This window comes from Coenobita brevimanus, chromosome 100 (genome assembly GCF_032717465.1).
Source record: "Coenobita brevimanus isolate Jiangsu-jjx chromosome 100, ASM3271746v2, whole genome shotgun sequence".
NCBI classification, from domain to species: domain Eukaryota; kingdom Metazoa; phylum Arthropoda; class Malacostraca; order Decapoda; family Coenobitidae; genus Coenobita; species Coenobita brevimanus.
The window spans coordinates 62322848-62467026 of record NC_137053.1 but is presented as its reverse complement, the minus strand read 5'-3'; the positions used below and the strand labels follow the sequence as shown (position 1 = coordinate 62467026).

At 41.4% G+C, this 144179-nt stretch overlaps 4 protein-coding genes across 4 annotated transcripts; 3 read left to right on the top strand and 1 right to left on the bottom strand.

Moving 5' to 3' along the window:
• The first annotated feature begins 5394 nt into the window (after positions 1-5394).
• hoip (NHP2-like protein 1 hoip) lies at positions 5395-11631 on the top strand. The gene is made up of 3 exons (XM_080284218.1): positions 5395-5642; positions 9307-9435; positions 10493-11631. Exons 1-3 carry the CDS (start codon positions 5640-5642, stop codon positions 10745-10747), a joined length of 387 nt encoding a protein of 128 aa, XP_080140344.1. The 5' UTR covers positions 5395-5639; the 3' UTR covers positions 10748-11631.
• A 2509-nt stretch (positions 11632-14140) lies between these two features.
• On the bottom strand, positions 14141-17707 carry LOC145414585 (uncharacterized). Its single transcript, XM_080284101.1, has 3 exons — positions 17508-17707; positions 15199-15363; positions 14141-14476 (listed from the first exon to the last, which is right to left on the bottom strand). Exons 1-3 carry the CDS (start codon positions 17705-17707, stop codon positions 14233-14235), a joined length of 609 nt encoding a protein of 202 aa, XP_080140227.1. The 3' UTR covers positions 14141-14232.
• A 23045-nt stretch (positions 17708-40752) lies between these two features.
• Positions 40753-43034, top strand: LOC145414687 (uncharacterized). Its single transcript, XM_080284205.1, has 4 exons — positions 40753-40934; positions 41532-41699; positions 42283-42396; positions 42552-43034. Exons 1-4 carry the CDS (start codon positions 40753-40755, stop codon positions 42673-42675), a joined length of 588 nt encoding a protein of 195 aa, XP_080140331.1. The 3' UTR covers positions 42676-43034.
• Positions 43035-45888: 2854 nt separating this feature from the next.
• On the top strand, positions 45889-113075 carry LOC145414683 (uncharacterized). The gene is made up of 14 exons (XM_080284201.1): positions 45889-45971; positions 46975-47096; positions 48359-48500; positions 55489-55650; positions 59215-59315; positions 63549-65712; positions 67409-68154; positions 70086-70899; positions 71631-71706; positions 75245-75390; positions 75582-75680; positions 88884-88972; positions 101065-101197; positions 108333-113075. Exons 1-14 carry the CDS (start codon positions 45945-45947, stop codon positions 112293-112295), a joined length of 8784 nt encoding a protein of 2927 aa, XP_080140327.1. The 5' UTR covers positions 45889-45944; the 3' UTR covers positions 112296-113075.
• The last annotated feature ends 31104 nt before the right edge of the window (positions 113076-144179 follow it).

Below are 144179 nucleotides of genomic sequence, written 5' to 3'. Positions count from 1 at the left end.
CTAATTTTTACTGCCACGAGACGATTTCATTGACATCAAGAGAGCACCCGGGTAGGAGGAGGTTCGTGAAGGCTGTATCTAACATTCCAGTTTGAAAAGTCTATCCCACAACAGCTGTCTGAAGATAAGATTAAAATGAACAGTGCTTTACCGAATTGTGACCTCATCTGAACAAGAACCCGATGAACTGTGGAGGTGAAACTGACCTCCTCCTGCAGTCCACCATCATCCTTTTGAGAGACAGGGAAGGCTAAAGACATTATTTTGTTTAACCGAGCAGCGGAACCCCCCAGTTATGCGGTACTGGAGAGAGGTCCCTTCACATGGTGGCACCGATAGGCTATAGCTGGGTAGTTCTGCTACCCAGTTATACTAACGTCCCTCACCTTCCACCCTATCCCCAGAAAAGTTGATGGTGGACTGTAGGACACTTTCAGTCGGGTTCCAGTTTCAGATGCATCTACAACTACATCGGTACCACCACGGGAAGGTGTTAGGTGCTTCTTTTCACCACCCGTTGCCGTATGGAAGGAGCTAATTGATTTGGTCGTCAGTGTTTGCGAAGTATTGTTACCTCCTCAGTATTGTGACATCTTTTATTCATTTATTTTCTGCAATTGATAGTGTTGTCAGACCATTTTAAATTTGTTTTTCTTACAACAAACGCCTATATTCAGATAAACGCTTCGTAATGAGTCTCAGTGTGTTTTTGTGGGTCTTATGACCGTAGGCCTTTATATTATCGTGGGATTATCATATGGTAGGTGTGTGTTATGTATTATGGTGGATATGTGTATTATATATTATGGTTGGTTTGTGTATTATATATATTACGGTGGGTGGGTGTATTATATTATATGATGCGTGTGTATTATATATTATGGTGGGTGTGTAGTATACTTGTATATTATGGTGGGTATGTGTATTATATATTATGGTGGGTATATGTATAATAACATTATGGTGAGCATGTGTATTATATATTATGGTAGGTGTGTTTTATGTATTATGGTGGGTATGTGTATTATACATTATGGTGGGTTTGTGGATTATACGGTATATTATGGTGGGTGTGTATTATATATTATGGTTGGTTTGTGTATTAAATATTATGGCGGGTGTGTATTATATACTATGGTGGGTAGGTGTATTATATATTATGGTAGGTGTGTTATGTATTATAGTGGGTATGTGCAATATATATCGTGGTGGGTATGTGTATTATATGTTATGGTAGGTGTGTGTTATGTATTATGATGGGTATGTGTTATATATTATGGTGGGTGGGTGTATTATATTTTATGGTGGGTGTGTATTATATATGGTGAGTGTGTATTATATATTATAGTGGGTGGGTGTACTATATTTTATAGTGGGTGGGTGTACTATATTTTATGGTGGGTGGGTGTATTATTATGGTGGGTGTATTATATTATAGTGGGTGGGTGTAGTATATAATGATGGGTGGGTGTATTTTATTATGGTGGGTGGGTGTATTTTATTATGGTGGGTGGGTGTATTATATTATGGTGGGTTCGTGTATTATATATTATTGTGGGTGGGTGTAGTATATAATGATGGGTGAGTGTTTTATATATTATGGTGGGTGGGTTTTATATATTATGGTGGGTGGGTTTTATATATTATGGTGGATGGGTGTATTATATAATGGTGGGTGAGTGTTTTTATATATTATGGTGGGTGGGTGGGTGTACTGTATATTATGATGGGTTTGTGTAAATAGTATGGTGGGTGTGTATTATATATTATGGTGGGTACGTTTAATAATTATTATGGTGGATGTGTATTATATATTATGATGGGTGTGTGTATTATATATTGCAGTGTGTGTATATATGGTGGGTGAGTGTAGCTTATTATGGTGGGTGGATATATTATGGTGGGTGTATTACTTATTATGGTGGGTCTGTATTACGGCTGAATAGTGTATTATAGTGGGCCTGTGTATTATGTAAAAGGATGGGTACCGGTATGTATAATGGTGCGTTTGTGTATGGAAACAGTGCTTTCAGATGGCTATGTTTGTGGTTGGTCTGTGTATTATGTTGGGCTTGTGCACTATGGCACTTTTATGTATTACAGGGGTTTTATTAAGAACTATGCTTGATCTATGTGTATTATAATGTGTCTACGGTGGGTCTGTTTAGTACGTCATCAGCATCAACGTAAGAAAAAACTCTTGGTTAATTTAGGTTGTAACTAATCCCCACATTACAAAAGTATTCTAAGCTTAAAATTCGTCTGGAGGCAGCAAAAATAAAATAAATATAATTACTCTTTCTTTCTGGAACCTACCTCAACCCACTTGCGATAAAAAAAAAGCAGGATTATGATGATGATTAATATTATTGGTGTTATTATTAATTCATTTACTTTGTTACTTTACTAGTCAGCGACCGGCCCAGATACTCTAGGTCCTAGGATTTCGTTGCAAATATTCCTCAGCGATTTATTTTCCACGTTAAACCTCGGTATACTATGCACGTTAAGGATGCAACCTATGTTGATAATCGCACGATATAAGTACAGTACATACAGGAGAATGTTGGCATGGAATATACAAGATAAATCGCTGAAGAAGAGCTACGAAGCCCTCTCAGTGATAGGCCAACAGAAAGGTTTTGAGAAGCAGTGCTCCTTCCCTAGCGATTTATTTTGTTACTTCATAATTATTATTCTCCCGGGCCACGCATTCATATATCAGTGAAGCCCCCGGAATCCTGCAGTATCGTGACATTTCTTCCTTGGCAATTTATTTTGCTTGACCTTAACATTCTCTTGCATGATATGGTTTTAATATTAATAGATTAATACCGGTAGTTTGCATCACTAACGTCATCATCATCTAATCCTGTGTTGCCCCATGAGGAGCGTAGGAGCCCGGGGCTAGCAAGTTGGTCCTGACATTTGAGATGAGTGACCAGCCTCACTTATCTCTGCGCTCATCCCTGAATGTCATTACGTGAGCAATGAACCCCAACCATCCCTTGGATATAAACTTGCACTGGCTCAATCCGACTGGAGTGCCTTACCCACTAAACCACCAGCCACCATAATTTGGTTGTATGGTTACCACCCACAGTAGTAAATGGTTTCCTAGCGTACAGGAAACCATTTGGCTTGTCCCTCAGTGTAGAGTCACTTGTTGACAGAAGGAAGAGGAAAGAAAGAAGGAAGAAAGGGAGGAATGGGCAGTCATCAGAGAGCAGCACTACAATGAATGAGTGGATGGTGAGCGCTCCTACCTACCACCGCATCACTAACGTAACACGATATTAAATAGCACTTCATCCTTAGCGATTTATTTCTGTATACGGCTCAGTATCAATTTGTATATTATACTGAAAATGGCGGGACTGATATTTAACTACCACAAGAGGATAGCCAGGAATAATAGGCAAAGTAAATCGCTAAGGAAGAGGTGTTACGAGATCTCGAGCCACAAGTATTCCTGTTTTTCGTCATCGGATTGAAGGGGTTGAGCCAGATGACAAGCCCGTATTCTCGTCAGTTCAGGAAGCTCCCCTACATCTCTTAAGTGATTTATTTTGCATATTGTTCATGGCTATCCTCTTGTATTTAATACCACTACCTTCATTTCAGTATAATTCACTATGTTAATCAGCCGCAGACAGAAACATAAATCGCAAAGGATGAGGTGCTCTGCGGCCGCTCGGCAGATACTGTGTGCATGTTGTTAAAGGTGTTTAGAGAGTTGTAGCCCCATGTAGGCTACATACCATCTCAAACGTGAACCCGGTGGACCACAGGCTCGAGTTGCCCTTCTTCGCCAGTCCACCATCCTCCTTTTCGGGGATAGGGAGAGGGATGAGAGACATTTGCATAGCCTGGCAGAGGAGCAGCTTGGTTATATCAGTGTCACCACGTGAAGGCATCGCTCCCCAGCACAACGTCACCGGAATGGAAGGGATTCAGACCGTCAGCTCAATGACATTTTCATTCTGTGACCAAACAATTTTATTCACTTTCGGAGAGATTTAAATAAAAGTCTGGTTGTGGCGTGACTAACTTGAAAATTACGTCATCGTGGTTTTCTCTAATTTTTGTGATACTAGGCCCATGCTAACGTGTACCTAATGGACTGTAGGCAGAAATTTCCCCTTCTGCAGCCCACCATCTTCCTTTTGTGAGATAGGGAGGGAGCTGAGAGACGTTTGTACAGCCAGGCAGTGGAGTCGCTTGGTCATATCGGTGCCACTGCGTGAAGGTGATAGCATCTGTCGTCGTAGTGAAGGAGTTAAATGCAGTGGGTACCAAGTATCATCCTTGGTGGGTACAGCGTGGGAATGTAGGGGATATCCAAACGGATGCTAGGTCCGTTTCCATGACAGTCTACAGTAGGCCAGGGGATGTCCAAACGGATGCTTGGTCCGTTTGCACGAGTCTCTCTCTCTCTCTCTCTCTCTCTCTCTCTCTCTCTCTCTCTCTCACACACACACACACACACACACACACACACACACACACAGAAGCGCAGATAAGCAAACGCCTCAATCAAACGTCTGACTGCAGCTTTCCATTCGCCCCATTCATACGTGTAATACATTCGAAATTAGCATTATACTCTCTCCCACCCCTGTACTTCCTCACTGTGACTCCATTGTCTGTAACTGTCAGTTTGGAATGAATCAGTATAGTTAATGGAGTTGGAGGGAAGAAATAATTGTAGTGAGGGTGAATTCATGGCAGTGTAGCTGGGTTAGTCCCTAACGCTTGTCAGTGCCTCTCCGTTCATTTTTTTTTTTTTTTCCTGATTCTCAAATACTAAAACTAGCTTGCCGTTCTCATACTCTGTTTCTCTATTTTGTCTCAGCAGAACACAGTTCTCTGGCATAAACAGAAGTTGATCCAACCATGAGAGAATCTAGTTTCCTAATTCTTTAAACAGTAACCATTTGGTATTGCATCTGTCATCGGTCTTCCCATTCAGTTTCATCCCATGTTGATGTTGCTGCTATTAACCTTCCTTTGGTTGAAATGAACCACTCGGCGTATAACCATCTTTTCTTTCTCGAATTCACTGAAAAGTACTACATTGACCAGGAATCATAGTTTATTTTTATTATGTAGGTATTTCACCATTATTACAGTCACCACCATTCACTTCTTCAAACGTTACGTGAAAAGTGCGCCGGAAAAGTTCATGGAAAGTTTAAAATATGATTGTGGCATAGCGTTGTGCAAAAAATATTTTAATAATGGGAAATTCATAATGAATGAAAATGATTGAATCTATATAATTTAATAAATGAAGAATTTCCAGTATTCTATATTTTTATTTAGACTTACTTTTGATAAAATATAGTACCATAGTGCGAGACTGAAATAGTGAGCAAACGTTGACTACGAACACGTGAGTAGAGAGACGCTCTCTCCTCTCTTACTGGTCCTGTTTGGCGGCGTGTGGACGTACTTCGCTGTGAGATTCCACGTTAAGTTGGAAATTCATAATCGTTTTTGAAGTGAGACATATATACCGCCCACAAGGAGAAGAATTAACTTGGAGACTGTGCCCAAGGAAACTACTGGAAATACTGAATCTGCAGCTTCGTGTTACTTGTTAGTCTCCTGTCGACAAGTCTTACACCAGCTGCACAATGGTAAGTATTTTGAGATATATAAAGAGTACATCTTTGGATATGGGATCAGTGACTGTGAAAAGGAGGTCCATGGTCAATGTGATTGAGGTTGTGGAAAGTGTATGGATATTTTCTTCATTGGGCAGAGTTATACTAGGCTGTAGCCTTCACTTTTTTTTTTTTTAGGGTAAGGTTTGGCTGGTGACAGATGTCAGCTTGCCAGTGTTTTTGCAAATTTGATTTTTTTTTTTTTTTTTTTCCCCAACCCAGAAAGTGAAGACTAGTAAATATTGTAATTTTCCCCAGTGTTAGGTATTTTAAATAACTAACGGTAAATTTTTAGAAGTAACCAACGTTTTCTTTTAATATTTTTTTATGTTTTCCAATGTAAAACACTGTTTTAATTAGTTTTGACCTTCATTTTGGGGGGAAAATCCCCCTTTTGGAATTTTGAGATTTCCAAAAGAGGGTTTATCCCCCAAAATCAAGATCAAAATTAATTAAAAACACACCATTTTGCATTAAACTAACTTAACCTAACCTAACTTAGGGCCTGACATAGACCGAGTGCACACACCTGCACCAGCCAATATGGCACGACATTCATCCGCTACTGACCGATAGTCTAACCTAAGCCACTATATGACTACCCCTACAAAATTTGCTCCCCCAACTCAAACTAGGCTTAAAAGGCAAGTCTTAGTTAAAATAGTTCAGGGACATAATATAATGAAAATTGGTAATGTTGGTTACTTCTAAAGTTATACCTAACTAACTTAGCATTGATATAGACACTGTTTATGTACTGCCAATATTAATTCTTTACCAAATGGGTGTGGCCTTTCAGTATTTTCTGTTGCGTCTTTCACAGGTTTCTTATTCAGGATTACCACAGCTACTGGGGATTTTTATAAACCTACCTCTGAAAACTATACTGTAGATAATTTAGAATGTGTAAATATTCTGCTGATGTCTGCCAGTAGGCAGCCATATTTAACGTTCCTAGCGTATTTTTAAATTCTGAAAGCTGGCTGTCAAATGCAGATGCGGTTATGATGGATTAGGCTTGGTTTGGTTAGGTTGGGTTTGGTTAAATCATTAAATTTCCCATAGCATTGATATGGGATACACTGACACATCCAGTCAGAGCGATGGTTGCCAAACATTGCGACCACTTGGAGAGATTGTCGGTAAACATTGCCACAGGCGACCTGGCCGCTTCCCTAGATGCCCTCAAAGTTTTTTTTTTTTTTTTTTTTTCTTATTCCCATCATTTCTTGCAGTCATAATGGAACAATTAGCAAACTATGTGTGTTGCATGTGTACCATACCAAAATTACTTACCTTGAGATTGTGAGTTTGTTATAATATACCATAGGTGGAATTGCTGCTCCCGGTTGGTAGAGAATTAACCTGCGTATATCCACCATGCAGAGGTATAAGGAAAGGACAGCCATGGAGACCAAAGTGCATGGGAACATAATTTTATGGGTTTGTTTAAGGCTGTTGAACCAAAATTTTGCACTTCCCCCCACCCCCACCCTGCTGTATGCTACTGGCCATTTAATGTTGTTAGATGAAAATTTTAAAAAGGGATATGTAAACAGGCTTACCAAGAAATGCAAAGAAAAAAAAAAAATCCAGAATAAAATAAGATCCAAGTAGAAGTGAGGTTCCGTTAATGATTGGCAGACATTCCTGTATTTTAGAGATTGTGACAGCTTTATGATGAATTACCTTAACCAGTAAGAAAACTTATGTAGAATTATTCAGACATTTACTATTTGGCAATCTTCAAGGAGTCATGTTACCACCTTATTTCAATACCAAAACATTTCATGGGATTTCGTGAGTATTTTCTGAGTGCTTTTGTAAAATCTGATATTCCCTCTGACCCTTAAATAGCATTTAAAAGGCAGTCTTTGTTGACGGTCCCTAACAGCACCCAAGACAGTTGGACGCCATTGCGTGGTGTGCCGAAGACAGATGGACCCCATATTAGAACACTTTTTATATTACTGATATTATATTATTATTACATATGATATTATCCTTACCAGTGTTTGATTCAGACCTTCTTTAGCCTAAATTTTTGTAACTTTACCCTTCCTGATTTGTCCTATTCTATCCTAACGTATGCAAACCTAACCAATCCTAAATTGATCTTTCCCTTATGTAATGTATATTCTTCGTGTATTGATGGAGCCTCTTTGTATTCAACAGTGCACTTCTGTACACCTTTACAAAGTCACTGAATGATTGCAAAGGTACCCTGCTGGTAAACAAAAAAAAATTTCAGTATTTGAGAGGTGATCCTATGTCTCCTTGAGGCTTAATTGCTCTTCTTATGTTTATTATTACTGTATTGCAGTATCATCATTATTATTATTATTATTATTATTATTAAGGCAGTGTATGATGTAACAAAACCCAGTGATTGACTTGCCCAAATTTTCTCTAGCCTGTATATTGTTCCATGAACTAGTATACTTTAGGTTAACATAATACACATCTGGATTGATATATCTCATGGTTAAGAGTATCATGGTGCATAGACACACGAGACATTTTAAAGGACCAAAGATGTTTTCTAGTTAACACTAGTGAATTCTTTTGGAACAACAAGTACTTTTGAGAAACATGACCAGAATATTACTGTAGCTGTTGTTTTTATTATAGTTGTTATTATTATTAATAATAATGTTGTTATTGCTGTATCATACTACTACTACTACTACTACTATTATTATTATTACCGGTACTATTACACTGTTATTATTTTATCTAACAGCTTTTCAGACAATCGACTGCAAATACTTTACGATTCTTACTATTTGGTACCTTCTTCGACTGAAATCTGTTTTAGAAGATTTGAGTTTCTTCAGAGAATGCCAGTTTCTCTTCCGTGCTAGAAGGTCGTAATTAGAGAATTAACATGGTTACGACCTTCTAGCACGGCAGGGATATGTGGCCTACCCCATCCTTCTGAATGAGAATGAAATTTGTCATTGGTAATTGTGCAGCGTATGATTCAGAGTACTGTAGATAAGTTAATTAATTACCGGTATATAAAACATAATTTCCTGTATACTATACAAATGTCAGTAAATTAAGTTTCATAGCTACTGTATGTGAATAGGTACCGGTACTTTTATATTTATGTGCGATTTATTTCATACCATCATTCACTTTGGAAGTTGTACTGTAATACTATGCATTTGGTGGGTTGGTACCATTCAAGCTTGGTAATTAGCCTCACAGTCATTACTCTCATTCAGGATAGAGTCCAAACTGAGACTCCTATACAATTGTAAGTCCTTAGTGCACGTCATTGATTTCTTTCCCCTATCAGTTTCCAGCTACTATTGAGATATGCAGTTGTTAGCTGGTGTTAGCACTTGGTAAATTGCAAGTCTGTTGGATACTCTCAGCAATACCATTGCCATTCCCAGGATGGGCATTGTGTAAAAGAAAGCAGCGCATAGTTTTTGATGATCTGAATGTTTCAGTAGCCATTAGGTATAGTACAGTTACTGTATTTTCTTGTTGTCATGTATTTTTCCTTTCTGGCATGGTAAGGATCTGGTTAAGCACTGCTTCACTTAGACTGATTGATTGCTGCAGCTGTCAGCTATGATACAGCTGCTGTCTGTTGTATATATGTTGTATCCTCTCTTCCTTGCAGGGTGAGGGTGAGGTTAATCCCAAGGCATTCCCACTGGCTGAGGCTTCACTCACCCAGAAGCTCCTCAACCTGGTCCAGCAAGCAGCCAATTACCAGCAACTTAAGAAGGGTGCCAATGAATCCACCAAGGTAATTGTTAGAGATACCTGCATTTACTTTTATGTTTTTGAAGGCCTTGGCCATGCATCCTAGTGTAAGTCTTTTCACATAGTGATAACAGTTATTAATAATATCGTGGAGAGTGGCAAGTCGCTATTAGATGACCAAGGGCGATGCGTGCCAGTATGTGGGAGCCTTTATAAACAGTAGCTACAGTAAAATGATACAATTTATGATTCCATCTCCACCCGTGTGCCACCAACAGGTAACTTGGAGAGAGGGGGGTGTGGCAGTATGTCCTTGGTCCCCTTGCTGTCACCAGGCATACCTGCAGTAGAGCCTTGGGTTTTCATTCTGAGTTTTTCTTCCCATATACCAGCTGCCATCCAAGGCTAATGAATTCAGCCTACTTCAGTGAACAGACTGTAGATATGTGGAAGAGATATGTATGTGTAGTAGTCCCAGCCCTTACTTGTATAAATGCAGATGAGTTCTCCAGCTGAAAGTTTTCGCAAAACCAACTGCAGAGTGTTTGACCTCCCATCTTTCCCATGGTAGTTCCTCCCAGGGTTGATGGTGTTCACCCTCCTACTTGAGCTGTTTGGTTCATATGTCGCGTTGAAACCAGTTGTACAGTATCTCATTCTGTTCGTTTTAACACAAGAATTATTTTGTTCAGCTGCAGGAAAACAATAATCTGAATGGGATATTGGTAATGGATATTGTTAAGGTCAACTTCAACCTGCAGTCCAGTGGGTTCATGTCCAGATTAACCTAGGGCCACAACAACAGCATTACTTGTTTTCATGAAACGGCAGATTTTGTTGATGATAGCTGTCAATTCTGATTCAGGTACCCTTTCTGTATTACCTATAGAGCAAAGATATTAAAGTTAATTATTTGAATGATAGTTGTAATTACCAGCACTGAAGGGATTAACAAGTCTCCAGTAGCCTGTGCACAAAATCTGAGACATAGAATCCCCATGTGGTACATCACCGCTTTGCTAGTGCTTGATTTACTTCACTGCTCTTGAGAAAAAAGTTATGTATGTGAATTATTTCCCTTGTGTTTACTCCCCTACCAGGCCCTGAACAGAGGTATTGCTGAACTCATTGTAATGGCAGCTGACACTGAGCCACTCGAGATCTTGCTCCATTTGCCCCTGCTTTGTGAAGACAAAAATGTGCCCTACGTCTTTGTTCGCTCGAAGACTGCTCTGGGTCGTGCTTGTGGCGTCTCCCGGGCTGTTATGGCCTGTGCAATCCTCTCCAATGAAGGATCTCAACTAAAACCTCAGATCACGATGATGCACCAGGAAATAGAAAAGTTGCTTGTTTGAATGACTGGATCATTTGTATGGTCGCAGCTCATACTGTATCTGAGTTTGTGGGGAATTTGTGGTTTTAGATGCTCGTGCGATATGTTACTTCAGTCATCTAGGCACCTGGCGTGAAACCCTTTAACTGTCCCTGGCACCCATGGATATCTGTAAGAGAGTACTGTGGGCATCCATTTAGCAAACACCAAGTCACAGGTAGAAGAAAGTAAAAAAGCTGTAGAGTATCTTAATGCCGCTCACAATGCCTCCTACCAGGATTCATCAATGTACCAATGTTTTTGTTGAGTAGCATTTAGAGCAGTGATTGTGGTATTGAGTTGAATGTTTCTAACTTTTTGACATGTTGCAGTGGTAGACAAATTGCTTAATGATTTATTTTAATTTTTGTGTAACAAATACAGTATAGAGATGTCTTCCCCTCCCCCCCCCTCCCCATTTGTAACATTATTTGTAATGTAACGAAATCATGAGTTTCTTTTCATACTTTATGTCATTTGGGAAATTTTGTCATTGTAGATGACAGTTTTTTCTTAGTTTTAGTTTTGTGATTTTGTACCCTATTGAGATGAAAATTATTTCCTGTAATCCTAGCAGTTGACGTTATGGCTTTTGTTGCAGTAAATGTGCTGTTCAAGGCTAGCTGTTGCAGATTTTTTATGAATGGAGGACACCTGTAATCTGATGTATGGATTATTTTTTGTTCAGTTATTTTTCTGTCCTCTTGTGTTCTTATAAAACGAATATTACAGTATTCGGTGTCATATAGCAATTAAAAGTTTAATGCTCATTACTCTCATTGTGTTCATTATGATCATCATCATTAGGGTTTCACACATTTTAATAATCAGTGTTTGACATTGGTCTTAAAATTTATCGGCATTGCCCCCCCCCCCCCTTTTTTTTTTTTTTTCCAATAGCCATATCTCAATTTAAGTTAAATATATTTAAACCCCTTTTGTAATTTATAATGATACCAAGCTGTTCTCAAATTCAGATGCAGTTGGTCCACCACTTACAATTTTTGTTCCAAGAGTTGGTTTAACTTTTTGTATAGCTTATAAAGTTCATTAGTTGAAGTTTACGAATATATCAAGCCAAATTTGTTCATGTCTCTGGTGAATATTATGAACACAGGTGGAAACTAATATATCATTGTGTACCATTTGTTCAAGTACAGTACATTGTTACACATGAAGCTATACTACTTTATTTTGTTATTTCTTTTAATCAACTTCCATGCCTCAGAAAAGCTCCTATCAAGAGGTTCATAACTTGAAAGTTTGCAAGAACAGGAGCAGTTGTATTAGTGTTGTAATTCCAAGTATTGCAAGAACAGGAGCAGTTGTATTAGTGTAAAGAGAGTTTAGTCTATTTCTGCTTCCTTCAGAAGATTCTGTTAAATTTAGGAAAGAACTTGTGCTGAAGGGGGTAATGAAGGCTACATGTAACCTCTCCAGATTGAAAAACGTCTTGACCATAATAGTATTGTGAAGAGGTGGCAAGAAAATGACTTATTGAAGGGGTTAACCATTGCACTCTGATGTCTTGTGTTTTTTGTCACTGTCGGACAGTTTTATCAAACTCTAACATGGAATGGGTTGATTTAAGCTGCATCTATCCCCTTCAGTAAAAAAATAAAATAAGATAAAAATCTGGTAACTTAAATGACTTTCAAGAGATGTAGAGAAATTAATCCCCTCAATCTAATAAAGGTAGTGCAGGTAACAGGTGTGATACCAGAAGCCGCTGGCTGAGTTATGCTTTTCCAAATTTGTTTCATCTTGATGTTTATGTATGTATATATTTTTTGTTGTGGGGTTGAGCAATGACAATAACAGAAACAACCATTGGACAGCTAAAAATTTCGCTTGAAAACAAGTTACTAAATAGAACTGGCTTTGAGCAAAGAGTTTGCCAAGAAGACACTAATTTAAGGGAATTTGAAATGAGAAGTATTTGCAGTGGCAGTATGCATTGTCTGTGATAGTTTGCTGTTGGAATATTTATGCATATGGAATACTGTACACTGGAAATCATGCCCATGCATGAGGAGGTTAATAAATTTATTCAGGTAACTGATTTACTGCGTGTCTGTATTTCATTATAACAGTAAGCTTACTCCAGCGGGGTTTGTCGCAAATTTGGCTATTCCGGAGCTGGTGGAACAAGATATACTATAAGAGTCATTTGGCAAAGGATGGACTGCAGTTATAAATAAATCAGTGTATGCTTAAAAGAAATTTAATGCAGACTTTTCTTCTGTACATATACTAATTTATCTTACAACTACAAAATATAAATAAATAATGCCTAAGGTACAGTAGTAGAAACAGATAAGATCAAAGACAGTAGAAAATTGACATTACAAATAAGTACAGTCAGCTCTTAACTACTCATGGTATTCAATGTTATTTCTTCTGGAACAAATGGATACTTTCTTTACAAAATGCTTTTTGTCTGTAAGACTGCAAAAGTTTACTGTTAAAAGTGGATAAAACAAAAGATAAATAGTAAGTAAGGAGACAGAACCTATCCCCATTAATCCTGATTTGGAGGAATGGCAGTTTTGTTATGCTTGAAATAAGTTCTGAGCAATAACAGGTCATGCAGGATACTTTGCTTGAACGCCTAAATTATGATTGAAAAGGGTTGTGTGATGAAATGGATGATGTAGGAACTGTAATTTTGAAGCAATGTACACCATAATGAAATTGCAGGTATTGAATGTAAAAGGAGAACATGAGCTGTGCATCGTGACCATTCTTAATGCAAACCAAGTCCAGATATAAGGTGAAGTATAGTTGATAATGAGTAGCTGTTTGATCAGGTGCTTGAGTGAATAAATGATTGTATTGCTGAGTACAACCAATAACTTTAATTTGTCTTTAATCCCTTCAGTCAAAGCAGTTTATCGGAAGTCTAATCAAAGGGTAAATTGGAGATCTTCTTCAGTCTAAGGGATTTCTTGTAAGTTGAAGAAAATTATCTGGCAGCAACCAGAATAAATGTAAAAGATCTCATTTGACCAAGGAGGTTAGGTTATTGCCTTGACCTTTTAGTTGGGAAGTAAGACCAAAGTAACCAAATTGTAATGTAGGCAGACCAACAGAAAGAGTACTGTACATTATAAATGAATGTTGGTTTCATTAAAGATTTCACTTGTACCCACAACAGTATAGTTTATTCCTTGGTGAATGGTAAACTGGCCACATAATCATCACACCCACGCAGGGGACATATAGTGACAAATACACAGTCTGAGATCAGGCTGAAACTAATATTTTTGATAATGCTTGTTACATATCACAGATCCCCAACCCCCCCCTCCCCTCAAACAACATCCAATAACTTTAGATAATAATTGATTGGTTTTAGCAATTGATCCAGCTTGCAGTCCATAGAAAACATCAGCTGTATCCTGGTTACTTTTAATATAAGAACTCTTAAGGGGAATCATGGCATCATTTTATTGATTGCTTATGTTACTAAAGGTCATCATCCTGTGAGTGTCCCTGCAGGTGAGTGGTGGTATTGAGAGGTTTGTCTGCAGGGGTAGAGTAGGTGCTAGTGTAGCGTCTGAGTGCATTGAACACAGACACGGGGCAGGTGTAGTACCGCTGGCCACAGGTCTCGTCCACACTCTCGAATCTGCCCTCCACCCTTTCCTGTCCTGCCATCTCTGCTGAGATGTAGTCTTTCAGCAGGGTATGCTCTCCACCAGGTTTGGGGCTGTACATAGAATGACAAAGAATTACATATTGTCCATTCACATTGATAATTTTCTATCATCCAGTCTTATTGCATCATCAGGTATGTAAGGTCCAGATGTTTAAGGTGTGAGTAACTAGTTGCACTTTCCTAAACTATATTGTGTGCAACAATCCCCAAGCACCCTGTAATCGAAAACCTTATGGGCCATGTGGTTGGAGCATTGTAACCCACTGGATCACTATATCTCCATTTGGTTAAATGGATACAAATCAGCTCATTAAATGGTTTTCTGGGTTACAAGAAATCATTTTGTTTGTTACACAGTGTAGATGCCAGCATGTGACACTAATCAAGTGAGTAGGTGATGGATTCCCCAATCTACCACAATATAGAGTTGGTAAAGAAAATCCCACTGAGATGGCTTGGGCATATGGACACAGTTGTATGTGACAAGGAGTGTATTTAAAAGTAAGGTGATTGGTGACATTGCTCTAGAAGAGGTACTTTTCCCAGTACTGCATTAGGTCACCTTAAGCTGGCAGAGATTTGCCATACTTCAGTGGCGGAATAAGAATACTATGGCTCTATGTCCCTTTAACACCAATTTTTTTCATGTCTAGCACTATATCATAATGTCTCCTGTACATCTTAGCTATCAAAATGAAGAGATGACAGTTTTTGGCTACAGTATAATGGTAATTCTTCAGGTAACAAGCATATTCCAGGCTGATTATACTTACGTAAAGATGAGGGATAAGATCTCCCCGATTATGGAGGAATGGGAAAATTTGTTTGTCTGCATTTCACAGATGAATCTGAGGACACAGGCGTGGCCATCCATGCCTGTGGCTGCTATGTTGGCTTCTATTTGCTGGAACAATTCTAGTTGGTCCTCTTGGATGCTCCTGTGTGAACAGAAACAGAAATTTGTGTACATTCAAAACCAGTAATTGGTATCTCCCCAGCAGATTAAATCATGAGCCAATGTGTGGTTCATTCATTTTAAATTGAAACATACAGCAAAACAGGGTGAGAGTAAGGGTGAGTTCACAGTGAAATGATGGCAAAGTAGTGGATGATAATAGACGTCTCAGGCCCATGGCTTTTATCTGGTTTGGGGGATACCACTTGCTCCTGTTCGTACTTCCCACGAGCTAAATGTTACAGTGATTGATTAACTTTATACCTTTCATTTGAATCGTACATGGCTTTGACGAAAAGAAGAAGGGGATATTTAGCCAGGAAAAGTGTCATCTTCAAAGTATTGGTGGTTTATGTGAGATTATGGAGGCACTTAACACAAAATGAACCCTGTTAGCTGATGTCAACCTGAATCAGCCATCCCAGGCTAACCTTACACAGCCCGGGGAATCTACCTGTTCTGGAGGATATTACCAAAGTACAAAAATGGTTTTACATTTAGCCATTGGTTAATTTCTCCTGAACAAATGCCATCACAAAAATACTAGATGTGGGAGTTTCAAGGCCTTTCAGTTAATGGCCTGCTTCATGGTGTGGTTTGGTGGGGCTTTGTTGAAGTATACAGGAGTGAAACGCCTTGTGTCTAAAAATGGTTAACAAGAGACAGATACTCAGATCTATCTATTTATAGCCAGAGTCCGTAATCCCGTAAGGGGTGGCCGTTTGTCTTTGAGTTAACTGTTATATGAGGAGGGGCACTAACCCTCCACCAACCCACTTGCTCACATGTAGGGAACATGTATGGGTTGGTTTTATGGTTACCACCCAGTGTTGTAAATGGTTTCCTGGCTTACAGAAAACCATTTGGCTTGTCACTCAATGTAGAGCCACCTGAAAAGGAAAAAAAGAGTAATAAAATGTGACAGGAAAGATGGGAGAAATAGAGAAAGGGCAGACACAGAGAATGAGAGAGAACAGTGAAGGAAGAAGTAGGCAGCACCACATTAACTGAGTGGATGATGGTCGCCACCACCGACCATCCCTTCTAAAAATGCCTCTGCATCTAAAAGTCTGATAGAGTATGTTTTGCTATTGCTGTAAATCGAAACAAAGTATGTTTACTCCTTATCCTAAAGCAGTGTGGAACTCAAGAAAATTTAGTTGTACTGCATTGAAGGAAAAGAACTCTGTTAACTTGGATACACTAATTTGATAATAACAGTTTTATATACTGTAGTGTAATTTCCATGTTTTCATAACTTTCATACAGTTTGAGGGGTTGATGTCGTTTTATCCTGAACTTTCTTGGGGCTACTTAATGACTTATGCTGTACATAATCTATGTTATAATATTGCATTAAAATACATTTATAAGGATGCATCGTGAATGCTAATTGTATAAAAAAAAACTTAAGGACTGTAAACTGTTTATCATACTTGTAGTAATCATAATTTTAATATAAGAAAAATCGTGTGATTATTACTGTACATATGATTGCACTGATCTAATTATTATTACTCTACATATGATTGCACTGATCTAATTGATACAGGGTCATGTTTAGCTGGAGCTGAGTCAGGCTTGAGTCAAGGTGGGCTTGGGATGACTTGACTGGCAACTACGCGGTGGTACAGTTGAGCTCAGATATTCGTGATACAGAGGCTTGAACTATCAGCCTTTGTATTAACAGATGGAATGCTTAAGTAACACCACAGTATACAGTTAAAGGGATGTTTCAGCTTATTTTGCTATAAGAGCTACAGTTTTATTTTATTATAAATTGTTATCATATTATACAATTTTCCACCCACTGGACCATGGACTTGTGAATTCAACTGTACCTGAAGGCCCTGCCTGCTTTGGTGTTCTCTCCGAAGAGTGAGGCCAGGTAGAAGACAATGCCGATAGTGAGGGTTGAGAGACCCACTGTGTTGATGCTGCCATCAGACTGCGTTGCCTGGTAGAGTGGAAACGTAGTCGCGAATGTAATCGTCCCCGACTCTGCTCCAAAGTTCCGAGACATTGTGTTGGGCTGTGCCTCACGCTATGCTCAGGTGTATATTCATCACCATCTAAACTGTGGGTAAAGAGGAAAGAAAAAACGCTGATGTAAAACCAGTCACTCACCTGCTCATGCTCTTTTCTCTATTGAAGAGATTGTAAAGTTGTAACTGGATGCGGAAGGTGACGGTGACAACCATAGCCAACTGAGTGGTTGTGTCGACATCTATGTCACCCACTGGCAATTGCAACGCTGCAAAGAAGTACCAGAGAGGCCGTAGTGGCGTCACTATCGATGAAGGGTTGAGTATCAGGTCCACGGTCATGGTGGGGCACTGCTCTGCTCAACCTGGCCTCTCCTCTTATAAGAACATGGATACGGTACATAAGAAACATGACATGCAGTTGGCTGGTTGTCAGTTGGCATTTAATGAATTGTTCCTGTCATATCTGAACAAGAAGTAAATAAGCATGTTCCATTCAAACAATATGCCTGTCATTTTATCATCCCATTTTTTCCCCCCTTATGAATGGGGTGAGGTAGAACCCAGAAAGCAACGAAAGAGAAAACAATAGAGGAAGAAAAAATGAACTCCATGCCCAGTGAAATAGACCACTAATTAAATCACTGTTCAATATTTTGGAATCTTGACTTCATCTCATAGTCATAACTGCACATTCTTTTTTTTCATTATGCTACTCACGATATCCCTTAGACAGAGTCAGCCCATCGACCATCAAGTTAAAAAGAAGTGCTAAACCATTTTCATGTGTTCCTTAAATAATTCATCCAACTAGCTCGATCCCGTCAGTTCCATGTCATCATCAGTCTCCACAGGTTGCTTTCTCACACATTCATTTACCTTCTTGTTGTGCAGGCATGATAGGATAGTAAGTTGAAAGAATGTTGGAAAAGATTTAGGCTACATTTACAACTATGTCCCCATGTTGACCATATTAGTGAGTGGTTATCATGTTATATTCTGGTACACTACTAGGTAGATATGAAAGTTTGTTAGTACTGTATTTAGAAGATATTCTCAACCTGTGAACTTTTACTATCCTTGTCTTAGTCCCGTAGTCTAGGCACGTTTGTAGGAACTGACTAGCATGAGCCAAACATCCCACTGCAGTTACCATCTTGTCATATGTTCCTAATTGTTTTAGGAAGGTCTTATAGGTCATGTTACTGAGCTGTTGGATTAGGAAAGTGCAAGTTGCAAGGTGTGTCTGAGATAAGCCTAGAAGTAGGGTTTGCTTCCAACTGTTGGGGTGCTAGGGGAAAGTATGGTAGCTTATAAAGATTAATACAAAGTGTGTGTGTGTGTATATATATATATATATATATATATATATATATATATATATATATATATATATATATATATATATATATATATATAATGTACCGCAAACACCCTCCCCCCACGATTAAGGTTCGGCTTCTGGGTGAATAATTATAATAGTAGGGGAATAGTTTTTGCATCACTTTAAAAGTCCTTGCAAAGATTAAGACGAGTATGGTTGGAGCAGGACTACAATATATATCTTTAGCGTGTCACTATGCTGTATGAATAAATGAGGTTGTTTAGAACCCCTCAAGTAGGTCTAACTTAATCTCAGTACTCTTAACGACTTAGATTTCGAGAATAACATATGAAGAGTGCAACTGTATATTGAAAGACTGATAGAATGTAGCTATACTGAGAATTGAGGGTCCCATGTTATAATTATTTTTTAAGCCAGCTTCGAAGCACTGCGTTGGAGCTTCTATTGCCGACTGCCCGTGCTAACCGTATGTGTGTATATATATTATTATATATATATATATATATATATATATATATATATATATATATATATATATATATATATATATATATACTTTGGGAGCTTTCTTCTGGCCACGTACTGCATTGGCGGACACAAGGGGTGCTGTGGTTGAACCAGTGTCGCATACTCTGAAGTATGCTCGCACCCAGTCGGCTTGCGCGGGCCGATTACACTTGGTTCACAGACTACACACACATCCAAAGCCACTCCAACACTACAGTTACACTTACAAGCACTTCTAACCCTACATACAATCTCCACTAGACAGCCTAAGCCACTTCGTAGAGATACATTGTCTATATCGTCCCCACTTCAGTTGGGATAGGCCGGTCCTGCAGGGGACACTCAAACGGCTGATGATATATATATATATATATATATATATATATATATATATATATATATATATATATATATATATATATATATATATATATATGGGTATAGTTCATGTTAATGAGCTGTTGGATAAAGAAAGTGCAAGTTGCATGGTCTGTTTATGATAGATTTATACTGTTCATTAGGCATAGCTGGTGTTACCGTATGTGTGTGGAATGGAGAGAGCACGCCTGGTGGTCCAGTAGCATGGAAAGCCGCCATTAGGTGACCAAGGCCGACGCATGCAAGCATGTTGGACCTTTATAATCGAAACGAAACGAAAGGTTGTCTGTCTAATCTGATGCAGCAACGTGTGGCCCGGGGCTAGTTTACTTAGTCCTGACTGCCAAGACTAGTACCCTAGATGGTGTTGCTGTCTGGGCAATGAACATCAACCATTCCATCGGATGTAAATTTTTATAGGACATACAGAAAGACTACCTTATCCCACTGGACCACCTGGCTTTCATATGGTTATATGGTTACCACCTAAAGTACTGAGTGGTTTCCTAGGCTACAAGATTCTTTTTGGTTTGTCACTCAGTATAGAGTCCTTTGACAAGTAGCACTACATTAAGTGAATATAGATGGCGGGCCTTACCCCCTCTCCCATTTAATGTATGTATAATATTTACACTCAGTTGCAGCACAGCGTTATTATTCCTTCGTTGAACAGACTGTCTACCTTGAACATGAATTGCCCGCTACTACATTAGAAACCAAGTAAACCACTAGATAACAGAATTGTTAAAATAAATCATTATACTGTATATAGGCCTATTTTTCGTAAAGGGCAAGATATTGCCACCATCCACCCGCTTGATATACGTGTAGTGCCGTCTGGGGACTACGTTGAGTGACAAGTGATATGATTTACAGTAATTTTGGAAAACACAACAGTTTGCTTCACTGGGTGGTAACCCAATAACCATAACACCTGGTGGTCCAATGGGTTAAGGTGCTCCAACTGGATAGGGCATACAAGGGTTTACATCCCAGAGATGGATGGATTTTTTGCTTACATAATGCCCACTAGGGAGAGATGTTGGTCACCCTCTCCTTAAATGTCTGGACCTAGTTTCCTAGTCCTGGGTCCTTACGTTCCTATTAGAGATTTATTAGTAAAAAAAAAAAAAGTAGCAATATCCAGTAACGAGTTGTGAAGAGCTAGTAGTATGAATGAGGAGCGTACCAGTAAATGTGTTATCGTGGGTGAGTGGAGCGGTGTGTGGTGGCTGATGGCGCAGTGAAGGAAGCGAGCAGCACAGCACAGCACTGCACCCTACAGCACGAGGCTAAGGCGATACACTGAATACACCCTCTGCCTCAAATCTGTGGCACTTCCATACCGCTCTCCCCCCCCCACACACACACACATTTTCTCTCTCTCTCTCTCTCTCTCTCTCTCTCTCTCTCTCTCTCTCTCTCTCTCGTAACCTTCCTAATCCAAGTGCCATGATTTTGTTCAATGGCAGATTATGCTAACACAAAAACGTTATATACTGGCCAATTGCAACCTGAAGAGGATTCTGGCGGGGGCAGCAACTATTATATCTTATCATCAGCATCACAATATCATCACATCATCATCACATAATCATCACATCAGTTCATCATGAGCATCGTGTCATCTATATCATCATCGCATCAGCATCGTCCGTTATTCATCAACATCGTATCATCATCACCATCATCATCATCATCACCGTATAATCATCATCCATTATTCATCAACATCTTATCATCTACAGCATCGCATCATCATCATAATCATCATCAGTTCATCATCAACATTGTATCATCATCATCATAAACAACAGCACCCAGACGTCTTTTGCCACCTAAGGAAGGAATGAAGTTGGGTCCAGAGAGCAGAAAAAAAAATAAAAATAAAAGGACTTGCACTGTTGAAAGCCACACTCATTGACTCAACATTCAAGCCTCCAGACCCCTGCCTCCACCCCAGTAAACCAGATTTCCACCTTAATCCAAGTGAACAATGTTAATGTTTGTTTGTTTGTTTTTAAAACTGGAATCGAACGTAATACGCGTACAAAGCTATCGCACTTTCATTTTAGTCTTTATTCTAAGATCGCAGTGAAACGGCGGAAAAAAAAAAAAAAAAAGCCAAAGAAGGGGATCTTTTGGAACAAGAAGACAAACAGGTCTCATGCCAAGAAAAGACCATCATCACGACCCCAACTGACAAGAAATGACACCATGAACACACTGACTACAACAGGTCGTACCCAAGGCAAATCAAGTGATCTTACGAACAGGGCACATCAGAATGCCAAAAAATAAATAAATAGATAAAATAAACAAATAGATAAATGAAAATAAGTCACACGGAGTTTTGCTCTTTTGAAACAGCTCCTATAACTACGACACACCTACTTGACTGCCCACTTCAGGATGTCCCAAGGCACACATGTCCAGACGAGACTCCACTGAAGGAAAAACTTTACGGCAAACGGCAACTCTGTGATTCTGAGGAAGACGTAGCATTCGTGTGAGGCACCCAGGAGGAAGTGATTGAGGAAGATCCCCTTGCCATGGTGATAAATCAAAATGTGTGTGTGTGTGTGTGTGTGTGTGTGTGTGTGTGTGTGTAGGAGGGAGTGCTTGTACTTGTCATTGCCCAATGGTACAGAGTGACACAAAATGTTTTGCATATTGCACTGCTTCTACTTCACATTTAACCCCTTCACCACGATGAGGTTTTACAATCAGAGTGTCTTCCTCTGATGGAACTGGGTCACTCAGTACTTTGATCCTTATGGCTGTGTGAAAGTTGCTGACTGTGAGTAGAAATGAGTCTCCTTGGTTACTGATCAAGCTTATCCTATCTGACTACACCTGGCCATCAACCAAGCTGGAAAAAGGGTTGCAGATCTTTGCCAGGTGAAAACGAACTAACTATAGTGATAATTTCAAGCTACTGTGTATACGACTTTGATTAAGGAAATTTGTAGCGATGCGGTTTGGTACAATCTCCATTAACTGTATTAGAAGAGAAACGCCTTTACGTGGTGACACCGATATAACCAAGCGGCTACACTGACGTTATGTAAACGGCCCCTTAATTCCCTCCCTATTCCCCAAAACGGGAATGGTGGATAGCAGACGGGAATATTAAGACTAAAGTCCACTGGGTTCACGTCCAGATAAGCCTGGGGTTTTTAACTACCATCACCACCACCACTACTGCTAATCCTACTACTACTACTACTACTACACTACTGCTACCACTACAACTATTGCTACTGCTGCCACCACCACTACTACTACTTCTGTTACTACTGCTGCAGACTGATTTCTCTCCAAATTCTAAGTTCATCCAAGTAAAGAAGAAAAATAAAGAATAAAAAAGAAGAAAAATAAAAATAGAAAATACATAACTTGTCTGAAGGGGCTGAGGTATTTCCGAATCAAGTCGATGGAGAGAGAAGAAGAAGAAATGACAGAACTTTTGATGTCGACTGTAGCTTTCCCCATCACGACCTAAGTATTTATGTTGGCTGCTGTATGGAAGTGACAGAGGCCCCGTTAGAGAGAGAGAGAGAGAGAGAGAGAGAGAGAGAGAGAGAGAGATTCCTATAGTTTATTAATTCTAGGTATACTTTTTTTTTTTTTTTTTTTTTTTTTGCTATACAGATTACAAGGGCTTAGTGTTTGCAGTGACTCAGTAGGTCACACACACACACACACACACACACACACACACACACACACACACACACACACACACACACCAAAATGTCAGAAGTTGTCCCATGTGTTTACTTAAGGGCTTTTTGTGGCGACCCTCCGACTTGTTGACAGGGCGACAGTGACTTGATATTTCACAGTACATGGCTGAGTGCTGTGATTTTTTTTTCTTCTTCGTTACTGTGATAATAGTGAGTGTTGTTAGCTTTGAGATTTACAGTGTAGGCTGAGAACTGTGAGTTTTCTGGGTATGGTGGTGGTAGTGATTGTTGTTAGCATTGATGTTCACAGTACAGGTTGAATACGGTGAGTTTTCTCGTTGTTGTGATGATAGTAATTATTGTTAGCACTGACTTTTCTTAGTACAAGTTGAATATTGTGAAGTTTTTGGTTGTTGTGATAATAATGATTGTTTTTAGCACTGATATTCATAATTCAGGTTTTCCTCCCTCATCAATCCATTTAAACTTAACGGTGATTTTCGTCTTTTCGCAACTTATTTCCCGTACCTCAGTGGCAGACTAAGACAATATTTTGGTTATACAGCCTTTCTATAGCACTTCTTCGTGACTAGCACCCTATTCCAGTGTTAATCTACTGTTACAGCTCAACATTCAAGATGGAACGATGGCAGTTTACTCCTATACCCCTTTCATCTTAACTTGACCCAGATTTTCGTCCTTTTTCAGCTTATTTATCGTAGCTGAGTGGCAGAACGACAGTGCTGTGGCTCTGCGTTCATTCCAATGCACTTCTTCGTGACTAGCATATATTCTAGCTTCAGTCTGTTGCTACAGCTTAGCATTCAAGCTGGAGAGATGGCAATTTTAGGCCAAGTTAGAAAAAAAAAAAGAGTATAGTTGAAGTGAACAGAGTATAGCAATGTCAGAAGTAGAGAGATGACAGGAGTGCCATAAAAGATGAATGTGTGCCCGTCTCTGTTTACTCTAGGCTGTATGGTACCCCGCCTCAACCAACACTCCAGGCCGCCACGACACCCTCCTAACTCATCCCCTCCTCCCCTTCCGTGTCCGTGTCCACCTCCAGTCCTCCACACACAGGCTTCTAAAGAGTACAGTAAGTTTTACTGTTGTTTTAGTAATAGTGATTGTTGTGTGGGACAGTGTTCATAGGTTTTGTTATAATAACAGTGATCGTGATTGCAGGTTTTCGTTCCCCGTTTGGTAGATCTTGTAGCGACGATGATTGTTGTAAAGGTTGATGATAGGAATGGACGCCTTCTCGCGGTGGCACCGATATGACCGGATAGTTCCGGTGCCTGGTCACACAAACGCTCCTAAATTTTCTCCTTGTCTCCCAAAAGGAAGCTGTGGACTGCAGAAGGGTAACTTCAACCTGCAATCCAATGGACTCACATTCACATGAGCCTGGGGTTGCAACTACTACTATTACAGTAAATTTTTTCTTCTTCGATGTAGTACTACTGTTAGATCTCCGGTGGCTTTTCCAGAGCACAGCAATTTTACACTTGTGCGTGAAAAAGGGGCGAGGTTATGTGTTTTGTCTTTTATTTTTGTTTGTCTGTTTGCAAGATTACGAATAAACAACCATCAGCCAGAACTGCACCAAATTTGGCATAATAACTGAGGACCACCAGAACAACGGGTGATTAATTTGGGGGCGAAAAAGGTCATAGGACAAGGTCCGTATCAACTCGAACAGCTTTTATCAGTTTTTGACTGAACTTGGTCGGAAGGTTGAGGGACAGAAAAAGGGTAAAGTGACTCAGTTTTTTAAAAGAATCAATTTTGAAAAGAATCGGTCAGAGGTAAAGGCCACAGAGCAAGGTCAAAATTTCGGCCTTTAACTTAATTTTAATTTAATCCGGATGGTACTTGGTGGACGGTCTTAAAGTTAGCTGAAGATGTAACTTTTAAGAACAAAAGCTCAAAAGTAAAGGGCATAGGGCAAAGTCAGCCTAAACACTCTTATCCAATTTAAACCAGACTTCGTGGATGAGGTGAAGGCCAGGTGAAGAGGAAATAATTCAGTCTTGAGAGTAATCAGTCAAAGGTCAAGGGCACAGGGAAGGGTCAAACATTTGGCTTTAAATTCCCTCCATATAGTGTTGTAGTGATATCCATATTTTCGTTGGTTGAGGAAGCTCTCTGGCATCACCTCTTCCTAAGCGATTTATTTTGCTTACTGAACCTTACTGCACTTTTCTGTGTTATATAAATCCAATATCGCCATACTCTGCATAGAAAACGTACAAAAGGACATTAGGAAGCCATATCCAAACATAAATCGCTAAGGAAGAGGTGTTACGGAACTTCCTTAACTGACGAGAATACGAACGATAGTTGGTTAATGCTAGGTCGTGGTTGCATGAAATCCGATGTGCCTTAATTATGAATACGAATGAGTCTCCTTGGTTACTAGTCAAATCAACCCTCCAATCCAACTACACCTGACCAGCAACCGAGCTGAAATGGTTTAGGGGTCTTCGACAGGTTAACACGCAATAGAGATGATGAAAGAGAGATGGTGAACTACAGAGAGGGGGCAACGTCAGTATGTACTGTACTGAATTCACGTGCAGATAAATGAAAGATAATGTTAATAATGATGATTTTCTTTGCCTATCAATTACTCGTTTGAATGGCTTTCTTAGGCTATTATTATCCCTGACAATCGTTCATTATCCTTCAATACCCCCTTCCGTGAAACAATATTGTAGGCGGGTAACAAAAGTGATATAAAAGTTGCATCCTCGTGTGGAAAAGATTAAGCTGACGAGAAGGCTTAATGTTAATCCCATTCTTGCATAACTCGCTCACATCAACGGTTTATTCACACACACACACACACACACACACACACACACAGTCATTTCACTCTGCTTCAGTATCTGCTTCCACTTTCGCTTTACAACACTTACACAACCACGAGAGTGAGAGCGCAAAACGGGGCAGGATATTTCCACTCATTCCGATGCACCCATACAATCCCGCCATAGCAGTGTTGCAAGCTTAGCACTTTTGAAATCAATGACGTATAGAGCTTTTGACACCAGGGGAAGCATTCATAAAGGCTCATACCAATTTTAATGATGAAGAAGCTACCCTATCAGTTTACTTCTGTCAGAAATAATGTAATTTGTCTTATTCTTTCGCAAAAACCTTTAGTTTAGCTTGCTTGTGGGATATATGGTAGCTGTATTACTCAAGACTTATAAATAAACAAACGGTCTTATATATACCTCAGGCAGAGGAACCGTCATTTATATGGCTCTGTAGCTTTCGAGTTAGAGTCTGGCTTGCTCCATATTGTGATGCTAGTGCCTTAAAAGTTAGCTATATGCAGAGGGTTTCATCAATGTTCTATCGATAATTTAGGAGGTTTAGCTTTCATTTAACGATATTCCTAATTTTTCTGGTGTCTAGCTTCAGTCTGGTGCCCTATGTGAACAAGTTTAGGAACATGTGATTTGGCGTGGCAACTCTGCTCCAGCACAAGCCATTTCTCTCGCTCGCCTCCCTCTGTCAACATCGCTCTTGTTTTTTATCGAATCCTTGAATGTATAAGAGGCAAGCCAGCCCCACCCCCCATACACCACCACTTCCTCGTCAACAAAGAGTGGCGGGCTACTGGTAATTTCACGGAGGGGGAAGGTGCCAGCTTTCCTCTCCGTGTCAGCGGCGGAACAAAACGCGGGCATTTTCAGGATTTCACTTGCGGTACGTCGTGAACGTGCTTGGCGGGTCTTGTTACCCATAAATGCACTCATGTACTATCGAACGTTGATATTTCAGTGTTCGTATACGTACTCTTTGCCAATTCCTTTAGGTTTTACGGCGTTATTGTTTTTCAAAGGCTTTCAGTGTTTGTGATTCCCTACTGCATTAAAAGACGTCAGATATGCACGCACTTCACGTATGTTTTTGCTATAATTTGTTAAGTGGAACGAGTAACTGATTTAGAAAGATCATACAATTTTCCCTGGCTAGATACAACGCTCAGCCCTAGATTCTGCACACTTGACGGTATGCGCACAACACATTCCGATGGCTGATGAGTAAAAGACATCGTATTGAAGAAGTTATACCTGTTTACCTTCAGTTTCTTCAGTACATGGTGCCACTTGACTTTCACTCATACCTTTCGCTCCACCTTATCCTCGCCCTCCCTCTCTCCTTGCATCTCACTCACGCACACATTCCTGGACAAACCCGTCGTTGAAAGGACACCACACACACACACACACACACACACACACACAAAGAAATGAAAAATGTGCAGTCCATTATGCCTCACTGCATTACTGACTCCCTAAATTATGAATGATGACAGCCAAAAAACCCTCCCACGATGGCTTTGGTCGAGTTGAAATGGGGTGTGTAGGGAAGAGAGGAGTGCATGTGACATAGTGTGTGTGTAATTCACCGGGTCGGTCAGGATCACCTGATGGTCGTGATCGTCAGCTTTTACCCTCCCGGAAGAGAGCTGAGAGCTCATAAAGTTCGATTTAAGGGCAAGGCTGTGACCTTCACACACCCACACACTCGTCCCCTTGCTCAAGGGGGACAGTAACCACCCACTTCGTCAGTGAAACTTTTCGCAACCTGAGCGAGGCGCGAACTCCCGTCTACCAGATGGCAAGCGAGAACGTTACCACTGCACCAGCGAGCGGTGTGTGTGTGTGTGTGTGTGTGTGTGTGTGTGATAGGATTCTGTAGTTTCTTTCCCAGCGTATGGCAGCGTTCAGGACAAGCCAAATCTCACAGTCACCTATCAGAATTCCTCCCGCGACTCAGTTTGAAAACCTCTGTGTTGCATCGAACGAAGCAAACGGTTTCCAGGATTACAAGAAACAGTTTAGTCTGGCATTCAGTTTAGTCACCTTTAGGTTGCGTTACATCGAATGAGTGGATTTTGAAGCCCCCATCTTCCCCAAAATAAAATCCGTATACTTTCATGAAATTTAATATGATGTGCTAAACGAGGGGTAGATGGTGAACGCCTCTACCTACCACAAAAATAAACCTACCTAGATGAAATAAAATATGAGGCGCTAAGCAAGTGAGTGGATGGTTAACGCCCCTGTCTACTTTAAAGGTAAAATAAACCTACCCCGATGAAATAAAATATGAGGCGCTAAGCGTACTGTGGTTGAGAAATATGTGTTTACCCGCTGGTGTGTCCACTTGGGGCTGGTGGGAGGTGCTGACAAACACCTGATAATGGGCAATGATATGCACTCCTCCCTGCTGACTGTCCCGTGCATGGCCTAGGGGAGAAGGGGAGGGGAGAAGAGGGAAGAGGAGGAGAGGGGAGGGGAGAAGTGGGAAGAAGAGTAGAGGGGAGTCCTTACAAATCCATCCACACCTCCACACCAATATTCTTTTCGTCTTAACATGTTTTACTGCCATTTGACAAAGATCTCTAATCCCTTCCAGCTCAGTTGATGGCCAAGTGCAGTCAGACTTTTTTCTTTTTAATACAAGGAAGAAGGAACCAAAGGCCGGAAGCCAGCAAGACTGTACCCGCGAAGAAAAAATAAAGACAAATAACAAAGCCAAATTCAAGACTGGAAGGCTGATCTGACAATACTCTTTTTACTTTAACTTGGCCCATTTTTTTTCCCCGTTTGCAGCTTATTTAACGTAATTCAGTGAAGGAGAAAGACATTGCTACGGCTCTTCACCCTTTCCATAGCACTTCCTCGTGACTGGCATTATATTCTAGAGTTAATGCATTGGTACAACTCTACATTCAAGAGGGAGAGATGGCAACTTTAGGCCAAGATAGAGTAAAAACAAAATAGTAACCAAGGAGACTCCCTGTCTTATAAGTATGGCTCACTGGATTTCGCGTAACCAAGGCCGGTATTCTAGTCGGTTGAGGAAGCTCCCTAACACCTTTTTCGAAGCGACTTATTTTGCTTATTTCACCTTACTGTCCTTTCCCGTGTTGAATAAATCTTTCTAATATTGCCATAATATGCTTATGTAACGTGCAAAAGAATGCCAACCAGCCATATCCAAGAATAAATCGCTGAGGAACAGGTGTTAGGGAGTTTCTGCCAGGTGTGATATCCATAACAAATCGGTGGGGATGACATACTATATCCCTATTACTTTAACTTGGCATAAATTTGCCATCTCTCCATCTTAAATATTAAGTTGTAACAAGAAATTTCTAACAAAATATGATGTTGGTCACAAAGAAGTGCTATGGAAAGAACGTAAAGCCATGGCACTTTCTTACTGTCCCATTAAGCTGTGCGACTTTGGCAAAAATCTGGTCCAAGTTATGGTAAATGGACTATAGGGGAGATTAAAGTCAAGAAATTTACCCCCTCCCCCCTTCTCTCTCCCTCTACACTGGCCTAGAATACTATGTCCAGCGGTGAGACGCTTGGGTACGTTTAGACCCCTGCACACACACACTTGGGTAAGACATGACCTACTCCACCATTACACACCACACCCATACACACATATATAGTAAAAAAAAGTCAACATTCTTTAAAAGGACGGAGAAAGTTACGGCAAATTATGAACCCCATTCTTGAAACAACGAGGATACACACGAAAAACGTGAGCCGTCACTCAGGAGGTTGATTATCTATAGTAAATATCTTACAAGTTATATCAGCATAGGAAGGTTTATTATATATATATATATATATATATATATATATATATATATATATATATATATATATATATATATATATATATATATATATATATATATATACAATATTCTGGTACGTGGAGGCGGTCAAGAGGGGATTTTCTTTTTGAGAGTGTCATGTACAATAACACTGACGGCGGGTGAACATGAGGTCAGGCTGCTGTGTGCAGATATGTCACACCATCACTGATCCACCACTGTCAGTCTTTTCATTACGTGTAAACCGATGTGTTTGCTCTGGACCCAGGATTTTTGGTGCTTGTGTGTGTGGTGTGGGTGTGTGGTGTGCTAGGGTGTTTGGTGTACTAGGGTGTGGTGTGTGTGTGTGTGTGTGTGTGTGTGTGTGTGTGTGTGTGTGTGTGTGTGTGTGTGTGTGTGTGTGTGGTGTATAGCCTCTGGGATGTGTTACTTGGCTGAGTGGTGTTACGTTTGCATGTGTGTACTGCCATGATACCTAAGTAGACCAAAGCATCACTGGCAATCCTCTCCACTTATTGCACCATTGACACCATCGACGCGGGGAAAGCAACCACTCATCACAGCCTTCCACTTCACCACCACAACCCTATTTCCCACTGACGCGCTCCATCCAGTACTCCGCCGCTCAGTATAAATATTTTCCCTCTCCGACGCCTACAATGGCCGCCGTGATATGCAGCCGCATTTAACATCCACTTACGGTACAACGTGATAGTCGTTCATTGGGCTTTTAACCTATATGTTGCATTGTACTCTGCTTTTCCCCTGTTGTGCGATTGTGCTTTTTCATGGTGGATGGGTGACAAATACTCAGTCATTCTTACGGGAGATAAACTGTTAGGTTATATTTAAATCCAGCAGCGTGTTTTCCAGCACTTTTGCTAATTAATCTAACAACACTTAACAGTGCTAAAATACGGAAGTAAATACTGTGCCATATTTATTAGCAGCCTTGTATGTTTTTAAATGCGTCAAGAAAGTTACTCAGAGTTAGCAATGTATATTAGTGTAGCCAACTATTGCTAATAAATTTAACAACATCAGATGAGGCCTACACCCGGACTTGCGGTCCTTTATCTGAAAGCCTTATTCTTGGGTTCGTATTCTTGTTGGGTAAGGAGACTCCCTAACACCTCTTCCCAAGCGATTTATGTTTGGATATTGCTGGTTAATATCCTTTTGTACGTTAATTACGAAGAGACTGGCGCTATTGGAAGGATTTATGTTGCACAGACGAGTACAGTAAGGTGCAATGAGCAAAGTAAACCGCTAAGGAAGAGGTGTTAGGGAACTTCCTTATCCGATGTGAAGACCTATACCACAAGAAGCCTCCCTCCTGACAGAATTAATCGAGGACACCCAGCAAGACTCAGGACACAGGACATCACCCAGCCCTCCTCTGTTACCAGCTTTGTTTGGGGTTGGGTGGGGTGACAGGTAACACGTGCACCGCTAGTAGAATACTCCCACACACCATAACACATAGCATAACACAGCATAACATATAACGGTCCACACAACATAACACATAGCATAACACAATTAACACACAAAATGGCCCACACAACATAACACACATAACACAGTATAACACATATGATGGCGCACACAACATAACACACATGATGATGCACACAGTATAACACATGCCGTATAATGGAGCACTACACAGCACGAGCTATACTAAGACGCAGTGTAAAGAACCTGTGGAACGACCCCATTAGGACAGCTGCTTGCCTCCGGTCAATGGGTCTGCTCATCCAGGCAGACCGGGGATAAATAACAAAAACAATAACAACAGCAATAACTAGAAAATGGAAATTGCCGTTAGCACTTTCAGTAACTCACCACATGACAGTATCTCCCATCTTGTGCATGTGACCTCAGTACATAAAGAATAAGCAGATTTTGAACTTTGACTTTGGCCGTGACCTTGAGCTTTGGGTCAAGGTTACTCATGCTTGGTAATCATGCATAGCAGATCAAGTTCTATAAATGTACCAAGTTTGGTGATTGTACCTCAGTTCTATCTTGTTTCTGTTAAGTGTGTAATTGAACTTTGCCCTTGACTGCGACCTTGAATTTAGGCTCAAGGGCATTCACACTTAGTAGCCAGAAATTCACTACATGACAAGGTCATCCAAGTTCTTCCTCAGCTCGACTGCCGGGACCGATTTATTCCCCAGTACCTGTGCTTGGAGCTGATGATTTCAACAGGCTCGATATAGTGATCCATTAAAAAAAAAAAAAAAAAAAAAAAAAACGGAATTTGAACATTGACCTTGGCTGTGACATTGGGGTTTACGTCAAGGTCATTTATACTTGGCAGCACGCATATCATGTCAAGCTCTATAAATGTACCAAGTTTGGTGATCGTGGCTAAATTCTTTCTGGCTTTTTTTTTTTTTTTTAAACATTGTGCACATAATGGCCCTCAAATACTTTTCATTGACCCCTGGGAGATCTCATAAACTGCTGTCCTATATGGGCCCGTAGTCATTTCAGACCTGCTCCCCGACCTTGGCTATGTCCCTCGAAAATATCAAATCTGTACTTGTAGCGGTTTCTGAGATTCTGCGAAGACTATATATATATATATATATATATATATATATATATATATATATATATAAACTAAATATATATATATATATATATTATGTAACTGGCAAACCAGTACTGGGAACTGGATGTTCCTCGGTCATATGAAGCCGCAAGCTGGGGGATTCAGATGGCCGAGTATTTTTTTTTTTTTTTTTTATGCGAGGAAGAAGGAACCAAAGGCCATGAGCCCGCAGTAACAGTTCCCTCCAAGAGAAAAACAAAATACAATAGAGAGCCAAATTCAAGATCCGATCATTTTGAGATGCCTGGACACACTGCGTTTGAAAGACTGGAGATCATAGGCAGGAGGAAATACAGACAGAGGGAGACAGTTCCAGAGCTGACCTGTTGCATGAATGAAAGACTGGGAGTAACGGTTAACTCTTGCATTAGAGAGTTGGACAGAAAAGGGATGAGAGTTTGCTGCCAGACGGGTGCTACGCGCCCGTCGTAGAGGTGGAGGAATGCAAGCAGACAGTTCAGAGGAGCAGTGACCATTAAAGTAGCGATAGAAAAGAGATAAAGATGCAACAGTGCGGCGAAGAGACAGAGGTTGAAGGGAGTCAGTAAGAGGAGGAGAGTTAATGAGACGAAAAGCCTTTGACTCCACCCTATTGAGAAGAGCTGTATGTGGGGAGCCTCCCCACACATGAGAGTTGTACTCCACACAGGGGCGGATAAAACCCCTGTATAGAGTCAACAATTGTGCAGGGGTAAAGAAAGAGCGGAGTCAGCTTAGCACACCCAATCTCTTGGAAGCAGATTTTACAAGAGATGCAATATGATCTTTCCAAGATAAGTCCCGAGTAAATGAAACCCCAAGCATGTTCAAGGATGATGCAGGATTAATCTGAATATTATTAAACATTAGTGGGTATACCTGTGGAAGATTTTGTCGGGTTGATAGGTGTAAGAACTGAGTCTTAGAAGCATTAAAGACAACCATATTATTTTTACCCCAGTCAGAGATATGAGCCAAGTCAGACATTAGGTGTGCCATAGCCTCATCCCTTGTTTCTTGAAGTAACTGTTGAGATGGGCGTTGCGGGAACCGAATGGAAAGGTGAAGGGTGGAGTCATCAGCGTATGAGTGGATAGAGTTAGATGTACAGCTTAGAAGATCATTGATGAATAAAAGGAAGAGAGTTGGTGATAGGACAGAGCCCTGAGGAACACCACTGTTGATAGATCTAGGAGAAGAACGATGGCCGTCTACGACAGCAGCTATAGAACGACCAGAAAGGAAGCTAGCGATGAAGGTACAGATAGAAGGATAGAAACCGTAGGAGGGCAGTTTGGAAATTAAAGATTTATGCCAGACTCGATCGAAAGCCTTTGAGATGTCAAGTGCAATGGCAAAGCTTTCGCCAAAGTCCCGAAAGGAGGATGACCAGGAGTCTGAAAGGTAGGTGAGAAGATCGCCAGTGGAGCGTCCCTGACGGAACCCATACTGACGATCGGAAAGAAGGTTGTGATAGGAAAGATGCCTTAAAATTTTTTTATTAAGAATTGACTCGAAAACTTTTGAAATACAGGACGTTAAAGCAATTGGACGATAGTTAGAGGGTTGGGAGTGGTCACCCTTCTTTGGGACTGGCTGAATGAGAGCAAACTTCCAGCAAGAAGGAAAGGTACAAGTTGACAGACAAAGGCGAAATAGTTTGCCTAGGCAGGGTGTAAGCACAGAAGCACAGTTTTTGAGAACAACAGGAGGGACCCCATCAGGCCCATATGCCTTGTTAGTACTGAGGCCAGTAATGGCAGAAAATACATCAACTGAAGAAATTTTAATGTCAGCCATGAGGAAGTCAGAGGGGGGAAGTGATGGAGGAACAGCACCGGAATCGTCTAAGGTGGAATTGGAGGAGAAAGTCTGTGCAAAGAGATCTGCTTTATCAGTAGAAGAAATAGCTACAGAACCATCAGAGTAGAAAAGAGGAGGGAAGGATGATGAGGTAAAGTTGTTAGAAAGATTTTTGGCAAGGTGCCAGAAGGAGCGGGAAGAATTCGAGTTGGAGAGTTGAGAGCATTTAGTATGGATGAAATTATTTTTAGTAGAGCGAAGAACAGACTTAGCACGATTCCGGGCAGAAACGTAAAGATTATGTGATTCAGGGGTGGGTTGGCTCCGGTACCTTTTGTAGGCCTTCTCCTTGTTGCGGACAGCATTAGAACAAGCGTGATTAAACCAAGGCTTTCTTGCGTTAGTCAAAGGATATGAGAAAGGAATGTATGCTTCCATGCCCGAGAGAATAACCTCCGTAATGCGCAAGGCACACTCAGATGGCTCACGGCCATGGAAGCAATAATCATTCCAGGGAAAATCAAAGAAGTACTGCCTGAGGGCCTCCCAGTCCGCAGCTCCAAAATGCCAGAGACGACGTTTTCCTGGAGGGTCCGCGGGCTGTACTGGAGCGATAGGACAGGTTAAGGTAATAAGGTTGTGATCGGAGGAGCCCAACGGAGAGAAAAGATTAACAGAGTAAGCTGAAGGATTAGTTGTGAGGAAGAGGTCAAGTATGTTGGAGCTCTCTCCAAGGCGGTCAGGGATACGGGTAGGGTGCTGTACAAGCTGCTCTAGGTCATTAAGGATAGAAAAGATGTAGGCTTGTTCACCAGGTGGATCCGTGAAAGGAGAGGAGAGCCAAAGGTGGTGGTGAACATTGAAATCTCCAAGAATGGAGATTTCAGAGAAAGGAGAAATGGACAGAATGTGTTCCATCGTAGAAGTAAGATAGTCGAAGAATTTTTGATAGTCAGTAGAATTAGGGGATAAGTAAACAGCACAGATATATTTAGTCAGAGAATGACAGGAAAGCCGAAGCCAGAGAGTGGAGAATTCAGAAGAATCAAGTTCAGGAACACGAGAGCAAGATAAGTCGTTGCGTATGTATACACAACAGCCACCTTTGGCTTTGAAATGAGTATAGAGAAAGTAGGAGGATACAGAAAAGGGTTTGCTGTCAGTTGCCTCAGACAGCTGAGTCTCCGTTAGAAAAAGAAGGTGAGGTTTAGAGGAGGAGAGGTGGTGCTCAACAGAGCGAAAGTTAGATGAAAGGCCGCGAATATTGCAGAAATGAAGAAGAAGAGAGTCAGACAGTGGTTCCAGGCACCTCGAGTCGTCACCGGGAGAGGGGCAGATGGCGGGGGCATTTATGGTCCCCCCCCTGGGGACTCCGAGGCTAGGTGAATTGACGCCATTTTGGTAAATTTTGAATAGGAAGTGTAGTGTGTACTGTGCATGTAGTTTGGTGAAGATAGATAGAGAAATTTGTACTGGAGAGCATGCTGGCCTACTCTCTGTGTAACTGAGACACTGAAAAAGTTCAGCAAAGGGGGATGGTCAGGAACTAGTCCTGAGGGCTGATGAAACGGGAGCTCCAGCACTCCCTGTCATCAGCTTTCCATCCACCTAGGGAGTACTGCCCTGCTCGACTGGTGCTACAGTCTACTCCATGATGGCCGTAGCTCTGAAAATGAGCGAATACGAGCAATTTACTTCTTCATAAGAAAGAATAATAATAATAACAATAGCATATAGCAATTGACATCAACAAGCATGTGAACACATCAAGATTGTCATGTAACCTGTCGAACGTTCCGTGTACACTAACGCTGCACAAAGCTCGTAAGTGGCCACCAGTACGTAAGTCCAGAAGGTTCCAGGCGCGTGGTAAACAATAACAGGCCATAAACCCACTAGCAAGCGGATGCAAGGTGTTTGCAGAAATAACCCAAAGCAGAAAATTAGCGGTGTGGCTTCATGTAATGGCGTTGGGTACGCGACCTAAATGAGGAAAAAACAAAGAAATTAATAATAATAATAATAATAATAATAATAATAAATAACAGCAACAGCGACGACGACGGCGACGATGACGGCTACAACAACAACAACAACAGCAACGAAGACGACGACGACGACGACGATAACGACCCGTGCTATACTCTTTTTTTACTCTGGCCTAAACTTAGCATTTCCATCTTGAATGCCAGTCACGAAGAAGTAGTGGACAAGGGTTGTAGACTGCGCATCCAGAGTTTTGTGTTTTTTCTGCCACTGAGCTACGTGAAATCTCTTAACATAGGTGTGAAGAGGCGGGTGGGGTGGATGTGATAAAAGTTAATATATATGATAATTCAGCGTTAAACAGGGAAGGTGCGAACATTAAAAATTCGCATAGGAATAATTAAAAATGCCAACAATATGAAACTGTGTCGTGTAGCTTAACTGTGTGTTGTGGACAAGGGTGAGGGAAATATAAGGCAAGGGGAGATCTATTTTAGGCTACCCAGGGCGCGAAAAGAGGGAGGACAAGGCTAAACTTATGACAAATAAACATTCACACATTGTACAACTCACTGGTTAACAGGAAAACTGCAGACATCAAAAGCTGAAAGACGAAATCTCTTTTATGAGGGCAGGAAGAGAGTGTGGGTCGGTTAAATATACAACAAATATAAGATCACACATAGTAAAATTCGGCGGTAAACAGGAAAACCGCGGACGCCAGGGGTTCGCAAGGGATTAAAAAAAAAAAATGCCATCTCATCACTCCTCTAAGCCATGAAAGCCAACACCACGAGCTACAGACGGTAAAAAGACCCTTGACGTGCGACATAAAGCTCCTTTGGTTAATGTGTCAGCGAGGAAGGAACGTAGAATGGACGAAGCAAGCAAAATCTCTGCTCAATTGACTATTATTATTTGCTTTACTATTATTGCTTGGATTATAGTTCTCTCTCTCTCTCTCTCTCTCTCTCTCTCTCTCTCTCTCTCTCTCTCAAATCAACTGGGTTCTAGACTATGACAACTTTCTCTATAGGTCTGTCATTGTAAACCGGGATGCTGGTAAGAGACGTCTTGGCGTGATCGAAAGGAGGGTGGACTGCAGAAGAAGGACTGTTTCGGCCTGCAGTCCCCCGAAATCACGTTCAGATGAGCCTGGGGTTGTAACTACAACAACAGGTGCCGTAACTACTACTGTTGCAACTACAACAACAGCTACTACTACTACTATTACTGTTAACTAGGGAAACTGGGTAATCAGGACTGTAGCCATGAAACTGTAACGGGCAATTTATGTGCTGGAGACTTTATAACGGAAAGAACGCACACACACACACACACACACACTTATATCTATCTATCTATATCTATATCTATCTATCTATCTATCTATCTATCTATCTATCTATCTATCTCTCTCTCTCTATATATATATATATATATATATATATATATATATATATATATATATATATATATCAGGTCAGGTGCGGGTAAGGGGATGGGTCTATTATGATGTGGCAGGGGTAAACCAGCTCTGCTGTCGGGCCCTGCTGCGGATGTCACTGATTGCACTGCGTAGTTGACCCTCGTGCGGTGTGGTGTGGTGAGGATCTGTCCCTTCTCCCCTTTGGGGCTAAGATGCGAATGAATGTGTTTGAATGGATGAGTAAATGGGGAGTGTGTCGTCCTGTCTCGGCTACCTCCCTTTCCTTGGGGGTAGCAGCCTAGGTATATAGATAGAGAGAGAGACATGATTTACAAGAACGGCTTAATTGTTTTTTCATAAGTGTTCTTTTCATGGGCATATGAGAGACTGACTAGAGTTTACGTGAGTGAAGTGAAGGGAGGGGGAGACCGAGGATGGGATGAAGGGATGGGTACATCAATAAAATAATAATGAGGAGGTGTTGGGGAGCCTCCTACACCTACTAGAATACGTTCCTTAGACGGGAAAACCACAGCGCTCATTCTGTAAGCGGAAAATAAAAAGAAGGTTAATGGTGGAGGAATTAAATCGTATCAAACAATGAGTCACTTAGGTATATAAAATTTTCTAGGCCAAAGGAAGAGAGAGAGAGAGAGAGAGAGAGAGAGAGGGGGGGGAGGGGAGAGTAAAGAGAGAGAAAAAGAGCTCTTTACACACACACACACACACACACACTTTCTAGCACAGCGTCATCAGTCTTTCTCTCTCCCTACTGGCGACAACCCACACCTCGCTCACACCCTCTTCGCCCCATACACGGTGTTCGTAAGTCTTCCGTGTTTTCGTAATGCCTCCTTCATGGCGATTTTTCTAGACATCAAACCCCAGTATTCTCTTGTCTGTTACTGATCCAAATTGTCACCATCCTCATCACTGTCATCATCATCATTACTGTAACATCATCATCATCATCATCATGGCTTGTCTTGTTGTCATCGTCGTCGTCGTCATCATCATCATCATCATCGTTTTCATCATCATGGCTTTTATTGTTTTGGAATCTTCTTAATACCTTAATACCTTTTCCTTAGCTACTTATTTCGCCCATAACAACCTTTTAATTTTCTTGTATGTTGTTGATATAATTTTGATAATCACCATTCATACTTGGCCAGCATGGGGGAAAGTTAATACTTGTTCTCACTCTCCCTCCATGGGGAAAGTTCGATCGTGTAATGAACCAAAATGGAGTTACTGATTACCGTCAAAGTTTGTACCGGTTACTTACTAGAGATAACTGCAGTGTAACGTGAAGCATGAATCGCTGAGGGACATGTGTTAAGGAAACCCCCCACATACCAGGAATAACGCCCACTGCCTGAAATCGTCCCATCTCTCCTAGTGTTGGATTTCAGTTAGGATTATGATTCGGACACAAAATTGCCCTCAGTTCCCGCCAAAATTATTATTATTTTTTTACTACTACTACTACTACTACTGCTACTGCTGCTGCTGCTGCTGCTACTACTACTACTACTACTTTTTTTTTCAGGGATATATGAATATTCTTTCCGTTCTTTCCCTACATTCTTATCCTTCTTCCTCCTACGTCAGTCTGATTGCGAGGGTTCTGTACGTACCTCTTGCCTTGCCCTTACTTTTCGAAAACAGGACATAGTTACGATATTAATTACGAGTGTATTTATAAAGGCTCTTCATTCTTCCCTCATGGTCTTTCCTGGTACAGTTAGCAGTGAATAATTATTTGAGGGAATTGTAAATATGTTCGTGAAGATTCTGTACACTCCTTGTCCTTCCTGGTGAAAGAGAGAGAGAGAGAGAGAGAGAGAGAGAGAGAGAGAGAGAGAGAGGGTGAATATAGGTCTTTCACATCAACTTGGCCCAGATTTCGTCCTTTTGCTGCTCACTTCACGTAGCTCATTGGCATAATAAAATAATGCTACGGCTCTATCGCGGACCCTTTCCACAGCACTTCTTTGTGACTAGCATTATATTCAAGCGTTAAATGATTGTCACAGCTGAACACTAAAGATAGAGGGATGGCAATTTTAGGCCAAGCTAGAGTGAAAAGTGTATAGTTACGAGAAAATTGACGGTAAGTCTGTGAATCAGTGTTAAGTCATTTTCCTCCCTCCCTCCCTCCCTCTCTGTCTCTCTAATAGTCATCGTCCTCCTTGGTGACATGGGACTGTATTGTTGGGCAGTGGAGTACTCTACCGTTAGAGAGAGAGAGAGAGAGTCCTCTTCAAAAAATATCCAGTGAGTTATGTTACTTATTTCTTTTTCTGGATTTGAATTACAGATTGTGAGTTCCAACCAAGAACGAAAACAGTTACGAATATAAAAGAAGAACAAAGACATAAAAAAAAGAAGCACACGATTTTAAAAAAGAACACGAACAAGGACAAGGGCCTAAGAACACAAAACAATCAAAAATCAAGGACAAAATCACAAAGAAAGGTAAGAACAAGGACAGGAACCAACGAAAACCATAACACGGTCAGAAACAAGGACAAGAAGAGTGAACAGGAGAAGGCTGCGGGCAAGAACACGAACAAGGACATTACAACGGAAGCAAAAGCACTCACGGACAAGAACACATAAATAACACGTGTAAAAAGCAGAATAACAGAATCACGCACGAAGACCATTAATAACAACCACGAACACGAACAGTAATAACAACCACAAGCAAGGACATCATTAATAACAAAGTACGATCAAGGATAAGAAGAACGCACAAGTGATACCCAATAACACGTACCAGAACACCCGTAAAGACACATAACACACTCAAAGAACACCCGAGAGACATAACACACTCAAAGAACACCCGAGAGACACATAACACACTCAAAGAACACCCGAGAGACACATAACACGTATAAAGCTCAATAACACCTTCGAGAACGCCCAAAAACGCGAACTAGAACAACTCCCATCCACTAGAACTTCCCTCTACCATGGCCGCTAGCCTCCCTGGCCTGTTCGTGCATCCACTGTTGACTATTACCAACATCTTCGGCGTCCCCATTAACACGGACAACAACGCGGACGGTGTCCCAACTCAGCGCCTCCTGCCCTACGCGTCTGTGGCCTTTATCATCATCCTGGACGCACTGGTGGAAGAGTATGCTAAAGGAAGGTGGGTTTCTGTCTATCTGTCTTTCTCTGTCTATCTGGTTCTGTCTGTCTGTCTATCTGTCTCCAATGCGACGCCTCCTGCTAACGCGTCTGTGGCCTTTATCATCATCTTAGACACACTGGTCGAGGATTATGCTAATGGAAGGTGTTTCTATCTGTCTGTCTGTCTGTCTGTCTCTCTCTCTCTCTCTCTCTCTCTCTCTCTCTCTCTCTCTCCAAAGTACCTGCCCTAAACTGAACATGATACTCTGACATTATTAATACCCTGACATTCTTCAGAACAAAATAAATAAATACATCACCGGAATGAACTGAATAAGATGTCACAAGACTTTTTACCACAACTGAACATCCAACCACATTTTGTAAAAGTCCTTCAAATCAGTGACATTTTTCTGATCCCACCGCTCATTCCAGACTATTTTATTCAGTCTAGATCAGGCCTCTGGTACTGTGGGAAATTATAATGACTATATCTAATCCCTCCAGTTAGTCGAATCCCTCTTTAGATTAATATCGTCTGGAGATAGCAAATAAAAGCTAAAAATGACGTCACGAGATTCAAACCTTTCCTTTATCTGATCTTTTTCTTTCCCAGGAGCATCACGGACGACCAGGCTGCCATCTACCGGTCCGTGGAGCAGAAACTGGGCACGAACTACGGACTGGACGGGAGAGCCTGCCTTCAGAGGTTCATTTGTGAGCTGACCAAGAACCCCATAAGAGACTGGACCATTATGGGAGAACTCGTCACTGTGGTGTTCTCGTGAGTCCCTTTGTTATTGGTATTGTTTATTATTATTATTATTATCATTATTATTATTAGTAGTAGTAGCAGTAGTAGTAGTAGTTGTAGTAGTAGTAGCAGCAGCCCCTGGTTCATTTGAACACAAATCCAGCAGACTTCAGGTTAAAGTCCCCCTCCTCCCTTCCCCGCTGCAGTCCATCATAAAGGAGAGTTCGTATAATTAGGCAGCAGAGCCGCCAGATTATGTCGATGGCTCCGAGGAAAGGTGACCCGCCCTATCGCCGTATAGGATGGTGATAAGGATACAACAATGCAAGCGAGTATGAAGGCGGGAGGAGGCGTGGTACACCAAAAAGGTTGATGGATACCGTATATGAGCTGAATTATACAGTTGGTTCGATGAATTATGTACAAAGGGCCACATGACAAGGACTGAGTTGGTTAGATGAATCACATGCAGAGGAATATATGACAAGGACTTATTTCCAGTTTGTACGAACTAGAGTGTTATATTTAAAAACTTGTAAACATCGGCACACACTTCCAGCATACTATAAGACTGCGTGTGCTATAATCAATCATTTTTTTTTTTTTCTTTAAGACCGCGTGATGACGGTAGCGGAGTACTGGATCCGTACCGCCATGCTCAGTTGGCGGGAGAAGTGGCGCATCCCCAGTCCTGCTACATCACCTACGCACACTTCTGTCCCATCAGGTAACTAACTACAACGGATCTAGGGACCTGTAGAGTAAATATGATGATTGTGCGTTGTAGTCCGAGGGAAGATTGTGACTAAAAAAATAATGTATCAGCCTTAATGACTATCGTGTACTTGACAGGAGTTCATTTAAATCTCACTTTCTCATCAGCGTCTTCAACTACTTCAACACCTTGGACGACCCACTCGATAACGACTTGGGGCCGCCGCCAGAGTATTATCCCCCTCACTACGACCCCCTGCAGTACGAATTCACTGGATACACCGGATATTAGGAAGCCAGATTGTTATCCGCTTCATTACGATCTAGAGGCAACTATCAACCTTACTGCGGCCGCCTGCAAAACGACCTGACTGAATATTAGAAAACCGGACTATTACCTCCCTCACCACGACCTCCTGCAGGACGACCTCGCTGGAAATAAGAAAACCTGAATAATACCTCCCTCACCACGACCTCCTACAGCACGACGTCACCATAGAAGGCCAGATTACACTTTGTCATTATACAATGTCACATCTAATGTTGAGCTGTTTAAGAAGCTGGGCAGTAAAATGTGTTGCTATGAGTGTATATTAAGAAAGTGATGCATAGGATTGTATTATCTCATTCTGCCGTTACATAAGTGGTATTTGGCTAAAAGGATACGTGTCTGTACAGCAATGTGAAAAAAATTCTAAATCGTACATGTTTAAATGGCTTTATCTTTCATCACATTTTTTTTTTCACTGATGTGTAGTTAAATCAGTGACTACAATGACGTATTTTTGTCTTGCTATCTCCGGACAATTTTATTCAGCTCACGAGAACGTCCTTGTAACGAATGGGTAAATGAAAGGCTCTATTTAACCTCTCCAGTGTGAAAAATATCTCTTAAGCTGAGTTAAACTGTCTGGTTGTCACACGAATAAAATGTACCGGTATAATGTTACTTTCTTGAGTGGGTCAGTATGAATAACTATGAATCATTGTACGTGAACAATATGAAACACCGTAGTTAGACATTATGCATAATTTTATATAAATGTAATAAATTATTGACCAGCCATATATTCATCATTTCTTCATCTAACTCTGCTTTGTAGTTACATTATACAGTAGTCATCAATGTAGTTAACACTCTCAAGCTCCCATGACACACTCGGCCAAGTAAAATTGCCTTACGAAATCTAGTCGGGTTGTCTGACCATGAGAGGATTAATGATAGCAATAATAACTTGGACTCTTTTTATTCAATTTAAGTAAAATAGAAAAGAGTAAAGTGATGGTAATCGAGAGAGAAAGTGACTCCCAGTGTGATGTTACAGTGAATGAAGAGAGACTGGAATTGGTGATAGAGTTCATATACCTGGGTACAGTGTTAGAAAAGAGAGGAAAATGTGCAAAGGAAGTGGAAAGCAGAGCGACACAAGGAAAGTAGCTGGTGCTATGAAGGCCTTGATAACAAACAGAGGCTTGACTGTTGCATCCTTTCCTTTCCTTTCGAAGATTTCCTGCACCTATAGCTGCGTGAGGCTTACATGAAGAAGTGTTACTGCCAACTTTAACATATTGGTGTGAGACTATGGTGTGGCATGAAAATGAATAGTCAAGAGTCAGAGCAGTGGAGATGGGACTGCTGTGGAATGTATGTGGAGTACAGAGCCTGGATAGGATACGAAATAATGTGAATCGTGAAAGATGCGGAGTGAGGAAGGCTCTGGACACCAGAATCGAAGAGTGTACTGAGATGGTATAGTCATGTGGAGAGAATGGAAACAACAGAGTGGTGAAAAAGGTATATCTGAACGAATTTGAAGGAGGGAGGAGACGAGGTAGGCCAAGGAGAAGGTGGAGAGATATGTGGATGAGTGTGTGAGGAAGAGAGGTTTGGAAGTCGATGAGGCTAAGGAGCTGACAAGAGACCGAGTTGGCTGGATGATGTGAGAAGTGCATGATCAGGGATTTGGCACCCTTTTTTGACGTGGCAGCGTCCGAATTGACTTTATTGGATACTTTTATGTGAAGCTACAAAACGTGGTGAATGTTTTTGGCGTATCCCATAAAGCCAGGATTCCGGGGGCTTGAATGATGAGTGAATGGAAGTGTGACCCATTGGATTGGGCAAATTTGGGCTGTCTGGACATTGCTACTCCTCTCCTTGCCCTAAGGTGGGAAAGGAGGTCCGGATGATGATGATGATGATGATGATGATAAGTAAGAAGGTATAGCAGAAACGAAAAGCTGCAGGTTCACTGACAGCAGAAAGCAGGAACATGTAAATAAGCACGAAAATAAAGAAGTCGCTGCATGACCGTATTGTGATCCCCACTCTTAACGTACAGAAGTGAGGCTTGGTGTCTGTTGGAAGGACATGGGTCAAGAATGAGAGGTGTGGGAAGGAGTTATCTGGGGAGCATGTGGGCACACAGACAGACAAATAAAGAAAAGCTGCGTGGTACTGATGAGGATGTGCTGGGAAACCATGTCGAGAGACTGACTGTGGGAGTGTATACAAAGATGGAAGAGGGAAGGGGGAGGGGGAAGCTGAGGATAAGATGGAGGAATGGGGTAGAGAAGTATATGAGTGAGGGTGTGTGTGAGCTGAGAAAGGGCAGCTTGATGGCGGAAGACAGGATGACATGGACTGGAGGCTATTCGTTTGTGACCACGCCTGCCAGAATTAATGCGTAGATATATAGTTAACTGGAGGAGAATACCTTTTACAGCATTTGCCCCAACCTTGTGAAGATTAATGTTTACAGTATTAAGTCAGCTCCTGTAACACACTCAGTTATCATAACATTTCCTAAGCAAAATCCCTCAAGGTTTTGGAAAAGGGTAAATAAAGAAAATCAGTGCAAAGTACCTTAGTCAACGCGCTTTGCGAATGTCTTATGTTTGTCGTGTTCAGTAGTGCCCTGTGAGTGACTGGGTGACTGTGAGTTATGGTGTAATACAAAGACGTATAAGCTGCAGCAATAGTAGCGACACTGAACAGGTATCCTTAAATACTAAAAGATTGCTTTTCAAGACTAGTTTGTAAAGTAGATTTGTATGGGAGTTGGCACCAACTGTGGTCCATGTTGTCTGGCATGGTGGATTGCGTCTGAGTCAGCCTTGAGATAAGCTCGTGAATCGGATGTGTACATACCTCTTTCGGCTCGGGGTGTACTGTGATTTTATTATTCTTGAGTAAGTTTGTATATCGTAATCCCTTGAAGAGTTGCTAAGGAAACATCAGTGGTATAGGAAAGTGAATAGCTATAGTATACTGAATCAGTCAACAGACATAGGTAATTGTGAAACATGTACAGTATACAAGAATTTTAGCTGTAATTCATAATTCACTGGTAAATGGCATTTGTTACGTTGTAATTCGTGAGGATGCCGTATGTATCTTTCAGCAGTGTATGTTAGTGTGAATAATTGGGTACTTGTTGACTAATGTTAAATATTGGTGTTGAGGAATTCCATCCACAAATTTTGTGCTGTCTTCACAGTTGACTAGTACGTGTTGTGCGGAAGACACTGAAAACCACCCAGCCGAGTTGTAAAGCAGCCATGGATGCAGACTCGGAGGACTCTTCGGTAAGTGGCACTCATATAGGATGTTTTGTAATTCATTTACCTTAACTTAGCCCAGATTTTTTTCCTGTTGCAGTGTATTTCATCCAGCTCAGTGGCAAAATAAGACATTATTGTGGCCCTGTATCCTATTACCAACACTTCTTCATAAATAACATCATATTCTAATGTTAAAATCTTGCAGCAGCTCAATATTCAAGATGGAGAGATGGGAGTTTTAGGCCATGTTGGAGTAAAATGAGTATAGTAATGTGTACTGTATCCCAAGCACAGGAACCAGCATCACTATAACATTTATGATCAGTTGCTTCATGTACTTGTTTGTTTAAAGGAAGAACGTAAAGAGGAGTGCAGTCATCCTGTGTCTCGTGCTTTATCGTCTTATCATCCCCAGTGCCTTGCTCCCTCTTAGGAACCCCCAAATTGGGGATGGCCTTGACAGAAAGGCCTCCAGTCTACCTAATCCTCTCACTCAAACATTTCTCATCATTTTCCTATTCTCTCCCCACGCCCCCTACAAAAATCCTAGTACAAGGGGAAGAGTGTTGTAGGTTATGTTAATTTTTGAAAGAATGACAAGGAAGAGAGAGTGCTTAATCTTGTTGTGACTCTTGTTTTTGTAGAAATCGTTACAACAAATACTGTGCATATTTTCTATTTCTGGATCTGCCCATTTAATTTACTGTATTTGTGAGAAATAGGGTTAAGGTGATACTTATGGAGGCTATGGACAGGGGCAAGGCAGCTGTTATTGAGAGTTTTAATGTGAAACACATGAAAGAAGAGTGTGTGGTCCATTTAACTGGCTAGAATTTGATTATTATTTTTTCTTACTGTCTGGACCCTGCCTCACCCCATCCTTTGGTGGGAAAAAGGAGGTCTGGATGATGATAATGATAACCTGTATGTAGAAGAACAGGAGTTTTATAATCTATAATCCCCTTTTTCCTTTCTGTAAAATGGTTCTTTGATTCCCAACTAATAAGTGTCACCTGCTGATTTCAAGGAGGGGGAAACTGAATCACAGGAAGGATGCCAACCAGTCTCAGCCAAGCCAGTGCCAGGGACTCCTTGGTTTGTCTTGTGGTCTGCTGATGGCACCGTCTTCTTCTGCAGGCCCACAACTAAGTATGACTTAGCTTATTTTATACTTTTTCCTTGTTAACTTAGCCTAGATTTTTTATCCTTTCGCAACATGTTTCATTAACCAAGAGGCAGAAAATGACAATACTTTGGCTTTACATTCTTACCATAGTAGGCCTACTTCTCTGTGAATAGCTTCATATTCTTGTGTTACAATAATTTATTGTTTTATCAGAGCATTCAAGGTGGAGAATTGGTAGTTTTAGCCCAGGTTAGAGTAAAAAGAGTATAATTCTTCAGATACTGTAGTCTCTGTTCCCAACGCTTTTCCACATGCATGATGAAGTTTGAGGGCATTGCTGTGCTGATGTAGATTTGTTGGAAAGCGTTAGGAGGAGTACCGGTACCTTTAAATATGGAGCGAATAGAGAAAGAGAGATTTACTAAGAGAGTACAGTATATGTGAGTGAGGTGGAGGGAGAGAGTGAGACTGAACGGTGGAGTGGATGGAGGAAGGGTTGTCTGACAGTGATGTAGTGTGAAATTTGATTAGTGTGAGCCGTGAGATAGTACCGGTAACACGTTTTCTTAGTTGCTAGTTAAATCAACCCTCCAGTCTGACTGCTCTTGTCCATCAACTGACCTGAAAGGGATTAGAAACCCTTGTCAGGATAAAGTATTTGCACGATAGGCAGGCATTGTGACAGAGCTGTACAGTGAAAGGTGCCACATCGTCCAGTGCTCTTGAGTAGTAGTAACAGTAATAGTAGAGTAACCCTGGTCTTTCTGGTTGAGCAGACCCTTCAATCACAGGCAAGCAGTTGTCCCTGTGAGGGCCATCCCATGCAGTGAAGTGGTGTCCCCTTGTAGTGGACAGTGCCCCACAGGACTCTTGAGTTAAAAGTAGATATATTGCGGCTGCATTGGAGATGCCACTTCCCATAATAGCCTATCCATTTGCTGTACTTACCCTGTTGATCAGTTGCATATATTAACCTCTTAAAGTAGATGACACTGTTTTTTTTTTTTTTTTTTTTTTTTTTTTTTTTTTTTTAAAGCCACCACAAGACTATTTTATTCATTCTAAGGAGGTTTCTTGGTTTGCAGAGTTTAAACGAAGGCTAGGCTGTTTGTAGCTAACCTTTCTGTTTGAAATGTGTATCTTAAAGTGAATAATGTTGTTTGTAGATAGTGAGAGTAGAATACATAATTCAGTTGAAGGGGTTAGTATATTCTCTGCATTTTTAAAGAAGACAAATGGTTTAGGTTATTGACTTTAGCAACAGATGGTGCATTTTGTGTTGCAGAACATTGGTATGGAAGGTTCCTGATGAGCTAGTTGGCCGAGCAGATGTGAAGAAGTTGATGTCAACACCCCCACCTGAGGTGAAACAGAAGAGAAATACTGTGGAGGCTGCTGCTTCATCCACTACCACCAGTACCACTGCTGTGAGTAAGAATGAAAGGAGGTGTTGAGCTATTGAAGGCCTGTGAATTACCCGTGTTGTTGGTGTTGTGACGTCAGGCTCATCTGAACATGAACCAGATGAACCGCAGGTTGAAGCTGCCCTTCTCTTGTAGTCCACCATCCTCCTCCTCACTGGGTAATAGGGAGGGAGTTGAGGGACATTTATTAAACTAGGCACAGAAGCCATTCAGTTATATCGATGCCACCTCATGAAAATGTCTCTCTCCTGCACCAATGGCCAGGAGGGATAATAGTGCCAAATGTTAGTGGCTAACTAAATGATTTCCTGTAATGCAGGAAACCATTCAGCATGGTTTATTAGCCTAGGTGGTAATCATATAGCCAGCAGATAGATGCAGGATGGTCTGGTGATTAAGCTGTTCCAATTAGATATGGCCCATGAGGGGTCAAGACTGAGGGATGGTTGGAATTTATTGCTAACATAATGCTGCTCAGGAGTAAATAACTGGTCACTCTCACCCTCAAAGTCTGGACTGAGTACAGTAGTTTAGTTCCAAGCTCTTGTACTCCTGATGGGGCAGTAAAGGATTGGATGATAGAAGAATGGAGTGTGTGAAGGTGGGAAGAGGCATGGTACTGTAAGCCAAGAAGAAGGTGGTTGGATGTGATAAGTGGTTGTGTGAAAAGGTTGGTTATGGGTCATTCCATATCAATCACCCAGTTTGAGAAAAATTTTCCAGGTCACCCTCTCAGATTCCCCTGAAAAAATTCATAGGTTCTCCTTTAGCAAACTTATGGAGAAATTCCAAATATTGTATTAGGTCAGAATCTCTAATAGTTTTGAAATTACAGCCCTTTGAAATTTTCACTAATTTTATGCATTTTGCCAGACGAGTCTTTTGGTCCAGCTTCTGACACTCATAGTTCCCTTGATATGGGATGTACAGCTTTGAAACTATGTTGCTAGGACTAACTTTCTCTGTAGAATTCAAATATGTAATCAGATCAGGTGTATCTTATGTACTTTTCCTCGTACAGGGCTCTGAAAATGGCCAAAAAATTAACCCCTTTGAGAGCTTCTCACTCAAACAGTACCGTATGCTAGATAAAGCACTTTTTTTTTTTTTTTTTTTTTTTTTTTTTTTTTTTTTTTGACACATTAGGCCATGTACAATATATGCAGTAAACATATTTATTACTGTTATAAGAGTGTCAGAATAATTTTTTTGAAATGTGTTCAGTTTCATATTTCCTCAAAATTGCCCATTTTCATGTCCTCATTTGACCACGTGGGCAGTTAACTACCATTTTCATATTTTTACCGTGCATTGTTATATACCTGAAGATGATCTGACAAATTTGTTGTTGTTGTTGCTGAGCTTCATTTTGGAGTTATGATTTGTGTGTGTGTGTGTGTGTGTGTGTGTGTGTGTGTGTGTGTGTGTGTGTGTGTGTGTGTGTGTGTGTGTGAATGAGGTGTCATGCTCTTGTTTCCATGCAAATTCAACCAAAACAAATACAATACAGTTATTATATAGTTCACAGTTTCAGAATTTTCACATAGTCCTATTTCAATTTGAGGAACATAATAACCCTTCATAAATTACCGGTAATTCAAAATGGTGAGAATAAACAATGTTTTTTTTAAGTCAGTTTTATTGGTTGTCAGAAATGTGTCAGGGCATTATTGTCAGTAATAGACAATCATAGCAAGAACTTTTTCTTTTCAGGACATAAACAATCATTGTACAGTCAATAGTATTCATATTCACAGTGGCAGTAGTCAGTACTTTCACAGTGACAAGTCAGCATTTCACCAGCTAGGTTTTAATATCACATTGTTACAGATTTTTGGTAATACCTTAAATCTGTAGTTTATCATTTTCAAGAACTTTGTGACATCAGTATCACAAATAACACAATGCCTTGCATGGCATATCACAAAAACATCCTTAACTGGACATGGCAGTACTTAAGAGTTATTAATTGTGCACAAATTTTGGGAAGAGAGTGTAAATTTTGTTCAGAATGCTGGAGCTAATTGTGTAGTTGCAAATGCTGGAACTGATTGTGTAGTTGCAAGCCCTACTACGTTCAGCACTAGGTGCACTGATGACACACATGGTATGTTGTAATCATACCCAGCTTTGATCTTTTTGAGACTTTGCAGGCCAAGAGAATACTTGTACATTGTTTTTAGATCATTTGATGAAGGAAACAAGAACATCAGAATGCTCATCTGAGGGGTCTTTGATAATTCCCACATACCAGTTGGCATCTTAAATGCATGCTACATATTTGCCTGGTTGATAGTCTTCCCAGTTTACAGTAATCTGTTCTTCAGTCTCTACCTAAATCTTCTATAGTGTAGACATCATCAAGGGAAATTCTTCTCATTTCAAGCTTATTCCCCAGACAGAGAATGAAACTGTGGTGTGACCTTACACCAGCTGTTGTTTTACAGGCATTAAATCGTTCAGTCAATTTGAATTTAATAGAATTTTCTTGTACTTGGTCTTGTGTAACAAAAATTCTGTACCATGTATGTTATCTCTTGTCCAGTTATACATATCATGTGGTGTAAGAATATGGTTGTTAACAGTGGCCTGAAGGCTTGGTCTAGCTGCTAGTCATTTAACATTGCCACCTACACCATCACAGGGGCTCTTCCAAGGGCTTGTTTGCAAAGAAGTGCCATTCGGCAGATAGACAGTGATCATCATAATGGCTACAGAGGCTGACAGAATTTTGTGAAATTTTTATAATGGCTTGCAGCCCCATCACTAAAGTACATTACTTTCTTCACATTGTGGTACTTGTCGTTTACTGCAGTCGACACTTCAGTAATAAATGCATGAACTGCAACAATATCATGTTTCACACGATCTGATGTGACACACATATTAATGCACTTGAGATCTTGAGGTGGTTTGTGGAGAGAGGAGGAGATGCAGGGGTGTTCAAGGGACAGCATGTGGTGGAATGATGAGGTGAAACGAGCTGTGGAACAAAAGAAGGCGGCAAATAGTGAATGGCCAGCGAGTAGAGGTAGGGTAGATGATGAGAGAGAGAAGAGAGAGGTGTATGTGAGCAGGAGAAGGGGGGTGAAGAGACTGGTGAAGGAAAGTAAGAAGAAAGTGGATGAAGAGTTTGGGAGGAATCTGAGTGTGAAATGGAGAGAGAGATGGAAATTTTTTGGAAGAAGGTAAAGAAAGTAAGGCAGTGTGAAAGGGGAAATAGTAGGGGAGTGAAAGATAGGAATGATATAATGTTGGTAGAGAACAGAGAGAAATTGAGGAGATGGAAGGAGCACTTTGAGGATTTGTTGAACGTAGAAAGTGAGAGCAGTGCGAGTATAAGTGGTTGGGGAATGGCTGGGAGAAGAGATGAGAGGAGGGAGGAAGAGATCAGTAGGGCGGAAGTTGTGGAAGCAGTGAAGATGATCAAGATGGGAAAGGCCCCATGAATTGATGGAGTGTGTGGTGAAATGCTGAGGTATGGGAGTGAGATTGTTGTGGAGTGGATATGGAAGTTGTGGAGATTGGCTTGGGAAGAGGGAAGGGTTCCAGAGGACAGGAAATCAGGTATAATTGTTCCTTTATACAAAGGAAAAGGGGAGAGAAAAGTATGTGGTAACCACAGGGGTTTTTGCCTTCTTAGTTCATTCATTCATTCATTGCCAGATGCCATGTATCCCAAACGGGGTGGCCAAGGGCTTAGAGTTAATTGTTTTTACAGGGAGGGGCAGTAATCTTCCACCAACCCCACTTGACACGTAGGGATGCCAACAGCATCTGGTGTTCCCAGGCGGTCACCCATCCAAGTACTAACCAGACCCAACGTTGCCTTCTTAGTGTGACTGGAAAAATATATGGTAGAGTACTCATTGATAGGGTTAGGCATATGACAGAGGAGCTAGTTGGAGATGAACAAGGGGGATTTAGGAAGAGAAAAGGGTGTGTAGATCAGATATTTGTTCTAAGATGTTTAGTGGAGAAGTATCTAGAAAAGGGAAAGAAAGTGTATGCTGCCTTCATGGACTTGGAGAAAGCTTATGACAGAATAGATAGACAAGGTATGTGGAAGGTATTAAGAATATATGGAGTGGAGAGGAAATTATTGAGTGCTGTGAAGAGTATATATGAAGGAGCTAGGGCTATGGTGCGAGTGGATGGTGAGCTGAGTGAGTTCTTTGATCTCAGTGTGGTACTGAAACGGGGTTGTGTGATGTCTCCATGGCTCTTTAATGTATGCATGTATGGGTTGTAAAAGAGGTGCAGGGTAGGGCAGTGGATGTGGGGATGGCTCTAATAAATGAGGGTGAGATTTGGAAGATTCCGGTGTTGCTGTTTGCTGATGATACAGTATTGCTGAGTGAAGATAAATGGGAGTTGCAAGGTTTGGTGAATGAATTTGGGACAGTGTGTAGAAAGAGGAATCTGAAAGTTAATATAAACAAAAGTAAAGTTATGGTGTTTGAGAAGAATGAAGTCACAGAATGTACAGTGAGGTTGGATGGTGAGGATATGGAGAATGTGAGTGCATTCAAGTACTTGGGTAGTGTGATGAGTAAGGATGGAACTTTGGGGGATGAAGTACGTGAAAGGGTACAGCAGGGAAGGAAGGTTGTTGGTTCACTGAAAGCAGTGATGAGAAATAGGGAGGTGAGTATGGAAGTTAAGAAGTCACTGCATGATAGTGTTGGGATCACTACCCTGACGTACGGAAGCGAGGCATGGACCTTGCAAGAGGGGAACAAGTCAAGAGTGAGAACAGTGGAAATGAGTTACTTGAGAGGAGCATGTGGAGTGACATGGAGGGACAGGCTGACGAATGAAGAAGTAAAGGAACATTGTGGGGTGGATGTGGATGTGGTTGAGAAGATTAGGAGAAATACACTGATGTGGTTTGGACATGTGGAGACAATGGAAAATGAAAGACTGACTAAGAGGGTGTATGTAGGTGAGGTGGAGGGAGGGAGAGGGAGGGGAAGACCGAGGATGAGGCGGAGGGAAGGAGTTGAGAGGTATATGAGGGAGGGGGGAGTGATTTGGGGGGAGGGTAGTCAAATGGTGGGTGACAGAGCGACTTGCAGGCGTTTTGTCTGCGGCCACCCTTTGCAGGATTAGGGCGTTGGGCTATAGATAGATAGATAAAGATCTGAAGTTGGGGAATCCATGAGATACGTTACAAAAGGATGTACTGTTGCCTGGAAATTATCCCAGTGTTGCCCCTGTACAGCATCTTGAATGATGAATCCATAATTTTTTTAGCAAAATCAAGCAGGATTATAGCTGTACTACAATGAATTTTTTCTTTGAACTTATATAAAGCCTTAGACAGAGATTTGGCAATGGAGTGGTGCTGGGTAAGATTGTTGATTGATTCACACATAATATCAATGAAGTCTGCTCTAGTACTACCAAAGGAGATGAGTGTTATTCCGTCAGTATGTACATCACAGCAAGAACACAGTCATGTTGAGAAATTTAATATCTAAAGTTAAAAAAATGATTGATAAAAGAAAAATGGATTTCGTCCTTTCAATCCATAAATCTGATTTATGCTTTTGTCAAAAAATTATTTAAACTATAATTCATGTATTCATATGTGAATGTGAGCCATCTGAGTGGTGCATAGTTGCATATTTGACAAAGACAGTACAGTAAATATTTCAGGAAACAAATACTTTTTGCAGGCTTTGTGGCACTGATATAATCGTGAGTATTTAATATGCATGTAAAAAATCATAACTTCAAAAGGAAGCTCAGCAACAACACCATATTTTTGTCAGATCATCTTCAGATATATAATAATACCTGGTAAAAGTATGAAAATGATGGTTAACTGATAGGAAAAGAAACTGAGTGCTTTATCTAGCATACTGTTTGAGTGAGAAGCTCTCAAAGGGGGTGTCATTTTGATTTTTTGGCCATTTTCAGAGGCTTGTAAGAGGAAAAGTACATAAGGTACACCGTTCTGATTATATATTTGAATTCTACAGAAAAAGTTAGCCCTAGGAAAGCTGTACATGCCATATCAAAGGAGCTATGAATGTCAGAAGTTGGACCAAAAGGCTTATCTGGCAAAATGGATAAAATTAGTGAAACTTTCAAAGGACTGTACTGTACTTTCAAACCTATTAGAGATTCAGACATAATATTTGGGATTTCTCTATAAGTTTGGTACAGGAGCACCTGTGAATTTTTTCAGGGGAATCTGCAATGGTGACCTGGGACCCTTTGGGTGATTTGATATGGAATGACCCATAATTATGGAAGCTGGGTAGGAGAGGGAATTCCTGGGAGATCAAGTTGGATGGATGAAGTGCAGTGTGTATTGTACTTTGCAGCACTTAGCAAGAGTTTTAGAAGCACTTAACAAGTGTTTGCTGGCCAGCTGCCCCCCCCCTCCCCTCCCCCTTTTTTTTTTTACCAGTAGTCAGTGGAATAACTCCATCTAAATAGTGTATATGAAATACTGTACAGAGAGAAGAAAAATATGCAGGAGGTTACGCTTGTGAGGTGGAGCCAGGATTCTGAAGACTTGAATGATTGTGTTGTCCATGTCACTGTGCATACTGTTGGTAGTTCACCCACTTTTGTGCTTTCTTTTTCTTTGTTTCTGGATCCTACCTCATTATCTCGTTTGTGGGAGTAAGGGTCAGGATGCTAATAATGATGAATAGGCTCATGCAGTATTTAGTACGGTATCTTTTTGGGTATACATTTTAAGTTTGTATGAGGTGCTGGTGAGGATGCGTTCACATGATGGCACCAGTATAACTGTGTGGCTGCACTGTGGTTATTCAGATGTCTCTCAGTTCCTTCCCTGTCATCCAAAAGTAGGATGGTGAACTGCAGGAGCAGAGCAGCTCTAGCTAACAGTACACTGGACTCATGTTCAAATGAACATGGGGTTATAACAGCAACAGAAACAACTGATGGTACTACTACTGCTGCTGAATTTGTAAGAACATGAACATGTATGTTTTTTGTCCAATTCCAGGCACAGAAGAGGAGGAATGTGAAGAATGTTAATGTCGAAAATAAAGGACATTCTCGGACACCAGTTGAAAAAATAACCAAAGCAGAAGCAAGTACCTGTGCATCAGACACCTCTAGAGAGGCTCTCAAGACACAATTTCGAGACCTCTTGGTCAAGAATGACGTGAGTTTTTCCCCCAGATTTTTTCACACTTATTCTTCCTTATCTGTTGTTCACAGAAAGTCAGCCTATAACATACTAAGCAGGTTTAGTTTGAAATGCATGTTTATACATTTCTGTATCATCATGGTTATAATCATCTAGTCCTGCTTTCTCACCAGTACAGTACTCGCACCAGTACTCACTCCTAAACATGCTTCAAGGTTTGTTCCTAGACTTGCAAGCCAAGACTTGCTCCCCAGAAAGTATTAAATCAGGTAGTTTCAAGCAAATTAATAAGATGAAAGTATTGTACTTTTAATGTGAAAAAATAAAAATTTTCATAGAAATATTTCAAGGTGAGGTGGAGGGAGGGAGAGGGAGGGGTAGACCGAGGATGAGGTGGAGGGATGGAGTTGAGAGGTATATGAGGGAGGGGGGGGTGAGTTGGGGGGAGGGTAGTCAAATGGTGGGTGACAGAGTGACTTGGAGGTGTTTTGTCTGCGGCCACCCTTTGCGGGATTAGGGCGTCGGGCTATAGATAGATAGATAGATAGATAGATAATGCAGTTGCCCTTTGACAACCATAACCTATAGTTGTTAGGGTGATACTGCACAGGATAAGAAATCATTACCGTATTTCATAATTACAAAACAGTTTTTAGTTTCCCAGTGGTGTAGGTGTCTGGCTGGCCTTATCCCAGGGCGTCAAACTGCTGACATCAGCTGTTTCTGCCTCTTCTCACACACACACGGCAGCTCTGTACACCTCTCATATCTCACAATTTCCAGGGCAGATTTCACTTTCAAAACATTACTAACATAGGCGCAGTATGATCAAAATACCTTGTGGGGGAGTAGAAGTCGATGCACTAGCTCATAATGGGGATAGGAGAAGGAAGGCTCCAGGCAGGAGGCCGTGATCCTGCTCCCAAGAAATTCAAACATAGATCAGAGAAATAAAAACATAGAGACTGAGCATCTCCCTTTACTTAGTGCCCCACCTCCCCATAGGGATCCTTATGATAAAACTGTTAAACTACCTATGGTATTTTCTTTTAGAAATGTGGATAAATATCACAAAATATAGGAACTCACCAGTAATATATTAGCCTCAAGTGTCATTGTCAGCTGAAAAAATAAATGCTGAATTGATGCAAAGAATACACATCATGGTAAAAATGTATAAAATCATGGGATATGACAGTGTAAGGTGGAGGTATATTATCAACGTTTATTTTCAACCTGTACATTGGGTCAGAGGAAGCTATACACTAATGTGACATGGCCTGCGTCTGAGAGGTGTGCCATTCCCTCCCCCACTCCTGCTGAAACATTGCCGGGAATACAGGATATTCTCCTTTGGCCTAAGTGATCAGAAGTGCCGTAGCCCAATCTCAAATCCTTTCGTCCCCAGGGCTCAGCTACTGGTCTTTCTTTGTGGTCTCTCACCTTAACCCTCTTTTTGTTATTATGGATTTATTCCCCAAGCATTGTTTCCTCACCTTTAACTCATAGTGTGGGAATCACAACTTAGCCTATACCAAACAGACCTGTACATCAAATTTGCACACCACAGGGTAGTTTTCTCTAAGTTGTTATGGTTTTATCACTTAGGAATATGTCATTTTTTTCCTTTAATGTAATGCTGCTCTCAGGTGCCTGCCCTTTCCTCTCTTCCTTCTTTCTTTCCATCCATCCTCTTCTGTCTTTCTTTCCTTCATTCTTTCCTCTTCTGTCTACGGATGACTCTACAGTGAGTGACAAGCCAAATGGTTCCTGTACACAAATAAACCATTTACAGTAGAAGTCCTATTTTTCGGCATCTATGGGACCAGGCAAGTGCCGAAAAATTAAAATTGCCTAATTATCAAAAACCCTACCCACTCAGTACCTTATATGTTTCGGTGAACACTGTCATCACTACTCATATCATTACAAATGTGTTTGGAGAGAGTACTGTATACTGTTTGATACTGTACAACACTGTAATGAATACAGTACTATACATGAATATGAAAAATAAAGAAATTAGTGAACATACTTCATGGCAGTGGTAGACTTGTTCCATCACTTCCACTATCTCACTTACTAAGGCGGGTAAAGGTGGGTAGCTAGCTGGCGAGCCTCATGGAGAATTTAAAGACTGACGAAAAAAATCGGAAAATCTGCCGAACGATCAGAGATTTTCGTAAATGGGACTATTTCTCAAAACTGCCGAAATGTCAAATTTGCCGGGGAATTGGATGCTGAAGAATTGGACTTTTACTGTACTATGCTGGGTGGTAACCATATAACCAAATTATGGTGCCTGGTGGTTTAGTGGGGAAATAAGGCACTTCAATGAAGCCAATGCAGGTTTATATGCAAGGGGTGGTTGGGGTTTGTTGCTCATGTAATGCCACTCAGGGATGAGTGAGGCTGATCACTTTCATCTTAAATGTCAGGACCAACATGTCTAGCCCCAGACGCCTATGTTCCTCATGGAGCAATACTGGATTAGATGATGAATGCATGAATGAAAAAAATTTTCATTTCCCCCAGATAAATGAAGTCATCTGGTAGTAGTCAGAATAAAAGGTCGTAGTCATTGTCATTATAAGTAGGTTGATGTGCAGGTAATTTGTCATTTAAAATGCTTTTAATCATTGTAATAGCTGTTACTTAACACAACTTTTTTCATACAATACATCATTGTTCAGTATTAAATGGTTGGGATGTACAGTGCAGGGTCAGGGTTAATACATCCCATACTAGCACTTATCACAATAAATCAGTCATGTTTTTTAATTGTGTACCTGTATGTAATATATAATTGCAGTGTTCAAATTTACATCATCATCCTTGAAATGGCATGCCACACCTACACATGAAATGTTTTTGCTAGGATCACCATAGTTATTGAGTTATTGTGGTTGAAAGTTCCCCAGCTGGAGGGAAACCAGCAACAATCTGAGTCTGAAAGATTACAGGTACTGTACTGTAAAGGACCTGAGTGAGTTGTCAGTTGACCCAATACACCGTATCTTATGTGTGACATGCTACTTTTATGTCCTGTCTTCCTTAGCCACTATTGGCCCTGTAATTCATTGTAGCAACAAGATCTGTTTTTTTCTAAACAGGTTTGAGTATTTCAGTGCTGCTAATGCTATATTAAATGAGTCAGGAAATGCTTGAATTTTTTTCACAATATCTACTGTTTGGTTATTTTTTGGCTCAGCGTTGGGGGTGAGTATGAATGATAATAGCCTAATATGCCTTAAACCTTGTGTGATACTTCTCCTTCCAGAAACTTTGGCATGGGGCTATAAAACCTCGCTCATATTCGTAACTGGCACAGTATTCTAGAGCTCCCCAGTGTCACCTCACGAGGAGTAAATTGCAACCCGCGGGTTAAAATAGCCATCAGATGTTGGATTTAGTGAACTTTCAGATTTATTGACTCTCAGCACTCCCACAAACTTTGTTATATAGATGGCTTATTCTGGTGTGTATGTGTGTCTGTAATATATATATATATATATATATATATATACATACACTGTATACATATATATATAGTATATATACTGTATTTGTCTTCAACAGATTGCTCCATTGTCCTCCTGGTCTTCTGTGTTAAAAAATATTTGTTTGAGCCAGTCCCTTAGGCAGCTGTCAGTGAAGGAGATGAAGGAAATATTTTTTAAGTAAGTTTTCTTCAGGTTTGTATAAGTTTCTCTGATATTAAAGCAATGCGTATTGTTGCAAGAGTTGCAATGAACAAGGAGGATACAGTATAGCAAGATGAAGAAGTTGAAAGAGAAGAGAGAAAGAAGTGGGTAGAATGGATATGGTTAAAAGGAGACATCTTAGTGGGATGTAGTTGAAAATGCAGTGGAAGAGAAGAGAAGGCTATGGTTAGGGTGGATGAAGAAAAGGTATTGAAGAGAGGAGGGTATACAGTATATGAGAGTAAGAAATGAATGAAGAGAGTAGACAAGAGATAAGAAGACAAATGATAAAATATCGTCATCATCATCATTATCTGGACCTCCTTTCCTACCCTAGGGTAGGGTGAGGAGTAGCAACATCCAGACAGCCCAAGTTTGCCCAGTCCAATGGGCCACGCTTCCATTCACTCATTATTCAAGCCCCCGGATCCTGTCTCTGTCTGATACACTAAAAACATTCACCACATTCTGTAGCTTCACATATATGTATCTGATAGAGTCAGTTCAGACACTGTCACCTTAAAAAGAGGTGCCAAATCCCAGATCACAAAGTTCATCCAGCCTGCTCGATCTCGTCAGTTCCCAAGCCTCACTGACTTCCATACCTCTCTTCTTCACACACTCATCCGTCATATCCCTCCACCTTCTCTTTGGCCTGCCTTACCTCCTCCCTCCTTCAGATTCACTCAGATATTCCTTTTTCACCACTCTGTTGTTATCCATTCTCTCTACATGATCATACTACCTCAGTACATTGTTTTTGATTCTTGTGTCCACAGACTTCCTCACTTCACATCTTTCACGAATCACATTATAGTATTTCGTATCCTGTCCACACTCTGTACTCCACATACATTCCTCAGCAGTCCCATCTCCATTGCTCTCACTCTTGACCTCATTTTCATGCCACACCGTAGTCTCATATTCGTATGTTAAAATTGGCACTAAAACTCCTTCATGTACTTCTCGCGCAGCTGCAGCACTCAAGCCTCAGTTTCTTACCAAGAACCTCACAGCACCAACTACTTTCCTTCCTTGTGTCACTCCACTTTCCACTTCTTTGGCACATTTTCCTCTCTTTTTCTGTCACTGTGCCCAGGTATTTGAACTCTCGCCAGTTTCATTCTCTCCATTCACTGTAACATCACACTGGGAGTCACCTTCTCTCTCAGTAACCATCACATTACACTTTTCTGTATTTACTCTCAAGGCACGATGCTTACAGACATGAGCAAAACTCTGCACTATTCTACCAATTTCTTGTCCAGTATTTGCAAGTACAGTAGTACTTCATCATCATCATACAACAAATTTGAGATATCCCATCCATCACCATTCATTACCAATGCCATCCCTCTCTCCATTACTCGTGTTTTTACGTCTTTCATTGCCCCATCCATATATATATTGAACAACCATGGAGACATCAGACAACCTCGTCGCACGCCTACACCGATAGCGAACCATTCACTTAGGAGCCCACTTACCCTTACAGATGGTTCACTACCATCATAAAAACACTTGTTGGCACCTACCTGCTTACCCTCTACACTATACATGCGCAAAACCTTCCACAGTCCTTCTCTGTCTGCTTTTTTGTATGCATTTTCCAGATCTCTGAATGCTATAAACACCTTATAGTTCTTCTCACAAGCCTCTCCACTATCTGTCCTACTGCAAATATTTGACCCACACATCCTCTGCCACTCCCAAAGCCACCCAGTTCATCACTTACTAGGACTTCTGAAATCTCACATGCTTCTCTGTAATAATTCTTCCATATACCTTCCCTACCACACTCAATAAACTTGTGCCTTGATAATTCATGCGCTCACTTCGCACGCCTTTATATTTGTACAAGGGTACAATCGCAGTCTTCTTCCACTGTGCCTGCACAGTTTTACTCATCCATACCTTCTTACATAACTCCAGCAGGCACTTCATTCCGCTCTCCCTGCTACACTTACCTAATCATCTCTGCATACACTTCATTAACCCCAGCTGCTTTCTCATTTTCAGCTACTTCACAGTGTTCTTCACCTGTGCGAGTGTCACATTTCCTGGCACTGCATTCCTTATCTGCACATACCCAAAGCCAGTCATGTTGATAGTAGCTCTGTTTTCTCTATTCCCATTCATCAGGCTTTCAAAATATTCTTTTCATCTGGTTGTTACTTCATCCCCATGTGTTAATAATCTACCACTTACATCCTTCACACTTTCACATGTCTTTCCGCTGTCACTTCTAAATTTCCACACCTCATTCCAGAATAACTTCCTATTTTCAGAGTAATTTGCATCCATTTTTCTTCCTAGATCATCATTTACCTCCTTCTGTTTCCTCTTCACTAGTCTGTCTGTGTGCTTCTTGCTGTCAATATATTCAGTTCTTATTTCAGTTGAACCCCTGTCCTGTAACCACTCTAGCCACCTCTTCCTCATTTCCTCCACTGCACTCTTAACCTCTTCATCTGACCATGCTGTACCTTTCTTTGTTGTTACTCTTGCCACACCACACACTGATTTAGCATTCCTAACTAAGCAGTCCCTTTATGCATTCCACAGGCTGTACAGATCCATTTCAATCCAATTCACTGTTTCTGACTCCTCCCCTACTTTGGTCCTGTATTCATCTGGCATTTCTGTGATCCTCAGCTTCTTGACTTTCAGACTTTCTCCCTGACTGCTCCTCTTTCCTGGTCGACCTCACTCCTCTCAGCTTGATCTTGCACACCATAATCATATGATCTGATGGACCTCCACATCGTCCTCTCAAGGCCCTCATATCAGCAACTGTTCCCAGCATCGACCTCTCCACGAGCACGTAATCAATCAGGCTCCTTTCAGCACGATCCCCTTCCCTCTATACCATGTATGTTTTATATGCATCGTTGTGTTTTAAATACGAGTTACAAATGCACAACCTTATTTCCTGACACATATCCTTCATTTGCTTCCCATTATAATTTTCTCCTGGTACTCCATTACTGCCTATTATGTCATCCTCCAGACCATTGCCTACTCTTCCATTCATATTGCCCATACCCCCATTATGATCACTTTATAGCTCATAGACATTTCTCCCACTGCATCATCCAGCTCATCCCAAAACCTTTCTTTCTCTCTCTCACTTCTGTCATCATACGGTGCATACGCTACAATCACAACCACTTTCACTTTCTCAAACTTGAACTTGACATACATACATCTTGAGTTAACACATCTGTAATCTCTCATTCCACTCTGCCACACTTCATTCATCAGCAGAGCAACTCCTTCCTTGCATCTTCCTCGCCCATTCATGCCCTGTCTCACAAATTTCACACCCTCCCATTCCTCCACAATACACCCTTTCATCTTTGTTTCACACAGTGCCATCACGGCATATCTCGCACTCTTGAACACATTCACCACTTCCACCCTCATGCTCTCCTCCTTCGCATCTCTCACATTCCAGATGGCCAGGCGAATCCGCCCATTTGGTTGGGGCCCTGGGCAGGTATAGGGCCCTCCGAGTCTCTGAAAAATTTGCCATGATTAAGTGATTTTAGGCAGGGGAATCTGGAGGACACTTAACCTGGCCAAAATCCCCAGTTATATGGTATCACCCAGCGTAGTAAATGGCTTCCTAGGTACAGGAAACCATTTGGACTGTCACTCTGTTTAGAGACCACAAGGCATCCCTACATTGATTGAGTGGATGATGGGCGCCCCCATCTACCACCAAAAATATAGGGAAAAAAAGTGAATGCAAACTATTCTGCAGGTGGGAAACTGTTTTAGAAAGAGATGAGAAAATGTAGAAGTGAGGGTGGAGTATGAAGATAAATTGATGTACTAGTATACTATTGTGAAAGAGGGAATTGTTTGGACAGAGATGCTGAAGTGTAGAAATGAGGGTGGAATATGTAAGATTATGAGGAATGGGAGTTAATGAACACAAACAGATGGAAAGCATATTTTGACACATATGAATGAGAGAGAGAGAGAGAAAGACGGACAGACAGAGAGAGCAACAACCCTGGAGGTGGTTCTGTTATTATCATCCCTTATGAGGGAGATCTTGAGATAGCAGGGTAAATGATGATGATATATATCACATACATAAGGAGGTCGATGACCTATATCTTATATTTTATCATGTACAGTATGATTTTATTTATTCTATATACAGATATTTATACGGTACTTTTTTTTTTTTTTAATCAGGTACAAAAAGGAAAAATTGCTACAATATGAGGGGGAGTTTTATCAGCTGCTTAAAGAGGTTGGTGTATGTTGGCAGACCCCATTCAGCCAGTTTGTATCAAAGCACCAAACTGATGTCCGCTTCAAAAACCTAGAGGGGCTCATGAATCCAGAGGAGCTGTATAAGAAATTTATAGATAAAAGAAAGCTACAGTGGAGGAAAGAAGAGACGAAGAAAAGGCTAGCGCATGAGAGGCAGAAGGAAGAGGAAAAGTGCAAAAAGAAAAAGGAAGGGGAAAAATGTAATGAGAGGCAAGAATGTAAGAAGGAGGTGGAAGAGTGTAAGGAGAAGAAGGAATTGCCTGTGGAAGAGGAATTGTGTAGGAGAGAAGAGCAGAAGAAGAAGAAAGATTGTCAAGAGGAGGAGGTAAAGCACAAGAAAAGGGAAGAAGAGCAGAAAAAGGATGAGGACGAGAACAAGAAGAAAGAAGAGAAGAAAAAGGATGAGGAAGAGAACAAGAAGAAAGAAGAGAAGAAAAAGGATGAGGAAGAGAACAAGACAAAAGATTGTAAAACAGAGGAGGAAGAGTGTAGGAGGGAGGCAGAGCTGAAGAAGGATGAGGGAGAGTGTAGGAAGCAGGCAGAGCTGAAGAAGGAACAGGAGGAAGAATGTAGGAAGGAGGCAGAGCTTAGGAAGAAGGAAGAGGAACTTAAGAAGAGGAAGGAAGAGCGTAGGAAGGAAGCAGAGCAGAAGAAGAAAGAGGAAGAGCGTAGGAAGGAGACAGTGCTGAAGAAAAAGGAGGAGGAGGAACTTAAGAAGGAGGCAGAGCTGAATAAGAAGAAGGAAGAGGAAGAAAAGCATAGGAAGGAGGCAGAGCTGAAGAAGAAGAAGGAAGAGGAACTTAAGCAGGAGGAAGAAAAGCATAGGAAGGAGGCAGAGCTGAAGAAGAAGAAGGAGGAGGAACTTAAGAAGAAGGAAGAAAAATGTAGGAAGGAGGCAGAGCTGAAGAAGAAGGAGGAGGAGGAGAAAGAAAAGCGTAGGAAGGAAGCAGAGCTGAAGAAGAAGGAGGAGGAACTTAAGAAGGAGGTGGAGCTGAAGAAGAAGAAGGAAGAGGAACTTAAGAAGGAGGAGGAAGAGCATAGGAAGGAGGCAGAGCTGAAGAAGAAGAAGGAAGAGGAACTTAAGAAGGAGGAAGAAAAACGTAGGAAGGAGGCAGAGCTGAAGAAGAAGGAGGAGGAGCAAGAAAAGTGTAGGAAGGAGGCAGAGTTGAAGAAGAAGGAGGAGGAACTTAAGAGGGAGGCAGAGCTGAAGAAGAAGGAGGAGGAACTTAAGAGGGAGGCAGAGCTGAAGAAGAAGGAGGAAGAGCATAGGAAGGAGGCAGAGCTGAAGAAGAAGGAGGAGGAGGAAGAAAAGCATAGGAAGGAGGCAGAGCTGAAGAAGAAGGAGGAAGAGTATAGGAAGGAGGCAGAGCTGAAGAAGAAGAAGGAGGAACTTAAGAGGGAGGTGGAGCTGAAGAAGAAGGAAGATGAACTTAAGAAGAAGGAGGAAGAGTGTAGGAAGGAGGCAGAGCTGAAGAAGAAGAAGGAGGAGGAGGAAGAAAAGCATAGGAAGGAGGCAGAGCTGAAGAGGAAGGAGAAGGAACTTAAGAAGGAGGTAGAGGTGAAGAGGAAGAAGGAAGAGGAACATAAAAATGAGGAAGAGTGTAGGAAGGAAGCAGAGCTGAAGAAAAAGGAGGAGGAGGAGGAAGAAAAGTGTAGGAAGGAGGCAGAGCTGAAGAAGAAGGAAGAAGACTGTAGGAAAGAGGCAGAGCTGAAGAAGAAGGAGGAGGAACTTAGGAAGAAGAAGGAAGAGCATAGGAAACAGGTGGAACTGAAGAAGACGGAAGATGAGTGTAGAAAGCAGGTGGAACTGAAGAAGGAGGAGGAAGATTGTAGGAAGGAGGCAGAGCTGAAGAAGAAGAAGAAGGAGGATGTCCTTAAGAAGAAGGAAGAAGAGCGTAGGAAGGAGACAGTGCTGAAGAAGAAGGAGGAAGAGTGTAGGAAGGAGGCAGAGCTGAAGAAGAAGGAGGTGCAACTGAAGAAAAAGGAGGAGGAACTTAAGAAGAAGAAGGAAGAGCTTGGGAAGAAAGAAGAGGAGCTCAAGAGGTTGCAAGCACTGAGGAACAGTGAAGTATCAGTTGAAGAGGTAAGTTTGAGAAGTGAATACCTATTTCTTGCTTGGTACTGTAGTGGTTTGAATGCAGCTCCTCTGTGTGTGGGTGTGTACTCACATTCTGTTGTTGGTAGGTAGGGTGCCCATCGTCTACTCACTTGATGTAATGCTGTCCGCATCCTTCATGTCTATCATTCTGTCTGTCTTCCACTCTCTATATTTCTTAAGTCCTGCCTGTCAGTGTTTAGTATTCATCTTTCCACTTCAGCTGTCTCTACTCTGATTGACAAGCCAAATGATTTCCTAACTCAGGAATTCATTTATAATGCTGAGAGGTTACCAAAAAGCCAAATAGTGGGATGATGTGACACCTGTGGTGCCCCTGTTAACTGGGTGGAGAGACCCAAATGTAGCATCCACCTACCATAGGAACCAGACCTCCACCTTCATCCCTGTGCCTTGCCACAGTGAGGTGCTCAGGCATATTGGAACATTGGTTCACTGCATAGGATGGCCCTGCGGGGGCAGTTTCTCTCCTGTGGGTGATGGGTCTCTTCGGTCAGACACTGGGGGTATCACAACAACAACAACAAGTACACTGTGGTGTAAGTTGAATCAAAACTGTTGCATCCTCACAGAAAACAGTTCAGTACATGGGTGTATTTTTTTTATTCTTCTGTTTAAATAATTTCTGTAACAACAGTGTGAAAGGACATAAAAATAATTTTTTGTCCAATCCAGAAGAAGAAGAATGTGGAAAGATGCAAGAAATTTCTTCAGTTGCTGAAAGAGGCTAGGGTAGTTGATAGTAGGCTGGAAATTCAAGAACCCTTTCTCCTTCATTATTTTTGGTGCCACAACCACAACCACGGATTGCATAAAATCCCCAACCTTATCTTTTCTATAGCCTTGTGGCAAGTTAAAATCATGTGGAGTTAGCCAGAGCATATTACATCAGTTGTCAGCTTTTACTTCAGGATAAATGTCTGTCTCTTGACTCTGAGAGCCATATTTTAAGTGGCATAAGAGGCTTTTGCAGCACCTGGTCTTCAGCAATTTATTTTTCATGTTGGACCTCATTATTGTATTTTAAGCTACACATGCAAATTATCTCAATATTAAAGCCATATAAACAGCATACAAGAGATTGTTCAATTGTAATACACAAAATAAGTAGCTTGGGGAGAGGTGCCTTTGAAGTATTTTATGCCACTAGAAGTATGGTGGAACCTCTGGTACAGTGGTATAGTGTGCGTCTCGCACGCTGGTGGTTGTGGTTTACCTTCCGCCAGAGGTGTAAAAACTTTGGGAAGTGTTCACCAAGCCACTGACTGCCTTGGCAGACATAAGGCGTGCTGTGGTTGAACCAGTGTTGCGCCTGCTCCCAGTCAGCTTAAGGCAGGCCGATTACACTTGGTTCACAGACTATACACACATCCAAAGCCACAACAACATTATAGTCACACTCACAGGCACTTCTCACCCTACATACAGTCTCTACCAGACAGCCTAAGCCATTGGGTAGAGATACATTGGTTGTATCATCCCTGCTTCGGTAGGGATAGGCTGGTCCTGCAGTGGACACTCAACAGCTGATGATGATGATGATGATGATGATGATGATGATGATGATAAGTATGGTCTTTTGTTCCCACCTTTGGCATCAGTTTCATGAATGTTTATTTTTGGGGCATAGTTTTCTTAACATTGTATAATTTTTATTTTGCAGACTAAAAATCCAGTGAAGAGGATAAAATTGAAGTCAGAAAAAAATTTGCAGGCAACTGGTGTAGCTGAGTCCAAAACACAAGAACATAGATCAGAAACAGTGATCCTGGAAGACCCACACAGCACTTTCTCTGAGAATAAAGATAATCGTGTATCCCCTATGGAAGAAGATAGCACAGAGACAAAATTAACAGTAGATGGAGACATTAACCTTGATCAGTTAGATGATGAAATGTTGGACTATGAGGTGGATGAAGAGGATTTAATGGTTCATAAATTAGATAACGAGGATGAAACAGATGGTGACTTAGATGAAATTGGTGAAGAAGCATTTGAGGTGGGTGAAGAGATTCAGATTGACATTGTAGTGAATATAAAGAATAATGAAGCCAGTGAGCTGAATGAGGAAAATAATGAAGCTAGGATGGTGGATGGGGAGGAGAGGATCACCAGTAGAGGGGATGCAGGGGATGAGGTTGCTGACAGTGTAAAAGAAGAGGATGAGGTGGAATCTGATACGCTTGAAGATATTTTTGCGAACTGTGAGGTTATTGATGAATGTTATAGCAGTGATGTATCTGATGAAGTTGTTGAAACTGAAGATAAATCTAGTGTTAGATCAAGTAGTCCTCAAAATGCTGAATCTAAGAAGAGAAGTAATTCAGACACTGAAAACATTATGCAGAGGAAGAAGCTGAAAGTTTATGATGCCGAGGCAACAGAAGATGGAGAAAGTAATTCTTGCAGGTAAGTTTCTGTCTCACTTTCTCATGGGATTTATTTATTATTATTATTTTTTTTTTTTTATTATATATTTTTTTGCTGGTAAAGGCATACTTAGGTGATATGGGAATGTAGCAATATATATATTGATGAAAGAGGAGTGTTAGAGACTTCATAGTAGTATGTCAGGATAAGGAAGCCTGAAGGCAGATCTCTCATGGCCATCTCGTATCCAGAGATTACCAGATGGGAGCATACTGTTGGAGATGATGATGATAATTTTTTTTTTTTTTTTCCGTTAACTCCTGGGGGATGATGCAAGAAAGGAGTTTAGTTGAAAAAAGGAAGGAATATACAGTAGCTGTTGAAAGTAAGAAACAAATATAGAAGTAATGACACATTGTTGTTGATGTGGATCTACTGGAGAGTCAGGAGAAACACCCTGAGATGGTTGAGTCATGCGGAGAGAATAGAGAATGGGAAATTGTCCCGGGGAGTGTATGTGAATGAGGTGGAGGGGGAAAGGGGAAGGGGGAGACTGTGGATCAGGTGGAGGGAAAGGAGGGCAACTTCACAGCAGAGAAGAGCATAACATGAAGGTCAGTTGTTCATGGGCGCTTATCCTGCCAAGTTTAATGCATCCGGCTATAGATATACTGAATAGATAGATACGGTATTTCTTTTCCATTATCTTCTTTGGACAGATGCAAGGAAAGAGTTTAGTTGAAAAGAGGGAATGTAAATAGAAGAGAGAAAAGGTTAAATGATAGCTTAAGTAGAAAAGTCAATGTAAATTATTGTGATATGTGAAAAATGCTTTGGAAGGAAGTGCAGAAATATACAAACGAGGGTAGAAAAAAATTATGGCAGTGCGAGGGATGAATAGGGAAGATTACATACAAATGGAAAAGTAAAAAAAGTGAAAAATAGGAGATATATTGCTTTGGTGAGAGGCTGATGAATGGGCATAATGAGAGCAGGCTGTTGGTAAGCATGATTGTATTTGATGGTGCACAGAGATGGCACATGAGGAGTCTAGAATATGAGGATCAAACTCTCCTGGACCCCTATTTTTTTTTTTTTTTTTTTTTTCTAATTGCTGTGTTTACTTCAGTCCTCCCACTATCCAACTGTGAAGCTGGTTAAGTTCACCCCTCGTATTCTAGACTCCTCATTATGGTTCCTGAAATTGCAACACAGGCAGCAGTGAAGAATGCTGTCAAGGGGTTGAACAATGGGAAGGTAACAGGTGTTGATGAGGTATATGCAGAAGCAATTAAATGGCTTGGAGAGGTTGGAATGAAATGTAGCTGTGTTGAAATAAGTTAGAAAGCTTGCAGACTTGGAGATGTACCAGTGGAGTAAAAGAAGGCTATGATTGTGGCTTTGTGCAAAAGTAAAGGTGATCGAAGTGAACACAGAAATTTTCAGTGGATAAATCTGCCAAGTGTTGTAAATTAATTACATTACTGTATAATCAAAATTGACCACTTGTAAGTTTTGGCCTACAAGGAAGTTGAAAATATTGATGTTGATTTTTGTAATATCAGCACAAATCATGTTTACGATGGATAAATGTTGTGTGAAAATAACTTTGACATGGTATCAAGATTTAGCCGAAGTGTAATCCTTCAATTTAGCTGTAAATAGCTAAGGAAAATACTGTACTGTGATAAGCAAGTTTTCAAACACTGTGAAAAAGATGGATAGTCTTTGATATTGTACTTTCCTTATTTCGTTATGGCTTAGTCAAAACACAACATTGTTTGACAAGTATCTGTACTTGATGTTATGTCAGTGCTTTTTCAGACACTCTCTTTCTATTTTAAATACATTGTGTTTAAATACTATGGAAATTTCAATTTGATATTCTCATCTTCCCTCTGACCCAAAGCTCATAAATGGCCAGTTATCAGTAATGCACTTTAAACAGTACTCTTATTGTCTGATTTCAGATCACAGTCACAAGCAGTCTTACGAGAAATGTCAGAACAGAAAAAAAGAGAAAAATTAGGAGATCAGAAAAGCAAGAGATCAAGAGAGCAGAGGTCAGAAGAACGATTAAGAGAAAGTTCGAGAGAACAAAGATCAAGAGAGACGAGATCAAGAGAAACAATGAGGGAACGAAGCTCAAGAGAGAGAAAATCAAGAGAAAGAAAATTGAGGGAGAGGAGATCAAGAGAGAGAAACTCAAGAGAAAGAATCTCAAGAGAGAGAAGCTTTAGAGAAAGGATCTCAAGAGAGACAAGATTAAGAGAAGGATTAGGAGAGCAAAAACTTGGAGAGAGGAGATCTCAAGAGCGAATATCAAGAGAAAGATCGAGAGAGCGAACATTGAGAGGAAGATCAAGAGAGCAAAAATCCAAGGAAAGATCAAAGGAACAAAAATCCACAGAGAGACCGAGGGAGCACAAATCTGCAGAAAGATCATTAGAAAAATCAAGAGAAAGATCAGGGGAGCAAAAATCGGATGAAAGATCAGTGTCGAAATCGAAAGAACAAACTCCAAGAGAAACATTAAAGGAGAGAAATTCAGGAGAGAGATGCAGTAGAGATGAAAACCAAGGTGTGGGTAGCAGCAGTGCCAAAGGTTCAGAAGAGACTACATCTGACACATGCAACACTAAAGAGCTACTGGTTCAGGCCCAAGCTGCCACAAATTTATTAAGTAAAGAAGGGAAAAGTGGAGGAAATGATAAGTCGCCTGACAACCAGGAGATGGGCGTTGCAAAGGAGAAGCCAATTCCTACCAAGGAAAAGTCTGAGATTGTAAGTACCGGTAGTATATCATACAGGTTATGCAGTATAGAAGGTCCTCAGTTACATCTTTTCAGTTTGATGTCACACTCTGTTTAAATTGTCCTACTGCCAGACACCTTTATTCAGTTTCAGGGAGATGTCATGTTGTGAGGGAAATTAATTTAAAATCGGATCACTCTGTGGTTCATTCACCTTAAATTGGCAGAGATGTGTGAGTGTGAGGTACAGACATTTAAAATTAAGGAAGCAGATGAATTGGCATTGGATCAAATTGCACAGATGAAGTATTTATGAAGATATACATGACATGGTTTGTAGCCCTTCCCTCACCCCCCCCTCCCTTTTTTTTTTTTTTATGGTAGTCAGTGAAATAACTCTTTCCTCCAGAGGTATATGTATAGTTCGTCTGAGAAGAAGGCTTTGATGTTTTTTCTTGTGCGATGGAGGCAAATGATTGTACGATATATTTTATTGGACACTCAATTGATAGTTCTCCTCTTGAATGCTTTCTCTTTTCACCTATGCCTGAAGTGGATAAGGTGGGAATGTGTTAATTTTTTTTCCCCTCAAAGTGTGCCCACCAATTTTTTTTAGTGGAAAATGAAGATAGAATAATTATTGCATTGATTAAGATGACCCTGGGATCCTGCGCTTCTCATGGGGCAACACGGGATGAGATGATGATGATGGAAATAATGATTTTTCTTTGTACAGTACATGGTTTTCTTTTACTTTAACAGAATGTGCCACTACACTATCAGAAGACAGCACTGGGCCAGAGTTTGGTGAATAAGTATCAGGATGGACCTTTATTTGGTAAGTGTACATACATTAATAAGAGGAGAACGGGGAATGAGAGACTGACTAGGAGAATGTGAGCGAGGTGGAAAGGGAGACAAGGAGGAGGGGGTGACAGAGAGAGAGAGAGAGAGAGAGAGAGAGAATAGGTGGAGAGGAAGTCAGATGGAGACTGGGCAGCCTGTTGACAGGATGAAATGGGGGTAATTAATTTGTGGGCATTCTTCTGGGATTAGAGCATATTGCTTTAGATAGTTAGGTCAGTAGTTAGACTTACGTTAATGAGCACAGGTTTGGGCATACAGGGAAACTGGATACTGTATAATGGAGTTCAGTAGACTGGAATCAGCTTTTATCAGAATCGAGGAGTTACAGGACAAAATTCTTAAACAGTGGGCTCACACGGTACACGAGTGATTGGGCAGTCTTGGTCCTCGCGCACTGTGAATACATAATCGTATGGGAAAAATTACATATGGGTGGTACCCTCACATACCTTGACATTTTTTTACCCCTAGAGACATTATAAATGAAAAATTTTTCAGACATATACTACAGATATGGCTACAGTAACAAAAATATGGTCAGTCACCTTAACAACAGTAGATAACGGGCCTGATGGACTTAAATAACGGGTTCCGAGGAGCAGCAACACTTAAAGTGCTGCACCCCCTGCCGCACCAACACTTCAGTCCTCAGACTCCTCTTGAGCACCTTCCCCACGAGCCTCTAACTCAATCACTTCGGCCAAAAACCCATTGAAGTCCAATGTTGACACAATCTACGTTACATCCTCTTCTTCCTCTGCAGGAACAGGATCAGACGATGTAGCTGGTTCCTCACTTTCACATTCTTGAGGCTACTGTATTTACCTATTTGTAGTATACAGGAATTGAGCAATGCTCGTGTTGTCCTGTCTCCATATCCACATTTATCAAGTCTACCTTTACACACATGAATGTTTTTCTCATGCACCACCTCTTTGTCTAAGTCGTTCCAAATATTTAAGTATTTACCTAATATACCTAATTGTGATATACACGGAATGTACTATGCTTGTGGGTTTCCGTCGCTGTTTCTTAATAAGTCGAATTTTGCTTTAAACTCGTTTAAGTTTTTAGACTGGACGATCTCTTTGTCCAGGCTAATCCTTAAGTCTATACTTCTGTAAGGAAAGCTATATTTCTTGATATCCTTCAAGCAGCTTGACCTTTTCAATTTCATTCCGTGTCCTCTTGTTGCTCTCTTATCGCATACAAACAGATCTTCTTTGTCAATTTTATCTACTCCCACCATGGTCCTGAACACCGCAATCATGTCTCCCCTCTTTCTCCTTTCCTCTAACGAAGGCAAATCCAGTTTTTCCAGCCTCTCTCTGTATGACAGGTCTGTCAGACTGGGGACCATCTTGGTTGCTGTTCTTTGTATTCTCTCAATCTTGTTTATATCTTTCTTTTTGTGTGGAGACCACACTACCGCTGCATATTCTAACCTGGGGCGGATCATGGCCACTATCAATTTTTTCATCATTTCCTCATCCATATAATGAAATGCTACTCTTATGTCAGTCAAGAGTTTATAAGTCTCTCCAACTAACTTGTTAATGTGCTTTTCTGGTGACAAACTATCTTGGACCAGCACTCCTAAATCTTTCTCTTCTCTCCTTTTTGTGATTAATTCATTACCCAAAAAATAATTCAGTGATGGTCTCCTGGTACTTTTACCCATTTCCAATATTTTACATTTCTTTACATTAAATTTCATTTCCCACGTCCGGCTCCAATTGTGTATCCTATCCAAATCCTCCTGCAGTATTTTACAATCCTCTTCAACCTCTATCTTCCTCAAGATCTTTACATCATCAGCAAACAGACTTGCATAACTGTTCACTCCATCTACCATATCATTTACGTAAATCAGGAACATTACTGGCGCCAACACTGAGCCTTGAGGGACTCCACTTGTTACTTCCCTCCATCCAGACATCTTTTCCTTTATTACTGTCCTCATTTGTCTGTCTCTCAAAAAGTCTCTCATCCATTCCAGAAGTTTCCCCTTTAGTCCTCCTATATATTCTAGTTTCCACATTAGTCTCTTATGAGGTACCTTGTCAAAGGCCTTCTCTAAGTGTAACTTGTTATGAGTGTCTCCCTCCTCCTGTTAATTTCTTGCCTATGCCTGTCTGTGTAGAAGCGGAAGGTTTTGTCGATACTAACAAGAACCTCCTCCGTTCTTTAGTGGCTGATTTCGTGTTCCATCACTTCTTCTTTGAGCCTATCCACGGCAGCAAGGATCTTGCTTATCCTTGACATAGATAGTTCTGTGCCGTCCTCCATCACACTAGGCTTCTCAACATTACTGTGCCTGTAGAATGCCTGGGAATTTCTGCACATCTACATCATGACTGACATCATGATGGATGCATTATGCGGGGGTTGGGGTCACGTAGCCAGGGAAAATGGTGTTTTTGTGCCACTCCTTGCCTCTGCCTCACATATTGTGGGCTAAACTCACGCAATCAAGGTTTTTTTGGGTATTATTTTTGGTCACTCGCGGACTATGCAATTTGCATACTGTGTGAGCCCACTGTATATTGGAAAGAGTCCAAGAAAGCCAGAGGCAATCCAGATTGCCTGACCACTTTAGCTATGTTCGCCACAATATGGTAAATAAAAAACATGTTTATCAGTGTGCAGTACAATATTATTATACTGTATATATTATACCATTTGAGTATTGAAGTAAATGTATAATACAGTACAGTAAAGCAGTGGTAATGAAAACAGTTTAAAAACTGTCGGTGTGATCGGGACTAATGTCTGATATGTCGGAAAAAGTCCAGGTTAGCAAGGGGAAGTCCAGATGTTGCCTTTTTTGGAATTTTGCCTTTTTTGGGAATGGCCTGGGCCCCAATTAGTCCATTATAGTGAGGTTTTACTGTATTTACTATCCAAAGGCACAAGCAGTCCTCAGTGTAAGTAAGGGATGAATTCTATAACATCATAGTCTTCTCCATGCAGCTGATGCTGTAAATGCTAAGAAACAGGCAAATCATCCTTACAGGTAGTAGTGGAGCTTTAATAGTCAGTGGTTTTTAATTTATTGAGGACTTAGAAGCAAAAAAATTTCAGTAAAGACTACTTACTACAAGACTGTACTGTGAGTGAGGGTATGTATTACTTGAATATACTGTAGTTATTTTGTCATGATTCCCCCCCCCCCCAAATTGAGCTTATTTCACATAGCACATTGACAGAATAAGACAGCATTATGGGTCATCATCATTTCTATAGCCCATACTTGTAAATATTGAACATCATATTCTAATGTCGATCTGTTGTTCCAACCCTGCATTAAAGATAGAGAGATATCAATGAGAGGTCAAAAGCTCGTGAACTTTAGTTTTGTGAGTTGACACTGTGGCTTAGCCGATGCTGTGACCTTCTCAAGTAAAAAGGATATTTAACCTAGTATGTCTCATACAGATTTTTGCCTGTTACAGTTATGGATACAAAGTGGAGTTGAAGAGTAATTAATTTTTTCCCCCCTCCTGCAGGTGTGCACTACATACTTGAGACACGGAAGGGTGCCAGTATGACACTGGATGCCTGTCAGTTTATCTGTATCATTTGCAGCAAGAAGTTGGGCAAGAAAACTCTCCTTTCACATATTCAGAGTGTTCCACACAGGTTCAAGTTTGCGGTCAGTAGTTCAACATTACGGATATAGCAGCCTAATTATCGGTATATTAATTATTTGAAAATAATTTAACTTTTTTTTTTTTTTAAGAATGTCAGAATTTTCATACTAGTATGTTATGTATTGCAATGTAGATTGACAGGCTGCCATCCTGATTTTATTTTTTTGTGATTTTTTTTTTCTTTTTTTTTCAGGAACTTCACTGCTATAATATATTTAAGAAGTATGAGACTTATTGGCCTGACAAGTGGACACTGGCTGCCTCTAAGGAATTCACTGCTGCCATAACAAAGGTGGGACTGTCTGTATATTCTAGTATGTCATGTATTCATTGAGTACAGTTTTTGATGCCTTGATGTGGTGGCACTGATGTAACTGAGCACTTTCACTGCCCAGTTATAAAAATGTCCCCCAGCTGTCTCTGTTTCCACCGAAAGGAATACAGTGGACTGCAAGAGAAGGACAGTTTAAGTAAGCACTCCACTGGGTTCATATTCAGATGAATCTTGGGCCACAACAACAGTCTTTTAGCTGCACAGCATCTTTATAGTCTGTCTCTTCTTCCCGCATAGCATGGGTAGGAGAGATCTTGGAACAAGGTAATAATGTAAGATAAATTATCAACAATGTTGAGGCACATCTGGACTTATTCACTTGTCATTCAGATGTGCAAACTTCTTGTCTCCATTCCATGGGCTGTACTATCTACAGTATAGCCATCGTTTAATATCACCAGTCGCATGGTATTGCAAGTGCTGTCATATTCTCAGAAAGTAATGGGAACTTTCATTTTTTTGAATATTTTTTTTTTCCTAATGCTGCATCAAATGAATGGCACATCATTTCCCACATTGATTGATAACTATATACAAAACCAGCAAAAGGTTACTTGCTGGTAGAAGGTACCAGTTGTTGCTCATAATGGTTTATGTCTGAGGAATGGATGGGGTTTATTGTTCACATGATGCTGCTCAGAGGTAAGTGACAGGTCACTCTTCCCTAAAATGTCTGGACTGAGCAGCCTTGCCTTGGGCCTCTGTGCTCCTGTTGAGGTATTAAAGGACTGGATGATGAATGGGATGTATGGATTTAAGAAGTTCAGATGTTTTGTGTAATAATACTGTAAGGGTTTACATCTAGATGAGCCAGGTACCACAACATCAGCATGACATGGATGTGTGATGTTTCCATATTTCCTGTACTGAATAGTATCTATCTAGGTAGGCCTTGAAATATATAGCCTGATTTTGCATAAAAATCAGTGTGTAATCTCTGAACAAAAGTTAAGTGCTGCTATTGAAATGCCTTGTTGGTAAGTATGATTATCATCTTGGTGTGGTCAGTGATTAATGGCAAAGATTTGCTTCAACTTAAATATGGCATCATTGAAAAAGTGATATAGGAAAGAGTCAAGCACTGATGGAGTGAAGGAACTGCAGCACTGGTATGCTGACCTTTACTGATTCAGACTAACAATGGAAGAATGAAGGAACTGGACCTATACTGATTGAGGCAAGCAGTGGAAGAGTGATGGAACTGTGGACTTTTACTGATTGAGGCACAGAGACCAGAAATTGCAGTGTTCGTGCAGAGTTGCCAGAGCTAATCCATCAGTAGCATAGATTGTTAAAAAATCCTGAAATGCAGTTTGACAAGTATATTTTGGCATAAAGCACCTGGTGGTTTAGTGGGTAATTTATTGTGCTCCAATCGGATTGAGCCGGTGAAGGTTTGTATCCAAGGGGTGGTTGGGGATTATTGCTCACGTAATGCCACTCAGGGATGAGTGAGGCTGGTCACTCTCATGTTAAATGTTGGAACCAGCCGCCTAGCCCCAGGCTCCTACGCTCCTCATGGGGCAACGTAGGATTGGATGATGGATGGATGGATAGCTTAGATATGATAATATTGACATTTAATGCTAAAGTTAAGTCATAAATATCACTAAATTTTCTATTGTTTATTGCTTGGATGTAGGTAGACAAAGATCATGGGAATATTGTCCAAAATAATACAGCGCTAAGAATGTTACCTCAGCTGTCAACATACTGGCACAATCCACGCTGCTATTCATGAAGATAAACATCTGGAAGTCTGGTGATAAAATCACTAAATACACAACCAGTATGCTATCTGGTAGAGAGAAGACTGTTGATATAATCATTAATATTGTCCACAAATAGTACAGTATAAGTAAAAAAAAAAAGAGAGAGAGAGAGAGAGAGAAAGAAAAAGAAAGAAAGAAAAATTAGGAGAGGAAGCACATTTACTCATGTTTACTTTGCAAGAGTATTGGTGGAAGTGTGTTAAGAGATGGGTCAGAAAAGTTGTTTAGGGATCAAGAAACTCCTTTCTGCACCCCTTCCTTAGATAGGAAAAGAGCCATGATGATGATCATGATCATGATCATGAAACTCCTTTATCTCCTAATTGCTTTTGGTGAAAAGAAAAATACATCCTTGTTGGTTGATAACATTGGCCTGGCACTTAAAATGTCCTTCAAGTGAATCTCCCCAGTCCTTTAAGCGTCTTGTAAATGAGACTCCTCTTCGTTATTCATTTATCAAGTATTTCCAGCTCCATTCTTTCTTGAGCAACCTAGTCACCTGCTCAGCCCCTTCTCTCTCGTTTCATTTTGGCATCATGTTGTGCTACAATGTGGATGCTGCCCATCACTCTCCACGCTATTCAGTTTTAGGCTGTGGTCTTTGTGGATGGTCTTTGATGTGTGTAGTTGAGCTTTTAGTTTTTTCAAGTATGGTGGGGTAGTTGCCTCTGATGTTCTGTTGTTTCTTTCTTAATTTTCTCCCAGATTTTCTTCTCTTCTCCCCCTTGTGTCCACTTTCCATCCCAACCCCTGTCAAGTTGTTTACTTGGGGATGGGGTAGGTGTTCCTTCATGGCCATTGCCATCTTCTTTGTGGATGGTTTTTGATTAGTCAGAGTGCACTCTGTTCCTTTGGCTCCCAGGTGTTGTTTCAAATTCATTATTCTGGCATTCTCTGGAAGTGTTCTTTTGGTGAGAGGGTTTTACTTTTAGTTATTTTTTGCTTGTTTTTTATATTTTATATATTAATCCCCTGTTTTCATCATCATGATCATCATGTCTGATACCTTGCTTCCTCATGGGACCTCCCGGATTGCACGTGGCTGTAATAGAACCACCTCCAGGGTGCTTTATCCTCACATATCTCTTTCATTCACCATTTAATGTTTTCATATTCCTAATTTATTTCTATTATATTTTGAATTTTGGGAGGATGGACAGCAGTTCAAGGGGATCTGTTCATATCCTCTGGTCATCTGGGACACTGCTTCTTGTTGTCATATGGGGTGCAGAGTTGGTCCATCCTGCATGCTCACTTCTCCTTATGATTGGAATGCAGTCTTAGTCGTCATGGATGCCCACAAGCAGTGTGTCTTTCTGGTTATTGGGTGTCACTAGCAACCTTAGATACTACTTATCTTGAACTAAGGACTTTGGGGGGTCATAATGACATGAGCCTTTGTCTAGGCTGTAGGACATCATTGTGATTCCAGGTCTCATGTTCGGTGCCCTGCCATTTAAAAGCCACTCAGGGACAAAGGGCTTCTCTTGCCAGTGCTCCAAGAGAGTGTCAGACCCTGTAGTGGGTACTGGCTTGGATGCATTTTGGGGTATTAATCATTATGCGTTTGTTGGCTTGAAGGGTGTAGTGCCCCTGTACAATCCTCCCACATATCCTGCTAGTCTTCCTTCCGTGTCTTCTCATTTTTAAAGGCAGCTTGTGTGTAATGAAATGATTGTTATCAAAAGATGTGTGGTGCATGTGAGTGTGTTCTCTACTGGTGGATGTGATTATGGGTTGGGAGATACTCTACACACCTATGAATCTGTAAGTTCCTGACCAATATTTTGTTGAACGAAGATGTGATTTTTTTTTTTTTTTTTTTTTTTTTTTTTTTTTTTTGTGGGAGCATAATCCATGCACAGTATGGGATACCAAGGAATTCAGACATTTAACACTTTGAGGTAGCAAATAGAGGGTTTTATTGTAAAACTCACTATTTGTGTAATTTTCTCCCACCCCCTAAAAGGGTATATATACAGTGCTGTTTATTTCCAAGAATGTTCAGAGATAACTGAACACATACCAAAGTGTGTATGTGTGTGTATGTTTGCATACTTTTAACCTCCTAGTTTTTAACCAGATGCATGCCTCACAACCCCTCCAGGCTGCTGGCATTGAACAACATTTTATTGGAGCATGGCCGCTGGCAATGATGCAGCATGGCCTGTAATAAACTGCGAGCAATTTTAGGAAGCAAATGAAGGTCTAGGAGATGTTGACACAGACCTACTCTAGCCTCTAAACCACTGAAACAGTCAGTACATCTCGTGAATCAGTCATGAGCGGATGTAAGTCTTTTGCCGTCTGAAGTGTTAGTTTAAGTAAGATTAAGAAAACAAGAAAGTCAGGAAAGAAAGTGCTGCACCCGTTATCTTTCTCCTGTCTTTCCTTCTCCTCTCCTTCCTAAACCACCCAGAGTGGAAAAAAATAAAAAATAAATAAAACATTCAGGAATAAACATCATAAACATGAAAAAGAGAGAAGACATTCATAATTATGATATACAGTCTCAACTCGTTTTACGATGGTGTTACGTCAGGTCATACCTTATCGTATACTGATTTTATCGTAAATTGGGAGATTGAAACACATTATAAAAGGGGGTTACGTCAACTCAGCTTCCCAAAGTCACCTACCCAAGACTGAAATAAAAATGACAACCCACCTTAATCACTCCCTGTGACGGTCCAAGTCATCTCCAAGACCAAAACAAACACTTTCACACTAATACAGGCGACGTTACTTACGTAAAGTAAATCATTGCAACAACACAACAGTCACAGTTGCGAAACGTTGGCCTGGTGCTACACCATGTATACAGTAGGCCTACTGTAGTACGATGCTTGGCTGAGAGGTGACAATAGCGGGGGGGGGGGGGGGCAGACGTGAATGAGTGGAAAGACAGGGCTTTGAAGGGATGGCGGGACCGCAACTGAACCAAAACAATGCTCTGCATGCTGGGGCTGCCATCTTGCCTGAGACGAGCAACTGTCGTCTTGCGTGTGCCTGGCGCTTTGTACAAAATTTTCCGAGCGCAATATTGTTATAGTGGGAAATTCATTGGAAATCGGATTTTTGGGTGGAACTTTTCTGTTACCATTGTAGCGAATTATCGTATGCTGAATCAACGTAAAACGAGTAGTGACTGTATTACGTTCTCTAGCCCCATATTGTTATATTCTCAAGCTCCCTAACAAAGGGTTGTGAGTCCTGGATTCTGCCAGTGAAGCTTTGTTGTGCAGTGTCTTTTTTTTTTATCTGTAACTGAAAACATTGCCATTGCTGTATATGGTTGTTCTATCATGAATGTGAATACAACTCCATTCACCGTGGTGCTTATTATCCACCAAGCAGTGTTGTTCTGACCAAAGTAGGGTTCCCTTGTGTCGTATAATTATTATTGTCACAGAGTCTTAATACCCATGCATGTTCTCTGGCACTTTTATGTACCATGATTATAAAGCTTAAGAGCTATTATGCTTTGAGACTATTTGTTCTAGTGCTCCTCTTTAGGGACACATGAGTCAGTCAAGTTATTTGTGTTATGCCGATGACACACACACATGGGGGTGTAGATGAGTGAGTAGTGCTGATGGATCGTCACCCTCAGCCAGGGCATCCCATTGCCTGTCTTTGGAAACCTTCCTTACAGATTTCTCCGTTGAATGAGATCAAAGAGAAAAGTGAGTTTTGTAGGTCCAAAAAACTCATTTAATCCTATATGTAGGGGGATAAAGACACCAGCCACTTTGCTGACATGCCTGAGGATCAGTGTTCCTTCTTGTGCTCATGTCATCCTGTGAGAGCATAGAAACATACCCATAGCTTTCTTAGGAGAGAGTATGGCATACCAGCCATCCCTAATAGGGATTTGACCTCATTCCAGGAACCACATGGATACAAGGAAGTTCAGAGTGCAGATATTTGATGTGGACAAGTTTTATGCCTTTTAGGCATAAACTCATTAACAGCCAAATCTCAGCATTTAGGTTTGAGATGGATTTCCCTGACTGCACAAAGTGCTGGCAGTTGGTCACAAAAGGAAAGGCTTTACATTCCAGGCATCTCCACCTCTCTCAACATGAGAGAAATCTGAGCTTTTGTTTCTGCAAAAACTTGCATATTTACTGTGAAGACAGTTTTTTCTGTATTTAGTGATTAAGGAGCTGTTTTCCCCCCAAATGATGTTAACCCTTCATCATGATGACAGTTTTCATTTTAGTCTTCTTCTGCAGAAAATTTTGTCCACCTTAGGAGAACTTGTTATTAATTGTGGGAGTTACTGAAGGCTAACTCCAGCTTCTCAAGTTTGAGAAGTCTCTTCATAGCAGAAAAAAATCATCTGGAGGTAGCAAGAGCGAATAAAATAAGAAATAACCACATTCAGCGGAGTTGATTGCCCCCCGCTTGCATTCATGTGATCTTATTATGGTCCACAGCAATTGTGAGTGATGTTTGTTGTTCTGCTGGTACCAACACACTTCAGAAATTGAGGGAATGAGCAGGGAAGTGAGGCAACGAGCTGCAACTACCTGTCTTGTCTGGTTTCAGGTTTCTTCCCTTCCAAGATCATCATCCTGAAGTATAAACCTCTTGGTGGCATGTTTAGAATACTGTAGAATTCCTTTTGTCATAAACTCCAGAAGATGGCAGCAGTTGTTTCTCTGTGGGTGTGGTCTTCTATACCCCATCACTGGGAAACTGCCATCACCTGCTTCAGAAATGGTGATTTACTCCTGCCTACTTTCTATCTTGTGGAGGAAGGGCCTCATTCTTGTTGTAGTGATTGCCTGTTTTCACTGATGGTGCAGCACTTACTAAATGTCCACAGTTGGGAGGTGCTTGCTGCCAATATATCCAGGTTCCAGGCATGGAAATGATCATGAAGTCTCTCTGTCTTTGGTAAATCAACTGGTGTAATGAGAGATGCATTCTCCATTGTTAAAGGAGGAGGGTTTCTTAATCAGCGTGAGTCATTGTTGCCATTTGTTTTTATTGTGTCTGTTTGAGATTTGTTTATTTGTAATTGTTTTTAACTTGTTTTGCTCCAGCGAAAAAGAGCTTTATGGTCATTCTGGGAGGAACGGTTTCTTAAAGTGACAAGTACTGCATGGTATTTAGGGAGGGGATGTCATTGAAGACCTGTTGCTTTATACTTACACAGTTGATGAACAAACTCCTGGAGTTCATGTTCAAGATATAGTACCTTTAACCCGCCCCATCCCGACCACTTTTCCACCACTGACTCCCCCCAATCCCAACCATTTTAGGATTTTTTTTTTTTTTTGGCTCAAACCTTCGCTTTTGGTGAGAAACATCGAAAATTCATAGAGAAATCGCTTACCTGAGGTTTAAAATATTCCATACAGGTAGGAGTACCTCCTTGCCTTACTGGCTTTTCTATCAGGCTGGCACCAAAGAAAACGAGTTCTATGGGAGGATAACTATTTCACACCACTCATAAACGGTATTTATTTATTTACTTAGTACGAATTTATATGTAGTACGGGAGTATATTGGTTTTCAAGCAGTAATATAGGCATTATAAGCATTGTTTCACTCACTAATACCTGACATTTTTTTGCCACATTACCTGATCATCATTTCTAACTGTTTCTTCCTCTAATGCTATGTAAAGTTTGTCCTCCACATTGTCATTGATTGGGGAATCACTCTGGCCCTGAATTTCGTACCGTGGCATGACATGGCTATAGGTCACTGATAACAGGTGAATTGCTGAGACAATGGCATGCAGGGGGGGGGGGAGGTCATCCTGGGTAAGGCATTGTCCCTGCCTGGCATCTTGTAGAGGAAGGTGTCACGTGTATACGTACCAAAAATCACTCGCGAAAATTGAAAATTGTGCAAATTAGGGACCTTGCAATTTTTTCGCGTTTATGTATGTCGACAGGATTGGCAGTGACAAAACGTTTGGACGTTAAAGAACGTCGACGGGACGCCGCGGGTTAAACAGTTGATTTGTCTGTTTGCCTGTCTCTCTACTGATATCTGTTCATAACCAGACATTTAATTTTGGAGGAGTGGCCACAAGCAGATCACTCCCATTTCAGCCTCTCCTCTGCCATCAGGCTATCCTCCTTCCATCTTACACCACCCAGATTCGTATACACCACAGGCATACCCCACCATAGTGATGTAAAAAAATTAACGCCCTTCCCCTCCTATCGATGGCCAGTCCAGGTTATCCGATGGTTTCTTTTTTAACCGATTTTGACGATACTGTATTTTAGACTTTAATTGTGTGTTTAGGTTGATTTATAAACTGTTTTTAGGTTTAGATTAGTGTATTTTAGTGATTGTTAGGGTGAACACTGTCATTTTGGGGTACAGTTTACTAAGTTTGATTTTTTTCCAGACTTATTTCTGTTGATTTTCAGATTTCAGTTTTGGGTTTAGGTGACTTATGGTCTGCATGTAGACTTAGCATGTTTGAAAGGTATTTGAGGGTTTAGGTGAACCAGAAACTTGTTTTTGGTCTCATTTGGGTGGTTTTGGACTTGGTCGGGAGGGGATCCCAAGGCTCTGCAATGCGTTCTTATACTTTACTTTCTATATTATAATGTCCCCAAGTAATGATACCCCGGCTCAACAATGGGTTTTCCCAAATGCATCCCATCGTTGTAACAAGGACGGCCTGTACTTCGCCACATCTTCAGTTTACCCCTACCCCTCCACTCCACTCACATATAATTTCATGGTTAGTCTCTCATTCTCCATTCATTCCACGTGGCCAGACCATCTTATGATTTTTCTCTGAACACTCTCCAGCACATTCACTTCAACACCACAACACTTAACATCCTCATTTTTCTCTCTCTCTACACATAACTAGACTTGTTCGTTTCAGACAACTCATTTTCACTCTTGCTTGTGAATTGTGTTCTTCCAAAAGAGTTCAAGCTTCTCTTCCACACATTGGAATGAAAATAACAGTACTAGAGTATCATGCAATGACTTCTTTATCATTGCCCTCGGTGCCCTTGCAACTCGCCTTCCCTCCTGTACCTGTTCTTGTACTTTATCCTCTAAACTCCCATCCATGCTCAGCACACAGTCAAAATATTTGAAGGCATTTACATTCTCCTTTTCCTGACCATTCATACTCACTGAGCACTCAGTGACTTCATTCCTCACAACAATTGTAACTTAACTTTTTGTGATGTCATCTAATGTGAATTGGAGCATCCCTGTCATGTGGATACATTATGTGACAGAAGGCATTTTCCCAATGAGGGGAATCATTTGCAATCCTCTTGCACACCTCCTAGACCTAAGTGAATCTTCTCCAGCTGCCTTGAGGCAGTACACAAAAATTTTGTCTCTCAGTATGCCCGTGCTGCCACATCTTGCTGAATTTCAGTTTTTTTTAACCGACATTCAGATGTCTTTATTCATAACCAAGCTAATGATTATTTCTTTCTTGCTACTTGCTGAGGAAGGATTGAGCTTCATTTTGGACATCCTAGTTTTCTAAACAACTTTTTCTTTTGTATCCAAATTGCGAGTTGAAGACAAGTAATTTTTCACAAAAATGTCTGCATTGGAGGAAAGTAGCACTTGCACCTTTGCTGTGTAAGGTTTAAGCTTTAGAGTTTCAGTATGACTGTAAAGCTTACACGTGTAAGGTTGTTTATGGAATGGTTGTGTTCTTTAATCATCTTGTAATCTGAGAGCCAAGGACAAAAGATTAACAAGGTTTGTAAAGCATTTATGCCAGTAACCAAGAAATGGATAGGTTAATCTTAGGTACAGTATTGTCCTGTCGAATATTCATAATCATCATTTTAATGCTATTTCTCTTTTACATTGGTTGGGAGGGATCCAGAAACAGGAACGGAATGTAAAAATGCAAAAGAATTAATAATATTGTCTAGTAAAATTAAAACACATTTTCATTCACTCATCTTTCAAGCCTCCAAAATTCATGACGATCTTGAGCCGCATTTTCATGAGGCTTTCAGACAGGTCAAGACCGGTCAGGACTAGTCCCATGGCTGTTCTGAAGAGACAGTTTCAGAAAAAGCAGACCGATGAAAACTGATCTTAAGCAGTCCTGCCCCAGTGCCAGGACTGGATTTACTTAGTCTTGTGCACAAAGGATGCGCGTTAGCACAAGGCAACAAGGAGAGCAGGAGCGTTCCGTGCCCTGGGTAAACAGCTGATACGGCAAAGATGGCTGACAGTAGTGAAAGTTAAGTATTATTTCGAAAATGGAATTTCACACAAATAATAGTCAGCAGTGACACAGGATGGTAATATAAATGTAGATGCTACTTGATATAAATACTTGTTTCAGTCTGAATTGAAAAAGATTATCACATATGGCTGAAATCGTAAAATAATAATGTCTGGAGAGAAATTCAGATTTGTGAGTCTCATTGGAGTATTATAAGGTAATGATGGGACGTACAACTGTTTCCCATTTCTTAAGGATGAGTACTGCATCCTTTGCTTCCGGTTATTAGTTCTGTTTCATCTGAAAAGGTAAGCTACAGTTATTTCACTTCATGGTGTAATGATAACTCATTATCATAATTCTGAAAGTGACACACTGGCAGGCTGTCATATTTTCTTTTAAATGACAGAAATAGCTACTGCATATGCTAATAATGATGTTTATAGCAAAATTGATATACAGTAGGTGCTTAATTTAACAAACACCAATTTAGCGGAAGAATTTTTTTTCCATTGTTTTTCCTCCTCATTTAAAGGAAAATTTGTGTAAATTGAGTAAATTCCATAAAGGAACGTCCGTTCCAAAATCTATTGAATTTCTGGAAATTTCAAATTCCATAAATCGAGTGCATCATCGAGCTGCTAGTGTACTGCTCCCCTGGCTGGCGGTATGCAGTGTTGCAACACGTCTCCGCCAACCTGCCTGGGTAGTGGCAATGGCGGGGACTTGGTGACATCATGCGGCCCATACAGCACTGCATTCATATGATCACCCAGCTGTGAGCAATAACTCCGTGTGTGTGCAGCTTTGCCTTGGTATTGCAGGCATTGTGTTTGTATGTGTATGTGTGTGTGTGTGTGTGTTTTTTTTTCAGTGAACCAAAGCTTTTGTGCACCATGCGTAAGGTTCAGGAAAAGAAGGAGAGGGTGAGGCTTTCTCTTGCCAGAAATTGGAAATAATTGAGAAGATGGAGCACGAAGTTAGCCCAGGGGCAGTGATGAAAGAGTACGGAGTTAAAAAAAAAAAAGGGGAGGGGGGGAGGTATGTCTCTCTGCCCTCAACCTCTGCCCATGGGACACCAGCACCATCACCAACACCATCCCTGATGCTCCCCAGCCCCTCTGTCACGCCAGTACCACCTCTAGTGCCAATGGAGGGTGACTTTGACAGTGACTAAACCATCCCTAGGCCTGACACAGGTTTGGTGGGACCAGTATGGCTACCTGTGTCAGGCATATTTCTGCAACAAGTGCAGAACCCCTGGTAAGACTTACTCTGTTTTACTATCCCTATTTACTATACTACTGTACTGTATTTGGTACACTATTATCTTTGCCTTATTCTTTATGTGTGCATAATTTATTACTAAGTACAGTACTGTATGTATCACTGTTAACATGTGCACAATAATGCATTTCGCTGTTGGTATTAATTATGGGTTTAGACTGCTTTGTGTAGCATTGAGAGTTAGCATAGTTTGCTAGGTTTGGTTGCACATTGTCAGGAACTCGGCCTGACCATTGGCTTCAGAGATTGAGTGGAAAGTTCCTCGGAATACTGGAAAATTTTCTTTTGTATTGAACCTTGGTTACAAAACTCGACTTAGCGAAAATTCAAGAAAACGGAATAGGGGTTGACTGAATTGGTTCGTTAAATCGAGCATCTACTGTATTACCATGACATAACTCAGCTGATTCCGTCATGACTATGCCCAGTCCATCCTTCAGCCAATAGGATCACATTAAGGACAGGACTGATCTAGAAGCCTTTCTCGCAAGCATCAAGTAGGTCCAGAAAACTTTCACTGGTCTTGACTGGTCTAAATAGACTCATGAAAATGCAGCATTACAGGTTAGGTAAGCCAGGCAAAATTGTACTTTATAATGCCTATGGGATTGAAGTTTCATACCTAATTTAGGAGTATTTTCTCAACATCATAAAACAGACATGCACCAAATAAGTCTCAGTACTTTTACATTTATTGTTTTTTTTCCTGTTTCTGGATTCTGCCTGCTTTAGTATTTTGTGGTAAATAGAGTTAGAATGTTGATGATATAATAATTACATTTTAAAGTGTTTTAATAATAAAGCCAAGTTTTGTTTGGCCAGAATCCCATTTTCATCTTCATTAGAAAATGATGTGGTCAGTGAAGGAAGAGCAGTTTTTCTTGCTTTGTAGTACAAGGGGACCATCTTGACTTGCCATAGAGTCAAGGTGAGATTTACTTTAACTCCACTGTATTTGTGAAGAGCAAGCAACACTGTCTAAAGCATTTTGTACAAATTAAAAGGAGCAAAAAATACTGTCTTAAGCTTTTCAAATAAAAGATGGTCTAAGGTGAAGTAGATGTTGCATTTTAGACAGATTGATACTCATGACCCCACTGAGGTGCATGACAGTATTTTGCAGCCAGATTAAAAGGTCTGAAGATTTTTTTTTTTTTTTTTTTTTTTTTTTCCAGTAAGCTGTTTTGTATACACCAAACCAGCAAACTTAGAGGCTAATGGTGGCTCAGCCAGCTAATAGTAACTGTCCCATTGCATAGTGTATTGAGTGATCTTCTGACTGCAATTTCCTTTCAGACTAATAAAATTTACCATACTTTTGTTTTTGCATTTACTGTCATTAAGATAAACTTATATTAACATAAACAAATGTGTATATCTGTATTTCTAATGGGGAGTGGTGAGTGATGAAAGGGAAGCGTGATGTATTTCACATTTACTTTTGCAACTGAAACTGATGTGATTCTGTATCATAAAAGAAAATGGGTGTGCAATAGCAGGATTTGTAGGTGTGAATCGTCTTATATATTGAGAGGAAGGCCACTTATCTGAACTAAGGAATGATCTGCCAAAGTCTGGATCTGCCATTCCCAAAATGTTCCATCATTAGATTGAGATTCTTTACAGTGCAGGTATACATGATGCTGCGAAAGAAGCTCTTCCTGGAATGACGACATCTCGTAGTGGGAATCAAGTACTGCGTATATAATACCTGTGCGTGGATTCCAGCCCTGGCATTCATCGCTTCATCCAGGACTGCAGCATCCAGACTACAGTACACTGCATGGAAGTGGAGGATGAGGCAGAGTGGAAGAAGGTCCAGGATACCCCAGTTTAATGTATAGGATAAAACTAATTAGTGAAGTTCTAATTAAATTAATCTGAATTTGTGTCTACTTCCAGGAGGAGGTCAAGGTAAAATGGAACAAGATGGCTGTGTCTTCAGAGAAGGGGATGTTGACAGTGGTGAAAGCAATCAAGGATGATATCAGGTAACACTTATTCTGTATACTGAGCAGTGGTACCAAGAGTATGTGGTGCACTTGCCTCATCCCATTGCAAGGAAAAGGTTCTTGGCCTGCAGTCTTCAGTTTCCATGCTCCATTGTTTTGAACCAGATTTTGCCTGGATTTTTGTCACAGTAATGTCTGTCAAAAACAGCATTCCCTTCCCCATGTCTCCTCTCCTTTGAGCCCTTTAATGACTGTGGAAGAAAGTACAGTATAGTACAGTGGATTCTCTTATCTTTGTGAAAATTGTTAGCGGCAACCAGCTTTCATGCCAGTCTGTTATTCCGGGCAGTATTTGATTTTCTTTGTGCTGAAATGATGTGAACACACAGAGTGATATCATTACTTGCAACAGACTCCTTTTATTAACACGAAGTGTGTGAGTCATCAGAGGTTGGCAGCCACATATGTGTCCATGCTTTATGGCTAGCAAGTGCTTCCAGGCTTTGCTGATCCTGTGACATTCTCACACTTATATTAAACCTTGAGATGACTAGTTCACACCCACCACCACCGCCCCTGATGCCAGCAGCTGGTGAGAGTGAAAAGAATGAAGAGTTGGTTGCTGATATCACTAATATGTGAAGATAATAAGTCTAATGAAGGTTATCATTTGGTAGGCATTGCTGGAACCAAGCTCCATCTAAGTGCCAGAGACCTAGCCAGACTCCAGCACAGAACTTGCTGGAGTCAAGTTCCATCGGAGTGCCAGAACCATAGCCAGACTGCAGCACAGAGCTTGCTGTCATATCTATTATGGCATTTGAGCACAGCTCTACAGTATGTAAAGCTATGAATGGAGTGAGACATGCTGTAAAATCACGGGGCATTAAATGTTGCTACGATTCGACACAGGCCTCAAGTAGTGTAAACTCTCAATTATCCATTGTAATTCAGCCATGTTCTGCACCTAATAACGTGAAACACCGGATATTGCATAGTACCCTCCATCGGCTCAACATTCGGCGTCGAGCTGGATATTAAATAACTATCCGTCTCGACCCTCTGTCCTAAAAACTTTCCCAATTAAAAGACAAAAACTAAGCATAAAGTACTATAAAATAATGATACAGTACAGTAATACAGCACCAGTTGGCTACCACTTCTGAGCCAGTTGATACACTGCTGGTTACGTCCCATTTCGGTGCCGGATGTTGCATAATCTCGCCGGATCTTGTTTTAATAGAGCCATGCCAGCAGCTCCGGATATTGGATTGGGCTGGATATTCCAGTGACGGACAATTAAGAGTTTACTTTAATCTTCCCTAATTTGACCAAGAGATGAGCAGGAGCAGTTGCACTTGCCACTGCACTACAAGTGGCATCCCTCCACTGGGGTTTGCTGAATTACACAGAGGCCCTGTAGGAGATCAGAGGCGCAGCACTTGATGAACAGTTGGTGGAAGGTATGCTGGACTAGGTTAATGAAGGTGACAGGTAGAGAAAAGATGAAAAAATGGAAAGAAAACTTGACTGTCATTGTTTTTTAAAACAGTGAACTAGTCAAGAAGAACATCAGTCATTTGCCTCTTAGATGCAGCAGAATACAAGAGACTCCCTTTGTGAGCATGACCACCGACACAGAAATGCCAGTGTAAAAAGCCTCGTTGATGAAGCTGTTTTTTTTTTTTTTTTTTTTTTTCTTTTTTTTTTTTTTTTCTCCAGTGCCAGGTCCTGAGCACTGATCATGTGTTATGTAAGTCACAGGTGTCAACATGTTGATTAGAGCTGGAGTTGGAAGCTCAAGACTCACCTGGAAGAAATTGGTGACCTTGTTGATGCTGATATCCTTTTTTGAGATGTCAGCCATAGATTTTGAAGACTTTATGAAAGGTGTAATGAATGGCAAGTGATTTGCACCAGTGCTTGTCATACTTCAGCCTTTCTTCTAGGTGCCATATATCATTAGACAGCATGATACCAAATACTGGTTTCTGGGAAGGGTAAAGGTAAGGTAGTGTAACCAACCCACCATTCATTTTTCACCAAGTTTGTTTCACATGTACTCATAGATGACCAAAAGGATCATCATGTCATTTCCTCCCCCAGCCAGCATATTTGATTTTCACCAGATCCAACATTCTTATTGAAGGTCAAAACAGAATGAAACGAGGGTTTAAGGATATGAGCCTGAGATCAAGAGATAAAGCTTCGAGTGGAAGACACTGGTATCATTAAGACCTGTGTTCTTTTGGAGGCAACCTGAGGAAGAGGCTTCAAGCCTAGGTATGACACCACTCAGGCATTATAAATGGTTAGCTATAGGAGGGTCATCCCAGACCTAGAGACAGGGTTGTACGAGCTGGTTAAAATCAGTTTTTAGTTTTTACCTGGTACGTATAAAGGAAAGGAAGATAAAATTAACAAAATTGCTTACATAGTCTTCAGTTATGTCAGTCAGCCACAGAAACAAAATATGCAATTCTTGAAGTAAAAGGACCTTCCACTTGTAATTTTCACTTTTAATGTTTACACAAAAAAATAATAATACACTACAATACAAACTCTAAAATTCAAATTACAGTACTTGGTTCCAAAGAAATTATGGAAAAACTGCATATTTTGGGAAGTGGAATCATAGGGGTAACTATGAGAAAATCATGTATAGTGATAACTATGAGAAAATCATGTGTACAGTACTGTGAAGAGTTGAAAAACCCGTCCATCAGGCCGAACAGACCCATCAACTGCAGGCAAGCAACTGCTCTGGCAGGGCTGGCTGTCCCTTGCAGTGAAATGATGTTTCCTTATGTCGAGGTACAGGGAAGAAGTTTGATTCCTGGATGGATGGTGCTATTGTGTCTCTCCATCTATTAACATGGGCCTCATAGTGAGCACCACATCACCCTGTTATTTGCTTATATAGTTACCATCCAGCATTCTAAAAAGTTTCCTAGGTTACAGAAAACCGTAAGGCTTGCCATTCAGTGTGCATTATTAATTTATTCTCCACTGTTTTGTCTGCCGAAGAACAGTGTCTTCAGATTTACTGAACACTGATTGTGTGAGGGTGTGTAATATCAGCTCCCCTCAGTAGCATGAAATAATATATTGGAAAGCTGAGGTTTTTGGAAATCAGATGTTTGGATTTGGTAGTTTGTACTGTCTACTTTTATATATATATATATATATATATATATATATATATATATATATATATATATATACAGTAATCACTCTAATATCCGGACGCCCAATAACCGAACATCCCCACTAACCGAACCCTATCGTCCTGGGATCAAACATTCCCAAAATGGTCCGAAAATCCAAAAAAATTGGAAAAAAAAATCGATTTTTTGCCGTCCGTAATTTGAACTTGCCGCGCGCCGCGTGAGAGCATTGTTTTGGTTCGTCATTCCTCCGACGTCCGATAGAGCGCCGCTGCATCCTCCCCACTTCCCGCCTGTCTCTCACCGCGACAAGAGTCACCGCTCGACGTGAGTTTGCGGCTGTCTTCAGAGTCTTCTGTAGTCGGTACGCCATCACCACTACCCACCGATGCACCCCTTGGACGCCTGCCAGTGATACTCTCGGGCTCTGACAGTGAATAAACAGCAAGAACTTCTCCACTAGACCACACGGGAATTTTGAGTGTTGTGCAGTGAAAAAAACGGTGTGTTGTGTTAAGGTTTTCAAGTTGGGAGAAAAGACTAAGTAGAAAATAAATTTAACTTAACTAACCTTCTTTGTTTTGGCTTTGGAAACTTAAAAAAACTTGGGAAAAGTTTATGTGCAACACTTAAATTTAATGGAACATTATTTGGACTAAAGTGAACACTGTGAAAAGAACGGACTTCTGTGTGTTAGTGACTAAGTTCAGTGCAAGACTTCAGGAAGAGTGTAGTGCAAGTGCTTCAGGAAATCGTTCTTACTGTCAGAGTCCGAGAGGAGGCAGTTATTCATCGAGGTGGCCAGGGACTTGCTGTAAGTAGCCAAAATGTTTCATGTTGTACTATTTCCCATACTATATTTACCAGAATGTTTCATATTGTATTTTTTCCCATACTATACTTACCAGAAAGTGTCATACTGTACTTCTTTCCATACTAAACTTACCTCATGCATGTGCAGTAGGAATGTGTTTTTCAGAGTTCGGTTAGGTTCGGTTAGGTTAGGTTCGGTTAGAGTCCATAAGTACCAGAATGTTTATTAATGTATGAACATACTTCTAAACCCACATTTTATGTGTCTATTGCATTTATTTCAGTCATTTATGTGCCTTATTGGTGTGATTTGGGTGTTAAATAGGTGCTATGCATGTCCGGAGGGAGTTGTATAGGTGTTTCTCTGTGTTAGGGTCCGTAAGTACAAGTCCATAAGCTGGGGCCCAATATCCGGACAAAACCAATATCCGAACCTACCGATGGCTCTATTGATCCGGATATTGGAGGGGTTACTGTATATATATATATATATATATATATATATATATATATATATATATATATATATATATATATATATATATATATATATATATATATATGTATATATATATTACGTGTCCAACTCTGGGCAAAGGCTCAGGGCCTATTTCTTGGGGGCAGTGGCCTATCCCAAGGCCCAGGAGTCCTCCTACACCTCCACATGTCACCACTTTGGCACTAACACCCAATGTCCAGAGTGAATACATGCTAGGGCTGTCTCATACAGGACTTGTGTACTGGTATTAGCAGGGGTACTTTTACGACATGTCAGCGGGTCATCTGGTAGATCAGGAAAGGCTGCTTTTTAGGAAATTCAAATCCTTAAACTGTTTTCTGCCCCAGCAGGGATTCGATCCTGGCTCCATTAGGGCTGCAAGCTGCCTCTCTACCGATTCTACATGGTCCCGCATATTTGTACTTACCCTTTGCTTCATGGAAGTAGAAATTGTGGGCACTGGTAGGAACTGGAAGGTGGACCTACTGGTCTGTCTGTCTGTCTGTACATTCTCTCTCTCTCTCTCTCTCTCTCTCTCTCTCAAGTGTGTAACTTCAGTGGACATTTCTAGTTGTTTTCTGTCTATCTTACATGAGTGTGTAACTCCAGTGAGTATTTCTTGCACTTGGTTCCACATCCTTTTCCAGATTTTGAAGGTGTTTTATGAAAATACTGCCACACTGCATCACTTCTTCATCAGGACAGCTGGAGAGATCAGTCTTGCACTTAGTAACATAACTCTTGTGTTAGTGTTTACGTGCAACTAAGGGTTAGTGCTGCCAGATGCAGGTATTAGCAGGATATAACAAATTGGCAGTGACTGATACAGTACTCTTACGTGAGTGGGATGGTACATGAACAACTCTTGTGGTTTCCACTTGATGAAAGTTCAGATTGTGTCCGACTCTGGACAATGGCTTCAGGGCCTATCCCAAGGCCCAGTAGTCTTCCTATGCACCTCTACATGTCACAACTTCGGTGGCAACACCCACCATCCTTATTGAATACTGCACATGATAGGGCTGTCTCATACAGGACTGGTGTACTGGTATTAGTGGGGGTACTTCTACAACATGTCGATGGGTCTTCTTGTAGAGCAGTAAGGTCTGCTTTTATGAGTTCAAATTCTTAAACTGTTCCCTGCCTCAGCCAGGATTTGATCCTGGGTCCACTGGGACTTCAGGCTGCCATCATCATCATCTAATCCTTTGTTGCCTCATGAGGAGCATAAGAGCCCAGGGCTAGGCAAGTTGTTCCTGAAATTTAAGATGAGAGTGACCAGTCTCACATCCCTAAGTGGCATTGTGTGAGCAGTAAAACCTAACCACCCCTTGGATATAAACCTGCACAGGCTCAACCCGATTGGAGTGCCATAATTACCCACTAAACCACCAGGCACCATGCATACATACAGGTATACCCAGGTTTAATGATGCAGTTGGTTAGGTAAAAACCCATCATTAGGTGGGGTATCATATATCGGTAGTTTTAATACGTAAAGTAATGGGACGTGTTTTTCAGCCTTGGGTTTCTCCCCCCAACCATGTCCAAAACCCACCCAAATGACCCCAAAAACAAGTTTAAAGCCAATCTGTAAAAGAAGCTAACCTAAGCGTAACACCTGTAAATAAGTCACTAAAACCAACAAATAAAATATGAAAATCGTCAAATATAAGTCATGAAAAATTAAAACTTAGTAAACTGTACCCCAAAATGACAATGTTCACCCCACCTATGGCTAAAACACATTAATTTAAATCTAAAAACTGTTTATAAATCAACCTAAACACACAGTTTTGTTCTAAAATATCAAAATCGGTAAAAAAATCAAAACCCATCGTTCAACCTGGGTTCAGCCATCGTTAGGCGGGGTATGATGGTATTTCTACCCCCATCGTTAAGCCGGGGTATCACATCTAGGGATATCATATATCGGGGTATTACTGTACTTACATCATCCAGTCCTGTGTTGCCCCATGAGGAGCATAGGAACCTGGGGCTAGGCAAGTTGGTCCTGCATTTAACATGAGAGTGAGCAGCCTCATTCATCCCTGAGTGGCATTATATGAGCAATAAACCCCAACCACCCCTTGTATTTAAACAACACAAGCTCAGTCTGGTTGGAGCACCTTCATTACCCACTAAACCACCAGGCACCATAGTTTGGTTATGTGGTTACCACCCAGTGTAGTAAATCGTTTCCTGATGTACAGGAAACCATTTGGCTTGTCACAGAGTGCAGAGTCACCCGTACACAGAAGGAAGAGGAAGGAAAGAATGGAAAGAACATAAGAGGAAGGAAAGAAGGAAGGAAGAGAGGAGAGGGCAGTCACCTGAGAACAGCACTGCATTGAGTGAGTGGATGGTGAGTGCCCTCACTTATTTAAATTTATATATTTTATCATAAAAATCATCACTCAGAGATCTTTGGAAAAAGTTCCTTGCCTCTCTGGTTGCAGTGCTTAACCTTCACTTAGTGCCACTCATGTCTTTGCTGCTGCCTTTTAGGTTGTTCATAGGACTTCTGTACTACATGCAGTCTAGAACGTCCCCTGGGCTGTATAGAGCCTGAATAGCTTAACTTTTGAATTGATACATACTAGAACTCACGCTGTGCAGTTTTTGAATCTCAAATGATTTGAGATTTGCTGACTTCAGCAATCTGTTGTAGCTTTATTTATTTATTTATTTATTTTTTATTATTATTATTTTTTTTTAGTAGTAGTAGTAGTAGTAGTAGTCAGTTACCATTGATAGTGTTGGCTGAGAATAAGGATGCTTGGATGAGAGGTGAGAATAATTTATGTTTACTCACTGGGAAAAATCCAGAGGATTCACACCTTCCAGGAAGCACACTAGTGCATTGAAGGTGAGGGATTTACCTGACTCTGTCATTCAGTCATATGACAAGGAGAGTACTGTAATATCAGTGTGCTTGTGAAATTCATTCAAAGCCATCCATAAAGTTTGGTTTGCCGTGGTGGTTACAAGTACAGTACTGTGTGGTCACAAGCATATGTCAGAACTCTATTTATGTATGCACCAACTCAGATTCAGTTGTATTGTCACTGACTTGGTCCGCCATTCTTTATTAGCACGTCATACTGCCAACATCTCAGCTTGGTTGGGGTTCACATACCAACCTTCTCCACATTGTGTTCATATATTTTCTGTGCAACTGTGGTCACTTAATTAGTACGGTACTGTGCTTGTCTTTGGATGCTTGTGCTCCTAGTCTGTAGTTTGAACCCAAGCCAGTGTGGACATTTAAGTGCAGATAATATGCCTTTTCATATGCTGGCATATCTTCTAATGCTGTCAGCACTGCCGGTGGCATGTAAAGACTGTGATAACATACACAAACATAGGTATTACAACACTTTGACGTTCAGATGAATCACTCTTCTTACAGACACCTCCTCCCCATTAATACTTTGCCAGAATAGGGAAGGACTAATCCTGGGTATCGCTTCCTCTGAGGAGGTCCATTCCTACTGATATAGATTACACTGCACTTAACTGGATACTTTGCAGATTTTATTCTTGTTTTACTATGTTTGTTCTAGTCAATATTGTTGTCCTTACCAAATTCTATCTATCTATCTATATACCTAGTCTGCTTCCCCCAAGGAAAGGGAGGTAGCCAAGACAGGACGACTCACTCTCCATTTACTCATCCATTCAAACACATTCATTTGCATCTTAGCCCCAAAGGGGAGAACAGACAGATCTTCACCGCACCACACCGCACAAGGGTCAACTGCGCAATGCAATCAGTGACATCCGCAGCAGGGCCCGACAGCAGAACTGGTTTACCCCTGCCACATCATAACAGACCCATCCCCTTACCCGCAACTGACCTGACTAGCTGATTGCTTTTTCAAAAATTGGATTAGCACACTTAAGCTCACCTGTTAAGAGTTCAAGTGCAAGTTGGTTATCCCAGTTAGCCCAAGTGATTTTTTTTTTCTTTTGAATGCAATTTTAAAGATGTAAATTGCACACAGATTATCTGGTTGGTTCTCCAGCCCAAGTTCAAGCAAACATAGAACATGGTGTTATAGAAAGAAATATAATTACTGGTACCTGCTAACCCAAGCTGTTGTGTGGCTGATCCACTTACAGTAAATCCTCATTATACAGAGCCCTCATTTAACAAATTTTGGTTTTAACAACCACCATGAGCTGGCTGAACGTTATGTTTATTTAACAAATTTTCGTTCAGTAAAAGAATGGACGCATGGGAAACACTGGCCAGCTTGGCATCTCTTCACACGAACGCCCTCCTCCGTATCCCGCAGAACACTGCATCAGTCTCTGGGTGACCAGCATCATGAGAAGAGCCATGAATAGAGCATTTATTGAGAAAAAGAGCCATGTAGACTTAGCTGTATATTATTTGTGTAAAACTCTATATTTAACGATCTTTGTTCGATAAAAGTCACGACTCCTGGGAAATTAGTGAACAGCAGGGTGTTCAGCATTAACGAACTATCGGCTTTAAAATTAAGGGTCTGGTACCAATTACAGTAGTTATATCAAGTGTGTACTGTACTGGCAAATCCTTAATGACCAAATTGGGTTTTCAGTTATACAGTAAACCCTTACTATAATGGACCCCAGTATAAGTCAGATTTAACGGATGCCACGAAGGCCACCGAATAATCTGTTGGCTATACCAAACAACGTCTGTTAATGGGGCACATTACACGGTCATCCCAGATGCATCTGAGTCCATCAGACAGCTTTTTGGCTGTAATGTGCAATCTCCTTTAAAAGGGGCACATCACGCAGCCCTTAAAGAACAGCTCCCCACGTATGGAATGACTCAGAACCCAGTTACCGTGGTTTGCGGCGGTTTTTCACACCCACTTGGGCTAGATTGGACAGATGCAGGCAGGAATAGGTGACAGGATGGGCTACTTGGAGGCAGCTTCTGGTAGGCCTGGACGGGAGCGGAGTCTGTGGATGCACTGTATTGCACATGATCGGCCTCAGTCTTGCTGCGTCTTTGTGTTCAGACAACCACATGTGTGTCTCATGTCTCTCAACTTTGGCAACTGTTTTCCCAGTTTTATTGTGAAAAATTGCTTGTAGTAAGGAAATCTCCCAGCACTTCCTCTTTAGAAAAAACAAAGAGGAGGATTAGTACCATTGTGGAGAAGATGGAGGTAATCAAGGCCCATGAGAAAGGCATGAGTAAGGCTGACCTCATGTGCAAGTATGTCCTTAAGAAGTTGACTCTTCATGACATCCGTATGGCTAAAGATAAAACAAGGAGGCAGTGAAGAAAATTGAGAGTGGGAGGAAAGAGAAGGATGTGTCCAGGACGAGGAAGCTGCCCAGTGAAAAGCTGGATGAAGCCTGCAGGAGCAAGCTGAGGGTGTTCCTGTGCATGGCCTGGACATCCAACACACAGTACAGAGGCCTGCTATACACCTTGAAATAGAAGATTTCAAGTATAATGATGACTGACTTTGGAGGTTCAGAAGGTTCCATGGCATTGTTTTAAGGTTATAACTGGAGAGATGCTCAGTGCTGATGTTGCTGCTGTGGATATGTTTGTTGAGCATCTTCGAAAGCTGATGGAGGAGGGCCTGCGTGAATTTCAAATCTACAATGCAGACTAGACTGAGCTCTATGTGCTTGCTCTTCCTCAAAGCACCCAGGTTTCCAGAGATGTTGGCAGCACTCCACAGCATAAAACAATGAAGGAGTGTCACCATTCTGGCCTGTGCCAGTGCTGATGGCTCTCATCGCCTACAGCCAGTCATAGTAGGTAACAGCAAGCAACTCAGGTCACTCAAGGACATCATGGCTAAGCATCATGTGGAGTACCATGGGAACAAGGCCTCCTGGTTTACCCAGGATGTCATTAATGACTGGTCCCACCACAGCTTCAAGCCTTCCATGAGGCAGTACCCAAAAAGGTATGGCATCAGTCCAGACGACATGAAGGCACTGATGCTGTTGGACAATGCACCAGCCCATCCTTCCTCCAGCAGACGCCACAGCAAGGATGGACGAATCAAGGCCTTGTTCCTGTCAGCTAACACCACTGCCCTTATTCCACCCATGGACCTCGGAGTCTTAGAGAATGCCAAGAGGCACTACAGAAGCCTCTACTTGTAACAGTGCTTCATTGTGGCTGAGGATTGGACAGACCTGGATGACTTTGATGGCAGAGGCAAGAAAACCTTGCACAGTTTCAAGAAATACACCATAAAGGATGCCTTCTTCAACTGGGGAGAGATGTGGAAGAAAGTTCCACTTGCCACACTCAAGAATGTTTGGTGCAAACTCCTCAGATCTCTCAAGACTCCAGCCCCACAGCATGATTTTAAGGGGTTTGAGCCACTGAGGATGGCAGAAATGTTGACAGCTGCAGGGCAGGGAAACCTTGCTGAGAAGGAGCTGCAAGAGTGACTGGATGAGGGTGCTGGTGTGCTTGGGTACCATCACCAGATGGAGGAGGCTTTCTTGGTAAAACTACAGGAAGACAAGACACCAGCAAAGGAGTAAGACAAAGAGGAGACACCTGGACTGTATCTAGCTGAAGGCATTGATGCTGCAGACACAATCCTGGCCATCATAGGCAAAGTTGGAGGGCCTCCAGCTCAACATTATGAGGTCATGCAACTCATCATGCTGGAGTTAATGCAGCTGCAGCAGACAAGGCAGATCCTGCCTAAGATCTCCCAGTTTTTCAAGTCTGCACCTTCTGCTGCCAAGAGGCTTCATGCAGAATCAGAGACCTCCAGTGTATCTGTACCATCAACATCCTCAGCCTGCCTCCACATTGCCTCAGGATCCAGCACTATAGCCTGGACCCCAACCCCCAGTACCTCAGGACTCTACCAGATGTGACACCATAGTCACCAGAAGCTGTCTTTGCTGACAGTGACAATAGATTACAGTTAAATCAGTGTACAGCCTACAAGAGCACTGGCAGTGTAAGCACTGTACATCTATCTGTACAGGTAGTGTATAGTACATTTGTTTCTTATCCTTTTTACTCCAACCTGGCCTGAAATTGCCCTCTTTCCCATTGTGATTGTTGTAGTAACAGACTATAGTAATGCTATACTAGGCTTATGAAGTGTTATGACAAGATGTTAAATGAGCTGCAAAAGGGTGAAATTGTGTGCCAAGTTAATGTAAAATGGGTTTAGTTTTCATTTTTTGTACTAGAATATGCTGTTGTACTCATGTATTTTGAAAAATGTGCTTGAAATCCCATCTAAGGGGGATTGCCTTGGATATACAGTAACAAGCTATTGGCTTTAATGAACTTGGCTTTCCCCTGATTATACAGTAACAAACTATTGGCTTTAATGAACCTGGCTTTACCCCAGTTAGTCTATTGTAACGAGGGTTTAATTTATACGTTCATTCCTGTATTATTTTCCTGCCAGATCAGACTTTTCCTCATCAGTCAAATTGTGGTTGTGTGTATTATTAATTGATGGTGTTTATAGTTTCTGCAAACTTGTAGTTGTAAGGATCATCAGGAATTTTCCCTTTATCCACCATTGTAATAATTATCATATTGTGTAGATGGTGTGGTTGTTTGTTCCAGGTGATTTTTGGCTACAGAAATTTACCTTTGAGTACTGTTTCTTATACAAGTTCCCTGTTGATTTCTTCCACAGAATAATCAAGAAATGCAATCAACAAAAGCAGAAAGCGGCAGCTGAAGAAGAAGCAAAACAAGTACTTCGCAAACGTGTGCAAGCCTTCAAGGATGCTGAGCAACGCCTACTGATTCGTCATAAAAACTCGGAGGTTAGTTGCTTTTGCTTCCCACATTCCATTCATCCATCTTCCAGACTGTATTCCTCAAGAATGCCTCCAAATGAGGGAGTGAAGAGAGAGAGAGAGAGAGAGAAAATAAAACGGTTTTTCCAAGGCCAAAAACTCATTTTACAGTTGAGAGGCAATTTAAGGGCACCCAGTTCAGTATTACCTGCCTGAGAGAGTTATGTCCGTTTTCCTCCCTATGTATCACTGAGCAAGTCCGTGCACATAAGGTCATGGTGGCAAGACCAGCTTCCATGAATGAACATGTGCATACCTGGTCACCCATTAGTGAGTCACTTAGTCTGGTGCTCACTTTAGAACAGAGGTTGCCTTGTGTGGAGACAAGAAGAAGTACAATGCAGCCTTTCCTTATCTTTCCGATATAATTCTGCTCATTACCATTTCTAATGCCTGTGAGATGGCAGAAGTATTTTGAAACATCCTTATACAGTAGGTACTTCAAAATTTGCCATGAATGGGAATCCTCACTTTTTATTTTATTATTTTATTCATTCATTTATTTATTATTTTTAAGGCAGGAGGGGGGGAAGTAGTAGGAAGAGAAACCTGTTGGACAGAGTAGGACTAATGGGGGGAAGAGGAAGACAGTGTCGCAAAACAAGTGTATGGTGTATCATTTCTATGTAGGCTTTGTCAGCTCTCATTGTTCTCACATTCATCATGGCATTCTTCACACATTCTCAGGCCCTACAGTCCTTTTTGCACCACCATATCCATTCATGTTTATTAATGCTTAATTGTTTTCTTTCCCAGTTATTGGTAATTTTTCAGAATTATCTTTCTATCTGCCACATATTTTTTCACATTATAGAGTTTATTATTTTCATCTGGTGGTTAGCATGCCCAAGTCAGAAATTGCATTGCATGGAAGATTTGATATCCAAAAGTGACTGGATTTCTCTCTCTCTCTCTCTCAAATAGAAAAGTAGATTGGTCATTTACCCTAAAATGAACTGGACCTCAGTAAATTTGCCTTGAGTCCCTACACCTTCAGCGAAGAAATATGCAGTTGACTGTCAGCACTTTTTACCCCCCTGGGGGTAGGGGGGGTTTTCAAGAATACTCCCCCAGTATCCCTGCTTGTCGTAAAAGGCGACTAAAAGGGTTGGCGGAGGGTTAGTGCCCCTCCGCGGAAAACAACTAACTAAAAAGACAAACAATAAGCCTCAGACAAGGACTGACCAAAAGATGACGACCAAGGACCGGACAAAGGACATGGTAATCGGAACGTGGGATGTATGGGGAGCGAATGATGAGGTGAAAGAGAGAGAGATTGTCCAGGTGCTTGAGGGTGCAAAAGTTGATGTATGCGGAATAACTGAAACGAAATGGAGAGGTGAGAGTGTGAGAGAGATTGTCCAGGTGCTTGAGGGTGCAAAAGTTGATGTATGCGGAATAACTGAAACGAAATGGAGAGGTGAGAGTGTGAGAGAATGGAAGTATGGATGGGGTATATGTGGAGGAGTAGGTGAGAATGAGAGGGCAAAAGAAGGAGTATGTATAGTTGTGAGTAAAAGATGGAAGAAGAGCATAAGAGAGTATGGATCAGTTGGGTCAAGGATTGTGTGGGTAAGATTTAAAGTTGGAATACAAACGTGGGCGATTGTGTGTGTGTGTGTGTATACGCCAACGCAAGATCATGCAAGCAGAGTGAGAGAAGAGTTCTGGACAAATGTGGAAGTGTGCATGGAAAAGTTTGGAAGGAATGAGAGAGTGTTTTTGATCGGTGATATGAATGGTAAAGTAGGGAATGTGAAGGTGGATGGAATAGTTGGTGAGTGGGGTGTGCCTGCTGAGATAGATGAGAATGGCAGTGCGTTAGTGGACATTTGTGCTGGGAGGGGGTTGGTGACAGCCACTACCCTCTTCAGGCACAAAATGATCCACAGGTATATATGGCGAGTGATGAGACGGGTGGGTGGTGAACTGAATGAAAGGAAGGCAATGATTGATTATGTGTGTGTGGATGAAAGGATGTGAAAATGTGTAATGGATGCAAGAGCTTATAGAGGTTGGGGGAGTGGACTTTCTGACCATTACTTGGTGGTGGCCAGAATCAGGGTCCAATTAGGATGGAGAAATAGAAGAAGGGAAGGACAGGAAGAAGGAGTATTTGTAAGGAGGGTGGAAAGGTTACAAGAGAATGAGAAAAAGGCAGAGTATAAGAGAGAAGTGGAGGAATGATTGGGCAAGTATGAATTGGAGCAGATGGGGGACATGGAAGGTGTGTGCAGGATATTTACAGAGGAAATATGTGCAGCATGTGATGTGGTGTGTGGGATGAAGAGAAGACGGAGGGGTGTGCAAGGAACAGCGTGGTGGAATGAAGAGGTGAGACAGGCTGTGGCACAAAAGAAGAAAGCATACAATGAATGGATGAGAAATAGGGGCGTGGAAGTAGTTGAGAGGCGGAAGAGAGAGTTATATGTAGAAAGAAAGAGAGAGGTGAAAAGATTAGTAAGAGAGAGTAAGAAGAGAGCGGATGAGGAATTTGGAAGGTACTTGAGTGTAAAGTGGAGGGACTGTAAGAAAATGTTCTGGAAAGAGGTGAAAAGAGTAAGACAGGATGGAAGTGAAGTTAGCAGGGGAGTGAAAGATAAAAATGGTAGGTTACTAGTGGAGATGGGAGAAAAAGTGAGCAGATGGAGAGAACACTTTAAGGAATTGTTGAACATAGAGGATGGAAGTAATGCGAGTATAAGCGGCTGGGGAATGGCTGGGAAAAGGAGGGAGGTGAGAAGACAGGAAGAAATCAGTAGGATAGAAGTTGTGGAAGCAATGAAGAAAGTTAAATTGGGGAAAGCCCCAGGAATTGATGGAGTGTGTGGTGAAATGCAGAAGTATGGGGGAGAGATAGTAGTAGAATGGATGTGGAAAATGTGCAGCTTGGCCTGGGAGGAAGGTAGAGTCTCGGAGGATTGGTATAATTATTCCCTTGTACAAAGGAAAAGGGGAAAAAGAAGTGTGTCGTAATCATAGGGGCATCTGTCTTCTTAGTATAATAGGAAAAGTATATGGTAGGATACTTATTGACAGAGTTAGAGAAAGAACGGAGGAATTAGTTGAAGAAGAACAGGGAGGCTTCAGGAAGGGAAGAGGTTGTGTAGATCAGATATTCATTCTTAGATCTTTAGTGGAAAAGTTTCTAGAGAAGGGAAAGAAGTTGTATGCGGCTTTCATGCATTTGGAGATAGCATATGACAGGGTGGATAGACAAGGATTGTGGAAAATATTAAGAATGTATGGAGTAGATGGAAAGTTGTTGAATGCTGTGAAGAGTATGTATTATGGTGCTAAGGCTGCAGTGCATATGGATGGTGAACTGAGTGAATTTTTCTCTTTGAAGGTTGGGTTGAAACAGGGATGTGTCATGTCTCCATGGTTGTTCAGTCTGTACATGGATGGGGTAGTAAAAGAGGTACAAGGTAGAGTAGTGGATGTTGGAGTGGCCCTGGTGAGAGAGGGTAGTGTTTGAAAACTCCCTGTACTGTTGTTTGCAGATGATACTGTGTTGTTGAGTGAAGACGAAGGAGAGCTGCAAGGCTTGGTGGATGAGTTTGGGAGTGTGTGTAAGAAACGGATTCTAAGGGTGAATGTAGGGAAGAGTAAAGTGATGGTATTTGAGAGAGATGAAGTCAGTGAATGTACAGCAAGGTTGGATGGTGAGGAATTGGAAAATGTGAGTACGTTTAAGTACTTGGGTAGTGTGATGAGTAAGGATGGAGGTTTGGAGGGTGAAGTGCTGGAAAGGGTATAGCAGGGAAGAAAGGTTGCTGGTTCCTTGAAAGCAGTGATAAGAAGCAGGGAAGTGAGCATGGAAGTGAAAAAGTTACTACATGACAGTATTGTGATACCAACTCTAATGTATGGAAGTGAAGCTTGGACGTTGCTGGAAGGACACAAGTCAAGAGTGAGAGCAGTGGAAATGAGTTATTTAAGAGGAGCCTGTGGAGTCACGTGGAGAGACAGGCTGACAAATGAGGATATAAAGGAGCACTGTGTTGTGGATGTGGATGTGATAGGAAGCATTAGGAGGAATACACTGAGGTGATTTGGCCATGTGGAGAGGATGGAGGGTGAAAGACTGACGAAGAGAGTGTATGTGAGTGAGGTAGAGGGGGGAAGAGGGAGAGGGAGGCCAAGGATGAGATGGAGGGATGGGGTGGAGAGGTATATGAGAGAGGAGGGTGTGAGTTGGGAGCGGGGCAGTGAAATGGTGGGGGACAGGGCGACTTGGAGGCAATTTGTTTGTGGCCACCCCGAACGGGATTGAGGCGTCTGGCAATAGATAGATAGATAGACTTTTGTTCCCCCCCACCCCCACGATTTTTTTTTTTTTTTTTTTTTTTCTCCGATATGCTTTCTCTCTTTCAGAGAAACTGTTGTTATTCTTCGTTCCCCTCAAATCTATCATTTGTTAATTTTATATTTTTCTCACTTGAGTAACTTTCGCTTTATGGAAAGATCTCTACTGCACACGGGGAGGTCAAGGATGGGCCTCAGTGCTGTGTACTGATGTAATGTATCCGGCCTGTCACCTTCATACAGTTTTTAGATCCCTGGTAATGGACAGCACTGGATTGAATAATGGATGGATGCACTATTTAGTAACCTCTTTTATACATTTCATTACCTCAGTATAATTTGTAAACAGATTATTGCACCCTGTGGTTTAGTGGATTATTAAGCACTCCAGTTGGATTGAGCTTGTGCTGGTTTATATCCAAGGGGTTGTTGGGGTTTATTACGTAATGCCACTCAGGGATGAATGAGGCTGGTCACTCACATCTTTTGTCAGGACCAGCTTACCTATCCGTGGGCTCCTACACTCCTCATAGGGCAGCACAGGATTGGATGATGATGATGATGATTTATCTGAGCTCCATTCTTTCATTCACCTCAGTTGCCTTTTTATCTGTTCCATGTCTCTGTATCTTCCCATCCACTAAGCTGTTTCTTTTTTTACTAGTCACTGTATTTGCAACATCTCATACAAATTTGGCATCCTGAGCCAAATACTGTATTATGCATGTCTCATTTTCATCTCCATTGGATTATGTCAGAGAGCATTGTCAATAGGAAGAGAAACCTATCAAGTCTCTCTCTTTGCATAGGAATATTAGTTAGCAGTGGAAACCAAGATGTAGAAAAAATGAAATATTAGGTGATTTTTTTTTCCTTTACTGTGCTCGTATTCTGCAGATTTTCCAAATTTGTGTGTTTTCAGTTCATTGACTCTGACTCCTCCAGTCTTTCATTCATTGATGTGCTGCTGATTTATTGTTCAGCTTTTCTTCATTTCTTAATTCGTTTTTAGTACTTCCCCTACCCATTTCCCCATGCCATGCAACTCTCCGTTTCACCATGTCTATTACTTTTGTATGATAGGACAAACGTCCACTTTCAGCTTCCTCATTACCACATCCAAGCATTGCTCATTCAAATGGCACTAGCCAGTCCGGCTTTTTTCGTCATGCTCTCCAGCCTCTATACCATGATTATTTGGGTACTGTGTTTGAAGTATGAATTCAACATCATCATCATCATCATCATCATCATCATCATCATGCAGACCTCTTTTTTCACTTAACCCTTGTACACAAACCCTTCTATCTAGTAACACTATCACAAACCCCGTGTGTTTTTCACTCGAAATTGGAAAATTGGAAAAAATACTAAATACAGAGCTTTGATAAAATAAAGGTACAAGAAGGACGTTAGGCTTTGTACTTTAAGTTAACATTACAAAGGATTGAAAATCACATCACTTTGTTATGGAAACTGAGTAATAAAAATAGTGACTACAGTAAAAGTAGGGAAATTTGGCTTGTTTCACGAAAAAATCACACACACCCAAAAAATTCAGCATATGCCTTTGGAAAACCTCCCATCCTCCCAAGTCCTTTGGAACACAACTGAAGGGGTTGGCATGCCACTGCTGCTGTGGTAGAAACCCGATGTTCACTTTGGTTTTCAGCCTTTGCACATACGAACCAAGACCTGCAGCAGAGACCCACGTGCAGACAGTGATGGTGTATCCTTCCTCTACCATAACTGGCTGCCAAATGAAGCTACTGGAGGACTGGTAACCCTGGGAGCAAGGGAACCATACGCAATGGCAATGACGTCATGTGGGTCGGGTGGAATTCACCCGGGGTTTGTGTTCTAGGGTTAAGGATGGGGTGAGGTAGGGATCAGGAAAGCAAGGAAAGAGAAAACATGATAGAGGTAGAACTTATCAGTAGCATGCCTAGTGAAATGGGCAAGGCACTCATACACTCATCATTTCAGTCTGTTTATTTATAGCCAGACACCTTTATGCCAAAAGGGATTATGGGACACAAAAATCACCTTCACATTACTCAGTCCTTTGCCATCTGGCTACCCTTTGACCAACTCGCACCATCCTCACTCATATTACAGTAATCACTCTAATATCCGGACGCCCAATATCCGAACATCCCCACTATCCGGACATAAGAATGTTTCATACTGTACTTTTTTTCCATACTATACTTACCTCATTTCACTCTTTAATGTCCTTTATTGGTGTGATTAGGGTGTTAGGAGCTATGCATGTGCAGTAGGAAGGTGTTTTTCTGAGTTAGGCTAGGTTAGGGTCCATAAGTACCAGTACAGGAGCCAGTCACCAGAATGTTTATTATTGTATGAAGCTACTTTTAAACCCTCATTTTATGTTTCTTTTGCATTTATTTCAGTCATTTATGTGCCTTATTGGTGTGATTTGGGTCTTAAATAGGTGCTATGCATGTCCAGAGGGAGTTGTATAGGTGTTTCTCTGAGTTAGGGTCCATAAGTACAAGTCCATAAGCTGGGGCCCAATATCCGGACAGAACCAATATCCAGACCTACCCATGGCTCTATTACGTCGGATATTGGAGTGATTACTGTATCTCCCCACCTCATCCCTCCATCTCATCCCCAGTCTCCCCTTCCCTCTCTCTTCATCCACCATGCTCAAATACACTCTCTTAGTCAGTCTCTCATTCTCCACATTCTCCACATTCTCTACATGACCACACCATCTCAAGGCACATAATCCTCTCATCATGTACTGATGCATAACTTTCTTTGTCAGGCCGTGTTCGAAGCTTATCCCGAGACACACCCCAAGTACCAGGAAGAGTGGAAGTCCTTTTGGAAGAGGCGGCGCCAAGAGCTCAAAAGTGAAGGTCAGGATCCCAACCTCCATGACTTCAATACAGAGTGGGAAGGAGTTTGGCCGCGACGAATGAAAGAGTTGATGGATTTGGAATTTAATGCTAGAAGAGATGCTCTTATTCAAGAATATGACTTACAGAAGGTCAATGTAGATGATGTCCTTAAGTCTTTCGAATCACAGGTTACTCTCAAGGAGCCCCCCAGTTTAGAAACAGATAAAGATAAGTCTAAACCTTCAGTGGGAATGCCAAAAAATGCATTGCCATGTAATCTGAGACCTCTTGTCGTTGGTAACTCAACACTGGTTGTTGGTAAACCTCTGTCTATAGCTAAGCAATCAGCAGAGAAAGCTCAGGTGCAGAGTTCTGATGCTACAGAAGAGACAGATGAAAAAACTGCTACAGATTCCAGTGCATCAAGTGATACCGGTACATACATGCCTGTAAGAAAGCCTGTAGGTAACGTCCCTCGTCTCAAGTTCAGGCTACAAGGGAAAGGAAGTGGGATGACAGAAAAAGGCAGGAATGTTTCTTTCAGATCACCTGCCAAGACAGGGAAAGAGATTCATGATCATGGAAAAAGTGTGTCAAGCAAGCAGCCTTTCTCTGATGTAAAATCTGAGGACAAGCAGTATTCAGTTGAACATACTCTAAGTTTGCTACAAGATGTTACGAGGTTGCTTGGGTATCATGGTCCTGGAATCAGTGATCTTTTTTCCAAAGTACAGGGTAGTCTTTTTGATGGTGAAGACCCATTATTGTTGTTTAAAGATAAAATCAATGTGGATTTGATAAGCTTTGCACGTGCAAAATTATCTGCACATATTTTTGCTGGAACAACAGGTACACTGTTACCCGCTGCCCAGATGGCTGTAGACAGAGCTGCATGGCTTTTGTCCGAAATTGAGAAACTCTCTTCTCTAATGAAAGAAACTGAAAAAGATAAATCATATGAGAAAAAGTCATCATCCAAGGATACTTTATTACCATCAAAAGACAAATTGTCACATAAAGATCAGTCATCATCGATTGACAGATTGTCCTCAGGAGAAAAATCATCTAAGGACAAATCCAGGAATGATGACAGAGATAAACTTATAGGAAGGTCAAATCATGAGAAATATGCTCACAGAGAAAAATCACCTAACAGTGAAAAAGTACACATTGAAAACAGGGAAAAAAAGTTGTATCATGAGAGAATGTGCAGTTCCACTACCGTAGATTTATTTGATATTAGCCAGGCAGTAGAAGGAATGGATAGAGTAGAAACAAACAGCTATATTACCAAATATTTGGAAAATCGTGGTTTTGAGGTAACCGAGAAACTTCTTCAGCACACGCTGTCTTCACTTACATTATTAAAAACTAACAGTAAACAGATAACTGCTTCAACTGCTCCAGGTGAACCTTGTCCAGATGGAAAACAGCTCACTCAAATGGATCCTTCAAGCATGACATCTTCAGCTGATACTCCAAACCCAGGGACAAGCACTGCTGCACAAAGTTTGGTTCAGCCTTCAACTGGTCAGCCTCCCAACAGGCCAGTAGTTTCACCATATCAAACTTCACAGCATAAAGTAAATTCTTCAACCAGTAAAGCATCTGGATCTAAGGTCGTGTCATTGCAGGCACCCTCACTTGATGGTGTACCTATGGCAGAGCCTAAGGTTCTGCCTTCAGGTACAGTGTCTCTGGCTGCTCGTGCATCCAAATTATCACCTAATTTTGTGTCAGTTGTGTCACCCAGTATGAAAGTTACAGGTAGTGGTGCATCAACTAGTATGAAAGCTACTGTTAGTGGTGCACCTAATCAGATTCTGTCATCTATCAAGGATCCACCTGCTAACGTGATGCATGCTACTGGTGGTACATCCAAGTCAGTACTCCAGACTGCTAAAGATCCACCCTCAAACAGGAGACCATTACTTCTTGGCTTTGTTGGTCAGATGTTTGTGCCTGGCCCAGTTCTGCCTTCAACTATGAAACCATCTTTAATTAATAGTGAGAAAGGGTCAACATTACCTCTGTCTCAAACTTCAAATTTGAACACTGGTGCTGCTACAAGTGTTATCTCAAAACCATTGTTCCCATCAGCTCAGACTATTATTTCAAAAACGAATATCTCATCAGGTACTGACAGGTCCAAAAAATGTTTCCTATCAGCACAGACTATAATCTCAAATTTCAATAAATCTTCAAAAGATAGCATCACAAAGCATCTTACCTCAGAGAATAATAAAGCCACCTATAGTAATAACAAAACTGATGCTTCTGCTTTAGCTCTGATATCTACCATCAAGCAGGCTTCATTACGAAGTGCCTCTAAACTAGGTATTCCACCTGACACATCAAAGAAGAATCCACCAGTCCAAGAAAATGCTGATATTGTCAAGAAAAATAACTCGGCCACTAAAAGTTTAGTTTCAATCCTCAGGAAACCTTCAGCAGATGCAGCCACTAAATCAGAAGTCCCAGCAGTAACTTCAAGTAATGAAGCTCTCTCTCAGGAAAAGAACAGAAATGATAAAAATGAAAATTCAAAAGGCAGTGGGTTGTCTCTCTTGCAAAAAGCTTACAGGCCAGAAGCTAGTGTTGACAAAAGTAACCTTGGAAATGAATCTGCTTGGTCTGGTGGAGAAGCCTCTTGGTCTAGACAAACATCCAACAGCTCAATAAGAGAATCCACAAGCTCTAAAGGAGAAACCAACAGTCCTTTACAGGTATCAGACACTTCATCTCAAGAATCCAGTTATTCTAGAAGTGAACTTGACATTCCCAGACAAACAAGCAGCAGCTCAGTAAGAGAATCCACAAGCTTGGAAAGAGAAACCAAAAGTTCAAGACAGATATCAAACACCTCAGCTCAAGAATCCAGTAATTTTAGAAGAGAACATGACAGTTCCAAACATGACTCTGATGTGTCTGCAGGAGAATTGGGTGGATCTGGTTATTCTAGAAAATCTGATGATTCCAAAAATGAGCCAGTTAGGCCTAGAGTAGATTATGCTAGTCATGGGATAAACTCTGAGTTGTCAGGTAAAGAAGCAAAGGATATCAAAAGAGATGATGATGGTCGTATGACTGTATCAGGAGATTCTGTACCGGCAGCAGATGTCTCAAAGAGTGAATATGATAGTTCTGTAAAAGCACTGACTGAAAAAATACTTCGCAGTTTTCAGAACCTTCCAGGGTGTCAAGACACACTAGTTTCAAGGGACCAGCCACAAATAGTTAGAAATGATGATAAACAGGAGCATGACAGCCACCACATGGCATCATCACAAAGTGTTAATTATGATCCTAAGGGACAAGAGCCTGGCAAACAGCACAATTCATCACAATTTGCTGATTATGATGGTAACAAACCAGCTGGCAGTTATTGTAAGCCATCATCACAGTTTTCTGACTATGATCTTAAAAAGCAAGAGCTCAATAGTCACCACAACACATCATCACAAAATTTTGATTATAGTCTTAGGACACAAGAACATGGTAGTTATTACAGGCCATCATCACAGTTTGGTGGTTACAGTCATATGAAGCAAGAACCTAGTAGTTACCACAAGCCATATTATGAGCTTAACCGGGAACCAGGTAACTACCACAAGCCAGTACCACAAGTTTTTGATTATGGTCATAAGCAATCATCAGGCAGTTACCAAACAATCCCAGCACAAAGTGTTGATTATGATCATGGGAAGCAGGCATCAGGCATTTACAATTATAATGATCATAGAACACAAGGTCCAGGTAGTTACCACAACCCACCATCACAGTCTCAAAATTATGGTAATCAGCAAGAGCCTGGTAATTACCACAAACCAGCCTCACCAAAGGGCGTGACCGAAGCTTTGGAAGAGCTGCTGTCAGATCAGTTTTAGAGCCGTATTGGTGCCTGGAGAGACATGTCTTCGTGTGATGGCATGGATTTAAACAGGTGGTGGAGCTGGCAGTTATACAAACATCCCTCAGTCCCCTCCCTTTCCACCAAATGAAGGATGGTGGCCTGCAAAGAAGGGCAACTTTGGCCTGTAGTCCACTGCGTTTATAGTCAGATGAGTCTGGGGTTGCAGTTGCTATTATTGCCACTATAGTCGTTTTACCCTAACCTGGCCCAGGTGTTCATCCTGTTGTAGCTTTGTTTCATGTAGCTCTGGCAGAAATTAGCAGTGCTACAGCTTTGCAGTCTTTCCACTTTTTCTTTGGGGCTAGCACATAATCTAGCGTTAATCTGTTGCTACAGCTCAGTATTTGAGATGGAGAGCTGGCAATTTTAGTCCACGTCATTGTGAAAAGAGTATAGTATAGTAAAAGTCCTATAATCCGAATGGCAGGGGACCAAGTGTCATTCGAACGATTGGGAGGGACCTCTGAAAACATTACAAGTATGTACATGATCGTTAAATAAACTTAAAGTGATATGGGTTATTGTTTTACTCACCAGCAATATATAGAAGTTTAGCTGAATAATTGCAGGCAGGTACATCCAAGTCCAAGAGCAGGTCCAAGCCAGATAAATCCACAGATAAAATGCAGATAAAGCCAAGAGAAACAATCTGTTTGAATCACTTATTTTTCACTCAGTTCACTCAATAGTAACTTACTGTAATTTACTTAATTTTCACTCATTACACTAAAATTTATTACAGCACTTAAAATTATCTGCCACCTTGAAAAGTTCAAAGTTTGGGGGTATTTGGATTATTGGTGGTCAGATTAAAGGACTTTTACTGTACTATTAGTGATGTATTCTAAGTAACTTTGGCAGTTTGTAAAACCTCAGCCTTATTTTTTATCCATCCATCCATCCATCATCCAATCCTACATTGCCCCTTGAGGAGCGTAGAAGACCATGACTAGGCAAGTTGGTCCTGACATTTTTTTTAAATTTTATTTTCTTCACATTACATCTCAGCATCCTATTGTATATTATGTTATTGATGCAGTCTGTGTCAGTATTTAAATCGAAATGGCATGAAAGAGAATGTCAGGGTGTATTGCACTTATACATCTCTGAGGAAGAGATGCTACAAAGCTCCCAAAGCCACTTGAAATACACCCTTTAATATAGTAACCGTTGCAGCAAATAGTACAGTAAGTCTTTGTTATTTGTTGTCTTTATTAATGTTCTCTTTTGCAATTAACCCATGGTATAGTACAAAAAAAATGCCTGGTAAAGTTCTGTTGGAACCTATACAGCTGGCTCGCCTGTTGTGTCCTTCAGCGTACAGTACCAAGGTGCTGGAGAGGGACACCATGTGGTGGCACTAATGTAAATGAGCAGCTTCATTGCCTGGTTATACAATCGTCCCTCAGTTCCCTCCCTATCTCCCAAAAAGAGGATGGTGTACTGCAGGGGGACAGCATCGGTCGGCAGTCCATAGGGTTCACTCTTCAGGTGATCCTTGGTCTACAGCTACTACTGCTACCACCAGGGCTGGTTTTAGAGGGGGGGACAGGGGGTCAATGCCCCACCAAATTTTTCGATTGCCCTCCCAAATGCAAATTATCAGTATATGATATGCCCCCTAGCTACGCCTATGTGCCCCATCAGTATGTGTAGCCGCCCCTCCAAGTGGAGCAGTCTAGAACCGGCACTGGCTACCACTACCTCAGGACCAATAGTATGGAAAAAGTTGGGAGCTTGGAACATATTACGAACATACAGCAAGGGCTTACTATATTGTACAAGACCTCGTGGATCCATATATGGCAAAGTTTTTTCATCTGAAAAGTTCTAAGAAGTTATGTTCAAGGAATGTGCAAACTAAAGAGCAGTACTGCACTGATTAGAATATGACTGTTGAAGGTTACAATGAAGCCCTCTCATATTTCACAATGTTATTGGAGGGCATTGCACATATGTAGGCAGATGATGAATTTGTTGTAGATTAAAAGTACAGTATAGCACTTTGTTTGATAAAGAGCATTTATAGGCTTTGTTTTTAAATTGTGCTCATACTGTACAGTAAAGGACAAAGTATTTCACCTTCAGTATGATGATGTCTTTGTACATTTCATTCTTGCTACCTCTAGGTGATTTAATTCAGCTTTTTACTTAATGCTGTATCTAACTCCTCCATATCTAAAAGCCTCTCATAAGTTTAAAGAAATCATCTGAAGGTAGCAAGAATTAGGTGAAAAATACAAAACTGGATTAAAGAGAGATTATGCAATATGCATATTTCTCTCATAAGAATAAGAGAGGATTAAAGGTCTTTCTCAGTTTATTTTGCTTGGTATGCTGTACATTTACATCATCAGTTACATGACTCTTGTGCCTCAGGAATCAAAGGAATTACATTACTATGAAGTTTTCATTAATATTTCAGTTCTTGGTAATTCAGTTCTGAAATATATTTTACAAGCAAAGCCATTGGTTGATAACCAGACTGAAATACAGTATGTATGCATTATTTGTATGTATATACCGAAGTTAATTCACTGTAAAATTCTAAAAAAGTTTTCTTGTAGAAATACTACATTTCATATTTTCTGTAGTTTGGTTGTTGAGAGGTATGTGAGGGAGGGGGTAGTGAGTTGGGAGGAGGGCAGTCAAACGGTAGGTGACGGAGCAACTTGGAGGTGTTTCGTCTGTGGCCACCTTTTGCGGGATTGGGACGTCAGGCTATGGATAGATATATACATAGGTTGTACTCATCTTAATAAGAGTCGTTGCCTTTGAACTACATAGTCATGACTGAAATTTAGTGTTGTATACCTTACTGTTGCCTGTAGCTCACTTGCAGCTTCAGAGTCCTTATGTATCATATTTGTGTATAATAAATTTCAAAGTTTTCCTGATGACTAATTAATTATTGTATGTACTTGGTGGTAAGTGGTGGCAACCATCATCCACTCGCTTGATGTAGTACTGCCTATTTCTTCCTTTACCTTTATCATCTTTTGTTCTGTGTCTGCCCTCCTCTCTTCCTATTTCCCCAATTTTTCCTGTCACTTTTTACTCTTCTGTCCTTTTCAGGTGGCTTTACATTGAGTGACAAGCCTAATGATTTCGTGTAAGCCAGGAAGCCATTTACAGTGCTTGAAAGTAACCATATAACCAACCCACACATGTTCCCTTTCTGTCAAGAAGTGGGTTGGTGGAGGGTTAGTGCCTCTCCCCGTAAAACGACTAACAGCCATCCCTTATTAGATTATGCCATTTGGCTGTGGTTGGATGGATGTGCTGGATATGGAATTTATCCTTGGGTTTCAGAAAGAACAAATGTTGCCATCATCCCAAATTATTTTCCCATCCAAGAATGGGGTGAAGAGCAGCTAGGCTCATATGCGAAGTGTGTAAACACGTGTGTAGTTGTCACTGTTGTGCTATTCGTCTGTCTGATTTAAAAAAAAAAAAAAAAAGGCGTACAGCTGCCCCTCCAGTGTCATTATGTGCAATGAACGCTCTCCCTACGTGTCAAGTGGGGTTGGTGGAGGATTAGTGCCCCTCCCTGTAAAACAATTAACTCTGAGCTCTTGGTCACCCCGTTTGGGATACGTGGCATCTGGCAATGAATGAATGAATGAACTGATGTTCCCATGCAGCAGACTTGTCTCGCTATTAATATGGAGCCTTGGTTCGAGGGTGGATGCTGCATTTGTCTCCATCCAGTTAACAGGGGCACCATAGTAGGCTGCACACCACCCTGTTAGTTACCACTTAGCATAGTAAAATGGTTTCCTGAGCTACAGGAAACCATTTGGCTTGTCATTGTGTGTAGTGCCACCTGAAGTGGAAAGAAAAGTAATAACTCGTAACAGAATGGGTGGATGAAACATGAATAGAGGAGGATAGACAATATTGAAAAAGTGATCGACATGAAGGAAGAAGGTGGTAGCACTATATAAGGTGTGTGATGGGTGCCCTCACGTACCACGAAACCCACCTGTGTGTGAGGATAAACACTGTTGGAGGCTGAATTTACACACATAGCTGACCTAGCTGCTGCCTTCCCCCTCTCCCCAAATTAGGCTTTGCCTAATGTTGACCCCCTATTTGTGGAATTCTGGCTATGCTACTCATTTAGGAGGGAAGATAGTGAGGGTTATGAGAGGGGAAAGTAGTGGGTCAGGGAAGAAAGGTGAGAGGTTACAATAAATATTTCATATCGTCCCAGTCAGTATTTCATAACAGTTACTACCGTAGCTTTTCTTTTAGGTTTCACTTTTATAGTACATTGGGGGGCGCGGTAGCACAGTGGTAGCGCGCTGGACTCGTAATCGGGGGATTGCGAGTTCGAGCCTCGCCCGGGCTGCCGTGCTGGGAGTGGTAGCTCGCTCCTGTAATCCTAGCGGGGCTATATAGTCCAATACAGGGCTTAGCTCGGGGGAACTCCATTTCTCCCATTTTTTTTTTTTTTTTATAGTACATTGTCTCCGTCCTTTCCAATAAGATTTGCATGTCAGTTCCTGAATGCGTGTTCTGCTTCAGTTTTTCCTGATAATAAGGGGCTTCTGAAGAACTCCAACCCGACAGGACAATACGGACTCAGGACACCCGCGGTGTTTAAAAAGCCTATTTCTCCTTGTTAAATATCAACACGGGTGAAACTGTGAATCACAGTAATGTCACATACCATAATATAAATAATACAAATAGAAAACGTAATTATAACAGCATGAATTCTTATTTATCATATACAGAAATGAAATATTGATGGCAATCCCACCACTTCATTCGTCGTGTAATATTACATTTCTACCATGTAGTGGAAATGAGAATCTTAATACTGTATATAGTTGGCTTAGACTATATTAAGCATAGTAGGTATCTTCACTCATTCAGTTTCTATGTTGGCTTAAATTTAATGTTGAGTAAATATTTGCATTCATCATCACATTTCATCCGGTCTAGGAAACCGTCCCAAAACTAGGATGAAGACGGACATTTGAAGGTAAAGCAAACCAAGACCCATCTGTCTTCGCTACAAATACAGGGAATCAAGTTCCATATTCACGGTCTGCATAGCTGGATGTTGAGGAATTCAAGGTAAGTGATTGTGGAAGAAGTTGCGCATCCGTGACTTGGGTGGGCAAAATGTTGAATATCAGTGTTTACTCACCATTAAATTTAAGTGGGGTGTACCGTACCTGCAGAGACGGGTGAGAATGGCAGTGCTTTAGCGGACATCTGTGCCGGAAGGGGGTTGGTGATAGCCAGTACCATAGAGGTAGGATTAGGGTAGAGTCGGCGTGAGAAGGCTCGGGTGAAGCCACTGTCAAACGGCCATATTGGTCAAGTCAAGAGGCCACGGCAACACCTACTTGACGAAGAAGATTGCTGTGCACTCCTACCTTTATGGCTGTGCCCATAGAGGTAAGAGTCCTAATCCTACCTCCGTGGGTGTGGCCATGAGATTATTAAGCCTTTAATACCTCCAGCTGTGTGTCCACCTGGTATTCTTCAGGGAGAATGCCAGAAACAAAGTAGACTTCATTCTACCTCTGGTTTTAGTTGTAGTTCAGCTGTGGGTGTGAGACGTTCTGTCCTAAGTTGTATCTCACCATCAAATAACCTAAGTCTCCAAAAACGCCCACCACCTGTGCCGCATTTGGGTTTAAAGAAAGAGATAAGAAATCTGACCCATCCATTACATTTCACCGGTGAGTATCTTTAGAGTGAATTATAATTTGTAAGTGTATATTATGTATATGACTGGAGTTAGTAAAGTCAAGCTGAATATTATATAGAATAATAGATATAAACTTTTTTCATAATGTGCTGATGTATATTATTTTAAATCATCTATCTGTCTTCCATCCTTCATTTTACCATATGTTCTTAAATGCTTCCTTTTTTTTCATTTATTAACTACTTTCTTTTCTCCTTCCATTCATAACCTACTTTCTTCCTCATTTTTTCTGCTTGCAACTAAGAAAACACTCGCGCCTAGTCAGCGGAACCAAGTCAGACAGCTGTCAAAGGAGTCGCCGCCATGTTGGTCGAGTCAGGTCTGTCGGCCTCACTCTGACCTACCCGTGGTTAATCCCTTATGCCGCCTCTACCTACTCCTACCTCTATGGCCAGTACCCTCTTCAGGCACAAAATGATCCGCAGGTATACGTACGTGGCGAGTGATGGGAAGGGTGGATGGTGACCTGAGTGAACGGAAGGCAATGATTGATTATGTACGTGTGGATGACAGGATGAGAAGGTGTGTAATTGATGCAAGAGTATGTGGAGGTTGGGGGAGAGGACTGTCTGACCACCACTTGGTGGTAGTCAGAATCAGTGTCCAAACGAAATGAAGAAATAGAAGGAAGGACAGGAGGAAGTAGCTCATACAAGGAGGATGGAAAGGTTACAAGAGGATGAAAAAAATGGCAGGATATAAGAGGGATGTGGAGGAGCGACTAGGGAAATATGGATTGGAGCAGATGGGGGATGTGGAAGGTGTGTGCAAGATATTCACAGAAGAAATCTGTGCAGCATGTGAGGTGGTGTGTGGGGCGAAGAGAAGACGAAAGGGGGTGCAAAGGAACAGCATGGTGGAATGAGAAGGTGAGAGAGCCTGTTGGACAAAAGAAGAAAGCATATATAATGAGTGGATGAGAAACAGGGGCGTGGAAGAAGTTGAGAGACGGAAGAGAGAGTTGTACTGTATGTAGAGAGGAAAAGATTAGTGAGAAGAGAGTGGATGAGAGATTTGGAAGGAGTTTGCGTGTAATGTGGAGGGAATGTAAGAAAATGTTTTGGAAAGAGGTAAAGAGAGTGAGACAGGTTGCCAAAGAAGTTAGTTGGGGGAGTGAAAGATAAAAATGGTAGATTTATAGTGGAGAAGGAAGAAAAAGTGAGTAGATGGAGAGAACACTTAACGAATTGTTGAACATAGAGAATAAAAGTACCTAATGCGAGTATAAGTGGCTGGGGAATGGCTAGGAGACGGAGGGATGTGAGAAGAGAGGAAGAAATCAGTAGGATGGTTAAGTTGTGGAAGCAATGAAGAAAGTTAAAATGGGGAAAGCCCCGGGAATTGATGGAGTGTGTGGTGAAATGCTGCAGTACGGAGGAGAGATAGTAGTAGAATGGATGTGGAAGATGTGCAGATTGGCCTGGGAGGATGAAGTCAGGTATAATTATTCCTAAGTACAAAGGAAAAGGGGAAAAAGATGTATATGGTAATCTTAGGGGCATTTGTCTTCTTGGTGTATATAGGAATTCAAAAGTACCGTATATGGTAGGATACTTATTGACAGAGTTAGGGAAATAACAGAGGAATTAGTTGGAGAACAGGGAGGTTTTAGGATGGGAAGAGGTTGCCTATCTATCTATCTATCTATAGCCCGACGCCCTAATCCCGCAAAGGGTGGCCGCAGACAAAACGCCTCCAAGTCGCTCTGTCACCCACCATTTGACTACCCTCCCCCCAACTCACTCCCACCTCTCTCATATACAGTACTTCTCAACTCCATCCCTCCACCACATCCTCGGTCTACCCTCCCTCTCCCTCCCTCCACCTCACCTACATACACCCTCTTAGTCAGTCTTTCATTCTCCATTCTCTCCATAGCCTATGTCCAAACCACCTCAGTGCATTTCTTTTTATCTTCTCAACCACATCCACATCCACCCCAGATATTCATTCTTAGATCTTTAGTGGGAAATCTTTTAGAGAAGGGAAAGAATTATAAGTTGTATGCGGCCTTCATGGATTGGAGAAAGCATATGACAGGGTGGATAGACAAGGATTGTGGAAAGTATTAAGAATATATGGAGTAGATGGGAAGTTGCTGAATGCCATGAAGAGCATGTATGAGGGTACTAAGGCTGCAGTGCGTGTGGATAGTGAACTGCGTGAATTTTTCTATGTGGGGGTTGGATAGAAACAGGGATGTGTCATGTCTCCATGGTTGTTCAGTCTGTATATGGATGGAGTTATAAAAGAGATACAAGGTAGGGCAGTGGATATTGGAGCGGCCCTAATGAGAGAGGGCAGTGTTTGGAAGCTCCCTGTGCTGTTTTTTGCCGATGATACTGTGTTGTTAAGTGAAGACGAAAGGGAGCTGCAAGGCTTGGTGGATGAGTTTGGGAGAGTATGTAAGAAACGGAATCTAAAGGTGAATGTAGGGAAGAGTAAAGTTATGGTCTTCGAGACAGGTGAAGTCAGTGAATGTACAGTGAGGTTTGATGAGGAAATGGAAAATGTGAGTGCGTTTAAGTACTTGGGTAGTGTGATGAATAAAGATGGAAGTTTAGAGGGTGAAGGGCTTGAAAGGGTACAACAAGGAAGAAAGGTTGCTGGTTCCTTGAAAGCTGTGAAGAAACAGGGAAGTGAGCATGGAAGTGAAAAAGCTACTACATGACAGTATTGTGATACCAATTTTACGGTATGAAAGTGAAGCTTGGACCTTGTTGGAGGGACAGAAGTCAAGAGTGAGAGCAGTGGAAATGAGTTATTTGAGTGGAGCATGCGGAGTCACATGGAGAGACAGACTGGCAAATGAGGAAGTGAAGGAGCGTTGTGGTGCGGATGTGGATGTGATAGGAAGCATTAGGAGAAACACACCGAGGTGGTTTGGATATGTGGAGAGGACGGAGAGCGAGAGACTATGAGAAGAGTGTATGTGAGGAGGTGGAGGGGGGGAGAGAGAGGGGGAGGCCAAGGATGAGATGGAGGGATGGAGTGGAGAGGTATATGAGAGAGGGGGGGGGGTGAGCTGGGAGTAGGGCAATGAAATGGCGGGGGACAAGGCGATATGGAGGCGATTTGTTTGTGACCACCCCTTACGGGATTAAGGCGTCCGGCAATAGATAGATTGATTATTTATTATTATTATTATTATTATTATTATTATTTTAGAACATTAAGCCAAAGGTCAAGATAACAGGTCAAAAACAACTTGAACACTCGAAATTTGAACGAAACACAGTGGAATGGTTGAGAGTAAAACAACGAAGAAATTTTTTAAAAATAATCAGGTGAAGGTCAAGGTCACAGTGGAGGAGGGTCAATTCGGCCTTAGACGTATCGTAGGGCGTGAATGTTGGACTCACTGGCTCCCTAACATCTCCTCCCTAGCTATTTATTTTGCTTATAACACACCACTGTCGTCTTCTGTGTTAGCTATATAAATCCTTCAAACATGTCCATACTCTGCATAAATAACTTACAAAAAGATATTAACCACCCATATCCAAAAATAAATTGCTGAGGAAGAGGTGTTAGGATGCTTCCTAAACCAATGAGAGTACGGAGCTCTTTTTGTATTCCCTTGAAGGGGTAATGTACTCCTGTGTGTACGTTGAAAGGGTAATGTGCTTCTTGAAGGGTTAATGCACTCCTTGAAGTGGTAATATACTCCTTGAAGGGGGTAATGTACACCCTGTGTATCTCTTGAAGGGGTAATGTACTCCCTGTGTACTCCTTGAAGGGATAATGTACTCCCTGTGTACTCTTTGAAGGGTTAATGTGCTCCCTGTGTACTCCTTGAAGGGGTAATGTACTCCCTGTGTACTCCTTGGAGAGGGTAATGTACTCCCTGTGTACTCCTTGAAGGGGTAATGTACTCCCTGTGTACTCCCTGGAGAGGGTAATGTACTCCCTGTGTACTCCTTGAAGGGGGCAATGTACTCCCTGTGTACTCCTCGAAGGGATATATTGTACTCCTTGAGGGAAAAATGGAATAATGTACTGCCTGTGTATTCCTTGAAGGGATAATGTACTCCGTGTACTCCTTGAAGGGGTAATGTACTCCATGTGTACACCTTGAAGGGGTAACGTACTCTGTGTGTGCTTCTTGAAGGGAGTAATGAAGGATGTATGGATTCTCAAGCTCGAACAGAGAGAGAGAGAGTGAGATGTGCTTAAGAACGATCCCGAATAATATTTAAGGTCGTTGATGCCCAAGAGGGACACCTTCACGTGGTGGTACTGTTGTAACCGGACTGTGGAGCTGCCTGGCTATACAATCACCCCTCAAATCCTTCCTTATCCCCCAAAAGGAAGATGTGGACTGCAGGGAACGGGGAGCTTCAGCCATCAGTCCACAGGGTTCATGTTCAGATGAGTTTTAAGATACAAGGCATTGATAAATGCAAATTGTATTAATGTATATTTATTTAAAACAATAAATTAAATACAATAGCATGAAATATTTACGAGGAGACGTAAAGAACATACCTGTATTGGTGATATAAATTGTGACTCTCTCTCTCTCTCTCTCTCATATTATGCCATGTAACTCATTGCGAGAAAAGGGCAGTGGCTACGGCACTGCATTCTTTCCATAACACTTCGTGACCAGCATCATTAACTTGTAAGCTGATTCCAACAGCATTTAAGTTTGACCGATGGTTGTGTGTGTATGTGTGTATAGTTGGTTGTGTGTGTATGTGTGTATAGTTGGTTGTGTGTGTGTGTGTGTGTGTGTGTGTGTGTGTGTGTGTGTGTGTGTGTGTGTGTGTGTAACGTAGTCTCCCCTCGATTAACTTTTTCAGTGGGACACTTTTTTTTATTCGAATTATATTTTGAGTTGGAGGATTTCTGTTAACGTATGACTGGTTTCTGTCTTATCTGTATTATTAAAAGTAAGGACCGTATTCTGGCTAGCATAGAAGGCTTCCTAGCACCTCTTCATTTGCGATTTCCTTTGCATACTAGACTTTACCATACGACCTCTAGTGTTGAGATACCAAGGCAGACGATACGGTTGGTTGGTGGTGGTTTCGTAGCTCCTCTGCATTAGCGATTCATTTTCCATACTAGACTTGAACATGCGACCTCTACTTTTTAGATATCGAAGCAAAGTCGGCCACAATAAACGATACAGTTGTGTCTGTGGGTAAAGGTGGTGGTGACGTGGCTGTTCAGAGGTGATGAGGCCAAGGACATCTCAGGAGGGTATTAGTTTTATTCCACATTGTCAAATGTGTGATTTATGCATTTTACAGACGTGCCTCTTGTTGACATATTACATTAGTCTGTACTTACATGATAACGTAAAGTAGTAACATGTCAACAAGAGGCACGTCTGTAAAATGCATAAATTACACATTTGACAATGTAATCGGTAAATACTTGTAGTGCGCCGTATCTCCCACACAGTAGCCATATGTCCAGCCTTTGCTGCTGCTTCGATGTCAGTTTTGTGGAGTGCAAACCAGCCAGCTCAAATTACCTCCCCTTCCCCACCCCATCCCCATACTACCGTCCCTAACCCCACTCTGACAGTAAGTACCTTTTACCTCATACCGCTGTACACAGTCCATGTAACATAAGAGCTGTCTGTTCGTCTGCAGCACACTGTACTACACAGGTGCGGGCCTCACCCAAACCGCACATTTACGCGAGTACTACTATAAATGGCACTGGCAGAGGGAAAGTATGCAGCTTTATATAATTTCTACACCGTTTCATGAGTAGCTTCATATTTTGTTATTAATTTATTGCAGTCACTCATCGATAGATGGCAGTTTTTGGTGAAATGAGTGAAACAAATTTTGAACTTTTGAAATCGGTGAGCAGGTTCCAAAATTTTAAACGTTTTCAGCAGGTGCGCGTGGATAAGAATGTTTATTTTTGTTTTCTCATTGCAACCAAGGTAGGGAAATATTAAACTGGAAAAAAATTGACCAAGCAAGTCTTTTTCGGTTCATAGTAAATTGCTAATGGACGCCAGATAATCCCAGAAATTTTTGAAGATGTTTTTTGAATACCGGGCAGATCGTACAGGAAGTTGTATCCCGACGCCATTTTGGAAGAAGAGAGGACGGGTTGGGAAGTATCCGACTTTAATTCGTTTTTTTTTTAATTAGGTAATTTACAAGCATTATTTAATTAGTATTTTTAGATAGGCTAATTGTGATCACTTGGAGGTGGGTATGGTAGGGAGATGGTGATGCTTTTAGATTATATATGGGAATGGGGCAGGCGACACCGAAGAATGTTGGCTTCGTATCTGGCCTAATTCAAAATTTTGACTACTTACATATATTTTGCCCACTTTATTCTTGTTGCTAGTTTTAGAAAAGGTAGTAGAGATAACTCTGAATTAGGTATCATAAGGGTTATTGGTGTTTTGACACGGTAAATGGTGATAGAGTGCACAGACGCCCAAGAGGCCGGCGTCCCAAGTAACTAGCATCGATTCAAAACTATTACAGTTTGCAACGAAGTGAGCTACGTTATTGCACTTGTTAAATTTAGGCAAGTTAATAGAGATTAGTCGTTAGAATGGCCAGGGAATTTTTATTGTTTTATGTTGAAAAATTGATTGCTTTTCAGATACAGTAGGTTGTCCCCATATTTCGTCCCAGTAAGGATGCTCCACCAGTTCCCGTCCTGCCCATATACAGTACAGGAAACAGGTAATTTACGTACGTTTATCTACTTAGTAGAATTAAATAAGTTAATGTAAATATCGTAGATCAGTGGTTCCCAAAGTGTGTTACGCGATTCCGTGATAGGTTACCAAGGGTTCCGTGTGTCAAAGCACACATCCAATACGTGTCTGAATTATCTGATTACTGACAGGTACATTGTAGTGACGGGTAGAAATTGTAGAATGTTTGAATTTTAAATTCGAAGTCAATGGTGTATTGTAACTATACAACATACCTGAGGGAACTTCATTAGCAAAAATTAGTAGCCTATTCGTACAGCCGTTTGCACTAATGTGCAAAAGCGATGACAGGCCCAGTAAAAGGTGTTTTGGCTCTTAGTAGAAACGTTGCTCCATCAGTCGAAGGCAGACGCTGTTGCCTTCATAGACGAGCACTTGCTACTAAGAAGAAGCCATGCGAACTTGATGTTATGCTCGATGAGGTATTCAAGGTGGTAAATTTCATCAAAGCTAGACCACTAAATTCGCAACTGTTTTCGGGTCTGCTAGGACGAGGGATCCAATCTTACTGCCCACTTGCCCAGTTACTGCACACGGGAGGTGCTCTGGTTATCCCGCGGCAAAATTCTTTTACGTGTGTGATATGAAAGATGAGATTAGACTCTTTCTCACAGGAAACAGCTTTTCTCTGTCAAATAGGTTCAGTGACGAAGTCTGGTTAATGAAACGGCCATCTTACAGATGTTTTTAAAAAACTAAATGATCAGAACTTGTCATTGCAAGGCTCAGATGTCAACATACTGAAAGTTCAGGACAAAATTGAATCTTCTCAAAATGAACTTTTAGGCTGATTGTGCAAAGGCAAAACAAAGTGAATGTTTTCCAACTCTTCATCAGTTCCTGACTAAAAATTCCTTGCGGTTGGATAGAAGTTCAGGAGAATGCATTGCTCAGCATTTAAAGCAATTAAGTCATACTTTGAGGGAATAATTTCCCAGGCAGGCAGACTCTGTCCATTTATGGGTTCAGGTTCTGTAATAGGACAAACCCTGTCTATGAAGGAATATTAGCAGCTGATTGAAATTTCAACAGATCAAACGCTTAGAACAACATTTGATAAAGACACAGCTCGCCTTTTGGGCAAAGCTCTTGCACGGGTATCCTGATATTACAAAACGAGCAATGAAACATCTGATGCCATTTGCAACACCGTATAGGTGTGAAGCTGGTTTCTCACACTACATATCCACTAAAAACAAATAGCAGACACAAGTTGGATGCAGAACCTGATAAGCGCCTGCAGCAAACAAGCATGCTTTCTGATACTGTTAAGTTTTGTGACCAAAAGCAAGCCCATACATCACACTGAAAACTGTAAGAATGACGAAGCTCTGCGGTGATTTTCAGTTGATTCACATCATTAAGTGTGTGTGTGTGTGCCGAGAAGCAACAGCGATTGAGAAAGGGTTCCGGCAGATGTTAAAGTTTGGGAACTATTAATTGTCTAAGATTTCAGTTAAGGAAATCTTAGTGTTTTTGTGAGAACAATGTAAGAAAGTTTAGATAATTATCCATCCCTGATTCTATATATATTGACTTCTTGCAGGTAATTTATGTACAGTAATATGCCTGCTAGTGTTAGATAGGCAAACGGAGATAACTAGGATATAAATGTCAAGGGAATTTTTGTTTTAAGATGAAATCGTGTTATTTTGAGGTGATGAAAGTTGTCTTGATATCCTGATCTAACTCCATTTTTTACCTACTTACAGCCTCTCTATTCACATTTTTCTATTTATCTGTCTATTGTCAGACGCCATAATCCCGTTAGGGGATGGCCATTTGACTTTGAGTTATTTGTCTTGGGGGGAGGGGCACTAACCCTCCACCAACCCACTTGTTAACACGTAGGGAGCACGTATGGTTTGGTTATATGTTATCACTCGGGGTTGTAAATGGTTTCTTGGCTTACAGGAAACCATTTGGCTTGTCACTCAATGTAAAGCCACCTGTAAAGGAAAGAAAAGCAATAAGAAGTGACAGAAAAGATTGGAGAAATAGGAAGAGAGGGCAGGCACAGAAAAAGAATGATAAAGGCTAAGGGAGAAGTAGGCAGCACTACATCAAGTGAGTGGATGATGGTCGCCACCACCTACCACTGTTTATTAATGTTAAATAAATTAATAGGGATAAGGAGGATGTGAGTATGGTGAAGAATCTGGTGTTTTGTGATAAATTATTGACAGCTTTTAGGTATTTTTATTTCATTTTGATGTTTCCGTTTTTAGTTTTTTTGTAGTTGCAGCTATTTTATGAACATTTTTCTGTTTACTAGTAATATATAAGTAAATGGAGATTAGGATTGTTTGAGGCTATGATTGGTGCTATTGTGAGGTGAAGGCTAAGAAAGTTGTTAAATCCCCATCTGTAATTCCACCTTTTACTTACCGGTACAGCTTGTTTATCCACTTATTAATGTTTGATGAGAAAGAGGTGAGTTTGGGTAGGATATTTAGATGATTGGTTATTGATTGTTTTTAAGTCGTGTCAGATTTTGTCCTGTTAGTTACTCTGTCTTTATTCTGTTCTTATGCTTCTACTTATAGGCATTTTCCCCACATTATTATGCTTACTAATGTTTGAGAAGTGAATGGAGATTAGTAGGATATACAGTATGTGAAGATAATCTTGGTGTATTATGTGATGATTTATTGTGAGAGGTACACAGAAGATGATTGCCTTGGTAATTTTTGTATTATGATCACATTTGACCACTTGTGAATAATTTACTTACATTAATTATACTTATTAATGTTAGAAAAGTTAATGCAGAGAACTGGGATATAAGTATACTTAGGAATTTTTGGAAATTAGGTTGATAAGTGGTTATATTGTGAGACCAGATACCAAAGAAAGTTGCCATAGCAAATACTCTGAGAACTCAATTTTTTTCCTCATCACAGGCTATTTACACAATTTATTAAACTTATTAATGTTAGATAAGTTGGTGGAGGTAACTAGGATAAAAGTATGGTAAAGGAATTTGTTGATTTATGTGAATAATGGCTGTCGGTTTTTGAGGGTTTATACCAAAATTTTTAGACAAGAAATTCCTGCTCTGTTTTTGCCTTTTTTGCCACTTTAATTTCCTTCCATTATTCTACTTACTAATCTGTAAGTTAATAAGATAACTAGGAATTGTTTTTTTGGGGAGGAAATTTTTTTGTTTTTGGATAGTTAATAGTTCTCGGCTATTGATAGGAATTTTTGAAAAGTTATCCTTTTCCAATTACACGTTTTGTCTACTTGCAGCTGATTTTCTTACATTATCTTATCGCCAGGCACCTTAATTCCGTAGAGTAGACAGGGGCACACCCAGGAATTTTCTAAGGGGGGGGAGGCCGTACTGAGGTTAGGTCAGGTAGTCCTATAATTACTGGGAGGTCATATGCAGGTTTAGAGTCAGAGCTGCTGGCTAATAGTGTTACTCTGTTTGTACTTGCCAGTTTTTCATGTTTTTCTGTTATCAAAATAAATATATATAAATTTTTAAAGGACCTAGAGAGCTAAGGGGGGAGCCCGGGCCTTCCTCCCCCCCCCCCCTCCCCGTGGGTGCGCCTCTGGGTGTAGAGGATGGACTTACACACCACGTTGCCCTGTCCTGTGCCATTTTGTTGTTCCCTCTCCAACTCGTCCAACGCTCACGTCGCCCTGTCCCTGCTATGTGACTGCACTCTCCTACATCACTCCATCTCTCCATCTAGTTGTCAGTATTAGGTAAGCCAATTCCGGTTGCTAATATTAAGTATGTTAAAGGAGGTAAATAGGAGTAAGGTGGTTTTTAATGGTTTTGTGTTGTGATCCTGTATAAGAAAAAAAGTGAAAAATGTTAACTTGAACTAATTACTGGGGACACCTTTTCCATTTGCAGCTAATTTTCTTACATTGTTCTGTACTCTTCACTTAACTTTGTCTAGTTTGTTGTCCTTTTGCAGCCTAATAATTTCATGTACCTTAGTGCCGGAATAGGACAGTACTACTGCTTTACATTCATCCAATCTGATGAAGCTGATATTCTGGTAGGTCTGATGGTCCCCCCCCCCCTGATGTGGGATATCAAACACATAATAGAAAATAAATAAATGAGTGAAGCAGCAGGTTCTAGTACAAAAAATGAATACGTCCCAATTTACACTGACTTGGCCTATAATGTCACAGCCTTGCATTGCTTTTCTTCATGACTAGCCCAAACATTAGGGAAGAACCGCAACCAGCATCGGTGTGTCCTACACCCCATGTAATTGATAGTGTATGTTAAATTATAAAAAAGTGTCCGGTGGGCCCAGAGTCGTTCGGTTGGTCCACAAGGTTTGTCCCATTTAACTGGATGGTATCTGGTATGTACAGTGGTTTGTCCAGGGATCTCAGAGTGTTCAAAAAATCCAATATCCGGTCCAGTGAGGTACAGTACAGCGAGGTTTTAGTATAGTAAAACCAGCTTCAGTACATGTACGTGGGAGTTTAAGCCTGGTATCTGGTGTATTGGGGTATGGGAAAGCGAGGGTTTACTGTTCTAAAAACAGCTTCAGTATATGCATGTGGGTGTGACTTTGATGGTAATAAGAAACATAGTTTACTTTCACGTATCTCCCTAATTGTTCCCTTCACCTAGAGGTACATGATCACATGGTAGAATGTGTTATGGGAACAGAAGAACAGAATGTGTTACAAAAGTGTTACTCAGAAGATTGGAGTGTGTTATTATTGTTACTCAGAGATCAGAATGTTACTAGCATGTTACTATAAACATAGGAATGTGATAGTGTTAGTCAACAGACCGGATTGCGTTAATACAGTAGTGTGTAGCTCAAAAGACTGCTGATGGTGCGTTACTGAAAAGATCGAACTGTGTTAGTGTGTTACTCAGAAGATCAGTGTGTTAATATACTGTATACTGTTACTGAAAAGATCAGAATGTTTTACTGGTGTGTTACTGAAAAGATTGGAATGTGTTACTGAAAAGATTGAAAGGTGTTATTAGTGATGCGCAAAAGATCGTAATGTGTTATTAGTGATATGGTACGCAGAAGAGTGTAATGTGTTATTAGTGATATGGTACGCAGAAGATTGTAATGTGTTGTTAGTGATATGGTACGCAGAAGATTGTAATGTGTTAGTGATATGGTACGCAGAAGATTGTAATGTGTTATTAGTGATATGCAATTAGCGATACGCAAAAGCTCGTGATGTGTTATTAGTAATACGTAAAAGATCGTAATGTGTTATTAGTGATATGCAAAAGATCGTAAAGTGTTATTAGTGATACGCAAAAGATTGTAATGCGTTATTAGTGATCTGTTTATCTATTGCCAGACACCTTAATCCCGTACGGGGTGGCCACAGACAAAACGCCTCCGTGTCACCATGTCCCCTGCCATTTCACTGCCCAGCTCCCAGCTCACACCCCCCTCTCTAATATACCTCTCCACTCCATCCCTCCATCTCATCCTTGGCCTTCCCCTCCATCTCTCCCATTCCACCTCTCACACACTCCTCGTCAGTCTCTCACTCTCCATCCTCTCCATATGGCCAAACCACCTCAGTGTGTTTCTCCTAACGCTTTCTGTCACATCCACATCCACACCACAACTCTCCTTTTTATCCTCATTTGTCAGTCTGTCTCTCCATGTGACTCCACATGCTTCTCTCAAATAACTAATTTCCACTGCTCTCTTAACTTGTGTTCCTCCAAAAACGACCAAGCTTCACTTCCATACGTTAGAGTTGGTAACACAATACTGTCATGTAGTAACTTTTTCACTTCCATGCTCACTTCCCTGTTTCTTATTACTGCTTTCAAGGAACCACCAACCTTTCTTCTTTGTTGTACCCTGTCAAGCACTTCACCCTCCAATCTTCCATCTTTACTTATCATACTACCCAAGTCCTTAAACGTACCGGTACTCACATTTTCCATTTCCTCCTCATCCAACCTCACTGTACATTCACTGACTTCACTTCTGTCGAAGATCATAACGTTCCTCTTCCCTACATTCACCTTTAGATTCCATTTCTTACACTCCCAAACTCGTCCGCCAAGCCTTGCAGCTCCCCTTCATCGCCACTTAACACAGTATCATCAGCAAACAACAGTACATGGAGTTTCCAAACACTGCCCTCTCTCATCAGGGCCACTCCAACATCCACTGCCCTACCTTGTATCTCTTTTATAACCCCATCCATATACAGATCGAACAACCATGTAGACATGACACATCCCTGTTTCAACCCAACCTTCAGATAGAAAAAATCACTCATTTCACTATCCACAAACACTGCAGTCTTAGCCTCCTAATACATACTCCTCACTGCATTCAAAAACTTCCCAACAACTCCATATATAATACTTTCCACAATCCTTATCTATCCACCCTGTCATATGCTTTACCCAAATCGATGAAGGCCGCATACAACTTCTTTCCCTTCTCTAGAAACTTTTCCACTAAAGATCTAAGAATGAATATCTGATCTACACATGTTCCCTTCCTAAAACCTCCCTGTTCATCTCCAACTAATTCCTCTCTTATTTCCCTAACTCTGTCAATAAGTATTATACCATATACTTTTCCTGTTACACTAAGAAGACAAATGCCCCTATGATTACCACACACTTCTTTTTTCCCCCTTTTCCTTTGTACAAGGGAATAATTATACCTGACTCCCAATCCTCCCGGGACTCTACCTTCCTCCCAGGCCAACCTGCACATCTTCCACATCCATTCTACTACTATCTCTCCCCCATGCTTCAGCATTTCACCACACACTTCATCAATTCCTGGGGCTTTCCCCATTTTGACTTTCTTCATTGCTTCTACAACTTCCATCCTACTGATTCCTTCCTCTCTTCTCACATCCCTCCTTCTCCCAGCCATTCCCCAGCCACTTATACTCACATTACTTTCATTCTCTGTGTTCAACAATTCATTAAAGGGTTCTTTCCATCTGCTCACTTTTTCTCCCTTCTCCACTAGTAATTTACCGTTTTCATCTTTCACTCCCCGACTACCCTCATCTCCACCTTGTCTGACTCTCTTTACTTCTTTCCAGAACATCTTACAGTCCCTCCACTTTACACTCAAATTCCTTCCAAATTCCTTATCCACCCTCCTCATACTCTCTCTCACTAATCTTTTCACTTCTCTCTTCTTCTGTACATATAACTCTCTCTTCCGTTTCTGAATTTCTTCCACTCCCTATTTCTCATCCACTCACTATATGTTTTCTTTTTTTGTGCCACAGCCTGTCTCACCTCTTCATTCCTCCATGCTGTTCCTTGCACCCTCTTTCGTCTTCTCTTCATCCCACACACCACCTCACATGCTGCACAGATTTCTTCTATAAATATCTTGCACACACCTTCCACGTCCTCCAGCTGCCTCAATCCATATTTACCCAGTCGCTCCTCCACTTCTGTCTTATATTCTGCCTTTATCTCATCCTCTTGTAACCTTTCCTCTCTCCTTGTACCTACTCCTTCCTCCTGTCCTTCCTTCCTTCTATTTCTCCATTTTAATTGGACCTTAATTCTGACCACCACCAAGTAGTGGTCAGAAAGTCCACTCCCCCAGCCTCTATATGCTGTTGCATCCATTACACACCTTCGCATCCTTTCATCCACACACACGTAATCAATCATTGCCTTCCTTTCATTCAGTTCACCACCCACCCTTATCATCACTCACCATGTATACCTGTGGATCATTTCGTGTCTGAAGAGGGTATTGGCTATCACCAACCCCCTCCCAGCACAAATGTCCACTAAAGCACTGCCATTCTCATCTGTCTGAACAGGCACACCCTATGCAAAAGATTGTAATGTGTTGTTAGTGATACGCAAAAGATCGTAATATGTTATTGGTGATGCTCAAAAGATTGGAATGGGTTCATGTGTTACTGAAAAGATTGGAATGTGTTAATGTGTTACTCAGTGATCGGAATGTGTTAATAATGTTATTCAAAAGATTGTAATATGTTAATATTATGTTACTGAAATGATACGAATGAATGATGCCTCCCCTGCATACAAAGTTATTGTTTGTTCATTATGTTCAATAGATGAATTGATTGTTAGAAGATAGGTAGTGATTGTTTACTAGGTAGATACATGAATAGATAGATAAGGTAGATCAGATGGAGAGATAGGTAGATAGATGGTTAGATAAAACATACCATGAGAGAGAGAGTTCCTTAACTTGATATCGTTTGCTAAAATCAGATTATTTTTTTCAGTTGTTGGTTACCCCAGTTGTCTAAAGGAGCAGACCCATCAACCACAGGCAAGGAGCACTCCTGCAAGGCCATCCTGTGTAGTGACGATGATAAGGAAATTGTCAGCACTACTACTACTACTACTACGACTGCTGCTGCTGTTACTACTACTACTACTAGTACCGGTACTGCTGCTGCTACTACTGCTGCTGCTGTTACTACTACAGCTACTACTACTACTACTACTACCACTGCTACTACTACTACCACTACTACTACTACTACTGCTACTGCTACTACCACCACCACCACCACTACAATGCATCAAAATCGTGAGTTATTCAATATTTCTTTCAGTTTAACTTGGCCAATATATTTTAATTTTGTGGCAATACATCCCCACATAGCACTTCTTTGTGACCAGCATCATATTCCAATGGTAATACTAGGCTGTACATCCCCACATAGCACTTTTTTGTGACTAGCATCATATTCTAGTGCTAATACTATGCTATACATTCCTCCTTAGCACTTCTTTGTGACTTGCATCATATTCTAGTGTTATTACTATGCAATACATCCCTCCATAGCACTTCTTTGTGACTAGCATTTTCTTTGACCAAGTTAAAGTATGTTGACAGTTGCACCACCACTTATGATAGATAGATGTAAGTTTCTCCACCATATGAGCTCCTGTGAAATAGATATGTTAAGTTGCTGCACCTTTTAGATAGACTGATAGGCAGATGGATAAGTGTAATAGATAGACTGATAGATTGGTGGATAGGATAGATAGGCAGATGGATAAGTGTAATAGATAGACTGATAGATTGGTGGATAGGATAGATAGGCAGATGGATAAGTGTAATAGATAGACTGATAGATTGGTGGATAGGATAAATGTAATAGATAGACTAATAAATTGGAGGATAGGATAGATAATGTTATAGATACATAGTGATAGATTGGTGGATAGATAATGTTAAAAGTTTTTTCACCTTTTAGGTAGACTGATATGCAGATAGATAAATGTTATAGATAGATAGACTGACAGATAGTTGGATAGATATGTTGAGAGTTGCTTCACCACTAAATTGAGTTCCTCTGATAGATAGATTGATAGATAGGTGATGGATAATGATGGATAGACAGTTGTGATGGTGATAGATAGATAGATGATGATATAGATAGATGGTGATAGACAATGATGGACAGTTGTGATGATGATGATAGATACAATTGTGATAGATAATGATGGATAGACAGTTGTGACGATAATGATTAGATAGATGGTGATAGATAATGATGGATAGACAGTTGTGATGATGATAGATATATGGTGATAGATAATGATGGATAGACAGTTGTGATGATGATAGATATATGGTGATAGATAATGATGGATAGACAGTTGTGATGATGATGATAAATAGATGGTGATAGATAATGATGGATAGACAGTTGTGATGATGATGATGATTAGATAGTTGGTGATAGATAATGATGGATAGACAGTTGTGATGATGATGATGATGATGATTTGATAGATGGTGATAGATAATGATGGATAGACAGTTGTGATGATGATTAGATAGATGGTGATAGATAATGATGGATAGACAGTTGTGATGATGATGATAAATAGATAGTGATAGATAATGATGGATAGACAGTTGTGATGATGGTGATGATAGATAGATGGTGATAATGATGGCTAGACAGTTGATAGGTAGTAGTGATGATAGATAGATGGTGATAGATAATTTATAGATAGTGATATATAAACTAATATAGGTAAATGAACAATGACAGATAGATAGATGATAGATAGATAATGACAATGATGATGATAATTATAATTTCATAAGTGGAGGCGCAGCTTGTCATTATTGTTATTATTATTATTATTATTATTATTATTATGTGGCTAAGTATTTTATAACCTGTCTTTTTTTTTTTTATTCAAACCAAATTAATTTATGGATTGTTAAAAAAATATTATAGGCTAAGTTCATTAAGAGCCTCCTTGGTTACTAGTCGAATCAAACCTATTTCCAGCAGTCGTTCTGTACAATCTCCTTGGTTACTAGTGAAATTAAACCTCTGTCCTGCAATCAAGCTTTAGAATCTCCTTGGTTACTAGTCAAATCAAACCTCCCCAGCGATCATACTCTAGAATCTCCTTGGTTACTAGTCAAATCAAACCTCCCCAGCAATCATACTCTAGAATCGCCTTGGTTACTAGTCAAATCAAACCTCCCCAGCGATCATACTCTAGAATCGCCTTGGTTACTAGTCAGACCTCCCCGCGATCATACTCCTTGGTTACTAGTCAAATCAAACCTCCCCAGCGATCATACTCTAGAACCTCCTTGGTTATTAGTCAAATCAAACCTCATTCATGTGATTGTACTCTAGTCACCTTGGTTACTAGTCAAATGAATTCTGTTTCATGCAATCAGGCTTCAGAATCTCCTTGGTTACTAATCAAATCAACCAACAGCAATTGTACTGTAGAATCTCCTTGGTTACTAGTGAAATAAGTCACTGAGCTGAAAGGGGTCATGTTTTTATGTTGAAACAATAAACTTACAATCAGACAGAAAAAAAAGGAGAGAGAGAGAGAAAAGAGAAAGAGCGAGAAAGAAAAGAATAAAAGGGAAACAGCCTCAGGTTATAAAATGCTTATTGAATTAGCTTGCAATAAACGTAGGAGAGTTATTCGTTTTCTTACCCTGTTATTATGCATTTGCTGTACATTATTATTATTATTATTATTATTGTTTTGTGATGTACAATATTTCTGATTACTCGTGTAGATTTTTTCCTATTGTAATTTCCATTGATATATTTTCATTATTATTGCTGTTGTCATAATATGTACGGTATATGGAGTACAGAGAGGGGATAGGATACGAAAGAATGTGATTCATGGAAGTCGCAGAGTGAGGAAGTTTGGGGACACCAGAAACGAAGAGAGTGTACGGAGATTGTATGGTCATGTGGAGAGAATGGATAACAATAGAGTGGTGAAAAATGTTAACCTGAGTGAATTTGAAGGAGGGAGGAGGAGAGGTAGGCCAAGGAGAAGGTGGAGGGATGTGGAGGATAAGTGTGTGAGGAAGAGAGGCATGGAAGTTGGTGAGGCTAGGAAACTGACCAGAGATCGAGCTGGCTGGATGAATTTGAAGGAGGGAGGAGGCGAGGTAGGCCAAGCAGAAGGTGGAGGGATCTGATGGATGAGTGTGTGAGGAAGAGAGGTATAGAAGTCAGTGAGGCTAGGGAACTGACAAGAGATCGAGCTGGCCGGATGAATATTTTGAGAAGTGCATGGTCAGGGAATTGGCAACCCTTTTTTTTAATGTAACAGTGTCCAGATTGACTATTGGATATGTTTGTGAAGCTACAGAACGTATTAAATGTTTTTGGCATATCTGATACAGCCAGGATTCCGTGGGCTTGAATGATGAGTGAATGGAAGCGTGGCCCATTGTATTGGACAAATTTGGGCTGTCTGGACATTTCTACTCCTCACCCTGCCCAGGGTGGGCAAGGAGGTCCCAATGATGATGATGATGATTATACAATAACAGAACAGAGGGAGGAAAAATATAAAAAATAATCCGTACACCAGATGACAGGTGCTTGTTAACCTTGCAGGGAATCATGGGTAGATGGCAGTTTTAGGCCAAGCTAAATTAGAAGGAGTATATGACCTTTTAACCCAGCCATTGAGTTGCGTTTGATCCCAGGAGGATGCCGGCTCAACTCAATGCCGGTCCCAAGCCCGGATGAATTGGGGAGGGTTGGTGTCAGGAGTGGGTGTCCGGCCGTAAAAATTTGCCAAGCCCAGACACGGTATGGTTTACCGTACCGTTTAGCTAACTGAATATCAGGTGTTTTCCCTGGCTGAGTCATGTCCCCCCCCTCCCTCCCCCTTACTTCTCTCTCACTGTCTCTCTTCGTGTGAGGCCTGGGTGGCTGGGTACTTAGAATAGTCCACACATACATAGCCCCCCAGTTTCTGTCAATTTGATGTCGTCTCGCCATGCTTGCTTGTTGTGTGGGGATGGTCTTCTTACGAGGGGGTCGCTAAGAAGGGGTCTTAAATGTGATGCTCTGGCCCTAGGATGTACTGCGCGAACCCACAACAGGCACGTAAGGTGAACGGCGAGGTGTCACAAAGGGGGGACGTTCCGGCCATCACATGCACTCGGCCCTTGCGTGTGACAATCACGTGGTTGCTTGTTTTTTATTTTTTTCGATTGAATAATGTATTTTCAATTTTGATTTTAGTAATTTTTATCACAAATGTTTATTATGTGCCGTGTGGGTGTTGGATGTACCTGAGAGGACGCTTTTGAGGCCATAACCCCTGGGTTCAACAAACAATCGGACTATATGCCATTTTCAGCCTGCCTGGCACCATATCTGTGGGGTCATCAACTCTGAGGCACTGATGTCATTCCTGATGGTGTCGGACTTGTTGAATTGAGTATAGTCTGGGCCGATGTGTTGCTCGTTAATCAGGGCACCAGCACTTATCTGAATGTCATACGTGAGACGCTGATACATATTTCACATCCTCCCAGTCTTCACACACCATTGCTCTGATGGCTATGGTTCACACACCATTGCTTTGATGGGCATGGCACCCCAAACACCCCTTGAGTTGGATCGCTTTCGATCACAGCCACATGGTCCACCTGAATATTCTGTAGTAACTAGCAAGCCTTTGGAAAGGCAGTTGTGTGTGTGTGTGTGTGTCTTCCAGGGTGCCTCCAATCCATTAGCTTCCTAAATGGGTGAGATTTTTAATCATTAAAAATGTCACCAAGCTGCTAGGTTTCCAGATTAGATGTACTTTTATATGTTATAAAAGTACGATGTCACCGAAACGTCACCAAGGTATTCTAAAGTACGATGTCACCAAAATGTCACCAAGCTACTCTGTATAAAAAATATATCCGGATAAAGCCTGTGGTATGGGCCAGCTTGATTCGCTAGCTAGAACTTTCGATGTACATTCGTTTGCAAGGTGCTTAGCTTGCACCAGCGGGGATTGCTTTGCGACCAGCATTCGATTCCGTTCTCAGCGTGAGCTTACAATTCCACACACACACCAGTTCCTGTTCCTGGTGTGGTTTCTTTGCGTCACATACACCAGTTCCTGTTCCTGGTGTTTTTTTTTTTTTTTTTGCGTCACACACACCAGTTCCTGTTCCTGGTGTGGTTTCTTTGCGTCACACACACCAGTTCCTGTTCCTGGTGTGGTTTCTTTGCGTCACACACACCAGTTCCTGTTCCTGGTGTGGTTTCTTTGCGTCACACACACCAGTTCCCGTTCCTGGTGTGGTTTCTTTGCGTCACACACACCAGTTCCTGTTCCTGGTGTGGTTTCTTTGCGTCACACACACCAGTTCCTGTTCCTGGTGTGGTTTCTTTCCATCACACACACCAGTTCCTGTTCCTGGTGTGGTTTCTTTGCGTCACACACCAGTTCCTGTTCTTGGCGTGGTTTCTTTGCGTCACACACACCAGTTCCTGTTCTTGGTGTGGTTTCTTTGCATCACACATCAGTTCCTGTTCCTGGTGTGGTTTCTTTGCGTCACACACACACCAGTTCTTGTTGATGGTATGATTTCTACGTGACACACACCAGTTCCTGATCTTGGTGTGGTTTCTTTGTCACACACACCACTTCCTGTTCTCGGAGTGTTCCAGAAACAAAGATCAAGAAGAAATTGAAGACTAATTGCTTCCAGTTTGAAACGTTTCTCCAAATGTCAGACGTCTATTGCCATCGTTCAACACAGATTTCAACATATCAAACTGAAAGGCCTATGCAATGATGATGATGGCAGCATGTCCAATGGAAGGGTGGTTGGGACGGGCATGGTGTGGGTCCGAGCAGCTTACCTCCTCGTGGTGGACCTGGGTAGAGTGATCTTCATGTATATATTGTTGCTGTGGCTCCAGGTTCATTAGAAATATAAACCCTGTGGATTGCAGCCTGAAATTGCCTTTCTTCAGCCCACAACCGTTGTTTGGAAGATGAGGCGAGGAGCATATGAATGAAGATCACTCTAGCTGAAAGCTGCAGTTTTTGACAAAGTTTGTTTGGTAACACAATAACTTAGTGGCATTAAAAAATGGTTGTTGGCATTAAACTCTATGCTTGGTGACGAAGTACCATTATATGCTTGGTGACATTACAGTATATGCTTGGTGACAATACTTGGTGACGTTACTTAAAGGTTTAGTCATAAGAGGTACTTGGATTATCTTGTCGTTTGGTGACATCTTATAATAAGGGTGACATCGTAGAGGTATTTGGATTATCTTGTCGTTTGGTGACATCTTATAATAAGGGTGACATCGTAAAGTGATTCAGTTTCGTAAAAAAAAAAAATAAAAAAAAAAAAAATAAAGCATGGTGTGATAATTTTGTATTTTCTATGTATACTGTGTGTGTGTATATATATATATATATATATATATATATATATATATATATATATATATATATAATTATAGCAATAGATTGTGGTAGGTGGGGGCGCTCACCATCCACTCACTCGATGTAATGCTGCTCTTCGGTGTCTGCCCTTTCCTCTCCATCCTTCTGTCCTTCCGTTTTCTTCTGTCTTTTTTTCCTTCGTTCTTTCCTTGTCCTTCTGCCTACGGGTGACTTTACACTCCCTCTTCTGTCTTTCTTTCCTTCATAGAAAACATTATATTAGTCTAAGCCCAAAAAAAGATTTTCACATTTACAAGTACTGTGTATCTTTAGTTTTCCCAACAATTTCTAGCAACTGTTGGAAATTAATTGCTTTTGGCATTTTAGCTACCAGTAAATAGAAAACATTGTTAATACCTAGATATAGCAATTGTAAGCTGCTTCAGCCCAGTGTCTGTTATAATGTCTTTCAACCTACCTGTCCTTCTTCCCTCTGCTTCGTAACTCTCAACCCAGCGTGTCTCCGTCTTTCCTCTTATTTTCCTCCCTCCCTTTACATCTCCCCCCTCTCTCTACCTTTTTACCTCCCCCTCCCCCTGTTTCCTTCCATCTCCACCTCCTTTTCCTCCCTTTCTCTCTCTCTAACCCCCCCCCTCTGTCCTGTCTCCCTCAACCCACCCTCCTCTCTCCCGCTCTACCCCCCTCTCTCTACATCTTTCATGGCGCTCCCTCCACTTACCCCTCCCCCCTTTACTGCTCTTTCTCTTCCCCTCTAGTTCTCTCTCTCTCTCTCTCCCCCCCCCCTTTACCTCCCCCCCACCTTTCCCTCTTCTTTGTTTCTCTCTTTCGTCTCTCCCTCAGCTTCCTCTCCCCCCCCCCTCTTTTTACCTTCCCTTTCTCCTTCCCCCTCCTCCTGCCTCTTCCCCCTTCTCCTCCTCCTCCCCCTGCCTCTTCCCCCTTCTCCTCCTCCTCCCCCTGCCTCTTCCCCCTTCTCCTCCCCCTGCCTCTTCCCCCTTCTCCTCCTCCTCCCCCTGCCTCTTCCCCCTTCTCCTCCTCCTGCCTCTTCCCACTCCTTCTCCTGCCTCTTCCCACTCCTCCTCCTCCTGCCTCCTTCTCTTCCTTCCTGTTCCCCTTCCTCCTCCTCCTGCCTCTTCCCACTCCTTCTCCTGCCTCTTCCCACTCCTCCTCCTCCTGCCTCCTTCTCTTCCTTCCTGTTCCCCTTCCTCCTCCTCCTCCCTCTTCTTTCCTCCTCCTCTCTTTTCCCCTTCTCCTCCTCCTGCCTCTTCCCACTCCTCCTCCTGCCTCTTCCCTCTCCTACTCCTCCTGCCTCTTCCCTCTCCTACTCCTCCTGCCTCTTCCCTCTCCTACTCCTCCTGCCTCTTCCTCCTCCTCCCTTTCCCCCTCATCCCTATTCCCCTTCCTCCCTTTCCCCCTCATCCCTATTCCCCTTCCTCCCTTTCTTCCTTGTTCCCCTTCCCCTCCCTCTTACCCTTCCTCCTCCCTCTTCCCCTTTCTTCCTCCTCCTCCCTCTTCCCCTTTCTTCCTTCTCCTCCTCCTGTCTCTTGGCTCTTCCCCCTTCCTCCTCCCTTTCTTCTCCTTGTTCCCTTTCCCCCTCCTCCTCCCTCTTCCCCTTTCTTCCTCCTCCTCCTCTTCCCCTTCTTCCTCCTCCTCCTCTTCCCCTTCTTCTTCCCCTTCCTCCTCCTCCTCTCTCTTCTCCTTCCTGCTCTTGGCTCTTCCTCCTCCTCTTCCCTTTCCTCTTCTCCTTGTTCCCTTTTCCCCTTCCTCCTCCTGCCTCTTCCCCTTCCTCCATCTCTTGTCTGGGAGAAAAATGGGAGAAATGGAGTTCTCCCGAGCTAAGCCCTGTATTGGACTATATAGCCCCGATAGGGTTACAGGAGGGAGCTACCCCTCCTGGCACGGCAGCCCGGGCGAGGCTCGAACTTGCAATCCCCCGATCACAAGTCCAGCGCGCTACCACTGTGCTACCGCACCCCCCTCTTGTCTGGGAGAGGGATTAATAAAGCAGGAAGAGAAAATTATTACACTATGTATGTATTTAATAACCTGTTACATTGTGATGGTCATGTCACTGTGGGCCTTGGGTGAGACATACTCTGTCCGAGGCCCAGCCGAGGTGATTATGATCTGTCGGGCCCAGCCAAGGAGATTATGCTCCCTCTGGGACCCACCCCGAGGAGATTACGCTCCGTCCGGGGCCCACCCCGAGGTGATTATGCTCTCTCCAGGGCCCTGGATGGAGCATAATCTCCGGTGGGCCCCCAAGAGGTGGTGGTGGGGGGGGGACCCTAAGAGAAAAAAGGAAGGGCGACAGTGAGAGTGAAAAGGGAGACAGTAAGAGAAAGAGAGAAGGGGGATAGTAAAAGAGAGAACAGGGACAAGAGAAAGAAGTGACAGTACAAGAGAGAGAGAGAAATGGGACAGTAAGACAGAGGAAGAGGACAGTAAGACAAAGGAGAGAGGAAAAGGGGACAGTATGAGAAAGAGAGCAGAAGCATTAACAGGGGTAGCAGTAAAAGTGAAGGGAGGTTCAGAAAGAGAGAGGGAGGGAAGGCAGTAAGAGATGGGGAGTAGTGAGTGAGACAGTTAAGAGAGAGGAGGGGACAGGAAGAGAAAAAGAAGGGGGACTAAGTGAGAGCAGAAACAGTAAGAGAAACGGAGGAGCAGTAAGAGAGGGAGGGAGGGCAATAAGAGAGGGAAGTAGTGAGTGAGGCAGTTAAAAGAAAGAAGGGGTACAGGAAGAGCAAGAGGAGGAGGACAGGAAGAGAGAGGAGGGAAACAAGAGAAGGGAGGGGGGAACAATGTGAGAAAGAGCATAAGCAGTAAGAGAAAACGAAAAGGAGGTTCAGTGAGAGAGAAAGGGAGGGAAAGCAGTAAGAGAGGGAGGGTAGTGAGTGAATGGCAGTTACAGAAAGAGAGGGGAGGGGTCAGTGAGAGACAGAGAGAGGGAGAGAAGGGGACAATCAGTGAGAGGGGCATTGAGAGAGGGGGAGCAGTAAGAGAAAGAGAAGTGGGGGGTAGTGAGAGACAGACAGAGGCAAGGGGGGGGGTGTAAGAGAAAAAAAAAAGTGGGGGTTCAGTAAGAAGTAGAGGAGGGGGCAGTATGAGAAAGGGGATAGTAAGAGACAGAGGGAGTTTAGTGAGAGGCAGTATAAGAAAGAGGGGATAGTAAGAGAGAGAAGAGAGTTTAGTGAGAGGCAGTACGAGAAAGAGGGGATAGTAAGAGAGAGAAGGGAGTTCAGTGAGAGGAAGTACAAGAAAGAAGGGATAGTAAGAGTGAAGGGAGTTCAGTGAGGAAGTACAAGAAAGAGGGGATAGTAAGAGAGAGAAGGAAGTTTTATGACAGGCAGCAAGAGAAAAGGAGGGGGGGTAGTAAATGATAAAGGAAGTAAGAGATAGAGAGGGGGGCAGCAGGAGAGAAGGGGGGGGGAACTGCAAACGAGAAAGGGGCAGTTGTTAGAAGAGGAGGGGGCAGAGAGAGAGGCAGCAAGAGGCGTGAAGAGCAGTAAGAGAGAGAAAGGGGGAAGTAAAAGAGACGGGGTGGGGATTAAGAGATTGAGAGAGAGGCAGTAAGAAAGAAGGGGGGGGAAGTAAGAAATAGAGAGGGGTAGTAAGAGAGAGGGAGCAGTTAAAAAGAGGAAGGGACAGTAAGAAAGGGGGGGGGTAGTAAGAATGAGGAGGGGGCAATAAGAGAGAGACGAGAGACAGTAGTACTACAGTAAATAGGAGAAAGAGAGAGAGGGGTTTCAGTGTGAGAGTGAGAGGAGATGGGGGCAGTGAGTGAGAGATTCAGAGAGAAGGGGGGGAGGGGGAGATTCAGTAGGAAGTATTAACAGAGAGGGGAGGCAGTAAGAGAGAGAGTAAGAGAGGCTGTAAGAAAGAGAAACAAGAGGGGGACAGTTAAAGAAAGAGAAGGGGGCAGTATGAAAAAGAGGAGGAGGTTCAGTAAGAGCAGGAGGGGGTAATAAGAGCAGAGGGGGCAGCAAGAAAGAGAAGTGGGTTCAGTGAGAGAGAGAGGGGGGGGGGAGTAAGAGTGAGGCAACAGTAAGAGAGAGGGGGGTTGGTAAGGACAGACGCAGTAAGAGAAAGTGAGAGGGAGCAGGGAAAGGAGGGGGCAAAGAGAGAAAGGGAGGGGGAGGGAGGGTGCAATAAAAGAACAGAGAGGACAAAGGGATGGGGGACTGAAAATGAGAAACTGGGGGGCAATACGAATGAAAGAGTGGGGCAATGAAAATGAGAAAATGGGGGGCAATACGAATGAAAGAGTGGGGCAATGAAAATGAGAAGGGGGGGGAGTCAGTAGGAAACAAGAGGGGAGGGCAGTAAGAGAGGAGAGAGGAGGAGGGTCAGTACGAGACAAGAAAGGGGGGGCGGGTCAGTATGAGACGAGAGCAGGGGGGGGGAGTCAGTAAGAGAGAAGAGAGAGGGGAGGTCAGTAGGTGAGAAGAGAGAGGGGAGGTCAGTAGGTGAGAAGAGAGAGGGGGGTCAGTGAGAGAGAAGAGAGAGAGGGGGGGGTCAGTGAAGAGAGAGAGGGGGTCAGTAAGAGAGAGAGAGAGAGAGAGAATGGGCAGTAAGATAGGGAGTAATACAGAAAAGAGAGAGAGACATACATAACAAGTATAATTTGTACAAAATAATACATACACCTGTTAACCAAAAATAATACAGGTGTCTGTCCTTAAATCTTACTACCTACAAGTAATTTATTCTTAACCAATGATAATACAGGTGT

Excerpts from the sequence above, each read along its gene's own strand:
- hoip (XM_080284218.1), top strand. Across the intron at positions 9,436-10,492 it reads GTGCCAATGAATCCACCAAG|GCCCTGAACAGAGGTATTGC; the intron begins GTAATTGTTAGA and ends CTCCCCTACCAG.
- LOC145414585 (XM_080284101.1), bottom strand. The coding sequence starts at position 17,707 with ATGACCGTGGACCTGATACTCAACCCTTCATCGATAGTGACGCCACTA. Across the intron at positions 15,364-17,507 it reads AGAGAAAAGAGCATGAGCAG|GAGCATCCAAGAGGACCAAC; the intron begins GTGAGTGACTGG and ends CTGTTCACACAG. Across the intron at positions 14,477-15,198 it reads ATCTTATCCCTCATCTTTAC|CCCCAAACCTGGTGGAGAGC; the intron begins GTAAGTATAATC and ends TTCTATGTACAG.
- LOC145414687 (XM_080284205.1), top strand. The coding sequence starts at position 40,753 with ATGGCCGCTAGCCTCCCTGGCCTGTTCGTGCATCCACTGTTGACTATT. Across the intron at positions 40,935-41,531 it reads GAAGAGTATGCTAAAGGAAG|GAGCATCACGGACGACCAGG; the intron begins GTGGGTTTCTGT and ends TTTCTTTCCCAG. Across the intron at positions 41,700-42,282 it reads CTCGTCACTGTGGTGTTCTC|ACCGCGTGATGACGGTAGCG; the intron begins GTGAGTCCCTTT and ends TTTTTCTTTAAG.
- LOC145414683 (XM_080284201.1), top strand. The coding sequence starts at position 45,945 with ATGGATGCAGACTCGGAGGACTCTTCG. Across the intron at positions 45,972-46,974 it reads CAGACTCGGAGGACTCTTCG|GAGGGGGAAACTGAATCACA; the intron begins GTAAGTGGCACT and ends GCTGATTTCAAG. Across the intron at positions 75,681-88,883 it reads TCACTGCTGCCATAACAAAG|GAGGAGGTCAAGGTAAAATG; the intron begins GTGGGACTGTCT and ends GTCTACTTCCAG.